Source organism: Pinus tabuliformis, chromosome 4_1, assembly GCF_031772625.1.
Source record: "Pinus tabuliformis cultivar Carrire ecotype Pingquan chromosome 4_1, CPIR1, whole genome shotgun sequence".
Classification (NCBI taxonomy): domain Eukaryota; kingdom Viridiplantae; phylum Streptophyta; class Pinopsida; order Pinales; family Pinaceae; genus Pinus; species Pinus tabuliformis.
In genome coordinates this window covers 143,580,902-143,725,080 of record NC_142303.1, presented here as the reverse complement: position 1 = coordinate 143,725,080, position 144,179 = coordinate 143,580,902, and the positions used below count along the sequence as shown (strand labels likewise).

General features: G+C 41.1%; 1 protein-coding gene across 1 annotated transcript; it reads right to left on the bottom strand.

Annotated features, from left to right (window-relative positions):
* Window positions 1-39,758: 39,758 nt before the first annotated feature.
* LOC149174615 (amino-acid permease BAT1 homolog) lies at window positions 39,759-131,756 on the bottom strand. The gene is made up of 9 exons (XM_089420900.1): window positions 131,624-131,756; window positions 119,725-119,795; window positions 119,371-119,564; window positions 114,541-114,587; window positions 114,376-114,446; window positions 113,991-114,215; window positions 103,625-103,914; window positions 103,288-103,417; window positions 39,759-40,146 (listed from the first exon to the last, which is right to left on the bottom strand). The coding sequence occupies exons 1-9, from the start codon at window positions 131,754-131,756 to the stop codon at window positions 39,799-39,801; spliced, it is 1,509 nt and encodes a 502-aa protein (XP_089277026.1). The 3' UTR covers window positions 39,759-39,798.
* Between the last annotated feature and the right edge of the window lie 12,423 nt (window positions 131,757-144,179).

Genomic DNA, 144,179 nt, shown 5'->3' with positions numbered 1-144,179 from the left:
TAGCAAACCCTGCTCTAGAGAATAGAATGACTGATCACTCTGTTGTACACTCCAAGTGACCCTCAAGCCTCCTCTTATACTTTTCTCGTTGACATATCAACGGTCGAGATTAAGTCCCTAATCAGCGGCTAAGATTATATCTATCTTGATCCATGTCTTTTGGACCATTCTAACATAGTGTCATATTAATACACATTGATATTTTATTTTCCCTAAGTTTAGACTTAGGGACTCCATTAAAAATATTAATTATTTTAATATCTCCTGAACTGTTTAGAATCTGCCCAAACCCTTTCTGGGTATTGGAGATCTCATGTGCCCCCATCTCTCCACCAAACTTCGTGACTAGAGCACATCTGATGCTACCCCAAATCAACACTCCCTCTTAGTGAGGACTGTGCTCTAGCAATACTCCTCACTGAGTATTACTCTGATCATCCGGCATCGGTCCCTGTGCTAATGTTAGGCTTATTGCCCACCATCCTCTGCATTGTTGTACCCTGTATTATTGCCCATGGTTCTGCCATTGCCACTGTTTCATCTGTACGACAGCTCCCTCTGCATCCGTGTTGTTGCTGGTCCTTTCTCCCAACACTGCATCTGCACTGCACCTCCTCTCATCATGTTGCATCGTGCTGCCCACTGCTGCACTGCAACTCAGTTACTAAGAAGTAAGTAACTGATCTCCCAACTTTGACCTCCCTGTTGGGCTAGAGACCCACCTGATGTTGAATCTCCCTCTGCCACTAACAAGTGCTCCCTCTTTGACCTCTACGTTGCTGCAACAACTCTCTGCATCTCGCACCATTTCACACCTCTCTATTCCATCTTGCACTGGTGCAACACTCCCATGCCTCTCGCACTACTGCAGCCTCCTAGCCTCACGCTATCTCGGGACTCCGGAACTGTAGCTCTCTCTGCCGCTTCATTCGCATTTGTCTCTACCCGGCTCAGCCAATCCTGCTACTCCTCTTCGGGGCTCCCGTAGCAAGGTCTAATCCAAGAGGCTGGGTACCTCGAGGATCCTACCCCTCATCGCTTAAGTCCACCTGACTACAACTCAATGTCTCCCCACTTTCACTCAAGTGGTGCGTGTGTACTCATGGCACATTCATCATCTGTCAACAATTCCTTCTCTGCCCTTGCTGCTGTTGCCTTAGTCTCAGAAGACTCTCCCTTACTTTTCTTCCTTGGACGCTGGGTCGCATAATTACCCAGCGCCCCACAGTGGAAGCACTTGATCTTGGAAAGATCCTTCTTCTTCCGCTTTTCCTTCTTTCCCTTAGATGCTAGGGAAAAATCTTCCACCTCCTGCTTGACTTTGATCCCCTTATTGCTATTACCCATCTTCGACTGCCCTCTGATCTCTTCTTGGTGAAGAGCAACCCACATCTCATCCCAAGGTGGAAGTGTCGCTCTGCCCAGTATACTCTAGACAGATACCTCCCAGTCTTCTGAAACTGCATTCATGGCAGTCCTCATCATCAATTCTTGATCCAGCGTGGCTTCTATAGCAATGACTTGATCTCAGATCTCATTCAGTCCTCCAAGGGAGGTGTCAATCGATTCTCCCTTCTTCAACTGATATGACCTCAACTGATTCTCAAGTAACATTCTTCTCTACACAGAAGTATGCTGGTACAATTTCTTGAGGGCCTCCCACATCTCATATGTCATTTCCTTCTTGGCAATGTGTGGTACTACATGGTCCTTGACCCCGTCAAGGATTATGCTCTTGGCCCTCACCATTGCATCCTCGTACTTGCCGTTATCATTGGGGTCGACTGGGATAGATATAACTTTCAAGGCAAAGTTCTTCACATGATTTTTGTCAAGTACAGATAAGATTTTGGCCTTCCAAACTGTGAAGTTTGACACTCCGTCTATTCTATCCTAGTCTCTTACTCCATGTAGTGCCATGATGCTCTTCTACTTCCCTTTTGGAAGTTCTTTGTTCGACTCCTCCGAGTCTCTACGTCCTGTCTGGAATTTATCTTCTGGACTCCCTCTGAGTCTTGATTTCCCTCCTAGAAATCCTTTTATCGCTGTCGAAATGCCCCCTACTCTGATCGTCTTGTGCAACGACGCCACTAATCCGGGTTCCTTGACTAGAAACCCTCTGTAGCAACTCCATCCTCTTGGCCTTGCTCTGTCAGGTACTGTTCTGACTAAATTACCTCACCAGCTCCACTCTGCAATATTCCCACAACCTTCTAAACCCCAACAACCTGAAGGTGAGAGCTCCTAGGCTCTGCGCAATCCTGGCACCAGTAACCCAGCCTCCTCAGCCAACTGCGTCAGCCCTCCCAGCTTCTGCGTGGCTCTGTGTGAGGCTCCATTTGCCTACCTTAGCCTCTGCGCTGCCTCTTCCTAGCTCACCCTTGATGACACAGGCACTGTGTCACCCTTCCCTTGTTGTTGCTCTACTAGAAACAACTTTTGTCACCTTGGGACAGTTGTTTTCTGCTGGTATTGCTCCACTCGGCTGATGTCCTTAGTCCTCCTATGATCTGCAATCACCCTCTGATACCATGTTGAAGTTTCTAAGTCTACTTAGTTAGAAACCCTCCATGCACTTTATCTGATTTATTCCTACCTAATTGTTATGTTACTTAACAAGTTATTTACAATGTAAATGCTGAAAATGAACACTAGTGTATGCTTAACATATTACAGATCAACAACTAAAGGAAACAGAAACAATCACACCATATGACACCATTATTTTTGGACCAATGTCCCCGGAAAAAACTAATGTGGGAAAACCGGTGCATCTATCTGACAAATCTCCTAGCTGAAACCCAGATAATCTTTCTGGTAGCTCCTCAGCACCAATCTGCCCCAGAAACCCCAGCGTCAGCCTCTCTCTGGACTACGTCAGCCCCTCTCTGCCCAGCAGTGGCCCTGAGTCACCCCAGATGGGTCTGCGTCATCATTAGGAGGCCCTGCGTCAGCCCTTTGGCCCTCTGCGTCAGCAACGCTGGCCTCTCTGAGGCTCTGCATAGCTCTCGGCTGGCTCTACGTGGCTCTGCGTGAGCCCTAGCTAGCTCTGCATCACTCTCCCCGGCTACTACGCTGCTCTCCTGGCACTATCTATGCCTCTCTGTCTCTCTATACTCAATGCCTCTCTGTCTCTCTATACTCAATGCCCCTCAGCTACAACTCTCGTTCACTAATTCTATCTCTCTTAACAAACCCGGCTCTAGAGAATAGAATGATTAATCATTCTGGTGTACTCTCCAAGTGACCCTCAAGCCTCCTCTTATACTTTTCTCGTTGACATATCAACGGTCGAGATTAAGTCCCTAATCAACAGCTAAGATTATATCTGTCTTGATCCATGTCCTTTGGACCATTCTAACGCAGTTTCATATTAATACACATTAATATTTGATTTTCCCTAAGTTTAGACTTTTTTTTTTTTTTTTTTTTTTTCTAGGTTAAGACTAAACTAAGTACCCACGGGAATTGAACCAGTGACCTATCACAAGGAGTGCCTTAACAGCGCACCCATTCACCATCAATCCAAATAAGTTTAGACTTAGGGACTCCATTAAAAATATTAATTATTTTAATATCTTTTGAACTGTTTAGAATCTGCCCAAACCCTTTCTGGGTATTAGAGATCTCATGTGCCCCAACCTCTCCACCAAATTTCGTGGCTAGAGCACATCCGATGCTACCCCAAATAAACACCAATGATCTGCAATCCTCTGATACCATGTTGGTATTTCTAAGTCTAACATGTTAGAAATTCTTCCTGCATTATCTGGTTTATTTCACCTACTTATTTATTTCTTAACAAGTTATTTAACCATATAAATACTGAAAATAAATTCAAATGCAATCTCAACTCATCTACAGATCATCAACTGAAATAATAAACAAACACACAAGGGACACTGTTATTTTTGGAAAATCGTCCCCAGAAAAATGCAACTTGGGAAAACCGATGCAGCAGTTCTGAGGGTTTTATTACTAAGCAACTTTCTTGAGTACAACTAGGTGCCAAAATGGCTGACCCGATAGAGAAATCAATCTGGTAGTAATACCTCTCTTCGGAAGCAAATATTCAGCAAGTCTCCTCCATGAAAAACTCTACAACGCCTCTCTAAGGCTCCGCGTCAACCCTCCTGGCCTCTATGTCATCCTAGAACCCTCTACATTAGCCTTCTGATGCTCTGCACAGGCTCTCTGGCCCTCTGCGTCACTCATGCAGGCCCTAGTAGCCTTTGTGCAATCCCTCTAGCCCTTTCGTGGCTCCTGCTGTCTCTACGTAGCCTCCTCTACCTTGACGCTGATCCTTTGGCACTATCTATGCCTCTCTGCTATGCACTCACCGCCCATCACCGCAACTCAGATCACTGGTTCGATTTCTATCAGCAAACCCCGCTCCAGAAAATCGAACTGACTGATCAATCTTGGTGTATCTCCAATTGAACCTCAAGCCTCCTCTTATACTTTTCTATTGAGTCTTCAACGGACGAGATTAAATCTCTAATCAATGGCTAAGATTAGGTTTGATTTTATCCATATTCCATGTCATATAGAGCCTTCTCACCCAGTTTCATATTAATACCCATTAATACCCATTAATATTTTATTTTTATTGTCGTAAGTTTAGACTTAGGAACCCATTAAAAATATTAATTATTTTAATTTCTCTCTAACTAGGTGGAATTTCCCCAAACCATTTATGGGTCTTGGAGATCTCATGTGCTATAACCTCTCCACCAATTTTCATGGCTAGATCACATCTGATGCTACCCAAAATCAACATGTATTAATATAATATGGGTGAGAAAGTTCTAAATAACGAGGATCAAGCCAGATCTAATCTTAGTCGTTGATTAGGGACTTAATCTCAACTGTTGAATCACCAAAAGGAAAAGTATAAGTGGAGGCTTGAGCGTCAATTGGAGACACACCAAGAAACTTGATAGATCAGTCAATTCGATTTTTTGGGGCAAGGTTCGCTAAGAAATCGAGTTAGTGATCTATCGCAGCAAGAGGCAGTGCGACAGGAGGTTGAGAATACATATTAGAGAGGTAGAGAAAGTGCCAGAGAGATAGTGCAGAGCCTAGGAAGGCTGACGCAAAGGCAGCAAGTGTTGACGCAGAGGCTGAGGAGGCCAACGCAAAGGGAATAGAGGGCCAAGAGGCTTATGTAAAAGTCGTAGAGGCTGACGCAAGCAGCGCAGAGGGCTGTAGAGCTAACGTTGAGATGAAGAGGCTGCGCTGAGGTGATTTCGTGGGCCATACTGAGAGTTGATCAGCTGACGCAAAGCCGTAAGAGGTGATGCAATCCCTAGAGGGTGACGCAGTTCCAAAAGATAGCTTGGAGTATCTTTCATTGTCTAGCTGATGAACAATTGAAGTTACTGTGGAGCCAATCATCTGCTTGTTGATTAGTCAGAATATCTGTCTCTGGAAGAAAGGTACTTCTGCCAAGGATAATCCTGAAGGGTGAGCCATTTCTGGCACCTTGGTTGTATTCAGAAATCTTCATAATAATAAAACCCTCATCTGCTACACCAGTTTTCCCACATTAGGTTTTTTCGGGCACGATTGTCCAAAAATAACAGTGTCCCTTGTGTTGTCTCAGTTTATTTAAGTTGTTGATCTATATGTTTATGAAGGCTGCAATTGTGTTTATTTCGATATTTATGCATATAAATAACTTGTTAATGTAAAGAACAAGTAGGAGATAATAAACCAAATATTGCAGTAAGGGTTTCTGATGTATTAGATTCAGAAATTTTCACATGAAGAGGACTTCATTATGACAGCCGAGATGGCTCCAAGAGGGAGGTGGGCTTATTTAGAACTGTAGTTCAAAAGAGCTATTGATGGGCAAGATTGTTGAGTCCAAATCTTGGATCAATACCTTGCTATGGGAGCCCAGATCAAGAGTAGTAGGATGGACAAGTGTCAGATGGTGTCAAGTGTCATAGAGACAGTTGTAGTGGCTAGAAGTGCCAGATTCTGAGCCGCGTAGAGCAGAGTTGACAACAGTGCAGATGGCACAGAGAAGAGGTCAGCGACAACGCAGTATATTCAAAGGGTCAATGCAAAGACTAGCAGTAGTCAGGCTTCAACATTCACGTGGTAATACTGAACATAGTTAGTTCAATAATTTTGGATTTTTTTCTGTTGTTGGTGGAGTAGCGGCAATAGTTTGCAATGTAGCAGCAGTTGGCAGTGCTAGTGCTAGTAGCAGCACAAATGCAACACTTGAGAGGGAGTTGTAGTACAGATGCAGTGTTGACAATGGCAGTGTCACCAGCAGTACAGTTGCAGCAAAAACACAATAGTTGGTCGACAACATGTCAGACATTAGTGACGCAGAGGGAAATGCTTCAGAGTCAGAGCAGTATGCAACAACATATATTGATATAGCACATTCCTCGCTAAGAAGGAGTGTTGATTTGTGGTAGCATCGGATGTGCTCTAGGCCTCAAATTTTACAAGGAGGATTGGGCACATATATTGCAAAGAACACATAAAGAGTTTTGTGAAATTCCACCCAGAGACAATTTATTAAAATCATTAATATTTTTAATGTGACTCTAAGTCTAAACTTAGAAAATTAAAAATATTAATGGGTATTAATCTAATTGTGGGTGTAACTTCTAGAAGAAGACGAGGATTAGGCTAAAATGATATTAGCCATTGATTAGCAATTAATTTTGGCCATTGAATGTCAAGGAGAAGATTATTTAAAGGAGCTTGAGGGTCATTTGGAAAACACACAGAGAGATCAAGAGATAGAATTTCTGAAGTGAGAAGTTCTCAGGAGGAATTTTTGATCCAGGAGATTTATTGCAGTTGAGGGGTAGGGATAGCATCCACAGAGAGAGAGAGAGATTTTCTTAGCTGGAGAATCATCAGTAGAGAGAGGCGGAGAGTGATCCAACAACTCTCACGCAGAGGCTAACGCAGGGCCACGAAGGGCCACGTAGAGGCAGTGTAGAGGGTGAGAGAGAGTCTGATATTTTGCTGGGCAGAGTCAGTTTTAGAAGGTAGAAGTCAAGGTGTGAGACCGGGAGGCTGAGCGCAGAGACTCCGGACAGCGAATCGATTAGCAGGCTGGGTGACGTAGTGCCTAGAGAGGTTGACACACAAACTGCATGAGGTCTGTGCAGAGGCAGTGTAGGGCCTACTAGAGGCACCTCATCCAGTGTCTAGATCAGCGGAAAATTTTCTCAGTGATTGTGTGAGGTAAACTCACAAATATTTCTACCAATATTTCTCTTTGTAACTGAATAACCCTTGAGGTATTCAGAGATATATTCATAATTTTCTGCTGCTTAATAGTAATAAATCCTCACAGTTGTTGCAATGATTTTCCTGCATTGGTTTTTTCCGAGAACATTTGTCCAAAAATAACGATGTCTATTGTGTTGTATTTTATTTTTTGCTCAGTGTCTTGTTTCTGCATATAATTTAATTAAGTGAAGGTTGTAGTGTATGTGTTACGATATTTTTCATAGGAAACTACAAGTAATTTGTTTAAAGGAATTTAACAAATCGAAGTAATATAATCAGTTGTTGAAGTAGGGATTCCGGTTAATGAATTTTCACAATTTCCAAGTAGTATCCTGATGATATTTCCCGGTTGTAGCCCGATGGTGTTTCCGGGTAGTAACCTGATGGTGTTTCCGGGTAGTAGCCCAATGACATTTCCAGGTAGTAGCCTAAAGACATTTCTAGGTTGTAGCCCGATGGTGTTTCCGGGTTGTAGCCCGATGACATTTACAAGTAGTAAACTGATGAATTTCCGGGTTGTTTCCTGATGAATAGAGGGTGGTAGATTAAGCTCCCCTCTGGTGGCAATTCGTCGTCTTCTAAATTCGAGAATATTCAGCATATGAGAAGGAACAATCGACAAATAAGTAGGAATAAGCAAGAGATCTACATTGATGATTTGAGATAATGAGATACTTGAGATGGGACGTATGTCATGATGATCGATGATCTGAGGTAATGAGATACTTGAGATGGGACGTATGTCATGTTGATCGATGGTTTGATATTTGCAGGTGGAATTCTCCCTAGTTGAGAGGGAGTGTTAAAAATATGCAACTGCGTTCAAATTCCACTTTGGACTAATCATTTAATGGATATGATGATGACATCAGATTCCTCTTTCTGAGAGGACCAAAATCGACATAAATATCACCTCATTTGGACAAGAGGAAGTTGAGTTACAAATTATTTTATTCATACATATATTTTGTATCAGGTCGGCCCTATGCACATTTACCAATGGACAGGTCAAGTGGACCCTCATGGAAGCCTATAAATCGAAGAGACCTCAAACCCATTTGGACACACACATGAAGCTCTCTTCTCCTCTTCTATATTGTCTTGGCTCACACAGGTCTGATGGAAGAAGCTAGCTCAAGTGTTCAAAACTTTAGGATGAAGCTTGCCCTGAACTAAGGTTTCCTGATTCAAAGTCGCTGGCATAGAGTGGTCATGAAAGCGACTTTGGGTCCTCAGTCGCAAGCACAAAGTATTCATGGGAGAAAATTTGGATCCTTGGTCGTTGGCAAAAGGTCTACATGAGAGAGATCGAGTGTCTGGGTTAGTTTAGTCCTTGGTCGCTCGCACATAATGGTATGGGAGTGATCGAGCTTCCATAGTTGTTATCTTGCAGCTCATAGAGAGCGACCATATTTGTCATAGTCACTCACACAACTCCTCCTCCCTACGACTGAGACTCCTAGATGATATTTTAGTATTTCGAAGATTTCGCTTAGTGACAGAAGTGTTCGGCAACAGGAAACAAGTAGTGACAGTACATCACAGTTATATGAGTAAGAGTTCGTATGTTTTATATGCATTTCATGGATATTCTAGTTGTTGTGAAGATATGGATCATTGTACTCCCTTTTGCTGAATTATTTGATGACAATCTATTAGAAGAAGATTTGCAAGGGTTTTCCCCATAGTGGGTTTTGCCCTGGTCTCTGACCAATCCTAGTGTCTCTATGTGTACATGCTTTTCTTCTCTTGTTCTTTTATGTTTCGCTGCATTGATGATGATATTATTGTTCTTTCTAAATAGTTGCATATGCTGGTGAATAATGATGTATATATGTATAAGGCTATGATGTTATGGGGTGAATTTAATGTATTGATGAAGAAATGCATTTATCAAAGAAAAGAACAATATAACCCTATGAAAAATTAACAATTTGGATGCAGAAGGGGGAAGGCATAGACCCCGTCTTCACCAAGATTCTGGAGGTCTGGGACCAGTTTTCAGTTGTTGGGGAAGCGTCTCAACCCACAAAACTAGTGAGATTGACACTCAACAATGTCTCCGAGAAATGACAAGTTTTTGTCCAAAGCATATTGGGCATAGACAATCTCCCAGATTGGGGCAGGATGTGGGCTGACTTGCAATAGGAGGAATTGAGGCAAGCTCTTCTAAACAGCTCCATCAGTGACAACAACAACAGACAGAAGCAAGTGAAGGAGGAGAATGTGGTCCTCGCATCAAAGGGTCCCAGTCAAGGACAAGGGGAGCAGAGGAAGAAGAAGAAGGACCTGTAGAAGGTCAAGTGCTTCAGGTGTGGTGAGCTCAGTCACTATAGTACCTAGTGTCCTCTTAGGACGAAGGTCAAAGAGGAGAATCAATACCAGTAGGTAGCTTTAGCAGAGATCAATATGCTTTCCTCCAAACTATAGGAAGACTTCGTGATGTTCACTGATATACCTCAAGGAGTGAGGTGGGGTGACTTGGTGTTTTAGCTCCAAAGCGCTATATATGGGAAGGATCCTTGAGGAGTCGACCTCATGGATCAATACCTTGCTACGGGGGTCCGCAATATTCAGTAGCAAGATGGATTAGTGACCGTTGATGCGGTCAAATGCTAGAGTGACAATTGCAAAGACCAGTAGCAGTCAGAGGTTGGGGAGTGCAGCGCAGCGTTGGTAGCAATGTAGTTGGCACAATGCAGAGTCAACAACAGTGCAGATTCCTCAGTGACAGTGCAGATACTAGCAACAATTAGAGACTCGGGTGACAGATACATTATACTGATTACAGTTGATTCAGTATTTTGGATGCTTTGCAGTTGCAGATGTTGCAGCAACAATAGATGAGAGGGAGTTGCAATGTAGATGCAGTGTTGGCAGCTATTCAGCAGGCTCAACAGTAACACATATGCAACATATATCAGAGTTGCACAGTGGTTGGTGGGAAGCAGCCAGACATCAACATTGTGATGGGAGATGATGCAGAGACAGGGTGTTGCTACAGGGTGTGTAGTAGCACTAGAACATGTTTCTCGCTAAGAGGGAGTGTTAGTTTTTGTAGCATCATATGTGTTCTAGCTTTGAATTTTTGTGGAGAGGCTAGAATACATGAGATCTCCAAAACCCAAAAATCAAATCTCAAAATTCTACCTAGAATGACTTAATTATATTATTAACTAGTTTTTAAATATTTCCTAAGTCTAAACTTAGGGAATATGATTAATTAATCAGTATTAATTAAGTCAAGACATGAATCATCTAGGAACTCACACGAATCGATCCAGACATGATCCTATGTATTGATTAAGTTTAATCTTGGTCATTGGTGCTCCAACAGAGGATTTTAAGAAGAGATGGATGTGGTGATGGATAACACACTTGAGAGGTTCGATTTTTGAGTCAGTTGCTAGAGATAGCTAGAGAGCGAAGTAGTGTGAGAGGGGTAGGGATAGTGAGTTCGGAGGAAATATTTCCAGATCCAGAGAGGTAGCAACAAGAGAGCCGAGTTATCCTAGAGACGTAGCACAGAGGCTCTGCGCAGTAGCTTCAGCAAGGCAGATCAATTTGCTAGTGAGAAAAAATTTTCTCAGTTCTAGAGGTCGGGTAGAGGTTCTATAAGGCAGAGAGACGATTTTCTCAGCAGTTGGAGGCAAAATAACTTCATCAGAGGTAGTTTCGAGCCATGCATGTGGGAGAAAACACAAAGGCAGCACAGAAGGGATCACGCTGAGGTTTGGATGGCTAGTTTGTTGAAGGCATGTCATGACAGAGATTATCTGTGGGAGAAGGGAAATACCTTTCCGTATTTTGTCCAGATTTTCTTGATATCGATTGCCAATTTTAGGCATCCAAATTGTACTCATATTTTTCACTGCTGCATAATATAAAACCCTCATCAACACAATAAACTCACAAGAAGAACACAATATCAACCCATTCCACAATGTGAATGTTAGGAACAAAACATAGAATTATGAAAACACTTATACACTTTATGTTCCAATGACCCTTTTATGAGCAATAAATGATTGTTATAACAGTAAGAAACTTATGACAACAACAGGTAAATATCAATTCCACAGTGCATATGTTTGCCCAATGTCACAAGAAGTAACCCAACCACCAAATAAACTTAACCAACTTAAGGATTAGATGTGTTAGTCTGCTTAAGATATAATATTCAGATTAATTTAAGATCTGATCTAGTTATTACAACAGTAATTAAACTAACATATCATCAAGCTAATGATGTTATAATCGATGACAAATATACTCAAAAAATAGGAAAATTTCACCAAAACTTGAAAAAAATCAAAATTTTGACCCTATTCTAAGTATGTCATTTAGAAATTGTAGTTCTAATATGTTCAGTTATGCATAAATTCCAGCAAGCAGAAAATTAGATCTAGGCTAGATTTAAGATGCCCAAGTGGACAAAATTTAGGAAAATCAAGATTTTTCTATTTAGAATAATTTTAACCAAGTTATATGTGATTTTAGGGCCTAATTATTACTTTTTTTACTGTTGTAATAAAACAGAACCAAAATGATGTTTTAGAGGTCAAATCCTAGGCCCAAGGCCTTGTAGATGCACTTGCCAAAAATTGCCCAAAAATTTGGAATGAAGATGCCACTTGAAAAGCAAACTTTTGGAGCGCGAAAACCTCCAAAACCACCAAGGAATCAGTCCTGCAAATTTCAAAGGACAGACTAGGGAAAACTAGGGCAGAAGAGGCCTAGGAAAGCCAACGCTAATTCAACGTTGAGGGAAAAGGAGACTAGGAGGGTAGATTGGGGGACAAAGAGGCAAGAGAGGCCAAAAAGGCTAGACGTTGAGGCTAGAAGGGTAGACAACTAGGGTTTAAGGACTTAAAATCCTATGGCCTTCCTAAGGCAGTCGTCTAGGGTCCCAAAGGGAGGTCGAGGCCCTTTTAGGCCATGACTATGCCAAATTTGGCCTTAAACCCTTTGCACAAGGGCTAGGAAGGGAGGTTGAGGCCTCAAGGGCTCGCAGTTTGCCCTAAGAGGGCCGAAAATGGTGACACTAGCCCTCTAGAGGTTGACACAGGCTAAGGAAGGGAGACGTTGGCCCTAGGAGGGTTGGATCTAGGCATGGGAGGATTGAAAAAGTGAAACCCTTGTTTCAAAAAACCATTTCTCTTCGGGATCTGAATTTTGCTATAAAATCTTCAATGGATAGCCCTGCAAAATTTTCTAGAGACTAAACTAGATCTTACCCTCAAGGGCTTAGATCTAGCTCTACTTCAACTTGATCTCTTGCTCTAACCTGCAAAAATTGAAAATAAAACACCCAAACCCCAAATATATACAAAATACTTAAAACCCCAAAACTTAGGTTAGAAAACATAATTTACAAAATTAGATTTACAAAATTATTTACAAGATCTACAAATATACAAGGGTTTTGAAAAATTTATTATTTAAATTTTGAGAAAAATATTTGTATGGCTCTTCTTTGATGAATGGCTAAAAATACTTTAGAAACCCTAATGTATACTATAACCTTAGTGAAGATTTAATCCACCATACAAATATTTGGGATCCAAGCAATAGTGATTTATGCCCAAGTTTGTGAACTTGGAGGCCAAAGACTGAAGTACTTGCAAACACTATGTATTCATCTTAAAATACTTTGTTAATCACATGGGGAATCAAACCACCTACGATTAGCCCAAAACTATCAATAATATGATTTTATCTCCATCTAACGAAAAAATAAATCATACAAATATTCATCACAACATAGAGATGTCCGTAGTCAGTACATACCACAAATCAATAAGCAAGAACACCCTGAATTGCACCCCAAAGTCTTTATTATGATAGAATAAATCGTTTCCAGTAGGACAATAGTGTTACAAAGATGCTTCAACAACAATTTTCTAGCCAAATATCATCATGCTAAAGACTCAAATGACTCTAATTTATAGATCAATCCTCCAAGTGAAAATATAATGGCTAGTTTCTTTGATCCTTGTCAAAATAATCTTGGCCGTTGAAAAATATTTGATCATCTTTTAATCTTAGCCCTTGATTTTTTATTTTTGAGGAATTTTCGAATTTATCATTTAATTCCATTTTTATTATAGCTCAAAATTAATTTTTTTGAGTTAATTCCCTCAAAAATTTGACTTTGACTTAACCATCAAGTTCCAAGCGTCCAAATTTTCTTGAAATATAAAATATTCCCTTGGTGGAAGACCTTTAAAAATTGATTCATTTAAGACCCACAAATTTTTCCACTTTGAGAATTAATTTTCCTAAAACAACTTAATTTGACTCTAATTAATTAATTTTCTAGCTTAGGATTTAATTTTATTTTCCCAAGAAAAATTAATCAATTTACACGAGGGAATTTAATATTTTTTCCACCCTCTAATGCATAATATTTTTACATTTACAACCCTCAAAAGGGGAATACACATTTGGCGTAGACCCTCAAGACATACCCAATTCTACGACACAACATGATCTAGTAGACCAAGTGATTTGTAATAAAATAATTTAGCCAACTAGCTTAAATTATTTCCAAATCACTTTTACATTAGACTCGACTAGAACACTAGGACATACCTAAGACTTTGACGAAGAATTACACCCTAGCTTTGGGGTAAGGATGGAGGGGAAAATTTGTCGACCATCTGTGTTTAGAAACACACATGAATCAGTGAGACAAAAAACCTTCTTGGATGAAATATTTTGCCAAAATAATAAGCACCTAGGTTGTTACATATACTCAAGGTCCTACTAACATCATTTACATTACATAACTTGCATAATGAGTTTACAATGACATGTAGACTGTTGATAGATGACCCGATCCTGTTGAAAAAATTTGGCACTTCCGCTTCTTTGGAACTTTGACAAATTGGGTGCAACATTTGGCTCCATATGGGGACAAGTTGATTCTATGAAGTAACGTGAGAATCCTAGAATCCTGCATCCAAGTAAACATAAGTCCATCAAATAGATATCCATTCAACATCGAAATCATTAGGCATATATAGAAAATATCGCTAGAATAGAAAAAATCTACTCTAACAGACTTAAATATAAAATACATAATATAAACACATGAAATAAAACTACCTAATGACTTGAAATAAAAAGGATTAGGGTTAGAGATACTATACAAAGTGATGCCCCATGGAATCAGATGTCATCTCTGTAGTACAACTTCAGCATCTGTCCATTCGATAACAAGTCCACAAGATCACCTTCCAGAGTGTTGAGATAGAAATAATTTTCTCCAACGATCCCTCTGATAAGATACAGTCTAAGCCATAGACTATCGAACTTTCTATGGTTGTCGGGCTTCTCATTTCTGCAATCCCATGATAATACCATATCACCAACCTGTAAAGATATGTTCCGTGAAGACTTGTTGAGTCCCTCCTTTTTTCTGGCCTCGCTTTGCCATATGTGATCAAAAGTATTCATGCGGGCCTCATCAAGTTCAATTATTTGATCTATTCTTTTTTGTACCGCATCTTTGTCCTTTGTAAAATGTTGAAGGAACTTATAAGTGAGAAGCTTCAGATGAACATGCAAGGTTACTTCCAAACCATAAACAAGCTCAAAAGGACTTTTTCCAGTAGCCCTCTTCTTTGTGATTATGTCGGCCCATAATGCATACTTGATCTCACTGTCCCAAGATCGCTTCTAATCCCCCACAATCTTCTTAATGATGGTGATTAAATTTTTATTGCTTGATTCAGCGAGACCATTTTCTTGGGGATAATAATTTGAAGAATGTGATAGAATAATGCCATGCTTGAATCAGAATGAAGAAAACTCGAAAGCGCTGAAAGCTTTGGTGTTGTCAGTTGTGATCTTGGCTAGAACATCAAATCAGGTGATGATATGATTTTCAATGAAATCCATGACAACTTTCTCAGTAGCATGATTTGTTGGAATGGCCTCAACCCATTTTGTGAAGTAATATGTTGCTGTCAAAATCCATGAATAACCATTACTAGAATTTTGGTTAAATTTACCAATAAAATCCAACCCCCATTACTGAAAAGGGGCTTTTGCTATAACAAGTTGGAGAGAAAAGGCTAATAATTTCTGCTTCCCTATGAAAAGTTGGCATTCTTGACAACTTTTGAAAAATTTATGCACATCCGAAAAAATGGTGGGCCAATAATATCCTGCACACAAAATTTTGTGGGTTGTGGTCTTCGCTACAAAATGACCTCCACAAAATCCAGTGTGGAATTCGATGATAAGCTTCTTAGCTTCATTTTCATCAATGTAGCTGAGTATTATCCCATTCGGGTTTTGCCATCCAAGGCCATCTTTCAAGATACAATATTTAGATGCATTTAAACTGAGAGCCCTCCTTTTATGAGCTACCAAGTAATCATTATAAGTCAAATTTGTCAAATAATAGATGATGTCTTTGTACCACTCAATCCTTTCTATTTTTGAAGCTCAGGGGAGATAGAAGACTCAATAACTTGATTCTGGAAAACCACCTCTAAAGCTTTCTCATTACTCTTTGTCAACATTTCAGCCAACCCCTAACACTTGATGAGCTTGGTGGGCTTAATTTCAAGATCATATTCCTGAATTTTGGTCACCCATCTGGCATGAGTCCCTAAGAAATCAGTTTGAGTTAATATATCTTTGATGGTTGAATGTGGGACAAAAGAAAAAAAACTTTGAACAGCCCACATACATCCTGAAATGCTTAAGGGATTTGGCCAATGCATAAGCCTTCTTTGCCATGATGTTATACTTCAATTTTGAGTTTTGCAATGATTTACTCATGAAAGCAATTGGTTGTTCATGGCCATCTTTGTTCATCTACAATAGAACACGTCATAGTATCTTTGGAAGCAATTGAAAAAATCATAAAGTCTTTTGAATAATCGAGGCTAACCAAGGCAAGAGCTTTGGCTATGGCATCCTTGATATCCTGAAATCCCTTTTTACCGTCTTACTTCCAAATAAATTTTGCATCTTTCTTTAAGAGGCATTGTATAGGTTTAGCAATCTCAACATAGTTTGGAATGAATCTCCCAAGGAAATTTGTCTTTCCCAAAAAGGACTGCAAGGATTTAAGATTGTGAGGCAATGGAATTCACTGAATAGCCTCAACCCTTTCAAGGTCAATTTTGATACCATCCTTGGAAATGATGTGACCCAACAATTTCCCTTCAGTTACCCCAAAAACAGACTTAGCGGGATTTAATGAGATGCCAAAATCTCGAAATTTCTCAAAAACTAGCCTGAGATGATTGATATGAGCCTTGCCATCTTTAGAGAAAACAATGAGGTCATCTTGGTAAATTTCGATGATTTTTCCAATCAACCCCTTAAAGGCATAATCCATAACTCTTTGAAAAGTAGCCTCCATATTTGTTAAGCCAAAAGGCAATCTGATATATTCAAAATTACCCCAAGGCGTGGTGAAGGTAGTCTTATGACGATCTTCTTCTTTAACCCATACTTGATTATAATCACAAAATCCGTCCTGTAATGACATCATACTAGACCCGATTATCCTTTGCAGCATATTTTCCATGTTAGGAAAAGGATAATTATATTTTTTACAAGCTAAGTTAAGAATATGGAAATCAACACACAGTGTGATAGTACTGTTCTTCTTCATAACAATTATTAAGTTCGAGCACCAGGAGGAATGTTGAATCTGTCTAATGATACCAGCAGCACGCATTTTCTACAATTCCTTCTGAACTAGAGGGGCCAACTTAGGATTTATTTGCCTAAGTTTTTGCTTGAATGGTTTGGCCTCTTCATCCTTTAAAGGGATAGTATTCTGAATAACATATTTCTGGTATCCTTTGAGTTCATCATAGGAAAAGGCCAAAACATCGCGATATTCGATAAGCAGATCGATCAATTTTATTTTTCTTCTTCAGAAGTTCCTTTACCAATTTTAACCATCTTTGGGTTTTCAGGAAAGTTGATATTTACCTTAATGAATTCCCCAGGGATCCATCTTCTTTTCGTCAGTTTTTTTTATTGCATCATTTCTATCAAAGAGTTGTTCCATGGCCACGATGTTCCCCACGTTGGATTTATCACATCCTTTTCTCTAAGTTTAGATCCTTCTTCCTTAGAACAAGATTGGAAATTTTCAAATTCGTCTAAGTGATTTAGGAAACGAACAATTTTCTTTTCATCATCAAAAACTTGTTAATGCTCCACATTATCAAGGACTGATGGTCTGAAATGACTTGCATTATGGCTTTATCCTTTATTAGATTGTCAAAAATTTGGAAAGTGGAAGCGGCTACAACAAGTTCATCGGCTTGACCATTTTCTTCTCTAGGAACAATGTGCAGGCCAAATGAATCAAATAATTTTATGGTATCCCATACAATGTTTTTGTACGTCTTGAGTCTATCACTTTTGCATGAGAATATACCCTTGACCTGTTTGATAACAAGATCTGAATCACCTTTTACAGTCAGTAATTATATTCTAAGGTCCCTAGCTATTTCCAAACCTAGCAGCAAAACTTCATACTCAACCACATTGTTAGTAGCTTCGAACTCTAGACGAAAAGCAAATTTGAACACATGCCCCAAAGGTGAAGTTAAAACAATCCCAACCCTTTACCTGGTTTTGAAAAGGCACCATCAAAATTCTGTGCCACATCAGATCTTTAGAATCTATATCATCCTTAGGAAAATCTATAGGATCAGAAAGGAAAACATAATTCCCAACGCTGGATTGCATCACAACAAACTCTTCTAAAGGGCTGTTGGGAGGGGATACTCTGTTCGAAACTTCTTCAACCTTGGTATGACCATTACATGAAACAGAAGAAGAGAGATCTTGGTGCTTATCTTCAGGAAAATTTTCAAGAGACACTTTAACCTTCTATGTGACTGAATTATTTTGAATTGGTCTTTTGATCATCTAAGTGAAAGGAACATGTATTTTTGCTTGGATGATCCATTCTCCCAGCGTGAAACCAAGATTAGCTTTAAGAAAATCAGAGGTCAACTCTCCTATACCTTGGGTAGATTTTTCCCCAAACCAATCTTTGTCCTCATTCTCAATATTACTCAAGTTAACAGTTTCAACATCTCGACTATTCTCAATGACTTCCATCTAATCCTTTAAAGATAAATGAAATTATTTTCTGAACATATTAGTTTGAGGATCATGGGGTCTCTGCTCAGCGGGAAGATTTCTTCTCGGCCACAAGTTATTATCACTTCTAGACTATGTATTTATCATCTGAATCATTATGGAATGCATGTCATTCATTTGTTTGGTATGCTACATATTCATTTCCTTTACAAAATGGGTCAACTCTTTGATTGTTTCTGATTCTTCTTTCAAAACCAAGGATTTCTGATTTCCTTAAGGCTTTCTTATCCTTCTCCAATTCCTCAATCGTGCTCTGGGAAATTGTAGTGTTGGGATGAGCACGTTTAATTTAATACTAGGTTTCTACAGGATAAGCCTTAAGATATTGTTCTAGAATAGTCTTGTCAACAGACTTGTAGTCTTGAGTCATATCCCTTAGAAGTTTATTGAATCTTTGGTTAAATTCCTCCGCCGTTTCATTTTCTCTTTTCTTAATAGTGTTGAATTCTTTAATCAAATATTTTCCTTCTATTTTGCCCTCGTATTTATCTTTGAAAGCATCAAGGAGAGTCCTCAAATAATCAAAGGCATTATCAGCCTTATCTTGAAACCAATCAAAAACATCGTCTTCTAAGGAAAGGATAAAAAACTTCATTCTGACATCTTCATGATTGTACGCTGCAATATGAGAAAATCTCTAGATGAAGCAGCTGAATTTCTTAATATGTGCTTCAGTGTTGATGGCATTATTCACTTGGAAGAGCAGTAGCTTGCTCATGGTAGATTCATTTGGCAAGTCATCAGATACCCCTGAATGTTGGTGAAGTTGCAAGGCCTGTAAAAGTCACCCATGATATCTGGATTGATAGGATAGTTGATGAAAAGCAAATGGATATCAAGGAGAGCTTCTTATCCAAGAAAATTTGAACAATCTCTAGAGTGTAACTTGATTAACCGGGCTCTTAGAACTTTTTCAGGATCGGGAGTGGGGTTAACCAGGCTACCAAGATTCCTTCTAGAGTATGTTCTTGTGAATGGATAAATAAGTGGAACCGCCACCCAAACAAGAAACCAACATAAATGTCCAGGTGCTAATGGTTTGAATGAACGATTAGTGAGAGGAAAACAGATAAGGTGATGAGAATATGAAGAATGATGAGAGGTGGAAGGTGATTAGAAGATTATGAGAAATTGTCGTAAAGCCAAGGTCCAACAAAATGGTCCCCGACAACGGTGCCAGAAAATGTTGTCGCTCGAATTGTATAGGCACCGCGACAACCACTCAAGGCGGAGGTTGTCACTCTGATCCCCACCCACTCCATTCTAGTTGTCTCCCAACGACAGGATATGGGGGGTAGTCCCTATGGAATGAGGTGAAGGAAAACAAGTTGGGAACCAATGTGTTTGGGAGACACGGATGAGTGGCCTAGCTACTTTGTGGAATTTTAGCAAGATTAATGATTAGATCAAATTTTAAAGTATGAGACTAGTGCCTTATGGAGTCACAATTCTTGCTTAATGTAAATTAACGCCAAGTAATCGGATGGACACCTGGTGCTTAATATGATATACTATCCTATATGATATGCAAATCCTAGAATCTATGTATGATGTAATGATCTTGGTTATTTTTAATTATACGCCTAGTCTAAGTAGAACCTCTTCCTTAATTGTTTTGAGAAACAATCTTCATAGTAAGTTGTGAAATGGAAGCCAACGGGAAGCAGACAATAGTCTGATTAACAATACCTACCCCTGTGTTCCATGCACCCAATGCTTCTCATGCTGTAGAGACTGTGGCTCTGATGATTGCGAGGTCATTGTGAAAATTTCATCTATTGCAATAACTGAAAAATATTCTTCTATCTGTCAAATAAATTATGCAATTTATTTGCTACAGAAAATATCGAATAAGTTTACTACTGCAATTTTCACAATAAATTATTGAGGAAAATAAAATCCTTGAAACAGAGAAATTTTAGCACACAAATAGAAAATATTAACACAGTTATTTTTGGACAACTGTCCCTAGAAAAACCTAATGTGGAAAAACCGGTGCAACAGATGAGGGTTTTCTTATTAATTTTCAGCAACAAATCTAAGTACAAGAATTTTGGCGATCTAGACAGAAAAATACTGAGAGAAATTTTATAAGAAATTTCTCTCTCCATAGCAACTTCCTAACCAAGAGATGGACCCTCTGCCCATACGTTGGTGCCCCTACGTCACTCTCTGCGCAGTGCTCTTGTGGAATACACTCTCCCTCACGCTGCCTCTTCCTGAATTCGGAAATCTGCCTTCCAGACTCCTGTTGCTACCCTCTCTCTCACCTGCTACTCACCCTCTGGCTCTATCTCCTCTGCTGAATCACAGTCACTGAGAAAATCGATTTGCCTGGGCAACTGAGTAACTACACTGGTGTGTTCTCCATCTACCCATCGACTTCTTTTTATAATCTTCTGTTGGAGCACCAACAACCAAGATTGAAACATAATCGATGGCCCAGATTATTTCCCGGTCGACCCATGTGAGTTTCTAGAGCATTCACACCATGACTTAATTATTCTTGATTAATTAATCATATTTCCTTAGTTGAGACTTAGGAAATATTAAAAACTGATTAATAAATCTAATTAAGTCGTCTTTAGGTGGAATTTCTAGAAACAATTTCTAGGTTTTGGAGATCTCATGCATTCTAGCCTCTCCACAAAATTTCAAGACTAGAGCACATACAATGCTACAAAATCTAACACGTTGTGTTAACCACTAAGAAGAGTTGAATCCCTCAAGCTAATTAGAAAAGAGGTGCCTTAAGAGTCTATCAACCTAGCTTATGCTAGGAGGTAAGTTCTTAATGCAGGCTAGATCCTAGAATTCTTATGCAAGATAGATCGAGTGAACTTATCTTGAGTTAAGATTCGTTTATCTTATTCAAGTATTTAATGTGAATGTCTTATAGCAAGAGTACTCAACAATGATGAGATAACAATCTTAAACAAGATAAATGCTTAGAGACACAAGTGTAGACTTCAACAAATTTCCACAAGATATTTAACCAATTAGATCAACTTATCCACTTATCAAGTCAGATTCCAATTGCAATTACCAAAGATGTGAAACAAGATTATGTGTGATCTCATTACTCAATGCTAAAGAGATATCCAACTAGATTCATAAGATGCCCATTTTCCAAGAGACTTATCACCAAATTGATTTAGTGAGTGAGTCAATTTAGATGTGAAATATGAATGAACTCACAAGAAGAACACAATATCAACCCCTTCCACAATGTGAATGTTCGGAACAAAACATAGAATTATGAAAACACTTATACACTATATGTTCCAATGACCCTTTTATGACCAATAAATGACTGTTATAACAGCAACAAGAAACTTATGACAACAACAGGGAAATATCAATTCCACAGTGCATATGCTTGCCCAATGTCACAAGCATTAACCCAACCACCAAATAAACTTAACCAACTTAAGGATCAGGTGTGTTAGTCTGCTTAAGATATAATATTCAAAAAAAATTCAGATATGATCTAGTTATTACAACAGTAAATAAACTAATAGATCACAAGTTAATGTTGTTATAATCAATGTCAAATATGCTAAAAAAACTAGGAAAATTTCACTGAAACTTGAAAAAAATCAACTTTTTGACCCTCTTTAAGTATGTGATTCAGAAATTGCAGATCTCATATTTTCAGTTATGCAGTAAATTCCAGTAAACAAAAAATTAGATCTAGACTAGATATAAGAAGCCCAAGGGACCAAAATTTAGAAAAATCAAGGTTTTGCTATTTAGAATGATTTTGACCAAGTTATATGTGATTTTAGGGCCTAATTATCACTGTTGTAATAAAACAACGCCAAAATGGGGGTTTAGATATCAAACCCTAGGCCCAATGTCTTGTAAATGCACTTGCCAAAATTGCCCAAAAATTCGGAATGAAGATGTCACCTGAAAATCAAACTTTTGGACCTCAAAAACCTGGAAACCACCAAGGAATCAGTCTTGAAAAATTCAGAGGAGGGACTAGGGAAAACTAGGGCAGAAAAGGCCTAAGAAAGCCAACACTAGGCCAAGGAAGGCCAGCGTTGAGGGAAGAGGAGGCTAGGAGGGCAGATCAGGGGACAAAGAGGCAAGAGAGGCCAAAAAGGTTGGATGTTGAGGCTAGAAGGGTAGGCAACTAAGGTTTACGACTTAAAAGCCCACGACCAGCCCTAAGGCAGTCGTCTAGGGTTCAAGAGGGACGCTGAGGCCCTTTTAGGCCACAGCTAGGCCAAATTTGACCTTAAACCCTTTGCGTAGGGGCTAGGAAGGGAGGCTAAGGCCTTAAGGGCTCACGATCTTCCCTAAGAGGGTCAAAAAAGGAGAGGTTGGTCCTATGGAGGCCGACGCAGGCCAAGGAGGGGAGACACTGGCCCTAGGAGGGCTCAATCTAGGCCCGAGATGCTTGAAAAAGTGAAACCCTTGTTTCAAAAAATTATTTCTCTTCCGGATCTGAACTTTGCTACAAAATCTTTAGTGGATAGACTTGAAAATTTTTCTAGAGACTAGATCTTACCCTCAAGGGCCTAGATCTAGCTCTACTTCAACTTGATCTCTTGATCCAAGCTGCAAAAAATGAAAATAAAACACCCAAACCCCAAAACACAAGTTAGAAAAAATAATTTACAAATTAGATTTAAAAAATTATTTACAAGATTTACAAATATACAAAGGTTTTGAAAAAAATAAATTTTGAGAAAAATATTTTTATGGCTCTTTTTTTATGAATGGCTAAAAATACTTTAGAATCCCCAATGTATACTATAGCCTTAGCGAAGATCTAATCCACCATACAAATATTTGGGATCCAAGTAATAGTGATTCCTGCCCAAATTTGTGAACTTGGAGACCAATGACAAAGTACCTGCAAACACTATTTATTTATCTCAAAATAATGTGTTAATCACATGGGGAATCAAACCACCTAAGATTAGACCAAAACTATCAATAATATGATTTTATCTCCATCTAATAAAAAAAGAGATCTTACTAGTATTCAGCACAACATAAAGATGCCCATAGTCAGTACATACCACAAATCAATAAGAAAGAACACCATGAATTGCACCCCAAAGTCTTTATTATGATAGAAGAAATAGTTCCCAGTGGGACAATAACGTTACAAAGATGTTTCAACAAAAATTTTCTAATCAAAGATCATCATGCTAACGACTCAAATGACTCTCCAATTTATAGATCAATCCTCCAAGTGGAAAAATAACGACTAGTTTCACTGGTCCTTGTCAAAATAATCTTGAACGTTGAAAAATATTTGATCATCTTTTAATTTTAGCCCTTGATTTTCTATTTTTGAGGAATTTTCGAATTTATCATTTAATTCCATTTTTATTAGCTTAAAATTAATTATTTTGAGTTAATTCCCTCAAAAATTTGACTTTCACTTAACCACAAAAGTTCAAGAATCCAAATTTTCTTGAAATATACAATATTCCTTTGGTGGAGGACCTTTAAAAATTGATTCCTTTAAAACCCACGAATTTTTCCACTTGGAAAATTAATTTTCCTAAGACAACTTAATTTGACTCTAATTAATTAATTTTCAGGCTTAGGATTTAATTTAATTTTGCTAGAAAAATTAATTAATTTACACATGAGGGGATTTAATAATTTTCCCACCCTCTAATACATAATATTTATACATTTCCAATCCTCAAAGGGGGAATGCACATTTGGCTTACACCCTCAATACACATACCCAATTCTGCAACACAACATGATTTAGTAGACCAAGTGACTTGTAATAAAATAATTTAGTCAACTAGCTTAATTTATTCTCAAATCACTTTTACATTAGACTTGACTAGAACACTAAGACTTACCTAAGACTTTGACGAAGAATTCCACCCTAGCTTTGGGATGAGGCTGGAGGGAAAAACTCTACCGACCATTTGTGATTAGAAACACACATGAGTCAATGAGACGAAAAGCCTCCTAGAATGAAACTTTTCGCTAAAATAATAGGGTTACCTAGATTGTTACATATGCTCAAGGTCTTACTAACATCATTTACATTACATAAGTTGCAGAATAGGTTTACAATGACATGTAGATTGCTAATAGATGACTCGATCCTCTTGAAAAAAATGGAACTTCCTCTTCCTTGGAACTTTGACAAATTAAGTGCAACAATACCAAACAGATACCCAAAATTGGTCCATAAAGAAAAAGATACACAATGGAAAGCATCCCAACCTTTGGAATGCTATCATCATCATTTCCAGGTCTTCCAAATTTCAAACTAGGTGATGACAAGAATCGATTCAACATTTTGTACAAAATGGTAGATAACACCTCCCTTCTTGACGGGACACCTCACTTTAATTGTGTATAAATAAACAAGTCAAGCTCTCATTTGTATTATCCTGTCATATTGATCCATACTGATTGATTATGTTTCCTACGAACATGATTATGTGGCTTACAAACATCATATCTAGTGTTTATCTTGTTCATAGATTCATTTCACCCTCTTTATGATGTGCTTATAGTTCATGTTGGTTAGGATTTCTTGTTGGCTCCTTTCAATCTTTCTCTCTCTCTTTCGTTCATTGTATCCAACTTGTTAATGTCCTCTTTGTGAATGATTAAACCTTAACACTTGAGTCGCCTCAGCAATCCATGGAGGGGAATTTTTATGTCTAGGCACTTTCGAAGAAGTGGTATGGTGGCGATCCCAAGGAGGGACGTGTGGCTATTGGCCATTTAATTCTCCGTTTACAAGTTGGGTTTGGTGGTAGGGTTTTAGGTGTATGTCTTAATTACGGTTTAATGTTTTGTTGTCGCCTCTACACTGACCTCAGGCTTGCGACTAAGGGTTTTCACCTACACCGAGGGGTTTTGGAGGTCATTTCTAATGTGTGATGGTTTTGCTTTGCGATTACTCTGTGTTCTTGCCTGGTTTCCACGATGGATGGTAAGTATTTTGCCCTATCTGCTCCGTATGGTGGTTTAATATGTCTTGTTGGTTCTCTGTGGTGTATTGGTGCTATGTCTCTGTTCGTCCTCCGTGGTCTGTCGTTGCTATGCCTCTTCTCGTTTCCTGTGGCGACTCATTGCTCTAGTGTTTGGAGGGTTTCAGGTCCTCTCCCTCTCGCAAGTCTATTTGTCTATGCTATTTGCTTTGAACTCGTTTTTGTTCATTTTGTGGTGATTTGTTTGTTGATGTGGGGTCTGGTTATGCTTCGACTCTGCAAATCTCAGGTCGTTATTTTGTTGCTGCACAGGACGACTTGGCGCCCTCAATTTTAGGTAAGCTCCTCCTTCCGGTTTCAATTTCTCTCCCAGTTTTTAAAGGTCCTAACGCTCTGGCTCCTTGGTGAGCAGGAAGAGCGTGTTCATGGCTCATTCACTGGTGGAAACCCTCTGTTGTGGGTCTTGGCTCTCGTCCTTCGTTTCAAAAGTGGTTCTTCTCCGGGTAAGATCTTCATTCTCCTTCCTGTTAGCTTTTCTCTATTATCTTTTTGATTTTCGTGGCTCAATACTGACCGCTGCCCTCACTGTGGTGGTGTGCAGGTCTCTCCAGAGAAGCGTTGCTCCGCAGCTTCGTCCTGGTGACTGTTTCACGGGCTTAGGGAAACCCGAGTAGGGTCTTTCCGTAGCTATAGTGGTTTCCTTGCTTGCTTTGTTGTGTGTCTAGTTTTGCAGCAATTGTTCTGTCACTTGCTCTTGTTTGTGCCTCGGCTATACCCTTGATGTTTTGGGTCCTTCGTATCTGTATGTGATCTTCGAGGTGTTCATGCCCTCGCTAGAAGTTTTAGGCATAACCTGTGGACTATAATGTATTTTGATTTCATGGGTTTTGAACCCTTCACGTTTTCCAAATTACAGACTTTTGTACAGTGAATTTTTATTGAACGAAAATGAAAATGTCATGTACAAGAAATGTATTTTTTTTGTTTAAATGCAGAATATAATTAGTACCTAGGATTTGTTTTGTTGAGAAATGAAATCTATGTATTGGCGCACCTCTGTTCGGTTCTTGTCTTGAAAATGCTTCTTGTCATTGAATGCTTGTCGATGTTAGTTCGAATCTTTGAAAAGAAAAATGGTTTCACTGTCTTGCTTTCATTTTGATGCCTGAGACATCTATGCATAGAGAACAAAATGAAATTTAATCTACTATATTAAACGACAGATTTGAATTGTTAGCTATCATAGGAATTTAAATAATTTTGGGTTACAGCTTCTAGGCTCTCTCTCCTCTCTGGATGGCAGCCCTTCCATCATCTTTGATTTTTCCTTTTCAATACATTGTCAGCAGTTCCTTTACAGTTTGAGGAACTGTTCCTCAGTTATTTTTCAGTTACTAAACAATTTCTTCAAACAAGTTCCTAACTAATCCTATTTTGTCTAATTTAAAAAACTAACAATCGTTGATTCAGCCTTAATTAAAAATGATACAAAATGAAACTAAATGAAACAGAAATTTGAAATGTTTTCCTCCCTATCTGTCAAGATAAAATGAAAATAAAAAAAACATCTCCCAGTTGTCGCCTCTTCACTCGGATGCTCCTGCATTAGGCTCCCGAGGTAAATTAAACTCATGGCTCCTGTCCATGAGTTTTTCAATAGAGTACCCGACGCTTTGAATCTGGCCAGAATCTAACCAAGAACTGTCTTCAATAGGATGACCCTTCCACTTGACTAGGTACTGCAAATATTCCTTCCTTTGAGTTCGTCTGGCCACCTGAGCATCTAGGATCTGTTCTATCTCGAGGCTTTGCTAGGGGCATTTGCTTAATCCACAAATCATTCTCTTTCTAGGTGTCCCATGTTCATCTTTTCGAACTATCTTATTCATCTGCCTCAGTGTAGGGGTACAGATCTGCCACATTGAAAATGGGTGAAATTCCAATACCTGGGGGTAACTGCAATTCGTAAGCATTCGCAGAAAACTTTCGAAGAATCTTGCAAGGCCTTTTTCCATTTCAACTTGTTGTATTCACCTTTAGGAACCTTTCCTTGCGTAGGTGTGCTAATACTAGGTCTCCTATGTTGAATTATACCTCCTGTCTTTTCAAATCTGCCTTTTGCTTGTATCTTTGACTGTTGTCCTGTAATTTCAATTTTACCTGTTCATGAAGATCGTTGATTGCCTTTGCAAAATCTTCCCCATCAGCACTCCTACGCTCCAACTGTCCCAAATCCCGTAACTCATGTACTCCACGTGGGTGCATTCCATATAGGATCTGGAAAGGACTATTGCCCGTGCTTCGGTTGGGTGAATTGTTATAAGAAAATTCCGCTTGTGCAAGCACACGATCCCACTGTCGAGAATTTTCTCCAACCAAACTCCTCAACAAGTTTCCTAGACTTCAGTTCACCACTTCGGTTTGACCATCGATCTGCGAGTGATAAGTTGAGCTGAAGTTTAGTTTGGTGTCTAATTTTTTCCATAGGGTTCGTAAAAAAATGTCCTATAAACTTAACGTCTCGATCTGAAACAATAGACTTCGGCAAGCCATGTAATCTGACTATCTCAGTAAAGAACAAATGTGCTACATGTGTGGCGTCACTGGTTTTCCTGCATGGAATGAAATGTGCCATTTTGGTGAAACGATCCACCACCACCATGATGGAATTGAATCCCCATTGTGTCTTCGGCAGACCTAAGACAAAGTCCAAACTGACAGAGTCCCATGGTCTGTTCGGAATAGGTAAGGGTGTATACAACCCTGTGTTCTAGTTGTGTCCCTTTGCAAGCTGACACACTTTGCATCTAGTCACAAACCTCTGTACATCTCTGCGCATCTTTGGCCAATAGTAAAAGTGACTCAACTGATCCAAGGTCTTGTCTATGCCAAAATTTCCGGCTAAACCTCCATTATGCTTTTCCTGGATTAAGTTCTCTCTCATAGAACATTCCGGAATACACAACTGCCCTCCTTTGAACAACAACCCTTCCTGCATATTATAGTCCAGCCATGAACTATTATCTCTCAACAACGGATTTTGGCAAGCTTCATAAGCTTCCTTAAAATCTGCATCTGCCTCATACAAGTCCTTAAGATGTTCAAATCCTAATACTTGTATCGTACTTTCCTATAGGATCAAATTCCTCTTGCTTAACGCATCTGCCACTTTGTTGGCTTGACCGTTGATGTGTTTCAACACAAACGTAAAACTCTGCAAGTACTTCACCCACTTCGCATGTTTATGGTTTAGCTTATGTTGCTACATAATATACTGCAACGCAGAATTGTCTGAAAACAAGACAAATTCATTGGCCAATAGGTAATGCCTCCAATGCTTCAATGCTTGAACCACTGCGTAAAATTCCTTGTCATAAGACGTGTACTTCTGCCTACTTTCATTTAGTTTCTCACTGAAATAGGCTACTGGCTTGTCCTCTTGACTGAGCACTGCACCAATGGCTATCCCACTAGCATCACAACAAACTTGAAAAAGTTTGTTAAAGTCTGGTAACCTCAAAATCGGTTTTTCAGTAATTTTCCTTTTGAGTAGCTGAAAACTCTTCTCTACCATTTCTGTCCAATGGAAAGGTTGATTTGTCTTCTTAATGGTGTCCAGCATGGGTGCACAAATCCCACTGAAAATTGTTAATAAATTTCCAATAAAAACTCGCCAATCCATGGAAACTCCGTACCTCAAACAAACTTTTGGGGGATGGCCAACTAACTATGGCTGCAACCTTTTCCAGATCCATTTTTAGTTCATTCTCGAAAATCACAAATCACAAATAAATTAATTCTTTCTGGAAAAAAAGAACATTTCTTCAAATTTATCAGTAATTTATTCCGTTGTAATTTTTCCAATACATACCTCACATGTCGCCCAACAGAATATGGCACACGTCTATAGGCATGATATCGCAAGTCACCTTGTCCTTGTACTTGCCAATATGAAACTCTACTTCACACTGCTCATCGACCAACAGTTGGTGGCCTTTCTGCAACCACGACACCCTATATGGGGTTGGGTGCTTCAACTTCTTCAAACCCAATTTTCCCACCATTTCAGTAGCTACCAGATTATCAATACTTCCACTGTCTATAATTAATTTGCAGCATTTCCCATGCGACTTGCATACAGTCCGGAACAATGCTTTCCTCTGTGTTTGATCAACTACTTCTTTAGCTAGTTTTAATAATACCTTGTTCAGCACCAAGGCTTCCCTAGTCTCTGGCATATTTTCCACCTCCTGTGGCGGTGCCTCCGCTTCATCAGGCTGAGCAACATATGCTCCCCTCTGCCCAGTTTGTTCATTTTCAGGACATTCAAAGGACCTGTGTCCCCACTTGTGACACTTGTAACACTGATAGGCATTTCCTCTGCCTCTGCCATTACCTCTTCCTCGCTGGTATGACCTTCCTCCTCTGGTGTTACCTTCCCTTTCACTCTGTCCCGAAGTCTTCGAACTACTGCCCTCTTCATTGCTGTTGGCAATCCTACCTTTGCCAAAGGTCTGTCCCCGACCTCTACCAGAACCACATCCTCTTCTGGCATTTTATTTCCTAGCAATATTTTCCTCCGCCTTCAAAGCACTCTGATAAGCTTCCTCTATGGTCTTAGGGGAAAGAATACTAATTTCGTCTAGGATCTCCATCCGTAGACCATTCACAAACCTCGTTGTTTTCTTAGGGGTATCTTCAACATAACCAGCTCTCAGGTTAACTTTATAAAATTCTTCAGTATATTCCTTTACAGTCATCATTCTTTGCTTCAGGTTCTGTACTTGTCTATAAAGGGCAATTTGATAATCTTTAGGCAGAAACTTGCTCTTCATCCTAACAACCATCCTATCCCATTTTTTAATCAATGGTTTGTTTAATCTCTTCCTTTCTTCCTGTACATTGTCCCAACATAGAGCTGCATGTCCCTTCAATTTGGTGACAGCGAACCTGATCCTCTTGTCTTTGTTAATTTCTTCATACTCAAAAAATTTATCTAGCTCACTTATCCAGTCTAACAATGCCTTTGTGGACAAACTGCCATCATAATTAGAGAGCTCTGATCTTGGCTTGCTACTAGCCAATAAAACTGACCTCAATAGTTTAATTTCCGATCCTTCGTCATCTAACCCATTCGTCGTGGCTATGTTTTCCTCCTCACTGTCATCCCCACCTTCTGTATCTCTACGCCTTCCTGCTTCCACTGCTGCAAAACGTGCAATTAAATTCCTAATTTCTTCTCATAGCCCTTCATCTGCTACTCTTCTGATGCCTCTTCCTCGACCCCTTCTTCCTACCTCCATTTTTTTTTTACTGAGAGAAAAGGACAACCTGCTCTGATACCAAAAATTGGTGGCGATCCCAAGGAGGGATGCGTGGCTATTGACCGTTTAATTCTCCGTTTCCAAGTTGGGTTTGGTGGCAAGGTTTTAGGTGTATGTCTTAATTGTGGTTTAATGTTTTGTTGTCGCCTCTGTACTGACCTCGGGCTTGCGACTAAGGGTTTTCACCTACGCCGAGGGGTTTTGGAGGTCATTTCTACTGTGCGATGGTTTTGCTCTGTGATTACTCTGTGTTCTCGCCTGGTTTCCACGATGGCTGGTAAGTATTTTGCCCTGTCTGCTCCGTATGGCGGTTTAATATGTCTTGTTGGTTCTCTGTGGTGTATTGGTGCTATGTCTCTGTTCATCCTCCGTGGTCTGTCGTTGCTATGCCTCTGCTCGTTTCCTGTGGTGACTCATTGCTCTGGTGTTTGGAGGGTTTCAGGTCCTCTCCCTCTCGCAAGTCTGTTTGTCTACGCTATTTGCTTCGAACTCATTTCTGTTCGTTTTGTGGTGATTTGTTTGTTGATGTGGGGTCTGGTTATGCTTCAGCTCTGCAAATCTTAGGTCGTTGTTTTGCTGCTGCACAAGATGACTCGACGCCCTCAATTTCAGGTAAGCTCCTCCTTCCGGTTTCAATTTCTCTCCCAGTTTTTAAAGGTCCTAACGCTCTGGCTCCTTGGTGAGCAGGCAGAGCGTGTTCATGGCTCATTCACTAGTGGAAACCCTCTGTTGTGGGTCTCGGCTCCTGTCCTTCGTTTTGAAAGCAGTTCTTCTCCGGGTAAGATCTTCGTTCTCCTTCCTGTTAGCTTTTCTCTATTATCTTTTTTATTTTCATGGCTCAATACTAACTGCTGCCCTCACTGTGGTGGCGGGCTGGTCTCTCCAGAGAAGCGTTGCTCCGCAGCTTCGTCCTAGTGACTGTTTCGCGGGCTTAGGGAAACCCGGGTAGGGTCTTTCCGTAGCTATAGTGGTTTCCTTGCTTGCTTTGCTGTGTGTCTAGTTTTGCAGCAGTTATTCGGTCACTTGCTCTTGTTTGTGTCTCGGCTATACCCTTGATGTTTTGGGTCCTTCGTATCTGTATGTGATCTCCGAGGTGTTCATGCCCTCGCTAGAAGTTTTAGGCATAACCTGTGGACTGTAATGTATTTTGATTTCATGGGTTTGGAACCCTTCATGATTTCCAGATTACAGATTTTTGTACAGTGAATTTTTATTGAACGAAAATGAAAATGTCATGTACAGGAAATGTATTTTTTGTTTAAATGCAGAATATAATTAGTACCTAGGATTTGTTTTGTTGAGAAATGAAATCTATGTATTGGCGCACCTCTGTTCAGTTCTCGTCTTGAAAATGCTTCTTGTCACTGAATGCTTGTCGATGTTAGTTCGAATCTTTGAAAAGAAAAATGGTTTCACTGTCTTGCTTTCATTTTGATTCCTAAGACATCTATGCACAAAGAATGTAATGAAATTTAATCTACTGTATTAAATGACAGATTGGAATTGTTAGCTATCATAGAAGTTCAAATAATTCTGGGTTACAGCTTCTGGGCTCTCTCTCCCCTCTGGATGGCAGCCCTTCCATCATCTTTGATTTTTCCTTTTCAATACATTGTCAGTGGTTCCTTTACAGTTTGAGGCACTGTTCCTCAGTTATTTTTCAGTTACTAAACAGTTTCTTCAACCAAGTTTCTAACTAATCCTATTTTGTCTAATTTAAAAAACTAACAATGGTTGATTCAGCCTTAATTAAAAATGACACAAAATGAAACTAAATGAAACAGAAATTTGAAATGTTTTCCTCCCTATCTGTCAAGATAAAATGAAAAAAAAAAAAAAACATCTCCCAGCTGTCGCCTCTTCACTCAGATTCTCCTGCATCATGGTAGGAGCAATTGCTATATTTACTTTTTAGGTCCACCATTTTTTCTTTTTGTCAATAGACATCAGACGTGAAATTATTATCCATTTTAGTTTATGCATATGATGTAATGTGGTTCATCTCTTCCACCCTAGGCTATAAGAGCACCTCACTCATTTCAGTGCAAAAAGACATTTTTTATGATATTGCTGCTAAAACCATGCCAAGAAAGGAGTTGTAACAAAATATGGAGTTAAAAGCTCAGAATAAGAGATGTAAAATCACCAACATGTTTTCATTCACAATAACAAAAAGATACAATACAACCAGAAATATAAAACACTAATGAAATTCAAACTATCAAGAAGTAAAGTTCAAGTGCGTTTTTTTCCAAGGGAAAAATTGTAGCTTTGTATTCGATAGAGGAGGAGTTACATTCAATGAATGCCAAGCATCGCTATCATGGGTCTCGGTATATCTCAACATATATCTATCAAAAGATCATTAGAACCTTAACATTCAGAAGTACTATAATTAAAAAGAATTCTAAGCCCAAACAAAAAGGGGTGGGTCGGAAAAAAAGATTGCCATACACGTCCTCTAGAGAGATAACAAAAACAAAAAATTATTACAAAAAATTAAGTGTTATGAAGAGAGGGAAAAATTCCCTTCCATTCTGAGTTCCTCTACAGAAAAATCACTGGCTGACCAAAAACAACAGCTTTAGACAACTCATCAACCTTTGCATTGTGTTCCCTATAAACATGGTGGAAGTTCTCCTTAAAATGACTAGCAGCTTCTTTGAAGTTTTACCATATTTTTCCCATTTGCCAACTTAAACAGCAGTTTTTGAGCATGCAGTTTTGCCCAATTATTGCTATCAAAACTGAAATTCTCCTTCAAAGAGTAGTTGTGAGTAGGAGAAATAAACAGAATATCACCCATACTACATAGAATTAGATTCCTTTGACTTGCCCCCATTGAAAAAACCCCAGGGATAAGATGATCTGTCTCCAGGATTCCAATTTGTCATGTCGGCTTTGTACTAGGAATGTGCTGAAGCTCAGTCCATACACAAATCTGCTTCTATTAAATAGTTCCAGTGGGGAGTAGGTCATGTTCTCAAAGAGAATATGATTACTTGTGATACACAATGCCCAATAGATAGTAATTGGGAGTGCTCTGTGATTTAACAGTAAGGGCTCCTCCATATTCCAATTTATCATGGTAGCTTTATACTAGGAATGTGCTTAGTTCCATATAAAATATGATTTTATAAAATACTTCCAGTGGGAGTAAGTCATGTTATAAAAAAAATGATTCCTTGAGATCAATAATGCTCATTAGACCATAATTGGGAGTGCTCTATGATTCAGCAATAAGGGCTCCTCCACCCACTTTTGAAAGCTTTCTATAAGGGTAGGGCTATTCCAAGAAGCCGAGGTACCTATTAAGGAGGAGGCTTCCTTCCAAACTTCCTTAGAAAATATATAATCAAATAGGATACGCTAAAGAGATTCTTCCTGTGATTTACAAAGTATGAAATAACATAGGCTCAACCAATCTCTCTTTTGCAATATATCCCAAGTGGGAGCTTTGTCTCTAAGAGCTAACCAGAAGAATAACTTGGCCTTCAAAGGAGTGAATTTTCCATAATGGTTTTCACTACCAACATTCTTCTTGAGGCGCTGCTAGGAACATGGCTTAATAACTAGCGCGTGCTATATAAACCACTGTAGGATTTTGAGACCACACAAGTTCATCTTCTTGCAATCTTAATTTTATGGAACAAATAGACATCTAATCACCAATGAGTCCCATTACTTTGCCATTTCCCTTAAGATCTAGAAGAATAACTTGGCCTTCAAAGAAGTAGATTTTACTCAATGGTTTTCACTACCAACATTCTTGAGGCTCTGCTAGGAACATGGCATCATAACTAGTGCATGTTGTATAAACCTCTGTATGGTTTTGAGACCATACAAGTTCATCTTCTTGCAACCTTAATTTCATAGAACAAATAGACAATCTAATCAACAATGAATCCCCTTACTTTGCAAATTGTCCATCAAGATCTAATTCTCTTTCCTGCACTCAACCCTGGTTCCAGAAATTTCCCTTACATTCTCCTAAAGCATCTTCTAAAGTCACAATGCCTTTGAATCTGAGGATGGCGATTAGATCATTCAACAACCTATGTTCTCCATTACTACAGATCCATGGATCCTCCCCTATTTGGGTTTTTCAGCCAATTCCAAATTTCCAAGCAAGCCACTTACCTATTAGGAAAAAGTGAGAGTGAGAGCTTTCCAAATTATAGAAGTTCCTGCTAGTGACTTTGTTTTGGCTCTGATCTAATCTTCAAAGTAAAGGGGGTGAAGATACTTTGACTTACATCTTGCCATAACCTTGGATAGTGTATGACCTTCTGAAGGGTCACAAGTGTCTTTTTACAGGCTAACACTAGGACTATTTGAAGGTTTTTTTTCAGCTAAACTCCACTTTCTCCTATAAAAGCTATGGGTGAGGGGGACATGACCTTCTTAGGAAATTGGAAACTATAACATAATCCGATGACATAATTTTAATAGCTAATAATACTAACATCACAAAATGACATTGACTGAATATTTTTCTCTAAAACTAATGCACTAGTGTAAATTACAAATTTAAAGTCAAGATACTAGAAGACTGTATTGTCATTCATGTATAAAAAAATAAACAACTGTAATTGATTGTCATCTTCACCCAATTGTTGATTTGGGGTAGTATCGGATGTGCTCTAGCCACGAAAATTGGTAGAGAGACTAAAGCACACGAGATCTCCAATACTCAGAAATGGTTTGGGCAGAATCTAACCAATTTGGGAGATATTAAAATAATTAATATTTTTAATGGAGCCCCTAAGTCTAAACTTATGGAAAATAAAATATTAATATGAATTAATATAAAAATGAGTTAGAATGTTCCAAAAGTCATGGATCAAGCCAGATCTAATCTTAGTCGTTGATTAGGGACTTAATTTCGGTCGTTGAATTGTCAACGAGAAAAGTATAAGAGGAGGCTTGAGGGTCACTTGGAGAATACACCGAGTTGATCAAGAATTCGATTTTGTGGGGCAAGGCTTGCAGAAGAAATCAAAGGAGTGATCAGAGTTGCAGTTGAGGGGCAGTGAATGCAGTAGCAAAGACGCAGAGATAGTACTAGGAGCATCAGCGCAGAAGCCGGGAGAGGGTTGACGCAGAGCCAACTAGAGGCCACGCAGAAGCAGCCAGAGGCCACGCAGAAGCAGCCAGGAGCTGCGCAGAGCCTAAGGAGGGCCAGCGTGGGAGACAAAGAGCCTCCAGAGGCTAACGCAGAGACTGACGCTGGGCCAAAAACGCTAACACTGGGCCAGAGTGGCTGATGTAGACCCTAGAGGTTGACGCTGGGAGATTTCGTGGGGCAAATTGGGGCTGATATTTGTCTCCGACTGAGAGGTACTACTGCTGAGGGCATTCTCTATTGGGTGAGCCATTTCTGCCACCCAGATTGTATTCTGAAACTACTTAATAATAAAACCCTCAGATAGCTACATCGGTTTTCCTGCATTGGGTTTTTCCGGGGACATTAGTCCAAAAATAACGGTGTCACTTGTGTGCTTGTTTTTCCTTCAATTGATGATCTGTATGTGTTGAAACTGTACTTGTATTTATTTTCTGTATTTACATGGTAAATAACTTGTTAATTAACAGAACAAGTAGAAAGAAATAAATCAGAAAGTACAGGAAGGATTTCTAAAAGTTAGACTTAAAAATTCCAACATGGTATTAGAGCGTGGTTGTAGATCACAGGATAACTGAAGGCATCAGCCGAGCAGAGCAGCAGCAGAAACAACTGTCCCGAGTGACAGAAGTTGTTCCTAGAGGAAAATCAACAAGGAAGGGGTGACGCAGTGCCTGCATCATCAGTTCGAGCTGGGAAGAGGATCAACGCAGTGGCAGAGAGGAGCAGACCTGACCTACGCAGTGCCCGGTCACCTTTCTCAGTCAGGAAGGATTGACGCCCGTGGCCAGGAGGTGCGGATTTTGCTAGTGCCGGGATTGCGCAGAGCCTAGAGGCTCTAACCTTCAGTTTGTTGGGGCATAGGAAGTTGTGGGTAAGTTGCGGAGTGAAGCTGGTGGAGTACTGTAGTCAGAACAGTACCTAGTAGGGAGGGACCAAGGAGGAGGGAGTTGTTGCCGAGGATTTCTAGCCAAGAAATCCAGATCAATGGTGCAGCTGCACTAACAATCGGAGTGGGAGCATCTCGACATTGGCAAAGGGGTTTCCAGGAGGGAATTGAGGCTCAGAGGGAGTCACGCCGAGAACTTCCAGGAGGGAAGTAGAGAGACTTCGAAGAGTCGAAAGAGGACCAGCGAAATGGCAGTGAATGGGGTAAGAGATCAGGACAGACTGGACGGAGCCTCAAACTTCGTAGTCTGGAAGGACGGGATCTTATCCGTTCTAGACAAAAATCATTTCAAGCACTTCGCCTTAAACACAATAGCGATACCAATTGACCCGGCTGAGAACGAAAAGTATGAGTAGGCAATGGCAAGGGCCAAGAGCATCATCCTTGATAGGTCAAGGACCATGTAGTACCACATATTGCCAAAAAGGACACGGCAAATGCGATGTGGGAGGCCTTGACGAAATTATATCAACATACTTCCATGCAAAGGAAGATGCTACTAGAAAATCAGCTGCAATCATACCAAATGAAGAAGGGAGAACAAATAGACACCTTCCTCGGTCGATTGAAGGAGATCCGAGATCAGCTGACTTCCATAGGGGCCACGCCGGATGGGGAGATGTTGGTGAGGACCACATTGAACACAGTCTCAGAGGATTGGGAGGTATTTGTCCAGAGCATACTGGGCAAGTTGACCCTACCAGATTGGGAGAAACTATGGGCGGCTCTTCGTCTAGAAGAGATCAGAAGGCTGACCAAGGCGGGAAGCAGCGGCAAGGGGGTCAGAATCAAGGAGGAGGAAGAGGAGGAGGATGCCCTAGCATCTGAGGGAAAGCAGGAGAAATGGAAGAAGAAGGACCTCACCAATGTCAAATGCTTCCATTGTGGGGAACTGGGTCACTATGTGAGCCAATGCTCGAGGAAGAAGAGCAAGGGAGAGGCTTCTAAGACCAAGGTTGCACTAGCAAAGGCAGAGAAAGAAGTGGAGACAGATGATGACTGTGCCATGAGTGCTCATACGCCACTTGAGAGGAAGTGGGGAGACATCAAGTTGTAGTCAGACGGACTACAGGCGATGAGGGGCACGATCCTCGAGGTACCTAACCTTTTGGATTATACCTTGCTACGAGAGCCCCGAAGAGGAGTAGCAAGACTGGTAGATGTCGGTAGAGACAGATGCGAATGGAGAGACAGAGGGAGCTATAGTGCAGGGGTCCCAAGATAGCGTGAGGCAGCAATGCGAGATGCAAAGAGTTGTTGCAGTAGCGGAGAGGTTAGAGAGGGAGCACTTGTCAGTGACAGAAGGAGCTTCAACATTGGGAGTGTTTCTAGCCTGACAGAGATGTCAGAGTTGGGAGATCAGTTACTTACTTCTTAGTAACTGAGTCACAGTGCAACAGTTAGCAGTAGCAGTGCTATGGGAAGCACGATGCAGCATGATGAGAGGTATTGCAGTGCAAATGCAGCAGTGGCAGTGTCTGGGCCATGGGCAGTAGCATGAATGCAGAGGAAGTTGTCGTACAGATGCAGCAGTGGCAGTGGCAGGGCCATGGTTAGCAATGCATGATGCAGCAGTGCAGAGGATGTTGGGCAGCAGGCCTAGCATCAGCACAAGGACCGATGCCAGATGATCAGGGTGATGCTCAGTAAGGAGTATTACGAGAGCACAGTCCTCGCTAAGAGGGAGTGTTGATTTGGAGTAGCATCGAATGTGCTCTAGCCACAAAAATTGGTGGAGAGGCTAAAGAACGTGAGATCTCCAATACCCAAAAATGGTTTGAGAAGAATCTAACCAGTTTGGGAGATATTAAAATAATTAATATTTTTATTAGAGTCCCGAAGTCTAAACTCAGGGTAAATAAAATATTAATGTGAATTAATATAAAGAATGATCCAAAATTCATGGATCAAGCTAGATCTAATCTTAGCCATTGATTAGAGACTTAATCTCGGTCGTTGAATTGTCAATGAGAAAAGTATAAGAGGAGGCTTGAGGGTCACTTGGAGAATACACCGAGTTGATCAAGAATTTGATTTTCTGGGGCAGGGCTTGTTGAGGAAATCGAAGGAGTGATCAAAGTTGCAACTGAGGGGCGGGGAATGCACTGGGAGCATCAGCGCAGAAGCTGGGAGAGGGTTGATGCAGAGCTAGCCAGAGGCCACGCAGAAGCAGCGAGGAGCTGTGCAGAGCCCGAGGAGGGCCAGCGTGGGAGACGAAGAGCCTCCAAAGGCTAACGCAGAGCCCTGAGAGGCTGACGCTGGGCTAGAAAGGCTGACGTTGGGCCAAAGTGGCTGACGCAGACCCTAGAGGTTGACGCTAGGAGATTTCGTAGGGCAAATTGGGGCTGATATCTGCCTCCGACTGAGAGGTACTACTGCCGAGGGCATTCTCTGTTGGGTGAGCCATTTCTAGCACCTGGATTGTATTCTGAAACTGCTTCACCGGTTTTCCCGCATTGGGTTTTCCCTGGGACATTAATCCAAAAATAATGGTGTCACTTGTGTGCTTGTTGTTCCTTTAGGTAATGATCTGTATGTGTTGAGACTGTACTTGTATTTATTTTCAGTATTTACATGGTAAATAACTTGCTAATTAACAGAACAAGTAGGAAGAAATAAATCAGAAAGTACAAGAAGGATTTCTAATAGTTAGATTTAGAAATTCCAACACCAATGCTTAATAATCATGATGAATTTCAATTGAACTCAAGTACATGTTTTTAAGCCATCAAGATTTTCATCTTCAACATGTGCTTTAACAATCGTATTCAAATTTCATTCAAAGTCTAGTACAAGTTTCTCATCCATGAAGATCTTTTGTTGGAAACCTTTGATTTGGATAGGAATATAGAGAAGATGAAGAGTGCAAGACTGCCCTGTGCAAATGCCATTGTAATGGAAAAACATATTTCTAAATTCAAAAACACTTTATCATTGTATAATTACTAGTTTCTACCTAGAAAGCAATGAAGAAGGTGCTTCCATCTTTATTTTACAAAAAATAAATACATTTAAGACTAGAAAAGGCATGGATTTTATTCCTTACACTTTAATATTTGCCACAGGTCCCTTGAACCAATATCTTGCATGTAGAAGCCAACTACCGCAAGTTAAAACGAATACTCCCCCCACTGCCAGAGGTGTATAGTTGAGGGTATCTTTTGTTATCGGATATGCAACAGGGAGAGAAAATAGGACAGTGATGGTGGCAACCCATAAAACAGCAATCCAACCAATGAATAAGCTGAAACTACCGAGGTTAAAAGGACCTTTTACAAAAGTTCTGCGTGCAAGAGTGATACGGCACAGAATAGGCAGAGCGTATGCAATGTACAAACCAATTGTTGAAATTGAGACCATAGCCTGGAATGCAACAATACTGCACAGGGACTGCAAAGGATAAAAATATCAGTATCATTAAAATAAGAATAAACCAGCTATGATAATCATGCATTTGCATTGAAAGTCGTTATTGGTTTTGAGATGAAATCATTTATTCTTATAAACTATCAATAAAAGGAATAAAGATGGTGATAAAACGAAATAAAAGCATCTGGCTGAAATAGATACCAATTTGAAATTCACCGTCTGCATTATATTGCAGGGTTATATCTTAATTTATACGACATCTTATGGAATGCAATAACATGTTAATAAAATGACAAACACAAGTGAGATTTACATTTAATTTGGTCGTCTTAAGAATAGAGAGATTTTCTAGGAGACTGTCACCTTCTCAAAATGCAAGTTCTGCTACTTTATGTAAGCAATAACTAGAGAGGGAGCAGCAAGCCGAGACGGAATTTTAGTTAGGGCTTATGAGACAGATCTTGAACAAGACTGAAATTTTTTGGAGAGAAATCTTCTGGCCATACGGCAAATAATCTAGAGCAGTCGCGCCTCTTCCAGGCAAATGCATCAGCCTTCGAGGCAATCACAGATGTAGCGAAAAAATTAAGCTAACAAGAACAAAAGCAAGCCCACCTGCGGATTTGTTAAGACAGTAAAGGTACACGAAGTGTATCGGGAAAATCACTAAATCCAACCTATATTCGTAGTCCCACTCCCCTGTATTAATGGGAATGTAAGAAAGTACTTCTATGCGATTTAGCATATAATATGATAATGTAAAAAACTTGTGCAGCAATATAATAATTCATATTACATCTTATGTTATAAACAGTTAAGTTAGAATATAACTAGTAATGTGGATTGCTGCTTATGCTTATTTTTCAGAAATTGGTCCTGTTACCAAAAAGGTTTCGCAGAGAATTATCAAACAGGTGGACGTTTGGAAAAGACTCCCTATTGGTTTTTTCGATGGAGCGGCTTGCAATAATGTTTGTGGATGTGTGCTGTACGTTGTTATTGAACCAGGTTCATATTTCCATTTCAGTTGGAATTGTGGGGAAGGTACCAATAACTGTGCAGAGATCATTGCTTTATGGGGGTATTGTTCTGTGCTGAATGGCTTTCAATTGAGTCTATAAATATCTTCGGAGACTCCAAAGTGGTTATAGACTGGATGCGGAAACCCTGCATGCATATCATTTGGATGAATCGCATTAATATGTTGATTGGTAATTTCCAAAGTTGACCTTTTCAGACATCTACAGGGACCAGAACGACGTTGCAAATGCATTATCAAAGGATGGATGCATAAAAAGACCGGGAGAAATCCACTACTCTGAGATATGCAATGACTCTTTACTTAAAGTGGGGAAGATCGACATCTTATAGTTTCCTTCTTGTGCAAGCCACACTTTGTATTTTCCTGCGGACAGATTTTGATTTTTGTTGAAGAGGTGGCTCTATAAGTATCATGTATAAGGTTTGTATAAGGTTTGTATAAGGTTTTTACTGTGTTACATTTTGTTTCCATATGTATGAGACTAGATACACATAGGCACTTTTTCTCGATGGTACAATCTGGGATAAAAACTTTGGGGATTTTTAAAGCAAATTCAAGCATATATGTAATCAACCACCAGTATATTAGTGGAATCTATGCTAACGTGAACATCTTTCTATTAATAGAAGCATGTTTGTTTTTTCTTTTTGAGAAAAAAAAAAAGTGGCTTGATAAGATTTTGGTATTAGATTTTCCCTGTGTTATATACAACTTGGAAAATATAATTCCTACTTGTCTTGTGATGGAGTGATTAGCTTTCTTTAGGAGTTTGTTAGATATATGAGATCTTAGGTCCTATTTAGGTGTGTGGTTGAGATATTCTCTCAACAAACTGGATTGTATGGTTAAGATAATATTTCTATCTTAAACCAATAATTAATGTATTTATATGTGTTTAATGTAATGCAAGATAATTTTTGGTGTGCAAACTGATTTCTAACTTGGTATCAGAGCCATTGGGTCTATGGGTAAATGCCTTAAGGGAGGGCCTAGGATTAGACTAGAGATGTGAGTTGTTGTATGTTAGATTAGTGTAAGCTTGTGTTTTGAAATTTGTGTGAGAGATTCGTCTAGGCATCTCTGCCCTTTGTTGTCGCTCAGTTTGTGCCCAAAGCTATAAGATCAGAGAGAGTAATTTGCTAAGGTCATGAAATTTTGATAGTTGGAGACACATGATATTTTGGAAATACTTGCCCAAAGCCAGTGTCTCACAAGGCTGTCCAATGGTTGTACTTATATGTCCTGCTACAGCCGCAACTCTGGATTCCTCAATGGCATTGTCCTCCTGCACGAGCTCCAAGGAGGGGTTAATTTATTCTGTTGCATCGGCCTGTGGAGTAAATATAATAGATCGAGGATATTGAAGATATGATTTAAAAAATAAAGGGTGCCCAATTGGATTTAAGCTCATGACTTGCGTGTCAGCTATCTGCAAGAGGGGTCATATAGTGGAGAGTTGTAGCACTTGTACCTGCGAGAGACATCAAAAAATCTTTGTTGAACGACATAGTTTTGAGATTCGTGAAAAAATTTTCCATTAGATCAAGTTTTGAAAGCTTCCATGTTGTTTTCTACTGTCTGGAAACCTTGCAAATCTTGAACTTGTGCGACTCATTTTGAGATTCAAAGTTTTGTTCTCTCCTTTTTTTTGAATCATATTTCCCAAGAATTGATACAATATAGTTGGTATAGCGAAGAATGGAGGCTATTAAGCATGGTAAAGACAAAAGTAAAGTTCTACCATAAGCCTAGGAATCGACCATTGATATAGCAGCGAGTCTGTTCTGAGCTTGGTAAACATGGTGTTAGAAAATTATATATTACAAAGAAATGGTACGCATAAAATATTGCGGAAACACAAACACATAAAACAAGAGAGACACATATATACGTGGTTCATCAAATTTGGGCTACGTCCATGGAGAAACAACCAGTGCTTCCTTTATATTATCCAACAAAATGAAGAAATACAACCTACAACAGATCCGCGGTAATTTCCTCTTCGCTCTCGCACAGTCTCCTTTGTCTTTCTGTTCTGAATACACCCATATACGTCGCCACATTACAATTCCCTCATATAAATCAAGGGGTTGCCTTCTAGGGAAAAAAACCCTAAATTGAACATAACTTCTACTGTCAGATCATCCACCTAATGAACGGCCCAGAATGACTACAAAATTACAATATTTTACAAGGCAAATTTACATCTATTTTTAGCTTTGAGGGTGTCATAAAATCACTGTGCCCCCCCCCCCAAATTCGTTGCCGCACTTTTAGGAACTAGGATCCAACATGGATACCTCTAAATAAAGAAGATAATCAAGCTCCACACCCAACAATCTCCCACTTGGAGACAGATTATTGCAACTCCATCGCTATTTCATTTGTTGGACAACGCTTCCACTTTGGACCTGGTTGTTTCCCATCTTCATCATCATACTTGAAGACCAATTGAAACTGAGCAGAATCTCAATTTCTCCCTAGTTACAACTTTTGTTAACATATCTGTAAGATTTTGGCTAGTGTGTATCTTTTCCAGCTTCAATTGTCCATCTTCCAACACTAACCGCATGAAATGGTACTTGAACTGTATATGTTTAGTCTTGGAATGAAATGTTGAGTTCTTAGCAAGATGAATGGCACTCTGGTTGTCACTATATATGTGAAAATTTCAAACACAAAATTCTACTAAAATAATTGATTTATTTCTCCTACTTATTTTCCACAATAAGTTATTTACAAAACCCTTCAGTAAACATCAAAGTAAATTCTACAACAGTTGTCACATAATAACATAGAGAAAAGAACAATGAAATACAAGCACAAGAATCAATTACATCAACACATTATTTTTGGACAATAGTCCCCAGAAAAACCCAAAGCGGGAAAACCGGTGTAGCAAATAAGGGTTTATTTATTATTCTTCAGCAACAATCTCTTTACAAGGAATGATTTTGCAGAACATAGAGAAACCTCTGAGAAAACACTTGAGATAATTTTCCTCCTCCCTTTGGAGAAATTCTGACACCCTAGAGACCCTCCAGCCTTCATTGCGTCACCTCTTGTTATCTCTGCATGAGGACTGTGTCCCTTGCTGCACTGCCTCTCTGATCTATCCCTCTACGCTGCCCCTTTGATGCTCTGCGTCACCTCCTCCTTAGTCTCTGACTGATGTTGATGCCCTCCTCTTCCTTCACCCTGCAACTCTCCCTCCTTGAGAATCAATTTCCCTCGGGTCACTGAGTATTTGCCCGGTGTTTTTCCAAATGACTCTCAAGTCTTCCTTTATACTTTTCTTGTTGAGATATCAACGGCCGCGATATAATCTCTAATCAATGGCTAAGATTAAAATAGACTTGATCCTCGTCTCTCAAAAGCTTCTCACCCATATTTTCATTAATACCAATTAATATTTTAATTTTCCTATGTTAGACTTAGGAACCCCATTAAAAATATTAATTATTTTAATAAAAATACAATCCTGGTGGAATTTCACTAAACGATTGTTGGGTCATGGAGATCTCATGTGTTCTAGCCCCTCCACAAAATTTTGGAGCTAAAGCACATCGATGCTACCCAAAACTCAACACTCCCTCTTCGCGAGGAATGTGCTCTAGCAATACTTCCTAACAGAAGTATCACATTGATCCACGGCATCGGTCCTCTGCGTTGTTGATGCTTGGCCTACTGCCCTTTATCCACTCATCGCTGCAACCTATATTGTTGCCCATGAGATTGTCACTATCATTGTTGCATCTGTACTGCAGCTCCCTCTCAATATGTTGCATCATGCTGCCCATAGCATTGCCACTGCTAATTACTGCACTGCAACTCCCTGCACTATCCGCTTCTGCTACTGAAATGAATTCTTAATCATCCCCATCTTCTCCCTAAAATAAACAAACTTTGTTCTTCCTAGAGCCTTGGTGAGAATGTCTCCCACCTGTTCTCCTGTTGGAGTGTACCGTAACTATACTACTCTTCGCTGGACACATTGTTTGATAAAGTGACACCTGATGTCAATGTGCTTCAACCGATCATGAAAAACTGGATTCTCAGAGAGCTTGATGCAACTTTGATTATCACACAAAATATTGGTCGCTTCCATCCTTCTCCTAAATAGATTCACTAGCAAATTCCTAAGCCATATGGCTTCACACGATGTTGTGCTAGTTGCCATATATTTAGCGTCAGCTAAGCTCAGATCTACGAATTTATGTTTCCTACTACACCAGGAGGTCATTCCTGATCCAATGTTGAAACAATGCCCAGTGGTGCTTTTCTGATCTACTGAACTTCTATCCCAATTTGCATCAGTGAACCCACTCAGCCTGATGTCATTACCTTGGGTGTACATTAATCCATGCTCGACTATTCCTTGTATATATCTAAGAACATGCTTGGCTTCTGCGTAGTGCGCCCTTTTTGGTTCCACCATGAATTGACTGAGGGTGTTGATAGCGTAACAAATGTCTAGCCTGGTATTGACCAAATACATTAAGGACCCTATGAGTTGTCTGTACAAGGTGGGATCAACTTCTTTATCTTCAGACGCATCAATCTTCTTCGATTTGGTAATCACTGGAGTAGAGATAGGTCCACAGTCCTGCATTCTGAACCTTTTCAAAATTTCTGTAGCATATCTTCCTTGTCCAAGGAAAATTCCACCCTTCTACTACCAAACTTCCAACCCCATAAAATAATGCATTCGTCCCAAATCCTTCATGTCAAATTCTATAGCTAGGTTTTCCTTGCAATATTTGATGAGCCTGGATGAACTTGTTAGAAAAAGGTCATCCACATATAACCCCAGAATTAGAGGCTCATTCTCTACAATAAGATAATAGAAGTTGGGATTTGCATCGCTCTTGACGAATCTCATCTTTTGCAAGTAACTATCAATTTGACCGTACCATGCTCTATGCGCTTGTTTAAGCCCATACAAGGCTTTTTTCAACCTGCATACATGAGATTTTTTCTCATGTGTCTCAAAACCCTCTGGTTGTTCAATGTATACTTCTTCTTCTATCACCCTGTTCAAAAACGCAGTCTCGACGTCCATCTAGTGAATCTCACACCTGCAAGGGATATCACATATCTAATAGAAGTATACCTGGCTACTGGGGCGAAGGTTTCTTTGTAGTCTATCCCTTCCTTCTGAGCATACCCCTTAGCCACGAACCTGGCTTTGTATTTTTCCACATTGCCATCTGCAACATATTTGACCTTGTAGATCCATCTTGAACCTACCACTGACCTGTCCTAAGGTCTAGGTACCACTTCCTAGACATCATTGATCATTATGGAACTGTATTCCTCCACCATGGCATCTACCCATACTTTATGCTGAATGGCCTCCTGAAAACTAGACGGTTTTCCAACCTGAGCCACCAAGGTTTGGTATCTATCTGGTTGTTTACTCTCCCTTTTCTCGTTCCTAGGAGCTCCAACGAAATCCTCTGCATTCGGTAGTATCTGTCGAAGTTCCTGGCTCGTTCTTTCACTAGTAGTGGGTAGATCTATTTGGTTCGCCTCCTGAGACTCCACCTACTGTGATACCATTGGATTCTTGTCTTTTGGAGAATTACTGGTGCTGGTTTATGTTGGTCGGAGTGGCTAGACCAATGGATCATCCTTTCACTGCTCTTCGAAAGACATTTCTCAGGATTTCCTAAAAAGCTCTATCCTCCATGAAATTTACATCTCGTCACACTACGATCTTCCTATTTCTTAGAAGATAGATTCTATATGCCTTAGGATTCTCGCTATATCCCACAAGATATCATTTTTTTGCAGTTTCATCCAACTTCTTCCTTTTTTCTTCGAGTATATGGCAGTATGCCAAACTCCCAAATATTCTGAAATGACTCACCTCAGGCTTCTTGCGGGTGAAGACACTCTCCGGAGTAATCTTACCTAATGCCCTGTGAGGAGTCCTGTTCTGGACATATACTGTTGTGCTGCATGCTTCTGCCCATAGAAATTTGGGCATATCCTGATCATACAACATTGCCCTTGCTCCATCAACAATAGTCTTGTTCTTCCTCTCTACTACTCGATTCTACTCCTGTTTATATGGAGCTATCCATTCTCTTCTGATGCCTTCCCTTGCGCAGAAATTAGTGAAGTTCTTATCAATGTATTCTCCACCATTGTCTGAGCGCAACACTTGTATCCTCTTCCCTGTTAGATTCTCAACCAGAGCCTTAAACTCTTTGAATCGATCAAAAACCTCATCCTTGGTTTTAGAAAGTAGATCCACGTCTTCCTGGAATGGTCACCCATGAAGGTGAAAAAGTATTCGGCACTACTAAGAGCTTTTGTGGACATGGGTCCGCAGATATCTGAGAGTATCAATCCCAAAACACTCTTAGCCCTACTATTACTTCTGGAATAAGCCACTTTTCCGTACTTGCCTAGTGCGCACCCTCGGCATACATCGTCTCATTTGGTACTTAGTTTTGGAACTCCTGTGATGGTTCTTTTCAAAATTCTTAGAGCCCCATGGTGTAAGTGCCCCATCCTTCTATGCCATAGTTCATTCAAATCGTTTTTCCCACTGCTACCTATCAGCATTGAAGATTGTAGTTGTAACCTATACAATCTGTTACTTCTGACTCCAATTTGGATCTTCTTCTTCCAACTCGGATGTTTGACATATAATTTCTTCCCAATGAAGAAAACATCATAGCCCTTGTTTTGTAACTGAGATACAGAGAGTAATTTCATCTCCAATCCAGGCACATGCAACGCATTGGTAGCTCAAAGTCGATCCTTGCTTCTGTTTGAAAAACTAGAGTACCTCTTCCTACGGGGGTACATTTTGACTTATTTCCCATGGTGATTTGGAAGTTCATCTGTTCTTCTTGATAGCTCGAGAAACATTCTCTTATTCTTGTCATGTGCGCAAAAGCTCCACTATCAATATACCAAACCTCAGAGGAAGTAGAACTTGCCAAGCAAGCGACTTCTTCCTGTCTGGAAGCTAACATAGAATAGTCGTGATCCATATTCTTTGTGCTTTCCTCTTTCCCGAGAGAACTACGTGAGTCCTTTTGAGTTGTTGCTCTAGCATCATGCTTCTGACTCATTGCAGATTCTCTAATCCTGTTGCCCGATCTCAGCTCTGATACCATGTGAAAATTTCAAACACGAAATTATACTGCAGTAATTGATTTATTTCTCCTACTTATTTTCCACAATAAATTATTTACAAAACCCTTTGGTAAACATCAAAGTAAATTCTATTGCAGTTGTCACATAATAGCATAGAGAAAAGAACAGTGAAATACAAGCACAAGAATCAATCACATCAACACAGTTACTTTTGGAAAATAGTCCCCAGAAAAACCCAATGCGGGAAAACTGGTGCAGCAGATGAGGGTTTATTTATTATTCTCCAGGAACAATCTCTTTACAAAGAATGATTTTGCAGAACATAGAGAAACCTCTAAGAAAACACCTGCGATAAATTCCTGCTCCCTTTGGAGAAATTCTGACACCCCAGAGACCCTCCAGCCTTCAGTGCGTCACCTCTGTGTCATCTTTGCGTGAGGACTGTGTCCCTTGCTATGATGCCTCTCTAATATGTCCCTCTGTGTTGTCCCTCTAATGCTCTGTGTCACCTCCTCCTTAGTCTCTGACTCATGCTGATGCCCTCCTCTTCCTTCACCCTGCAACTCTCCCTCTGAAATCAAACTCTTCCTCCTTGAGAATCGATTTCCCTCGAGTTACCGAGTATTTGCCTGGTGTGTATCCAAATGACTCTCAAGTCTTCCTTTATACTTTTCTTGTTGAGATATCAACAAACGCGATCTAATCTCTAATCAATGGCCAAGATTTAAATAGACTTGATCCTCGTCTCTTAGAAGCTTCTCACCCATATTTTCATTAATACCCATTAATATTTTAATTTTCCTAAGTTAGACTTAGGAACTCCATTAAAAATGTTAATTATTTTAATAAAATACAATCCGGGTGAATTTCACCGAACGATTTCTAGGTCTTGGAGATCTCATGTGTTCTAGCCCCTCCACAAACTTTTGGAGCTAGAGCACATCCAATGCTACCCAAAAATCAACAGTATAACCTGCCCATCTCCTGCTTCTTATCCAATTCATCCATAAACCTTTGCAACCAAATCATTTCTTTGCTAGCTTTTGTAGCAACAACATACTCTGCTTCCGTTGTTGAAAGTGCAACAACACTGCATTTTTAAAACTCAATTGATAGTTGTTCCACCTATAGTAAACACATACCCTTTGGTGCTCCTCCTGTTATCTCTATCATCTGCCATATCTACATCAACATATTCCTATAGAGCAATGTTTGAACCACCAAAGCATAATGTTTGATTTTTGGTACCTCTCAAATACCTGAGAATCCATTTCACTTCCACCCAATGTTCCTTTCCTAGATTGTCCATGTACCTACTTACAACTCCCACTGCATGTGCAATATCGGGCCTTGTGCAGACCATTGCATACATTAAGTTTCCAACTGCTGATGCATATGGAACTTTAGACATATATTCCATCTCTTCCTAAGTCTTGGTACACGTCTCCTTACTTAGTTTGAAATGGCTAGCCAAAGATATAGTAACTAATTTTGCATTTTGCATATAAAATCTTTCCAACACCTTTTGTATGTACTCACTCTGAGAAAATGTTAATTTGTGATTTTTCTGTCTCTAGTTATTCTCATACCAAGGATTTGTTTTGCAGCACCCAAATCCTTCATTGCAAATGAATTTGCCAATTTTCCTTTGAGCACATTTATTTCCTGCATGTTAGATCCTACAACAAGCATGTCATCTACATACAATAACAATATAATATAGCTTCCATCATTTTGTCTTTTGAGATAAACACAATGATCAGAGTGACATCTAGTATAACCTTGTTTAGACATAAACTTGTCAAATTTTAGATACCATTGCCTTGGAGCCTATTTTAAGTCATACAAGCCCTTCTTCAATCTGCACACTAGTTTCTCCTTCCCTTTGACTTTATACCCTTGTGGCTGCTGCACATAGATCTCTTCCTCCAAATCCCCATGGAGAAAAGTTGTCTTTACATCTAACTACTCAAGATGCAAATCTTCTGCTGCTACCAGACTTAAAATAGTTCTGATTGAAGTCATTTTAACGACAAGAGAAAATATTTCATCAAAGTCTATACCTTTCCTTTGTGCAAACCCCATCACCACAAGTCTAGTTTTATCCCTTTTTCTACCTCCACCTGCTTCCTTTAACTTGTAAACCCATTTATTCTGCAATATTGTTTTACCTATAGGCAACCTGACTAAGTCCAACTCTGGTTATGTACCAAGGAGTTCATCTCTTCTTTCATGGCTAACTCTCATTTCTTCCTGGTTTCTACATTGCTTCTTCATAGCACTTTGGTTCACCAGAATCAGTCAACAATACATAATATAATGAAAGAGAGTATCATTCAGGGGGTCCACTTATCCTGGTAGATCTTCTAACACCACTTTCAGGGATTTGAGGTGTATGTTGTTGTTATGGTTGTTGTTGTTGTTGCTGTCGCTGTTGATCATTATGATTTCCAGACACCTTTACTTTTTCTGTGATCTCATCAAGCACTGTATATTCTTTGTTTTTTTTTCTTATTTTTTTTCCTGCATCTGATCCTTATACAAAACTTTTTCATTGAATATGACATCTCTACTCCTAATTATTTTGTGATTTTCATAATCATACAAGTGATAACCAAAATCATTAACAACATATCCAATAAAGGTACATTTCTTTGTTTTTGTCTCAAACTTTGTTCTATTTTCTTTATTAATGTGGACAAAGGCTTCACAACTGAAAGTCTTTAAAAATGAGTAGTTTACCTTTTTACTTGTCCATGCTTCCTCTAGAATACCACCATCCAAGAAACTTGAAGGCCCTCTATTTATTAGATAAACAACGTATCTACAACATTTACCCAAAATTGTAAAGACAATTCTACATGCAATCTCATGCACCTTGCACACTCCATGATTGCCCTATTCATCCTTTCTGACACACCATTTTCCTGCAGTGTTCTTGGAATTGTCTTCTCTCTGTGAATTCCATGCTCTGAACAGTACTTATCAAACTCTTTGTAGCAATATTCTCGTCCATTGTCTGATCTGAGACACTTCAACTTCTTTCATGTCTCATTCTCAACCAAAGCTTTCCATTTCTTGAAAGTATCAAATACATCAGATTTATTCCTAATACAATAAATCCAAGTTTTTTTGGTTGTATCATCAATAAAAGTAACATAATAGCGAGAGCCACCGAGAGATGATACCTGAGAAAGTCCCCATACATCTGTATGCACAAGCTCTAATTTTTTTCTCTTCTTTTCTTTACCAACTCTGAGAAATCTGACTCTCTTCTATTTTCCATAAACACAATTATCATAGAAGTCCAAATCAACATGCTTCAAACCTAGTAACAAATTTCTTGAATGAAGAATCTGCATCCCTTTCTCACTCATTTTCCCAAGCCTATGATGACACAAAGTTGTATCTGCTCCTATAAAGGTTAAATCATTAACAAAATTAGAAATGTCATTGCATAAATACAATGTACCAACATTTTCTCCTTATGCTATTACCAGGGCTCCTTTAGTGACCTTCCAGGTTTTCTCTATAAAAGCAGTTACACAGCCTTTACCTCCCAACTGCCCTATTGAAATTAGATTTTTCTTGAAATCTGGAACTTACCTTACTTCCTTTAATAGCCATTGGTTTCATTATGTTGTTTTATGAAAACTTTACCCATTCCAATGATTTTACAGGGTTTACCATCACCCAAACGAACCTGTCCAAAATCTCCTTGAACATAATCATGAAAATGTTTCCTATCAGGTGTGGCATGGAATGAGGCCTCTGAATCTACCACTCATGCATCAATAATATTTTCCAAAGAAAGAACAAAGCATCTTGCAACACATCACCCGTCACATTCACTTCATGATTGTTTTCTTGTTGTGCGTCTCCTTCTTTTCCCTTTTGAGACTTTCAGCATTTCTTCAGGTGTCTTTTCTTCTCGCATTTCCAGCACACTATCCCCGATCTGGACTTGGATCTGCCTTTCCTTGACTTACTGCAATATCTTGGACTCTTTCCTCTTTCCATTTTTCTTCCCCTAATCTCTGCAGTCAAAGCATTACTTGATGTCTCACTGAAGCTTTTCCGTCGCATTTCCTCGCTAAGGATGGCACCGACAACATCCTCAAACTTTAAAGTACTAGATCCAAAGACAGAGTTACTAATGGCCATAACTAAACCATTCCAACTTTCTGGCAATGAGCACAGAAATAATAGAGCCCTAACTTCATCATCAAAATTTACCCCTACAAAACTTAACTGGCTGGTAACCATATTAAATTCATTTAAATGATCAGCAACAAATCCACCTTCTGACATCTTCATATTAAATAAACGCTTCATAAGAAATACCTTGTTTGAGGCCAAGGGTTTTTCATATAGTTTGGCCAATGCCGTCATTAAACCCTCTATTGTCGTTTCCTTTGAAATGTTGAATGCCACTGACGCTGCCAAACACAGTCGTATTGTTCCAAGTGCCTTTCTGTCGAGAAGTTCCCATTCTGCATCTGTCATACTCATCGACTTCTTTGTCTTTCCGCTCAATGGTAGGTACAAATATTTCTGATACAAATAATCTTCCATTTGCATCTTCCACAACGGATAATTTTGGCCGTTAAATTTCTCGACCCTAAACCTACCATCTTTCGCCATTGCTCCCACTCGAACCAGGAACCCTTCTCTCCTATGAGTTTAACAGCCAAATAGACCTTTGGCTTTGATACCAGTTGTTGAAAATTATATATTACAGAGCAATGGTACACATAAAATATTGTGGAAACACAAACACATAAAACACTTAAAACTAGAGAGACACAGATATATGTGGTTCACCCAATTTGGGCTACATCCATGGAGAAACAGTCAGTGCTTCCTTTATATTATCCAACAAAATGAAGAGATACAAGCTACAACAAATCCACTGTAAGTTCCTCTTCGCTTTCACGCAGTCCCCTCTCTCTTTTTCGCTCAGAATACACCCATATACGCCACCGCAATACATTTCCCTCATATAAATCGAGGGGTTGCCTTCTAGGGAAAAAAACCCTAAATTAAACATAACTTCTACCGTCAAATCATCCGCCTAATGAATGGCTTAGATTGACTACGAAATTACAATATTTTACAAAGCAATTTTACATCTATTTTAAGCTTTGGGGGCACTGCCCACGAATCCTCGCTGGGGGGGCTCATAAAATCACCCTTGCCCCCTAACAACGATTAAATAGGCGGCATTGCCACCCCATTAGGAACTGGGGTCCAACGGAGCGATACCTTTGAATAAAGAAGATAATCAGGCTCCACACCCAACACATGGTGTGAAAATTCAGTGTATGCAGAGATTGTGTTAACTATAGCATAGGCTTTGAAGGGTATATTGCCCACTGGAGTGGTACCTGAAGAATGTTTTGAAGACTCTGTTGATTTCTGGTAGCATCAGATGTGCTCTAAGTCTTAAATTTTGCAGAGAAGCTTGGGCACATGTATTCCAAAAAACCCAAAGATGAGGATCAAGCACAATGATCTTAGCTATTGATTAACTTCTAATCTGGGTCGTTGAATGTCAATGAAGAGATTATTTAAAGAGGCATGAGGGTCACTTGGAAAGACACACAAAGAGTTTAGAAGTTCGATTTTCTGAAGCAGAGTAGAGGAGCTGCCGGTAGAATTTCGATAGTGAGCTTTTGCAGTGAGGGGCAGGGATAGTTGGGTTGGAGTATCTTCTCCAAAGCCCAAGATACACAGCAAAGAGGTAGAGAGAAACCAGGAGGAGGCAGCGCAGACCCAGGAGGGGTTGATGCCAAGCTAGAAGGGCCCACGCAGTGCTTGACGCAGAGCCAGGCCTCATGTAGAAGTAGTGCAGTCTTCTAGCAGAAGTCCGAGATTTGCCGAGGAATTGACATCTGAGCCGAGAGGGTTGATGTCAGAGCTCCAGGAGGCAAGTAAACTCAGCGCAGAGCTGACGTGGGCCCTACGCAGGGCCAACGCAAAGATAGCCGAGGACACTTGGTTCAGCTGCTCTTGCTGGGTGAGTAAGGTAATCTCACTAAGTTTTTCTACCAATTTATTTCTCTGTAACTGGATTGCTAGATGGGCATCCAGAGTTGTATTCAGAAACTACTGCTTAATAATATAAAACCATCAGAGTTGTTGCATCGGTTTTCCCACATTGGGTTTTTCCGGGGACATTTGTTTAAAAAATACTATCACTTGTGTGTATCTTTCTCTATTGCTCTGTTCTTGTTTTGGGCAAATTAATTGATTAAGTGAAGGCTGCAGTTGTATTAGCTTCGATATTTTTTGTAGGAAGCAGCAGATAATTTGTTTCAGTAATTAACAAATAGGAGAAGTTTAATCAATTGTTGCAATAGTAGATTCGGGTGGGATTCTTGAATTTTCACATGGTATCAGAGAAACGCAAGTAAAGAAATAAGAACAGTGCCAGAGTGCTGAGTAGAAGAGGGAATTCGAAAAATCTGCAGGAGGTAACAGTTCGAAACCCCAGAGGGTTTGCGCAGTTCTAGCCGGAGGGCTAATTTTCGAGACAGACTCTCTCTGAGTGATTCAACAGAGAGGAAGGACTCCTAGTTTGAAATTTTGTTGGGGTAGAGGAAGCAGCATTAAAGCCTCAGCATGAGGAGAAGCTGGTGGGACACAGTCCTTTTTGCAGGCCATTTTACTGGGCAGAAAGACGTCAGAAGAGAAGGAAGAAGCATGGTTGAGCGAACTTTTCCTCAGTAAGACTTCCTACCAAGAATTTTGTTTTCTTATTGGCTGAGCAGTAGCAGTAAGAACCAGAGAGGAGATTTTCGACATTTTTCAATGGTAGAGATGGCTACCAGTGGATTGAGGGATCAGGATAGATTGGATGGAGCATCCAACTATGTCATCTGAAAGGCAAGGATGTCATTCCTTCTAAATGAGCATGCTCTCAAGACATATGTCGACAACGTGGTGGTTGTGCCTGCAGATGCAGATCCGTTGAAGAAATATAAGGCTAAGATGGCGAAGGCGAAAAGAATGATCCTCGACGGAGTGAAGGATCATGTAGTCTGTCACATCGCTAGTAGAGGGACTGCTAAGGAGATGTGGGATGCTTTGTGTACATTATATCAGGGATCTTCCGAGCAACAGAAGATGTACCTTGAACAGAATTTGAGATCTGCTCAAATGCAGAAAGGGGAGCATGTGGATCCATTCCTCACGAAGCTTCAGGAGACCTGTGATGAATTGTCTGTTGTGGGGCATACTCCTCAAGATTCAGATTTGGGTAGACTGAGCCTCAATTCTATCTCAGATGAGTGGTAAGTCTTTGTCCAGAGTATCTTGGACAAAGTAGCTTTGCCAAATTGGGATGAGATGTGGGCAGTTCTAAAACAAGAGGAGCTGAGGAGAGACTTAGTTAAGGTTAAACTTGATAGAAGCAACAACAGTGGGTCAAAGTCCAAGGAGGAGGAGGAGAATGCAGGCCTCACATCGAAGGGACAATAGGAGCGGCGGAGACATAAGAAGGATGTCTCGAAGATCAAGTGTTTCAGGTGTGGTGAGATGGGTCACTACACTACACAATGTTCTCTTAGGAAGAAAGATAAGGATGAAAAACACGATCTGAAGGTTGTCCCCGCAAAGATCGGAAGAGGAGTTTGCCATGACAGTCGAGATACCTCCAGGAGGGAGGTGAGCTGATTTGGAGTTGTAGTTTGAAAGAGCTATAGATGGGCAAGATCCTTGAGGAGCCCACCTCTTGGATCAATTCCTTGCTATAGGAGCCCAGATCAAAAGTTGCAGTGGCTAGAAGCGTCAGAGACTGAACAACACAGAGCAGAGTTGGCAGCAGTGTAGATGGCACAGAGTAGTAGTCAGCAGCAACGCAGTAGATTCAGAGGGTCAGTGCAGAGACTAGAAGCAGTCAGGCTTCGACATTCATGTCGTATCATACTGAACAAAGTTAGTTCAGTAATTTAGGATGTTTTTTCGTTGTTGATGGTGTAGTAGCAACAGTTTGTAGTGCAATGGCAATTGGTAGTGACAATGCCAACAACAACACGGATGTAGAAATTCAAAGGGAGTTGCCGTACGGATGCAGTGTTGATAGTGGCAGGGCGAACAACAGTACAAATGCAGCATTTTCACAGTAGTTGGTGAACAAAATGTCAGACATTAACAGTGTAGAGGACAATGATACGAAGTCAGTGTGATACTTCAGTGGGAGGCATTGCTACAACACATTCCTCGCTAAGAGGGAGTGTTGATTTCTGGTAGCATTGGATGTGCTTTAAGTCTCAAATTTTGTAGGGAGGCTTTGGCACATGTATTCCAAAGAACCCATAAATTTTTTTGGGAAATTCCACCAAAAGACAATTGCATTAAAATAATTAATTGTTTTTAATGGGATCCTAAGTCTAAACTTAGGAAAATAAAATAATTAAACAATATTAATATAAATTGTGGGTGCAACTTCTAGAAGAAGACGAGGATCAAGCAGAAATGATCTTAGCCATTGATTATCTTCTAATTTGGGCTATTGAATGTCAACGAAGAGATTATTTGAGGCTTGAGGGTCACTTGGAAAGACACACTGAGAGTTCAAAAGTTCAATTTTTTGAAGAAAAGCGGAGGAGCTGCTGGAACAATTTCGATATTGAGCTTTTGTAGTGAGGGGCAGGGATAGTTGGGTTGGAGTATCTTCTCCAAAGCCCAGGATACGCAACAGAGAGGCAGAGAGACACCAGGAGGAGGCAGCGCAAACCCAGGAGGAGTTGACGCTGGGCTAGAAGGGCCCACACAGCGTTTGACACAGAGCCAGAAGGGCCCACGCAGTGCTTGATGCAAAGCAAAAGACTAAGACTTTCAAGGGAATTGACGTCTGAGCCGGGAGGGTTGACGTCAGAGGTCCAGGAGGCAAGTAGACTCCGCATAGAGCTAACACGGAGCCTTTGAGGCTGACACAGGGCCTACGTAGGGCTAGCGCAGAGATAGCCGGGGACAGTTGGTTCAGCTGCTGGATCAACTAGGGAATTGCCGGGTAGAGTGAAATAATCTCGCTAAGTTTTTCTGTCAGTTTATTTCTCTATAACTGGATTGCCAGAAGGGCATCTAGAGTTGTATTCAGAAACTACTGCTTAATAGTATAAAACCCTCAAGAGTTGTTGCACCGGTTTTCCCGCATTGGGTTTTTCCCGTGACATTTGTCCAAAAAATACTGTCACTTGTGTATATCTTTCTCTATTGTTATGTTCTTGTTTTGGGCAAATTAATTAATTAAGTGAAGGTTGCAGTTGTATTAGCTTTGATATTTGTTGTAGGAAGTAGCAAATAATTTGTTTCAGTAATTAAAAATAAAAGAAGTTTAATCAGTTGTTGCAGTAGTAGATTCGGGTGGGATTCTCGAATTTTCACAGACTCCATACCCAAGGATGTATTAGAGGCTTCACGTACCATCATAGTTCATCATATCATCAGATTTTTTTCAACTCTACTTCTTTTCATCTTCTTCTATTGTAACCAGATTCCACAAGCCCTATGGGGATGATGTAAAGTGATGCTGGTATGATGAGTTTGAGTCATGTAACAAGCCTAGGTAGCTTGAATCTTTCCATCAAATGAATCTACTCTAGGAGGTTTTTTTTACTTGGTTAATTATCATATCCTTACGAGGACTTAATAATTAATTGAGTTTTTTCCTCCAAGCATACCCCCAAAGCTAGAGTACAGTTTGATGGTGAGGCTTTGAGTGAGCCTTAGTGTCTAGGGTCATTGTATATTACCATACTAGATCACACAAAAAAATTCGTGGAATTTGATTAACTCTCGGGTGTCATTTTTTAATTTTTAAAATTTCCCTCAAGACAGAAATTGGAATAAAATTTGTAGATGAAATGTAATAAGTGATGTCTATAAAATTGGTATGGGGTATGAGTAATAAAAATTACACCTCTCACCCTCAACTTTCTACTATGAACACACTTTGAGGGGTTAAAAATGTGTTCTAGACCCTCAAGAGTCAAAACCCACTTTTTCTAAGTTTAGTGGGAAATCTAGCAATAAATTAAACCATAAATAAATTAAATGGAGAGAAATAAATTGCTCCATGTGACAAAATGACATGGAAATAAATTGGAAATTATCTCAAGTCAAAGGAGTGAGTTAAAGGACAAGTTGGAGGATGATTTGACACCTTGCATCATAAATAAATGACCCACTAAAGGAAATTGAATTTCTTGAAATAAATGCAACAATCTTTGACTGGGAAATTCGAATTTGTAGAGTTAATGCACATTTGGGAGAATTTGAGAGAATATTTGGTAGAGATTTTTATGGGAAATTGTTTCCACATTGGTTCTCACCCATATATACTTGTCATTTCATCATGGAATTCGATTTTGCTTAAGGGATTCTTGATGTTACTTAGGAAATTCGAATTTGCATGAAGGTGCTTTGGGATTGTCACCCATTTTCTTTGGAATTGTCACCATTTGCCTTGGGATTGGCTCTCAAGCTTCTATATAATAAAAGCTTTGTGCTCTCACTTATCTATCAATTGTTTTACTAGCTATTGTGCTTGTGGAAGTGCTGCTACTTTGTACACTTTCCAAAAATATCAATAAAAAGACACTAGAGGTCCATTCATGGGTGTTCTTCCTTTGGAGCATGATGCATTGTGAGCTATTGGTATAATCTTTTCTATGCTTTGAATTATTCCATTTTCCATATATTTTTGTAAACTTTTTAATGCAAAGATATCTTGTATTAGCATTTAATTTGAAAGTAGTTTCTAGATATTGAAAGTTCTAGTTTATTCTCAAATAAATTTCTAGAAGTTTCAATTCATTTTTTTCTTATCTAAATCTATATGGACTAATCTCTGATTTGAATATTGTAGAAGAATTTTTGTTGGTTCAAACGTGAGGGGAAGTCTTTAGAAGATCAACTCATTCTTGGAGCACCTTTAAAGGAACTCTCATTAGTTATTTGGATTCACTTACTTTATCTTATGAAAAGTGTCTTGCAGGGATTTGTTTGGACATAGCTTATATACAAGCAATTATTTTAAAACTTTAAATCTTTAAAATAGTGCTTCATTGAGTCATATTAGCTATTCGAAAGTTTTTCTTAACTAAACCAAGTGATGGGATTCACTCTCATCACTTGATTTGGTTTCTTGTATATTATTTGTATTTTATTTAATTGTTTTCATATTCTCTCTACACTAATTTGTTTCTTGATCTTGCAACCCATACGTAGAGTGTTAGTGATAAGAGCATCAAGGAAGGATCACGTAAACTCTAACACTTTTCCTTGTAGGACCTCTCAACTCTTTCCAAGGTTGATTTTTTGGAGAGGCTGTGGGCATTTGAGGAGGATTGGCTCCTTGTTTTGTGCAACATTTCATTCACCTTTGGAGACCAAGCCTTGGGGCATCAAGAGACACTTAGCTTCTTCAATCTTGAGAGTTTTTCTCATTGTACTTCATTTTTTGAATTCGACTTTCAAGAAGGAGATCTAGAACTTGAATAGCTTCATGCATTGTAAAGATCTCTCTTGAAGTTATACCTGAGAGTCTTGCAAGGTTCCTCATCTTGTAATATCTAATAAAATTTTAGTTTTTCTTGTGAGAGCTTGGGTTTTCACCCAAGGCATCATTTTCTCATTTTTTTTAAAGGAGGAACATGTGAGTGGTTTGATATTGAGCTTGTTTGCTTAGTTTTCATCTTGCATGCCTTAAAATTAACACAACCTCACTTTCACAAGCTAATTTTCTAAATTTGTTTTTGTTACTTATTTTCATGCTTTGCCATTTCAAGTTTAGCTTTCAAGTACAATTCTAAATCTTACTTTTGGAAGCAATTTATTTTATGCAAGACATCTCATTTCAAGTAGCAAATTTTAACCATTTGCTTCATGTTGGCCTTACAATAGGCTGATTGTTTACATGCTCATTTATTTAAGTTATTTGCTCATTTTGCAGGCATACAAATTTCAAGTTTCATTGTTTTAGTTGGTTGTTGGTTTATCATTTGTCAAAACAGTTATTTTGAGTAACTTAGTTATATGTTCATGAAGCTTATGTATCTTGCATTATCTTTAACAACTATTCAAGTTATCTTTTGCTTGAGCACATTTCCATTTACTTGAAGCAAAGCATTTAATAATCTTACTTAATTCATGTGCAAGATAATTTCCTTTTCCAATTGAGTTTATATTTGTAATTTACTTTGAGCATTATTTCCATTATATTGAAAGCATTGCAAATCTCTATTTGGAGAACTTACTTGCATACCATATTAGGAATTTTAATATAGTTCCATATTAATTTAATTTACCTCTAAGCATAAACTTGGTTGAAATACATTTTTAGGGATCCCTTTCTTTTATCAACTTGAGGGACATACACTCTCTTATGTGGTTAACATGGTGATCTTGCAATCGTTAGAGCCACAGTCTTTGCAACGCCGGAGGCATCAGGTGTGTTGCGTAATCCAAAGAAGGTATCATTAATATAGTTGTCGGTGTCTTTCTCTTGGACCCTTTCCAAAACTCACATAAGAGACTTGTTCCAAATTAGTCAGAAGAAAGGTTAAATCTAGACTAGGCATTTAGATTAAAAGTAACCAATATAATTGCATCAAAAAATTAATTTAGGTGCATTTCATGCTAATACATTTTACTATTTTACTTGGAAATTATCCATGTACTTGTCATTGATGAATATGTTTTGAATTAAATACTTTATTTAGGCAAGTATCATCTCATTTATTTATTTTTGCAAGTAAAGTTCTAACTTGTTCCCTTTGCAAATCATTTTCATATTGCTTCTTGCATGCTTTGAATTTATGAATGATCGTATATTTTAAAAATATTTCTTCAAACATATTTTATATCCTGCATTGGTATCATATCTTGCTAACATCTTTTGTTTGATTGACAGGATTGCTAGTGTTTCAATTTGAAGCACATTCATTTTATTTTGAGCAAGTATTATTCATTCCTAAAGCAATATTTGAAGGCACTGATTTTATATATGCTTATCATTATCTCATGTGTTGATTGTTATTAAAGTTCATTTTATTTCATATTGCTCGCATCATATTTGCTCATAATTTTTAAAAGGTAATCCATTTCACTCTAACATCTCCTAGAAACCTTCTAACTTAGTTTTCCTTTAGGGACCACACCCCTTAGCTAACCTAGGAGAGAGCTTAAACAGAGGGAGTTGTGAATAGGTGACAGCGCCATCTCTTTAATTTTCCACCAACCACACCTAGTGGGGTTAAGGGCTTTTCTCCTAATGTAGGTGTGTGTGATAAGTGGAAATAGGGTAGAACTATGGCGTTGTGTCATAAGGAACAGTGGTAAATGGTGTTTCCATAAGCAATGACTTAAATAAGCATTAAGATCTTGGTGGTGTACTTAAATTATTTTTAGTACTAAAATTCTTAGTATTATAATTTGTTTGTAAAATTGACGAGGATAAAATTTTCAAAATCAAAAGAGAGGTCAGTAAATTGGTTTAATGGTGTGAAGCGATTTATAAATGAGATCAAGTGCAGGTAAAAGCTCAATATGGATGGTTGTCCAAATAGTATGGAAATTATGGATGTAGGGAAGGAACCCTCATTGTTGAAGATGTGAGTGGTCTTCTAATGAGGTTATGTGACATCTTGGGACACTGGTCTTCTAATGAGGTTATGTGACATCTTGGGACACTGTTCAGAAATTAACTTCGGGAGATCCGTAATTTAGGAGTTCAAGAGTGGAACTCGGGAATCCAACTTACCAACTACACTTTTACGAGGGTTAAGAGACAACTTGATGGAGTTAGTAGCCTAGAAGATACAAGTATAGGTACATGCATGCAAATATAATGGTTGATTGAACTATGTACACAAAGGACATCCCAGTAGACTAGTGGTTGCAGTGGTTGGGTAACCATGCATTCCGGTGGATGGTTGTTCCTTTATATGGATGTCTACATATTTTTTGTCATGTTTGTAAACACCAAGATGTTGATTTTGGGTAGCATCGGATGTGCTCTAGCCTTGAAAATTGGTGGAGAGGCTAAGGCACCCGAGATCTCCAAGATCCAGAAATCGTTTGGAGAAATTCCGCACAAATGGAGAGTTATTAAAATAATTAATATTTTTAATGGGTTCCTCAGTCTAAACTTAGGAAAATAAAAATATTAATGTATATTAATAAAATATAGGTGAGAAAGTTCAAGTGACGAGGATCAAGCTAGTTCTAATCCTAGCCATTGATTAGGGACTTAATCTCGGCCGTTGATTCGTCAACAACAAAAGTATAAGAGGAGGCTTGAGGATCAGTTGTAGATACACCAAATGATCAAAGAATTCGATTTTCTAAGGCGAGGTTTGCTGAGGAAATCGAGTTAGTGATCAGAGTTGTAGCGAGGGCTAGTTCAGCAAGGGATTTTCATATAAGGCTGAAGAATACATCACAGAGAGGCAGCACAGTGCTGAGAGAGACAGCGCAAGCCCTAGAAGGGCTGACGCAGAGGTCGTAAAGCTGACACAGAGGATGCCGAGGGCTGACGCAGTGAAACTTAGAAGTTGCAGAGGCTGACGCTGGGCCTCAGAGGCAGCGCTAGGGAGATTCTATGGTGCACACTGGGAGTAGATCAGCAGATTCTGCGCTGGGATAGGGTGACGCAGCTCCTGGAGGAGTGACGCAATTCCAAAGCAGTGCTTGGAGCAATGTTCGTTGTCTAGCATAAGGAACAGCCGGAGTCATTGTGGGGTTTGATCATCCATTTGTTGATTTTCTGGAATATCTGTCTCCAGATATAGGTACTACTGCCAAGGATATTCTCTATTGGGTAAGCCATTTCTGGCACCCTAGTTGTATTCATGAAATTTGCTTAATAATACAAACCCTCTATATGTTGCACCAGTTTTCCAAATTGGGTTTTTCCGGGGACAATTGTCCAAAAATAACGGTGTCCCTTGTGTTATTGTCTCAGTTTATTTCAATGCATGATCTGTATATTTGTGAAGGCTGCAATAGTGTTTACTTCGATGTTTATGCAATTAAATAACTTCTTAATGTAAAGAACAAGTAGGAGATTGTAAACCAGTAATTGTAGTAGGGGTTTCTGATGTGTTAGATTCAAGAATTTTCACATGGTATCAAAGTGATTGCAAATCATAGGCGACTAAAGACACCAGTCGAGAAATCTGAGAATTTGCAGCAGAGAAGCAGCTGTCCCGAGAGACGACGTTGTTCCAGAGCTGAAGAAGCAAGAGGAGGATTGACACAATGCAGAGAGTGTGACGCAGAGGCTCACGCAGTGCCTGCATCAGCACTCTGAGCCAAGATCAGGGCCAGTGCAAAGGCAGAGAAGGGAAGATCAGGCTCACGCAGAGCCATGTCAGCTTTCGAAGCCAGGAATGGTCAAGACTGCCCTGAATGCAGTCTCCGAGGAGTGGGAGACGTTTGTCCAAAGCATTTTGGGTAGAGCAACTCTCCCCAGTTGGGAGGAGATGTGGGCAGCTCTTCGACAGGAAGAGCTCAAGAGATTGACCAAGGCACGGAGTAGCGGTAAGGGAGTTCGAATCAAGAAGGAGGAGAAGGAGGATGCAACTCTCTCATCAACAGGAAAGCAGGGGCTACAAAAGAGGAAGAAGAATGACATCTCCAAGGTCAAGTGCTTCAACTGTGAGGAGCTGGGAAATTATGCCTCTTAGTGCCTCACGAAGAAAGGCAAGGGAGAATTTTCCGACTCAAAGGCTTCTCCAACAAAGGCGGAGAAGGATGTCGAGACTGATGACGATTTTGCCATGAGTGCTCGTGCACCTCTAGAGAAGAGGTGGGGAGACTTGGAGCTGTAGTTGAAAGGACTATAGAAAGTGGGGCAAGATCCTTGAGGTGCCCAAGCTATTGGATCACATCCAACTAAGGGAGCCCTTAAAGACAGTAGCATGATGACAAGTGTCAGGTGGAGCAAGGTGTGATGGAGCAATAAGGCAATGCTAGAGTGCAGGAGTCTGTAGCAGTGCAGTGGAGGTTGCAGCAATGTGAGAGGCACAAAAGAGGTTGCAGTAGCGTAGTAGCAGTAGAGGGAGCACAGGATAGCAGCAGAGGAGGCTTCAGCATCACGAGGCTTCCATACTGACCAGGATGTCATTGTTTGGGTGAAGTCAGTTACTTACTTCTCGGTAACTAAGTTGCAGTTAGTAATGGCAGTGTTATGGGTAGCATGTTGAGAGGGAGATGCAATACATATGTAGCAGTGGCAGTGGTAGTGTCACGAGCAACAGTACAAGAAGCAACAGTGCATTGGATGTGGGGCAGCAGGCCAAGCATCACACAGAGGACCGATCTAGAGGATCAATGTGATGCTTCTATGGTGAAGCGTTGCTAAAGCACATTCCTCGCTAAGAGGGAGTGTTGATTTTGGGTGGCACCGGATGTGCTCTAGCCTTGAAAATTGGTGGAGATGCTAAGGCGCATGAGATCTCCCAAACCCAGAAATAGTTTGGAGAAATTCCACCCAGATGGAGAGTTATTAAAATAATTAATATTTTCAATGGGTTCCTAAGTCTAAACTTAGGAAAATAAAAATATCAATGTGTATTAATAAAATATGGGTGAGAAAGTTCTAAGTGACGAGGATCAAGCCAGTTCTAATCTTAGTCATTGATTAGAGATTTAATCTCGGACGTTGATTCGTCAACATCAAAAATATAAGAGGAGGCTTGAGGGTCAGTTGTAGATACACCAAGTGATCAAAGAATTAAATTTTATGGAGCGAAGTTTGCTGAGGAAATCGAGTTAGTGATCAGCGCTGCAGCGAAGGGAAGTTCAGCAAGGGATTTTCATCTGAGACTGAAGAATACATAGTAGAGAAGCAACGCAGTCCCGGGAGAGATAGCGCAGGCCCTAGAAGGGCTGACGTAGAAGCCATAAAGCTGACCCAAAGGACGTAGAAGGCTGACGCAATGAGACACAGAAATCACAGAGGCTGACACTGGGCCTCAGAGGCAGAGTTGGGGAGATTTTGTGGGGCAAACTGGCAGCAGATCAACTGATTCTAAACCGGGATAGGGTGACAGCACCTCGAGTGATGTAGTTCTAGAGCAATCTTGGAGCAGCTTTCGCTGTTTAGCATAAGGAACAACCAAAGTCGCTATGGGGTTTGATCATCCGTTTGCTAATTTGTCGGAATATCTATCTCTAGATAGAGGTAGTACTGCCAAGGATATTCTACGTTGGGTGAGCCATTTCCGGCACCCTAGTTGTATTTACGAAATCTGTTTAATAATACAAACCCTCTATATGCTGCACCGGTTTTCCCTAATTGGGTTTTTTCGAGGACAATTGTCCAAAAATAACAGTGTCCCTTGTGTTATTGTCTCAGTCTATTTCAGTGCATGATCTGTATATTTGTGAAGGCAACAATAGTGTTTACTTCAATGTCTATGCAATTAAATAACTTGTTAATGTAAAGAACAAGTAGGAGATTGTAAACCAATAATTGCAATAGGGGTTTCTAATGTGCTAGATTCAGGAATTTTCACACAAGACCACAACTAGACTTTGTTGTTGCTGATTAAGATCGAGACAAGTAGTCATTAGGGGGGGCACTTGGAAAATATAATTCCTACTTGCCTTGTGATGGAGTGATTAGCTTTTTTTAGGAGTTTGTTAGATCTATGAGATATTCGGTTCTATTTAGGTGTGTGGTTGAGATATTCTCTCAACAAACTGGATTGTATGGTTGAGATAGTATTTCTATATTAAACCAATAATTAATGTATTTATATGTGTTTGTCATGTCCCCAATTTTTGTGAGTGCAAAATTCACTAAGGATTTTTGTGAATTTTGGAGATATTAAATAAAAAGGAGAAAATATTATTTTGTGGGAGAAAAGTGGGAATTATTATTTTAATGGAGAATGGTGACAAAATAATATTTTATTAGAAAAGGGAGGTAAATTATTATTCTAATGGAGAATGGTAGAAAAGTAATATTTTATTGGAGAATGGAAGAAAATTATTATTTTATCGAAATGGCGGCAAATTATCATTTTATTCAAATGGTGGCAAAAAGTGGAAAACGACCCCTACCAATAAAATTCTAAGGAAAAAAGAAGGATCTAGAATTTAGAGGGAGGCTCCATGAAGAATTATAAAAGGAGGAACTCAATTGCAAATCATTCTATCTTATCATTTCTATTTGACATCTAAACTTGAGCTCTCTTGAGTTGTTCAACTAAGACAACCAGCATTGCTTAGCACAAGGGATTTCCAGGCAGAAATTCCACCTCTATATTCAGAGAACTGTTGATTTGGGGTAACATTGGATGTGCTCTAGCCACGAAAATTGGTGGAGAGGCTAAAGCGCATGAGATCTCCAACAACCAGAAATGGTTTGGGTAGAATCTAACCGGTTTGGGAGATATTAAAATAATTAATATTTTAATGGAGTTCCTAAGTCTAAACTCGGGAAAAATAAAATATTAATGGGTATTAATATAAAACTGGGTTAGAAGGGTCCAAAAGTCATGGATCAAGCCAAATCTAATCTTAGCCATTGATTAGAGATTTAATCTCGGTCGTTGATGGACCAACACGAAAAGTATAAGAGGAGGCTTGAGGGTCAGTTGGAGAAAACACCGAGAGATCAAGAACTCGATTTTATGGGGTAGGATTTGCTGAGGAAATTGAGTGAGTGATCAGAGTTGCAGCTGAGGGGCAGTGAATACGTAGTAGAGAGGCAGACTTAGTACTGGGAGGATCAGCGAAGACGCTGGGAGAGGTTGACGCAGAGCCAGCCAGAGGCCACACAGAGCCAGCCAAGAGCTGCACAGAGCCAGAGAGGGCCAGCGTGTGAGATGCAGAGGCTCCAAAGGCTGACGTAGAGCCCAGAGAAGCTGACGCTGGGCCAAAGAGACTGACCCTGGGCCAGAGAGGCTGACGCAGGCCCTAGAGGCAGCGCTAGGAGATTTTTCGTGGGACAGACTGGAGCTGGAGAGCTGGATAGGGTGACACGGTCCTTATCAGAGTGACGCAGAGCAACAGAAGTTGCATTGTTGCTGTGGGATTGTTCATCTGGTGATTTAGCTGGAATATCTATCTCTGACTGAGAGGTACTACTGTCGAGGGCATTCTCTGTTGGGTGAGCCATTTATGGCACCCAGGTTGTATTCTGAAACTGCATAATAATAAAACCCTCTGAATAGTTGCACTGGTTTTCCCGCATTGGGTTTTTCCGGGGACATTAGTCCAAAAACAACGGTGTCACTTGTGTGCTTGTTTACTTTCAGTTGATGATCTGTATGTGTTGATACTATAATTGTATTTATTTTCAGTATTTACATGGTAAATAACTTGTTAAGTAATTGAACAAGTAGGAAGAAATAAATAAGATAGTACAGGAAGAATTTCTAACGAGTTAAACTTAGAAATTCCAACATGGTATCAGAGCGTGGTTGCAAATCACAGGATAACTGAAGGCATCAGCAGAGCAGAGCAGTAGCAGTAGAAAACAGTTGTCCCGAGTGACAAAAGTTGTTCCTAGCAGAAAGCAACAAGGAAGGGCTGACACAGAGTGCCTACGTCATCAGTTCGAGCCAGGAGGAGGATCAGCGCAGTGGCAAAGAGGAGCAAACCTGACCTATGCAGTGCCCATTCATCTTTCTCATCCAGGAAGGTTTGACGTTGTGGCCAACAGGTGCAGATCTTGCCGATGCCGTGATTACGCAGAGCCTAGAGGCTTAGTTCTTCAAGTTGTTGAGGTATAAGGGGCTACAGATAATTTGCGGAGCGAAGCTGGTGGGGTATTGTGGTCAGAACAGTACCAAACAGGGCAAGACCAAGGAGGAGGGATTTCTAGAAAGGAAATCGAGGCTTAGAGGGAGTCGAACCAAGGACTTCCAAGAGGGAAGTAAAGAGACTCAGAGGAGTCGGAAGAAGAGCAACAAGATGGCAGTGAATGGGATGAGAGATCAAGATAGATTAGACAGAGCTTCCAACTTCGTAGTCTGAAAGGCCAGGATCTTGTCCATTCTAGACAGGTATTGCATCAAGCACTTCGCCTTGAAAACGATAGTGATCCTAGTTGACCCAGATGAAAATGAGAAGTACAAGGGGGAAACGGCCAGGGAAAAGTGCATCATCCTTGATGGGGTCAAGGATCATGTGGTGTCACATATTACTGAGAAGGAGTTGGAAAATGAGATGTGGAGGCCCTGAAGAAATTGTATTAGCATACTTCCGTGCAAAGGAAGATGTTACTTGAAAATCAGTTGCGGTCATACCAGATGCAGAAGGGAAAGCAGATAGATGTCTTCCTCGGTGGATTGAAGGAGATCCGTGATTAGCTAACTTCCATAGGGGCCACGCTAGATCAGGAACTGATGGTGAGGACCGCATTGAACACAGTCTCAGAGGATTGGGAGGTATTTGTCCAGAGCATATTGGGCAGGACAAACCTTCCAGATTGGGAGGAACTGTGGGTAACTTGACGAAGAGATCAGAAGGGTGACCAAGGCAAGGAGTAGCGGAAAAGGGGTCAGAATCAAGGAGGAAGAAGAAGATGCGACTCTCACATCTCCGGGAAAGCAGGAGAAGAGAAGGAAGAAGGACCTCTCCAAGGTCAAATGATTTCGTTGTGGGGAACTGGGTCACTATGTGAACCAGTGTCCTAGGAAGAAGAGCAAGGGAGAGGCTTCTAAAACCAAGGCAGCGCCAGCGAAGGCAGAAAAAGAAGTGGAGACAGATGATGACTGTACCATGAGTTCTCATGCGCCACTTGAGAGGAAGTGGGGAGACATCGAGCTGTAGTCAAACGGACTACAGATAATAAGGGGCAGGAATTCTTGAGGTACCCAACCTCTTGGATTATACCTTACTATGGGAGCCCCGAAAAGAAGTAGCAAGATTGGCGGATGTCGGTAGAGACGGATGCAAATGGAGTGGCAGAGGGTGCTGCAGTGAAGGAGTCCCAGGACAGCGTGAGGCAATAGTGCGAGATGCATGGAGTTGTTGCAGCAGCGCAAAGGTCAGTAGAGGGGGCACTTGTCAGCGACAGAGTGAGCTTCAGCATCGGGAGAGTCTCTAGCCTGACAGGGATGTCAGAGTTGGGTGGATCAGTTATTTCCTTCTCAGTAACTGGGTTGCAGTGCAATAGTTAGTAGTGGCAGTGCTATGGGAAACACGATGCAATGTGAGGAGAAGGGGATGTAGTGCAGATGCAACAATGGCAGTGGCAGGGCCATGGGTAGCAACACGGATGTAGAGGGAGCTGCCATACAGATGCAATAGTGGCAGTGGCAGGGTCATGGGCAGCAATATTAGAATATATCTCTATATCTCTATTTAGTAATGCTCAGTCTTTTAGATGTTTCTATTCTTATTCTTTTAGCAGTTTCTTAGATGAAACTGTTTGTTCGATATTCTACATAGAAACCTGATGTTTCTATTCTTGTAAATATCTTTGTATTATCATTGAGCTGTTTGCTCCATGTGAATTAATTCATTGAACATTCTTTTATGGTATCAGAGCCAAGTTAAGAGATTTTTCTTGAAACAGTAATACTATCTGCATCGTAATCTCTTGAGTCCTTTCTAAGGTCGAGCCCTCTGTAAGCCAGGCAGCCTTCACTGAGTCTTAGCCTCGGCTTTGCTCGCTGTGATAAAAGCTTACAGTCGTCCATCTCGATACAGAAATGGATTCTTCTCTTGCATGATCATTTTATTAAAGAAATAACTTTGTGGCGGTGACTGTTTTCGTGGAAGTTTTTGCTGGTCAGTTCTGCTTGGAATAACGGATCCGGCTATCTCCTTCTTCACCTGGCGGCTACTCGACCACACCGTGGAATTTCTCAGCATTTGTGATCCAGGTGTTCTACTTTCAAAACTCATTTGTTTGTTTGAAAATTGGAGTTGTGTTTTGAAAATTGATCTGCGAGCATCGGTCAAATTTTTTTTTGCTGATTAAACGCTGTCAAAACCCGTGGTTCTATAATACGCCAAATTTGTATACACGCATTTGTATACACGCTCTCTGTCATAGCTCTGTTATATAACCAGTATATATAACCCGTATATACTCTCTCTGTCTGTTATATAGCTCTGTTATAGCTCTGTTGTATACACGCTCTGTCTGTTATATAACTCGTGGTTCTATATACGCCCGTAACCCGTGGTTCTATATACGTAACCCGTGGTTTATATACGCAAGTGGATTATAATATACGCCCGTATGTAATCACCCGTGGTCATTATATTTCAAATCCCGTGGATAGATATTTGAAACCCGTGGTCAATACATATTTCTGTTGAAACGCGTGAATATATTCTGCCGACCCGTGGTTCCGTTGCCGTATGCTGTAGAACCGTGGATACTTGAAAACCGTGGTTCATTCCTGAGGCGTATATACCTGAGACAAGAGACGTATATACTGAGACGTGACACCGTGACACGTATTTCAAACTAATATATACCTGAGACGTGACGTGAAGCTCACGTGGGCCAATACATCCGTGGTGTAGATCGTATTTGTTTCAGATCTGCGTATTTGTTTTGTGAGCAAAATATATCCGTGGTATTTACCAGCAGTGTAAGCTTGAAACTGAAGACTGGCACGCTGCACGCCCGGTGCATCATTAGATTTTGTTAAATGCAACAATGTCACAACTCTGAATGTATTCATTTGCTGGTTCAACAGTTAGCTGCTCCTCAATAAGATCATCAACAGACACGAGGTCATCTTCAATAGTCATCATTATCTGAAGCTTCTTAATGCCATATGTGGGTCCGTATTTCAAAAATTTGTATTTGCTGTATGTATGGTTCTGATTGCCAGCAGTGGGTTACCAATCAGTGGAAATTTTTTTTTTGTGATCCTGACAGTCTTCATTACATCTGACTTTGCATAAGTATACTCTTATGGTAGACCGGCATTTTCTTGAGGCAAACTGTATTCTCAGAACTGTATTAGCAGTCCTACTATTGTTTTAGACAGCTGAAAGTCCGTTCTTTAAATTTTCACCAGCATAAGCAGTCAGCTACATTGTTCTTGTGTGTCATACTTTTGTATTCTCTTTGTGAAAATGGCCACACTTACCAATCTGATGTTAGAAGGAAATCAACGGTTTAATGGCAGCAACTATAACATTTGGAAACAAAGACTGCTGACCATTTTTGAGTACAGGCGTCTTGATCAACTCATTTTGGGCAAAGAGCTTCGTCCAGGTACAGCCGGGACCGATCAAGATAAATTTGATGATCGAAATCGAGAGGCTGTTATGCTTCTCAAGCTCTCTGTAGCTGATGATCAGTTACCACAGATCCCTTCTGGCAAGACAGCTGCTGAAATCTGGGAACAGTTGAAAGAATTGCATGAGACATCTGATAAAAGCAGAGCTTTTTTTCTCAAAAATCAGTTGTTCTCCATCATGATGGATGAACATATGTCTTTACAGGAACATCTCAACAAAATTAAAGACATTCGAGATCAGCTCGACGCCATTGGTCGGACCATGGAGGAAGAAGATATGGTAGTCATTACCCTGAAGAGTCTACCAAAATCTTATGAACACTTCATTGAAACACTTAACATTACAAATGTTGATCTGAAGTTTTCAGATTTATGTACCAAACTTCTGCAGCAAGATAGGTGGAAACAGCAGTTTGGTAGTGGTACTTCATCAGTGCCCTTGGAGAATGCATTTGCTGCAAAATATCAGTCCTCTCAGTCTTTTCAGCAGAGAGGATCATCTCAGTCTTTTGATCCTAACAGGAAGAAAAGTGTACAGTGTAATTACTGTCACAAGTTCGGTCACATGAAGAAAGACTGTAGGCAGAGGATTGCTGCTGAACAAAAGAAACAGGGAGGGTCACATCAGACAGCGAATGTTGCAGAACATTCCGAGCAGACAGATTCTGCCTTTTACGCCTTTATGGCTAAAAGGTCTTCAGAACATGTACCTTCCTCTGCATGGTACATTGATTCTGGTGCATCACGCCACTTCTCTCACAGGCGTGACTGGTTTATTGACTTTTCACTTTTCAGTGATTCAGTTGTATTTGGTGGAGGTGAAAAGTACACTGTTGCTGGCAGGGGTACAGTTCAAATTCAGTCTGGTGGACGCACGCTCATATTTCTAAATGTATACTATGTTCCTGGTATGGAGATTAATCTGCTCTCTGTCAGTCAGATTATGAGGAATTCTCCTCAGCTTGATGTTATGTTCAGTGCACACAAGTGCTCAATCATTGACAGGGAGACCAGTCTGACAGTTGCTACTGGCCTCGAGGACCATGGTCTATACAGGCTACTTGACATCGGTGACTTTCCAGAAGTGGCACTAGCAGCTCGTGTCTCTCCCATCAGTACTCTATGGCATCAGCGATATGGGCATCTCAATATGCAGTATCTTTCTCAGCTCTCTCGGGAGGGACTTGTGTCAGGATTACCTGATATTCAGACTCAGCAGTTGGGAGTATGCAGCGCCTGTCAAGCGGGAAAGCAACATCGGTCGTCATTCAAAAATGGCGAATCTTGGCGCGCATCCCAGGTACTCCAGTTACTTCATGCTGATATTTGTGGTCCTATGAATACAGCTTCTATAACTGCTTGCAAATACTTTTTACTTATTGTAGATGACTTTAGTCGAAAGATGTGGGTGTATTTTTTAAAAAATAAATCTGATGCTCTTAGTACCTTTCAGAAGTTTAAAACTTTAGTTGAAAAAGAATCTGGTTGTAATATCATGACCCTTAGGACCGACAATGGGGGGGAATTTTGTTCCTCAGCTTTTGCCAACTTCTGTGATATTCATGGCATCAAACGTCAATTCACCACACCTTACACTCCCCAGCAGAACAGTGTTGTCGAGCGTCGCAATCGCACGGTTGTTGAAATGGCTCGTTCCATGTTACAACACCGGAGTGTTCCAAACAAATTCTGGGCTAAAGCAGTATTTACTGCTGTTTACCTTCTTAACCGATCCCCTACTCAGGCTGTTAAAGGGAAGACTCCTGAAGAAGTGTGGTCTGGTCGTAAGCCTAAGATCAGTCATCTCAAAGTTTTTGGCTCAGTTGCATATGTTTGGGTTCCATCTGCTAAGCGATCTAAGTTGGATTCCAAAAGTCAGAAACTAATGATGACAGGTTACAGTGATCATCACAAGGCTTATAGGCTGATAGATATAGCCACTGGTCGACTTAGCTTCAGTCGAGATGTAGTATTTGATGAAGACAGAGGATTCTTTCAGTCTTCTTCTTCTGAGCAGCGTTCTGAGGATCCGCCTCACAGTGTTCTTCTTCCAGTCAGTCCATCCGATGGGAGGGATGATGTAGAATCCAGATTTGATACTACTCTATCTGAGCTTCCTCCAGAAGCTAATCCCCCTCTTGCTATCCCTATTGATCTTGAGCCTGCCTCTCTTCCTCCTGATATTGGTCCCTCTAATCCTGATATTGGTTCTTCTTCTCTTCGGCCAAAATGGTGGGCTAAGACCATAGGTGATCTCCGGGATAATGAGCTCCTTGAAGGTAGAACTTCTAGGCATAAGAACAGACAACAGTCTACAGTCAATTTTGCTCTTATGGCTAACCTTCACAGTACTTTTGAGCCTCAAACATACTCAGAAGCTAAGGGTATATCTGAGTGGGAAAAGGCTATGCAAGCAGAATTTCAGAGTCTTCAGAAAAATCACACATGGACTCTTTCTGATCTTCCTGCAGACAAAAAACCCATAGGCTGCAAATGGGTGTATAAAGTCAAATACAAAGCTGATGGAACCTTAGACAAGTATAAAGCTCGGCTTGTGGCTCGAGGATTTTCACAGCAGGAAGGCATAGACTATGAGGAGACTTTTGCTCCTACAGCCAAGATGAGTACTATCAGGCTTGTGCTTGCCCTAGCAGCTCAATTCAAATGGAAAGTTCATCAGATGGATGTAAAAAGTGCTTTCCTAAATGGTGATCTCCAAGAAGAAGTCTACATGACGCAGCCTCCAGGATTCAAGGTTGCTGGTCAAGAACAGAAAGTGTGTCGGTTAGTTAAAGCCATCTATGGATTGAAACAAGCTCCTCGGGCTTGGTACATAAAAATTGATCAGTATCTGACAAATCAAGGTTTTCAGAGGAGTCCATCTGATGCAAACCTGTATATCAAGCATACTGATGATGATATCTTGTTTGTAGTTGTCTATGTGGATGATCTTATCATTACTGGCAGCTCTGCACATTTGATCCATGGGATCAAACAAGATCTATGCAGAACTTTTGAGATGACAGACTTGGGACTTCTTCATTACTGTCTGGGGGTTGAAGTATGGCAGACTGAAAATCAGATCTTTCTTTCTCAGTCCAAGTATGCCAAAAATCTTGTGGAAAGGTTCAGAATGCAGGATTGCAAACCGGCCACGACTCCTATGGAACCAGGGCTCAAACTTTCAGCACAGTCATCCTCTCCTCTTGTGGATGAAACTTTATTCAGGCAATTAGTGGGCAGTCTCATCTATCTTACTGCTACCAGACCTGACATCAGTTTTGCAGTAAGCTACATTTCTCGCTTTATGTCAGCTCCTAAAGCTGATCATTGGATAGCAGCAAAGCGGGTGCTACGATATGTGCGTGGTACTTCTGATTATGGCCTCTTATATACTCACAGCTCCACTTCTACTCTCAGTGGCTACACTGACTCTGACTGGGCCGGTTCGGTTGATGACCGTAAATCTACAGCTGGGTATGTGTTTAGTCTAGGATCTGGAGCTGTTACTTGGACTAGTAAGAAGCAACAGGTTGTGGCTCTCTCCTCAACAGAAGCAGAGTATCGGGGAGCAGTTAAGGCAGCCTGTGAGGCAGTTTGGCTTCGTCGTATGCTTGCAGATATGCATGTTTTTCAGACAGGGCCTACTTCTTTGTTTTGTGATAATCAGGGAGTGCTCAAACTTGCCAAGAATCCTGTCTTTCATGAACGAACAAAGCATGTGGAAACTCACTGCCACTACATTCGACAGTTGGTTGAAGACGGCTCAGTTCAGTTGCACTATGTTCCCACCACAGAGCAGCCCGCCGATATCTTTACCAAACCTCTTGGTCCTGATAAATTTGTAAAATTTCGCGGGTCTATTGGTGTTGTAAATAGATTGAGCATTAAGGGAGGGTATTAGAATATATCTCTATATCTCTATTTAGTAATGCTCAGTCTTTTAGATGTTTCTATTCTTATTCTTTTAGCAGTTTCTTAGATGAAACTGTTTGTTCGATATTCTACATAGAAACCTGATGTTTCTATTCTTGTAAATATCTTTGTATTATCATTGAGCTGTTTGCTCCATGTGAATTAATTCATTGAACATTCTTTTAAGCAATACATGATGCAACAGTGCAGAGGGTGTTGGGCAGGGAGGCTTAGCATCAGCACAGGGACTGATGCTGGATGATCAGGGTGATACTCAGTGAGGAGTATTACTAGAGCACAGTCCTCACTAAGAGGGAGTGTTGATTTGGGGTAGCATCGGATGTGCTCTAGCCACGAAAATTGGTGGAGAGGCTAAAGCACATGAGATCTCCAAGACACATAAATGGTTTGGGCAGAATCTAACCGGTTTGGGAGATATTAAAATAATTAATATTTTTAATGGAGTTCCTAAGTCTAAACTTAGGAAAAATAAAATATTAATGGGTATTAATATAAAACTGGGTTAGAAGGGTCCAAAAGTCATGGATCAAGCCAAATCTAATCTTAGTCGTTGATTAGAGATTTAATCTTGGTCGTTGATGGACCAACGAGAAAAGTATAAGAGGAGGCTTGAGAGTCAGTTGAAGAACACACCGAGAGAAATCAAGAACTCGATTTTCTAGGGTAGGATTTGCTGAGGAAATTGAGTGAGTGATCAGAGTTGCAGCTAAGGGGCAGTGAGTACATAGCGGAGAGGCAGAGTTAGTACAGGGAGGATCAGCGAAGAAGCCAGGAGAGGTTGACATAGAGCTAGCTACAGGCCATGTAGAGTCAGCCAGAGGCCACACAGAGGTAGCTAGGAGCTACGCAGAGCCAGAGTGTGCCAGTGTGTGAGACGCGGAGGCTCCAGAGGCTAATGCAGAGCCCAGAGACGCTGAAACTAGGCTAGAGAGGCTGACGCAGGCCCTAGAGGCATCGTTGGAAGATTTTTCATGGGACAGAGTGGAGCTGGAGAGCTGGATAGGGTGATGCAGAGTAGCAGAAGCTGCATTATTGCTATGGGATTGTTCATACGATGATTTAGCCAGAATATCTGTCTCCAACTAAGAGGCACTCTTGCCGAGGGCATTCTCTGTTGGGTGAGCCATTTCTGGCACCCAGGTTGTATTCTCAAAGTGCATAATAATAAAACCCTTTGAATAGCTACACCGGTTTTCCCGCATTGAGTTTTTCTGGGGACATTAGTCCAAAAACAACGGTGTCACTTGTGTGCTTGTTTACTTTCAGTTGATGATCTATATGGGTTGATACTGTAATTGTATTTATTTTCAGTATTTACATGGTAAATAACTTGTTAAGTAATTGAACAAGTAGGAAGAAATAAATCAGAGAGTACAAGAATAATTTCTAACGAGTTAAACTTAGAAATTCCAACAAGAACTTCGAGTGTTTTCCTAGTTAGGTGTTGCGAGAGTCTATTTAAAGACTTCCATTGAAGTTTATTGTAGAAAATTCACACAGAAATTTGTTATTTCTGGGCACAAAAGACAAACCCTAGAGGTTATTTGGAGAAACATCTTTCTATTACAGGTTTTGAGTATTTGCAGGAGATTTTCTACTGGTTAGAGGAAGAGTTTGGCACCATTTTTTAAAGCTTTTCTTGTATCTTTTGGCTGGGCCAAATTTTCTCTTATAGAACCTACAGAGAGGTTGGAGAATAAAGTTTTTGTTGGTGTTTGGTGCTGGCATTTTCCAGAAGTTTCTAGTTGGGTGTGATAGCATTTGCCAGAGGATATTTGTTCACAACCTCTCAGCCATTTGCCAAAGAGTTTTATCATTTCTCAGCAATTCCTCTCTAGTTGGGCACAAAACTGTGTAACTCGAAATTCACTCTATTTTGGGCATTCTTGGTTGTTGAAGAATGTAACCAGTTTCTGTCTTCATAATTATACTTGAGCCATAATTTATCAAAAGAAAGAAAATGAAATTTCATTATTAATTAAATTGACTTATTAAAGCACGTGTTTCATGCTTTGGGTCAATTGTCATAGGTCAAGCCTCCATTATAGGATTTTAGGATGTTTAAAGTCAAAGTCAAATCTATTTTGTCAAGTCAAAAGCTTCATGCATCAAGTCACCTTGTAAAGTCGGCCTCTGAACTAATATTCTATAAGTTGGCCTCAGAAAGTACTCATGTCGACTCATTGTTGATTTTTTGAGTAGCTTGGAAGGTACTACAAGCCCTAGGGTTCAAGGTTTGGAAGGTGGAGCACCACAAGAGTCACTTGTGGGCTTGGCACCAAAGGTTCGGTTTTGCACCCATCGTGATTTGGGCCAAAACCATGGACACATTTCGACATGTGATGGATGAGGATGATATCTCTCGTCGAGACAAATCCAATGCAACAAAAATTATCTGATTCCCAGTTGTAGAAATGGAGTTATGAATATTTGAAGATAAGAAATGGGTTTGCACAAGAAGACTCTAGGTCGGCTTGATGTTAATAAGCCATGCGACAGCTTTTCAAGCCCTAATTGGACGTTTTGAGGAAGCCCTTCTTATGGATATAAATAGAAGGTGAGGAGGGTGTCATTATACACATCCAAGGGCATCAAATATCATCATACATCTCTGAAATTAGGCCAAGCTGAAGGAGAGGACAAATCATGGGAATTGAGGTCTGTTTTGGAGAGAAATTGCATCCTCAACTAGATCGAGGTACCACAGAAAGATAGTCGCAGGTCTAGAGGCAAGTTTTGGGCAGTCAGTGGGTTAATTACAGGTCCGAATTGAGCATAGAGACGACCACATTGGAAGAGGGTGTTAAGGACTATTTAAGAGTGGTTTTTGTGCGAGTTTACCTCTGTTTATGAGGCTGCAGGAGACGAAAGTAAGCCGCAAACCTTACTATCCCTAGAACAGGGATACATGAGGTAATTAAAGGGTTGAACAGGTGTCTCAAGGAACAACGTGATAAAGGAGGAAGCTTAGGAAACCAAGCCGCAACAATTAAGGGAGATTTTGGTGGAGAAAAGAGGAGTTGTAGCAGTGAGCTATCAGCTCTAACCAAAACCAAAATCTATTGCAGTAAAACAGGTCCAAGAAAAGGTATGTATTGATGGTTGTTGATTTGATGCAAGGGATGGTGTCCATGTGTGTACAAAATTTGTAGAAGCTTGTGGGAGCCATTTGGAGGACTTCTCCTGATGGTTGAAGTCACTCCTAGGAGCAGATCTTGCAGTGGGTGTATTTAGCATCATTGGTTTGTTGGAGGTAAACGTGTTGATAGCCCAATGTAGCCCGTGACTAGCAGTCCTAGAGGAGGTGTGACAACTAAAGTTTGGGTGAATTTGTTGAGACTATGTGTAGCTTTTTCAAAGACGAAAGAGGCTACTAGACGGAAGATTGGAGCTCAGGTATTGGCCAACCTAGAGAGCAGATTGGATCAGCCCGTGTTCATTGTAGCAGAAGTGACGTGCAACAATGATAGGTGGCAACCCTCCTAGAGACTATGTGTTGTCCTTTAATGGACTAAGGGGCAGCTAAAGAGCATATTGTTGATTTGGGCTAGCAGCAGATGTGCTCTAGTCATAAACATTGGTGGAGAGGCTAAAGCACATGAGATCTCCAAGACCCAGAAATGGTTTGGGCAGATTCTACCCGGTTTAGGAGATATTAAAATAATTAATATTTTTAATGGAGTTCCTAAGTTTGAACTTAGGAAAAATAAAATATTAATGGGTATTAATATAAAACTGGGTTAAAAGGTTCCAATTGACATGGATCAAGCCAAAACTAATCTTTAGCTGTTGATTAAAGATGTAATCTCAGCCGTTGAAAGACCAACAGGAAAAGTATAAGAGGAGGCTTGAGGGTTAGTTGGAGAATACACCAGAGTGATTAGTCATTCGATTTTCTAGAGCAGAGTTTGCTAAGAAAAGTCAAATCAGTGATTAGTTTGCAGCGAGGGTCAGTGAGTACTAGACAGAGAGGCAGAGATAATGTCGAGAGACCATAGCAGAAGCAGAGAGAGGCAGACGCTGAGCCAAAGGGAGCCACACAGAGCTAGAAGAGACTGCGCATAGGCCAGAAGGGCCTGCGTCATCCACACAGAGGGTAGTAGGAGTGATGCAGAGGGCCGTAGAGGCTGCGTAGTGCCTCAGAGGGCTGACGCAGAGGATTCTGGGCTGACATTGAGGCCAGATGGGCTGACACTGAGCTTCAGAGGTTGTTGAAGAGGGTTTCATGGGGCAGATTTTTTGAATATCTACTTCCGAATAGAGAGGCATTACTACCAGATTATTTTCTCTGTTGGGTGAGCCAATTTGGCACCCAGTTGTACTCAAGGATAGACTGCATAATAAAATAACCCTCAAAATTGTTGCACCGGTATTCCCAGGTTGGGTTTTTCTGGGGACGAGTTGTCCAAAAATAATAGTGTCACTTGTGTGTTTGCTATTTCTTTCAATTGTTGATCTGTAGATGGTTGAGGCTGTATTGTGTTTATTTCGATATTTATATGTTTAAATAACTTGTTCGTAATTAATAAGTAGGAAAAATAAACCAAAAGAATACAGATAAAATTTCTAATGGGTAATACTTAGAAATTTCAACATGGTATCAGAGCGTGGTTGCAGATCACAGGAAAGCTGAAGGCACCACTTGAAGCAGAGGATTTGCAGCAGAAACAACTGTCCCAAGTGACAGAAGTTGTTCCTAGCAGAAAGTGGTGGAGAAGGGTTGACACAGAGGGACTGCGTCATCCGTTCGAGCTAGAGAGAGGCCAGCGTAGAGGCTGAGGAGGGCAGAAAAGGCTCACGTAGAGCCACGCAGAGACCAGGAGGGTTGACGTTGTTGGCTAGGGGAGAATTTCAGCCAGTGTCGGGTTTGCGTAGAGCCTAGAAGCTTAGTCCTTCAGTTGCTGGGGCATAGGAGACTATGGGCAGATTGCGGGGAGTGAAGCTGGTGGGGTGTTGTTGCTGCCAAGTCAGAACAGTATCTAACGGGCAAAACCAATGTAGAGGGAGTCACTACCGAGGTGGATTTATAGCCAAGGAATCCGGATCAGTGTTGTAGGTGCATATGAGATCAGAGAGGTGCAGCTCGACAGTTGTCAAGTGGATTTTTAGGAGGGAAAACGAGACTCAGAGGGAGTCTAGCAGAGAACTTCCAGACGAGAAGTAGAGACTTAGAGGGAGTCGAAGGGAGAACTTCCAAAGGGAAGTAGAGACTCGGAGGAGTCGAAAGGAAGAGCAGAGAGATGGCCATGAATGGACTGAGGGATCGGGACAGGTTGGACGGAGCGTCCAACTTTGTGGTCGAGAAGGCCAGGATCATGTCCATTCTAGATAGACATCACATCAAGGCCTTCGCCTTAAGAATAGTGGCTATCCCGGCTGACAATGAAAAGTACAAGGAGGCAATGGCCAAGGTGAAATGCATCATCCTTGATGGGGCCAAGGATCATGTGGTCCAACATATTGCCGAGAAGGAAACGACAAAGGAAATGTGGGACACCTTGAAGATGTTGTACCAGCATACTTTCGTGCAGAGGAAGATGTTACTTGAGAATCAACTGCGTCATACCAGATGCAGAAGGGGGAGCAGATAGATCACTTCCTCGGTAGATTGAAGGAGATCTGGGACCAACTGACTTCCATAGGGGCCACGCCAGATCAAGAGTTGATGGTGAGGACCACCCTAAATGTAGTCTCCGAGGAGTGGGAGACATTTGTCCAGAGCATTCTGGGCAGGGCGAATCTTCCAAATTGGGAAGAATTGTGGGCAGCTCTTCGCCAAGAAGAGATCATACGGTTGTCCAAGATGGGAAGTAGCAGCACAGGTGTCTGAATCAAGAAGAAAGAGGAAGAGGATGCAGCTCTGGCATTTGCAGGGAAGCAGGAGAAGAGGAAGAAAAAGGACCTCTCCAAGGTCAAGTGCTTCAACTGTGGGGAACTAGGTCATTATGCGAACCAGTGTCCGAGGAAGAAGAACAAGGGAGAGGCGTCTGACTCCAAGGCGGTGCCAGCGAAGGCAAAAGAGGAGGTAGAGGAGGATGATGATTGTGCCATGAGTGCTCATGTACCTTTAGTGAAGAGGTGGGGAGACATCGAGCTATAGTCAGGAGGACTATAGGAGATCAGGGGAAAGAACCTTGAGGTACCCAAACTCTAGGATTATACCTTGTTATGGGAGCCCTGAAGAGAGAGTAGCAGGACTTGCAGATGTCGGTAGAAACGGATACGGATGAAGCGACGAAGAGTGCTACAGTGCAGAAGTCTCGAGCAGCGCAGAGCTAGCAGGCTGCAGTAGTGTGAGAGGCACAAATAGGGTTGCAACAGTGCGAGAGGCAGGGAGTTATTGCAGCAGCGCAGAGGCAGTAGAGGGAGCACTTGATCGCGGAAGAGAGAGCTTTAGCATCGAGAGTTTCTAGCCTGACAAGGATGTCAGTAGTTGGGTGGATCAGTTACTTACTTCTCAGTAACTGAGTTGCAGTGCAGTAGCAGTAGCAGTAGCACGATGCAGCATGATGAGAGAGAATTGCAGTGCAGATGCAGTGTTGGGAGAAAGGACCAGCAGCAGCACAGATGCAAAGGGAGCTATCGTACGGATGTAGCAGTGGCAGTGGTAGAGCCATGGGCAGCAGTACAAGATGCAGTAGTGCAGAGGATGTTGGGCGGGGAGGCCTAGCATCAGCACAGGTACCGGTGTTGTATAATCAGGGTGATGCTCAGTGTGGAGTATTACTAGAGCACAGTCCTCGCTAAGAGGGAGTGTTGATTTGGGGTAGCATCGGATGTGCTCTAGCCATAAAAAATGGTAGAGAGGCTAAAGCACATGAGATCTCCAAGACCCAAAAATGGTTTGGGCAGATTCTACCCGGTTTAGGAGATATTAAAATAATTAATATTTTTAATAGAGTTCCTAAGTCTAAACTTAGGAAAAATAAAATATTAATGGGTATTAATATAAAATTGGGTTAGAAGTTTCCAAAAGACATGGATCAAGCCAAATCTAATCTTAGCCATTGATTAGAGATGTAATTTCGGCCGTTGAAGGACCAACAGGAAAAGAATAAGAGGAGGCTTGAGGGTCAATTGGAGAATACACGAGAGTGATTAGTCATTCGATTTTCTAGAATGGGGTTTGCTAAGAAAAGTCGAATCAGTGATCAGTTTGCAGCGAGGGGTAGTGAGTACTGGACAGAGAGGTAGAGATAGTGCTGAGAGACTAGCATGGAACCAGAGAGAGGCAGACACTGAGCCAGAGGAAGCCACATAGAGCTAGAAGAGACTGCGCAGAGGCCTGAAGGGCCTGCATCATCCATGCAGAGGGCAACAGGAGTGACGTTGAGGGCTGTAGAGGCTGCGTAGTGCCTCAAAGGGCTGACGCAGAGAATTCTGGCTGACGCTGAGGCCAGGTGGGCTAACATTGAGCTTCAAAGGTTATTGGAGAGGGTTTCATGGGCAGATTTTCTGAATATCTGCTTCCGAATAAAGAGGTATTACTGTCGGATTATTTTCTTTGTCGGGTGAGCCAGTTTGGCACCCAATTGTACTCAAGGATATACTGCATAATAAAATAACCCTTAGAATTGCTGCACCAGTTTTCCCAAGTTGGGTTTTTTAGGGGACGAGTTGTCCAAAAATAACAGTGTCACTTGTGTGTTTGCTATTTCTTTCAGCTGTTGATATGTAGATGGTTGAGATTGTATTGTGTTTATTTCGATATTTATATGTTTAAATAACTTGTTCATAATTAACAAGTAGGAGAAATAAACTAGAAGAATATAGATAAAATTTCTAATGGGTAATACTTAGAAATTTCAACACATATCAAGAGTGAAGGACCGGTAGGACAAGATATGACATAGAGTCTATAGCATGATTGTCATTGTATCTTGTATTCCATAGACTGTTGTATTATTCATATTGGTTTAATATAACGAAAAATTGTGTATCGCTGTGCATATGTGATTTACTGCTTTATATTATTCTGTTGTGCAAAGTAGTTCTGTTGAGATTATTGGTTTGGTAGCGTCAGAGATTCTAATATTCTAACCTAGACCCAAGATCGTGGAAATTCAACATGGTATCAGAGCATGTTTGAGCTACTTTGGAATAAAGTGAATCAAAGTTGTGCACAAAAAAGTACAACTTAAGAGGGAGTTGGTCACATTGTAGGTGACAATGTCGATGTTGCAGGCTAGTCGCTGGTCTGAGAACAAGTTGGAGGGGTTGTCCAACTATAGTCCATGGAAGGAAAGGGTCAAGTTGGTCTTGCAGGGCAACAGGATCTAGGAGTTCGCCGAGAAAACCATCAAGAAGCTCACTGACCCAAAGGAGTTGGAAGTGTATGAGGATTTAGATACAAGGGCAAGATTGATCATCCTTGATGGTGTGAAGGATCCCCTAATGCTTCTTTTGTCCAAGAAGAACACTGCACATGAGATGTGGATGTCTCTTCAGAATTTGTTTCAGAATAAGAACAAGAACTGGGTACTAGTATTGGAGGATAAGTTGAATTCCACCAAGATAATACAGGGTGAAGGAGTGACTTTGTAACTAACGAGATTGTCTCAGGTCAAAGATTCCAACTATGTCATCTAAAAGGCTAGGATGTCCTTCATTCTAGATGAATATGGCCTGAAAGCCTACATTGATAATGTAGTGGTAGTTCCTCAAGATGCAAACCATCTTAAGGAATATAGGAAGGATATGGCGTGGGCGAAGTAGTTGAACCTCGATGGAGTCTGGGACCATATAATCTCACATTTTTTTTTTCTAAGTAATGTTAATCTATTAATATGATACAAAAAAGGTAGTTACAGTGCTTCTTGGCCACAGAGGAACCTGGCCTCAATCAACACGCATCCATGATATTTGCCTGAGACTGCCCCAACAAAGGGGAAACCAGTCCAAAGATATGTCCAAAATATATCCAAAAATTAGCCCACAGTTTTCCTGACTAGACCAACCGACCAAAACCAACATCAAAACCAACACTAAAACCAACAAATTATCCTGACTATACCAGCTGACCAACATATTATCCAGAGGACACATAAGACTGGACAAAGCTAAACCAAGAACTAGAAAAAATGCCACCTGGCAGACATGACACGCTGCTCGAAGTCTTCCGGAGCAGGCTCCTCCACAATAGGACACGCCCAGTCATCCGGGTTGTCTGACTCGCCACGTCCCAACGCCTGATGGCCTTCCTCCATGCTGCCAGCCTCAACCTGCGGGCCTGACGTGTCATCCAGATGGCTCTCCAAGGCCTGCGTGTCACTGTGAATGCCCATCTCAACATGCGAACTGCCAGCAATGGCTTTACCATGCCTTTTGTTTCGACCTCCATCAACTGCCTGCTCGTCATTGTTGCCCCTGTTCCTGCTCAGGCCAGCTCTGTTCGCCTCCTCCGTAGAAATGGTCATGGGAATATGCTGCTCGTTCTCTTCTGTAATGGAAATTGAGACAGTGGCTACAATAACCGAGCGGTTCAAAGAGCTACGAAACCGAAACTGCGTTGTGTGAGGAATAGGATGTAGAGGCAGAGGAAAGGTAGCAGTGCGAACAGCTGCAGCTTCACGTCTTGAGCTGTGAGGGCCGGCTCTGCCTCTACCACTTCTTGTATCTGGATACCGACCTGCAAAGCTGTGCTGGTGGGGATTTTTGGCAGAGGAAGCAGGGGAAGCAGAGTCATGGCTATGCAAAGCAGGGGAATGAGAACTTCCACCTCGTGTGCCACCACGTCGGCTGCGCATGTGATGGCGGACCATGGTGGATATGGGAATAGGTAGAGAGTCAGGAGGAGCAGAAGAAGAATTGACAGAAGAGTTTTGCGCGGAGATTACAGTGGGCTGGAGGTCGTGAGCCGAATTACAGAGGTTTATGTGGGAATGGTGGAAGCCATTACCCAAATCTAAGCAGCTCACAAGCCAACATCTGTGCCTAGTGCTGGTGCGCTCAGTCGGCTCTCCCGCCCGCGGAGGGCATACACAGTGAATCAGGGGCAGAATGACAGAATGGTTCTCCAGCTCCATGGTTAAGTGGATAATGGCCTTGCCTCGACTTGAGCAGGCATTAAATGACGCCTGCGAGGTGCCATGAATGCCATTCATGGTGACCTTGGAAAGGTTGCAGAGGGCCAAGTGGCCGCCCCGTCCGCCGTCGCCCCGTCTAATCATTTTAATGATCGTTATTAACACCTGCATCCGGGGGTTGAGCTTCCTTGTGCACTAGGTCAGTGCAGACTTGCAATTGATTGTGGTCATCTATAATGTTGAGAAGACCGGAATGTAGGATCTGGTCCTGTTCCACCCCAATGTTTGCTAGGAGATCAGCAACTTTGTTACTGTCCCTTTTGACGTGAATAAAAGTTATTGCTCTCCTATCTTTTATCCATTTCTCTATTGTTTCAATCCTGGCCATTAATCTCCAGCTTTTGGCTACTCTTGAAGCCATTCTTCCTTGTTGGATTTGAGTGACCATATTGATTAGAATTTGGGTATCCCCTTCTATAATGATGGGATAAAAATTATGTTGGTGAGCTAGTTTCATACCTTGCCACAATCCTTCCAGTTCTGCAGAATTGTTCGTATCCCATCCAATGGAGCCAAAATACAATAGTAGGGGTTGGCCCTCATGATTTCTGAATATGCCCCCGTATCCTGCTTTGCCTGGGTTGCCCTTGGAGGCACCGTCGAAATTTAACTTAATCATACTTTGTGGGGGGTGTAACCAATGTGAAAGCTGCCTGGTTATAATGTTAGGTCTATTGGAATTCAGTTGTGCTTGTTGGAGCTGGATGTTCCAGTTAGCCCATATGCTTAGTTCCTAAGGCTAGGTAGGAAAGTCCTCAGTTGTCCATTGATGCAACGCAAGAGTTTCCTTGATGTTCTGATGTAAGTTGTTCCATATGATTTCTAAGGAAGTTTTGTGATTTTTAAAAATTAGCTTATTTCTTTCCTTCCAAATTGTCCATAGAAGGAGGCTTGGCAATATTGTCCACAGCTTGTTGAGAACTTTGCTATTATAGGGCTCTGGAGTCCAATTGCAAATGGTGCCTTTTATATCCCCTAGAAGTCTGCAAGGTTGCTGACATCTAAAAGTGAGCTTTTCTCAGAGTTGATTGGCCATGTGGCAGGAGTCCACGAGGTGCTAAATAGTTTCTTCATTGTTTTGACATTTGGGATAGTAGGATGGTCCTTGAAATCCTCTTTTGATTAAGTTGTCCCATGTGAGAATTCTTTGATGATACAACAACCAGATGAAGGTGGAAACTTTAGGCCAGATCCCTGCAGTCCAGATATGGTTCCAAGCAGGATCTGTTGGTTCCTGGATTTGGAACATTAGCTGGTATGCTTCTTTAGTGGTGTATGTTCCTTTCGATGTATATCCCCATCTGAGTACATCGCTTCCTGTATTGACTCTGATTCTTCTGTTGGTGAGCTCTTTGTGTAGCTCCATGTTGTAAGCTTCCGTTTCTTGCTGTGTTATTTGCCTCAACGGTTTCCATTGCCTGAATCCCTATGTAGTGCTGAGAGTCCAGAAATGTGCTACATTGTCCTCCTGGATAATGTCATTTCCATTATGATTTGTGCATGGTAGGAAAGCTGCAATTTTGGGTCTTTGTTGCCATGAATCCATCCAGAAATGGGCCGTCCTCCCATCCCTTATCTCCCAAAAGCTATGCTAATGGATGACCTCTCTGTGTTGCTTGGCCGCATTCTAAATCAGGGATCCTGTGAGCGTGGTGGTTATCCTTATTAGTTCTTGTTGCGGTCAATTATTTGCATACTTTGCAGTCCATAATTGCGCCCATGGCTTTTGTGTGCAGGATACCCATTGCCACCAAATCCGTGCTCCCATTAAAGTATTGCTGTGTTGTGGATCACGTAAGCCTAGACCTCCCTACTTTTCTGGCTTGCAAACCTTTTCCCATTTGACTAGTGCCCATTTTCTATTTTGTCCTGTGGAACCCCATAAGAAATTGCGTTGCAGATTCCTTATTCTTTTTAGCACCCATTTCGGTGCAGAAAGAACTCAGAAGAGATAGAGGGGCATTGATTGTAGGACTGCCTTTATTAGGACTAATCTGCTTTCCATGTTGAGAGTTCTGTATGTCCAAGACATGAGCCGACTTTCCATTTTCTCAATGAGTTGATGCCAGGAAGCATGCTTTAAGGCCGAGTCTATGAGAGGGGCGCCTAAATACTGAGACAGAAGCTTGGCTTGAGAGAATCCTATGATTCGAGCAATGATTCTTTGGGTGGCAATAGGAGTATGGAAGAAATAAACTTGAGATTTGGCAGTGTTTATGGTGGTGCCAAAGGTTTCTGAGAATGTATCTAAAAGAGCTTTATAGGTTCGGGCCTCATTTACAGAAGGATGACCAAAGAGCATATTGTCATCAACAAATTGTTGATGGGTAATAATAGGGGATCCATGAACAGAGAGACCTCTAAGATCATGGGAATGAACGACATGCTTTATAAGACGACCCAGACCCTCAGCCATAATGATAAATAGAAAGGGGGACAAAGGGTCATCTTGACGAATTCCTCTGGAAGGGTAGTAGGGTTTAGAGGGGATCCCATTGACAAGAACAGAGCAGAGTGGGGAGGAAATTAGGGACATGATCCATCTAACCCGGGTTGGGCTAAATCCAAAGGCCGTAAGCATCTATTTTATGTAGGTCCCGCTGAGTTTATCAAAGGCTTTGGAAAGGTCGATTTTCAACAGCGTACTTGCCTGTTTGTTACTCTTTAAAGAATGGATGGTTTCATGAGTCAATATAATGCAATCCAGAATTTGACGACCTTCTACATAACCAGATTGCTCTGGTGAGATGAGAAGAGGGAGGAGCGGTTTGAGGCAGTTGGCTATGACTTTCGAAATAATTTTATAGATGATATTGCAGAGTGCAATAGGCCTGAACTTCTCCGGAGTGCTTGGTTGCACTACTTTGCAAATAAGAGCAATGAAAGTGGCATTGAGTGAAGGAAGTAACCAATGCATTGCTCTTGATTCTTTGACCACATTCCAGACATCTGTTTTGATTAAGTCCCAAAAGTGATGGTAAAAGTTGGATGTGAAACCATTAGGTCCAGGCGCTTTCCCAGCTTTCAGTTGATTTGATGCCTCTTCGACCTCCGTAATGGTGACTGGTCTTAGCAATAGCTGATTATGCTCCTCTGTAATGAGTTTAGGAATATGCTGAAGTATCTCATTGATAGCACGCTGTCTGTCTGTGGGCAGCTCTTGATGAACAGTTTTGAAGTGATTTGTGAGCTCTTTCTCTATGTCTTCTTGTTTCTCCATTTTGTCTCCCTATGAGTTTTGAATGTGTGAGATTGTATTATTCATTCTTCTTTGTATAGTTGTACGATGAAAAAATTTGGTGTTTCGTTCCCCTTCTCTTAGCCATCTGATTCTTGACTTTTGTCTCCAGAGCAGTTCCTCTTGTTTGCTTCTTTCATCTAGTTGTGTTAGTAGGATTTGTTCCTGTTTGGCATGTTCCTCTGTTATGCCTTCTAGGATGATCTTCTGCTGTAGCTTTGTCATGTTTTGCTCAAGAACTTTTTTCTCTTGAAGGATGTTGCCAAAAGTGGTATGATTCCAGGTTTTGATTTGTTTTTTGATATGCTTCAATCTTTGCTGGAATTGGTACATGAGTGAGCCACCATTGGGAAGGAAACTTTCCCACACTGATTTGACCACTGTATTGAACTCAGGGTGGGTAAGCCAGAAAGCTTCAAACTTGAATGGTCTTCTGCTAGAGGTTCTAGGATTTTTCCATTGCAAAGAAATGGGCCAATGATCCGAGCCAGCTAGGGGTAGGATGGAGGTGCCTATATCACCACCAAGATGAACAAAATTTTCTGCAATTAGAAATCTATCCAGCCTTGATGCTATTTGTTGAGTCCCAACTCTTTTGTTTTTCCAAGTGTAAACTCTGTTATCAAAGGGTAAGTCTATTAGACCATTGTGTTAAATGTAATCTTTGAAGTTATTGCTTTCTTTGTCCAGCTTTCTTCTGCCTCCCAGTTTTTCCTCCAGCTTTGTGATCATATTGAAGTCTCCTCTCGTGATCCATAGTGGATAAGTTCTTGGAGCATTAAGAATCTCCAATGTTTCTAAATGCCTAATTTTTTGCGTACTCTCCTGAGGGAAGTAAACATTGGTTAAATGTCCATGTATGTTGGTACCGATTAGGTGGAACATTGCTTGGATGAAATAATGAGAGGCATGGAAATTTGTTAAGGATATATGCTAAGTGTTCCATGCTATGGCTAACCCTCCCGAGATGCCTGTTGTCTACTGTTACCGCTTGACATCCTGCCCAGGGTTTGCATAATATGGATTCTAATGTGCTGGTGCTACATTTTGTTTCTTGCATGAATACAATGTATGGTTGTTCTTGCTGAATCATGTTCTTTAACATTCTATATTTCCCAAGACCATTAAGTCCTCTTACATTCCATGAGATGAGCTTCATGGTTGACTAGTAGGTAGGGATCGGTAATATTTGGTCAGCTTGGAGCACCTTCCTGACTCCACTAGCATTTCCCCAATTAATATGGTACGTTGTAGATCTATCTTTCTACCTCTTTTCTTCTCATCTTTGATGATATGTTTCCCATCCCATTTGCCTCCTTGTTGTATACCCAAAGTATTGTGCTGATGCACTCTTGTGAGCACTACTTCCAAATTTTCCAGTTGTTTGTCCGGTATGGTGTCGAACTCTTTCCTTTTGCAGGCTTGCTCTAGACTGAAAATGTCTATTTCACCGAGATCAAAGCTTTTTGGTTCTTCTTCCATTAAACATTGTTGACTGCTTCCCTCCGGATGGGTTGGTGGCTAAGAAGGTTCTATTGATGTATCATCGATGTCCATAATTTTGTCAGACCACAGGGTGTAGAAATTTTGAATAATTTAACACATATTCAACAGAGATTATCCTGATCATGTACTATTGCGGAATACATACACAATACATAAGCTCCTCTACGTTGATCATCAATATAGCAGCATCAATAACAATAAAACATCAAGAGCATTCACACATTAACACAGTATGTATCCCGGGGAAAGCATCTCGCTAAAAACCCCAACTATCTGTATATTAATGATTGAGTCATGTAACATTACATAGCATAATACTTCTCACAAGTATCTCCACCTCTGTTACACACAATACAGCTCAGATCTGATCTCCAAATCTCTTCCACTGCTTGCCTGCCTCCACTGCTCAATACCTGCTCAAGAACTGATGAGAATGGCTCACCAAACTCGTTTTTCACCTGCAAAATAGTCACTCACACTTTGTTGGACGTGAGCACAAGCTATAATGTGGGCAAATACGTGAGCAAACTCATTGGCATACTCAATCCCTTGATTGTGCAAGATCTGGTGCACAACTATAGTCACAACTGATAGCAATCTGATTCTCTACCACCTGTCCCTGTTGAACTGAACATGCACTGACATGCAACTGAGTTAATTGATGTATTCATTAGTTGTATTATGAGTTAATAACTTGTGAATTAATTAATAACTAATTCACCCAACTCATCTCTAGTCTATTTGCCAGTTAGACTAAATACAACTAGTTTAACAAAGCTAAACTGAACACAACTCCATCAACTCCACAATCAACTCCACCAAACTCAACTGATTGAGTTCTAACTGAAGTCATGCATGCAACAACTCAACTGACTCATAAGAAAAGCGTATTTCCTTCTGACAGCTGCATGTGCCATCTCTGTAGCTCAAACTGAAGTGCTCCAAGAGAATAAGATTAAGTTTATAGTCCAAATATTATTGTGAGATAATAATATTTGACTTTTCTATTTTTGACAGCCAGTGTAAAAATAGACTTTGATCACTCACACTGTGATCACTCACACTTTTATCAAAAATAGAAGTCCATCTATTTTTTCCCAACTTGATCAATCATCCATAAACATCAACCTGCAATCCATAGACATGATCCATATGTCTAAAAATAGACTTGCGCCAAAAATAGCCTGTGGGCCCACTTAGTGAAGGCGACTCTTTTCACTAAGCTCCATCATCTTGTTGCAATCTCAACACTCCCTCTCGACAAGATATGGATTATCAGCAACCCTTATCCTGCCTCGGTGGTACTCGAATTTGCTCCTGGTGAGAGCCTTCGTCAGAATATCAGCATCCTGATCCTCCGTTGGAATGTACGAAAGTAACATGATCCTCCGCTGCACACAATCTCTGATATGATGGTACCTGATGTCAATATGTTTAGATCTATCATGAAATACAGGATTAGCCGAGAGTTTAATGCAACTCTAGTTATCACAGTAAATCACAGTAGGATCCAAATGAGAACCGAACAAACCAACTAGGATCTTCCTCATCCATATAGCCTCGCATGCAGCCAAACTTGCTGCCATATACTCGGCCTCCGCTGAACTGAGTGCCACGGATCTCTGTTTCCAGCTGTACCAAGAAACTGTTGTCGATCCAATACTAAAGACCCCTCTTGATGTGCTCTTTCTGTCTGTTGGGCTCCCTGCCCAATCTGCATCCGTGAAGCCACATAGCTTCACCTCATCCTCCTGTCTGTACCACAAACCATATCCCGATGTGCCTCTCAAGTAGCGCAATACATGCTTGCCCGCCTTCCAGAAGAGCTTGGTAGGCTTAACCATAGCTTGTGAAAGCTGGTTAACTGCATAGCATATATCAGGTCGTGTATTGACCAAATACATCAGCGACCCCACCAACTCTCGATAAACAGTGGCATCCACTTCTTCTCCCGAAGTGGCATCCTCCTTCCTCCAACCTCCAGGAAGAGGAGTATCAACAGGCTTGCAGCCATGCATGTTGAACTTCTCCAGTATCTCCCGAGCATACTTGCCCTGAGAAACAAACAGTCCACCACTGTGCTGCCATATTTCCAATCCCAGGAAATAGTGAAGGAGGCCCAAATCCTTCATCTCAAACTCTGTAGCAAGATCCTTCTTGCATGACAGTATCAACAGCTCATCACCCGTTAGAATCAAATCATCAACATACAGTACAATGATAAGCAACTTACCCTCCACCACAATCTGGTATAGGTTCGGATCCGCCTCGCTCTTGGAGAATCCAAGTCCTGTGAAATAGCTGTCTATCCGTGTGTACCAAGCACGTGGTGCTTGCTTCAACCCATACAGCGCTCTCTTGAGCCTGCACACATGCGACTCGCTGCTGAAGACTTCAAAGCCTTCGGGTTGCTCAATGTACACCTCCTCCTCAATGACTCCGTTGAGGAACGCAGTCTTCACATCCATCTGATGAATGTGCCATCCCATCTGCGCTGAGAGAGCAAGAATCGTCTGTATGGAAGAATACCTTGCGACAGGTGCAAAAGTCTCCTCATAATCGATCCCCTCAATCTGTGAAAAGCCTCGGGCAACAAATCTTGCCTTGTACTTCTCCACACTCCCATCAGCTACCTGCTTAACTTTGTAGATCCATCTCAAACCCACCACTGATTTCCCTTCCGGTCTAGGAACAATCTCCCATGCACTGTTTCTGACAATAGAATCATACTCTTCCACCATGGCGTCTACCCATGCGGGATCCTCCACAGCTTCCTCGAAAGAGGATGGCTCAATCACAACACACTTGCTCATAAGAGCCATGTATCCAGTGTACCGATCAGGTGACTTTCTCTGCATCTTGAGCCAGTCGCTCAGCTTCTGTCAAGCGCTTTCGCCCTCTGATGGTTGGCGCTGCATGAGTGGTCTCTTCCACTCCATGAACCTCGTCCTGTGGCTGATCCACGTCCTGAAGCTCATCCTTAGGAACTAATAGCTCCTCATCTGCATGCAAGTGTAGCTCCCTCTCAAGGAAACACTTCATGGCTTTCTCCTCCTGAAATTTTATATCCCATCGCACAACAGTTTTACCACTGTCTGGCAAATACACACGATAGTTGTGGGGCGTATCAGTGTACCCCACAAATATCCCAACCTCTGCGGTCGGATCCAACTTCTTCCTGGCATCCTTCGTCACATGCATGTAAATGTTAGCACCAAAAATCCTCAAATGAGAAAGATCAGGCTTCTTACTAGAATAAGTCTCCTCAGGTGTACTCATGCCAAGTATCCTATGAGGACAACGGTTCTGCACATAAACTGTTGTATTGCATGCTTCCGCCCACAAGTGAAGGGGTAGGCCCTGATCATGCAACATTGCCCGTGCAACACCCACGATCGTTCTGTTCTTCCGCTCAACTACCCCGTTCTGTTGTGGGTTATGGGGAGCTATGAGCTCTCTACGAATCCCTTCTGTCTTGCAGAAATCCTTGAACTCGTCCGAGATGTATTCACCACCATTATCGCTCCTAAGAGCCTTCACCTTCTTCCCCGACTCCTTCTCGACTAGTGCTTTGAATTCACAGAACTTTGAATATGTCTCGCTCTTCTTCTGCATGAAGAAGATCCAGCACTTACGAGAGAAATCATCAACAAAAATCACATAATACCTGTGTTTTGCTGTCGAAGCAACTGAGAAAGGTCCACACACGTCTGTGTGAATTCTCTCAAGGATCGTCATAGCGCGACTATCCTTCTCATGAAAGGTGGCTTTCACAAACTTCCCCAAAGTACACCCCTTGCACTGATCTGACTACGCAAGTGTGCCTTTAGGAAGCCCTGTAGTGATCTGCTGCAGTATCTTCAAGGCTCCATGGTGAAGGTGACCCAATCTCCTGTGCCACAACTCGCCATCATCCCGGCTCACCAATCCTTCTGCCTTGCCTGCCATTGTTGTGCATCCATCTACATGCAACTGATAAAGGTTCCTCACTCGAACCCCTATCTTCCGGGTCTCACCAGTTGTCTTGCTGCGCAGGAAGGCCTTTCCCTCGCTGAAAACAACATCATACCCCTTGTCTTCTAACATCGCCACTGAAATGAGATTCTTCTTCAATCCTGGAACATGCATGACTTCCTTCAATACAAAGGGTTTACCAGACTCCCTCTCAAAGGAAATGGTACCGATACCGGTCGCACTGTATCTACCATCATCGCCCATCTCGATGTGCACTCCAAGATCTTTGTCCTCCAGATCAGAGAACAAATCTCTATCTCCCGTCATGTGAAAAGACGCAGCACTGTCCAAGAACCACACTGATCCCATCACACTTGAAACCAAGCATGCGATCAATGAAAAATCAAGCTCAAACTGAGAAGCTAAGGCCTCTCCCCCTGCAGATCCAGCAGCTTGCTTGTTCTTCTTCTTCTGCGGACAATTTGTGGCATAGTGTCCGTGCTGGTGACAGTGAAAACACTTCACCTTGGACATATCCTGCTTCTTGCCTTTCGCACCAGACTGAGAAGCTTTCTTGCTCTTCCCTTTCTTTGCTTTGGCAGCCAAAGCACAATTCTCTTCATCAGATACCTTTGATGAAGATCCATTCTCACCTTTATTGTTATTGAGTTTATCCTTGAGCGCCAGGTCGCTCTTGCTTTGGAATAACATTTGCAATCCGTTGAAAGACATTTTCAACAACACTGCTGCAAATTCGAATTCCACCAGCAACCAACTCAACTGCTTCCGATCTAGAATTTGTGAGAACAAAATATTTCTCGTACAGAGATTGACTGTATGGGCTTTTACCGGATATTTCACCTTCCAAAGGAAGGATGAATCCAGAGGCTACCTGGCCCGATTACAGACTCTGCCTAAAGAAATAGAATGTAAACACTTCCTGAATAGTAGATCTGATGATCAATCCTCGCTTGATATCCTGTAAAAATCTCTTCTACAAATCAAGCAGCTCCGATACCATGTAGAAACTTTTTCTACAATTATCTAGCTCGCTCCGATACCATGTAGAAATTTTGAATAATTTAACACATATTCAACAGAGATTATCCTGATCATGTACTATTGCAGAATACATACACAATACATAAGCTCCTCTACGTTGATCATCAATATAGCAGAATCAATAACAATAAAACATCAAGAGCATTCACACATTAACACAGTATGTATCCCAGGGAAAGCATCTCGCTAAAAACCCCAACTATCTGTATATTAATGATTGAGTCATGTAACATTACACAGCATAATACTTCTCACAAGTATCTCCACCTCTGTTACACACAATACAGCTCAGATCTGATCTCCAAATCTCTTCCACTGCTTGCCTGCCTCCACTGCTCAATACCTGCTCAAGAACTGATGAGAATGGCTCACCAAACTCGTTTTTCACCTGCAAAATAGTCACTCACACTTTATTGGACGTGAGCACAAGCTATAATGTGGGCAAATACGTGAGCAAACTCATTGGCATACTCAATCCCTTGATTGTGCAAGATCTGGTGCACAACTATAGTCACAACTGATAGCAATCTGATTCTCTACCACCTGTCCCTGTTGAACTGAACATGCACTGACATGCAACTGAGTTAACTGATGTATTCATTAGTTGTATTATGAGTTAATAACTTGTGAATTAATTAATAACTAATTCACCCAACTCATCTCTAGTCTATTTGCCAGTTAGACTAAATACAATCAGTTTAACAAAGCTAAACTGAACACAACTCCATCAACTCCACAATCAACTCCACCAAACTCAACTGATTGAGTTCTAACTGAAGTCATGCATGCAACAACTCAACTGACTCATAAGAAAAGCGTATTTCCTTCTAACAGCTGCATGTGCCACCTCTGTAGCTCAAACTGAAGTGCTCCAAGAGAATAAGATTAAGTTTATAGTCCAAATATTATTGTGAGATAATAATATTTGACTTTTCTATTTTTGACAGCCAGTCTAAAAATAGACTTTGATCACTCACACTGTGATCACTCACACTTTCATCAAAAATAGAAGTCCATCTATTTTTTCCCAACTTGATCAATCATCCATAAACATCAACCTGCAATCCATAGACATGATCCATATGTCTAAAAATAGACATAGTCTAAAAATAGACTTGCGCCAAAAATAGCCTGCGGGCCCACTTAGTGAAGGCGACTCTTTTCACTAAGCTCCATCATCTTGTTGCAATCTCAACACAGGGCTTTATTCTGAACAGGGTTGGTGTTGTCTGAGGTAGGCTTTTCAGAGGTATGGGCATTCAATGGATCACTGGTTGTAGAGTGGATAAGAGTGGGGGATAGATGGGTGGATGGAACAAAGCTTGGCTTTGCTGTCATAGGTGTAACTGATTCAGGCTATTCTAGATTTGTTAGAATATCAAAGCTGTTGCTGGAGGATGGCAAATCAGAAGATGGAGCAGTGTTTTTAGGTACTGAGGGAGGTTTTTTGGTATGCTTTTTCCTGCTGGCTACCTTGGTGAACCCTTCTGGATCAGATTTGTTTCCATTTTCTGTGGTTTTAGGAGGCATGTTTAAGGGACAGTCACGAAAGAGGTGACCATGGGCATGGCATCTCCTACATCTAAAGGGTACATGTTCATATTCAAGGGGTTGAATCCATTCAAAGTCATCATGTAGAAGACTTACCGAGTCCGGGAGCGCATGGCCTAGCTTCATGTAAACACAGATCCGTGCGTAGGATGTGTATCGTCGAAGCTTGGTTTCCTCCGCTGCCTTTATGAACTCGCCTAATCCATTGCCAATGGTTGTTAGTGAGTCCTCGTCCCAGTGTTCCAGTGGAAGCGAGTACATGCAGATCGAAACTGGCGCCCAGCTGAAATCTTCCTTATCTGGGTTAAAATATTTCGACCCAATCTCATAAATAAAGACCTATTGCATTGAAGAAATAGGGTCCTCCATCTAGAACACGATTCCGGTCTTCAAGGCAGTTGAAGATGGCTGTGAAGAAGACCTTAAGGCCTAGCTGTAGAGTTACATGACCTTTGGGCTTCCATTTAGAGGTGATCCAGCCTTGCAGGGCTTTTTCAGTAGGCCAGTAACCGATGAATTTGCCAATCAAGGCGTGGTCTTTCATAAATTGTATTTGCGCATTGATCCGGTGACTAGGTAGCTCGATATTGGGCCTTTTTGTGGCAATGGGCTTGCATGTGGACGATGAATTTTTCTTTGGTTTTCCAAATGTTGCTTGTTTATCCTCCTCGTATCCCAGATCTTCTTGTCCGTTCTTCTCCAGCTGCTGCACAGGCCGTACCTTTGGCTTCTCTACATTCTCAATTCTTCTCTCATTTGGGTTTTCCTGATTGTAATCTTTGGGGGGAGGCGCTGATGCCTCCCCTGTTGGATTTTTCATTGTCCTTTGCATCCAGAAGCACAGAGACAGTCCTGGCGGAAGTTCTGTTTGGGCCTGAGAGGCTACTTGCTCAAACTGTGCGCCGTGGAAGGGTTTGTCAGAAACCCTAGTTCCTTAGTTCGCCATTTTCCTCCAGAGTGATCTAACTCCGTATGCCAACCATTTTTGTTATTCGCAACATATAATCTCACATATTTCAGCCAAGGGAACGACCAAATAAATGTTAGATGCTCTCTCCACGCTATACCAGGGTACTTCCGAGCAGCGGAAGATGTTCCTAGAGGAGAAGTTGAGATGCATCAAAATGCAGAAGGGGGAAGGCATAGATCGCTTCCTCAGCAAGATTCAGGAGGTCCGAGACCAGCTTGCAACTATTGGGGCAGTGCCTCAACCAATAGAGCTAGTGAGATTGGCAGTGAACAGTGTCTCTGAGGAGTGGCAAGTTTTCATCCAAAGTATATTGGATAGAGACAAGCTACCAGAATGGGACAGGATGTGATCAGACTTGCAGCAGGAGGAATTGAGACGAGCTTTGCTGAAGAGCTCCATCAGTGGTAGTAGCAGCAGCGAATCGAAGGTGGTGAAGGAGGAGGAGAATCTGGCCCTTGCATCTACGGGTCCCAGTCAAGGGCAGGGGGAGCAATGAAAGAAGAAGAAGGACCTATCTAAGGTCAAGTGCTTCAGGTGTAGCGTGTTTGGATGCTACAGTACCCAGTGTCCTCTTAGAAAGAAGGACAAAGAGGAGATGCAAAACCAGGCAACAACACATGCTGAGATAGATAGGTTGTCCTCCAGGTTGGAGGAAGACTTCGCTATGATGGCCCACATACCTCCAGGAGTGAGGTGGGGTGACTTGGAGTTGTAGCCCCAGAGAGCTACAGAGATTGGGCAAGGTCCTTGAGGAGTCCACCTCATGGATCATTACCTTGCTATGGGGGGGCCACAGTATTAAGTAGCAGGATGTATCAATGGTAGTTGATGCAACCAGTACTAGAGTGACAATTGCAGTGACCAATAGCAGTCAGATGTTGGGGAGCACAGTGCAGAGTTCGCAGCATTGCAGAGTGGCATAGTGTAGAGTCAATAGCAACACAGATTCATTGGTGGACAGTGCAGTAGCTAGTAGCAGTCAAGACTCGAGATACAAATGCATCATACTAAACACAGTTGATTCAGTATTTTGGATGTTTTTCAACTACAGTAGTTGCAGTTGTAGCAACAACATATGAGAGGGAGTTAAGTGCAAATGCAGTGCTGGTAGCAGTATGGCAGTGTCAGCAGCAACACAGATGCAACATCAGAGTTGCATAGTATGCCTAGACATCAACAACATGATAGGAGGTGATACAAAGACAAGGTATTGTGGCAGAATGTGCAACACTAGAGAGAACACAATCCTCGCGAAGAAGGAGTGTTAGTTTCTGTAGCATCGGATGTGTTCTATCCATGACATTTGGTGGAGAGGCTAGAATACATGAAATCTCCAAAACTCAGAAATCGTTCCTGGAAATTCCACTTAGAGATGACTTAATTAGATTATTAACCTATTTTTTAATATTTCCTATGTCTAAATTTAGGAAAATTGATTAATTAATCAGAATTAATTAAGTCAAGATGAGAATGTTGATTTTTGGTAGCATCAGATGCACTCTAAGTCTCAAAGTTTACAGGGAGGCTTTTGCTTTTGCCATTTGCTTTGGCATCCTCTTTCTTATGTCCTCTGTTGTGGCTTCTCTCTGAACCTCTGTTATGACTATCAGTAGTCATCTTCTTCTCCTCTTTCTTCATGAGCTTCTCTGCAACAAGCCTCTGCAACAACTAGTCCTCCTTGCTGCAATCTTACCTCACTCAGTCTTTTGGTAAGCATAGGTCCTCTGTCTGGAACCTCTTCTTGAGCAACACCTTTGCTCCTTCTAGGCTTCTGCAATCTCTCACTCTCTCTTGAGAACACTTCAGTTGTCCTCTCTATCCAATTTCTTGTTGGATTCTTCAGGTTCACTGCCACTTCTCCATCAGAGTATTTGCCTTACTCTGCCTTCAAGAATGCATCTAGTTCTCCTCTCACAGCTTCTCTTGTTGTCCTTTGCTGAGATATTTTTATCTGCAACAAACAATCTTCAATTCAACTTTGAGATAAAAACACACTGTCTTACCTTCAAGATCTATGCATGATCTTGCTTCACCATTCTTCTGCACTTTGAATGGCTTGTCTTCTATTTGGTCTCCAAGTCCTCTTTCCTTCGGAACTTGCATTAAATAATCTTGCTTTCTTTTTTCTTCAAGGATTCCTCTATTCCTGTCTATTCCCCCGAGAACTTCAAAAGTTCCCCTTACTGATTACAAATCTGCTCTGATTACAAATATTCTGCTCTTATACCACTAATGATGCATGACTCCCCGGAATATAACCATACTTAGCCAAACTAATGCTAGGGTTACCCAGCATATACCCACAGTGTACATTAATATGCATGCACAACTGTCCCAGGTATTTAACTCTACAATGGAGTCAAATCTTCATACAGAAAATGGTTAAGGCCCTCTTATACAGTTCCTTTGTATCGGAACCAATCACCCCTTCTAAGCCTTTCTATCGGGACATTATAACCCTTCATAACATTCATACAACCCTTTAAGCCCGCATATATATATTCAACCCATTTATCATTGGACTTAACCACAAAACCTTCTCAACCGCATGTATATAACCTTTCCTTCTTAACATTGGTTATATATGGTTAATACATACAAACTTACCCATCGGCGCTATTTCTCTTTATGAACCATTTACAAAGGAAAAACATACGCAAACATACCTTTCAGCCTTTAGTACGATCTTGACACGCTTCACGAGGTCCCACCTTTATCGCTGATCGCAATCGTTATCGGCTCCTCCCCGGCACCAAAGATATGCCTCCCTTCCGATATGTGACTATTAGAACACATATGTTGGTGTTTCTACATTATAATCGGACCATATAATTATCGAAACCATATAACTATCGCAATACAAAGGATTTAACGGGAAAAGCCCCGCCGGAACACAAAGCCAGAACTCAAATCTTATAGACCCGACACTATAAACTCCGTCAGGTCCGTATCTTTCCACGACACTCTCCTCCGAACTCCGATCGGCAATCGCTATATCGGAGTTTCGGCCATCGACGTGTTGCATTCCATCGCACTGTCCCTTTACATCTCCGACTTCTGACTTGTGATTAGATCTGGACCGTAGATCTGGTCCCGATCCAACGGTCCACGATCAATCGCGATCGCTCATCGCAGCTACCCAAAGCTCGATTCCAATAGCTCTAAAAGGTTTGCCGCTGATGCGATCAAATCTCGGTTGTTGATCTATGAGATCTAACGGTTGCTGTGCGCCGATACTTAACTTTTCTGTTCTTCCTTTCACTTGGTTTTCTTCCAGTATTTCTTAGATTTTCTTTTGTGATTGAGTTTCTTCAATAACTCCCGTCCTTCACTGTTTCCGCTGTGCGACTCCTCTTCATTTCTCCGCTCTTCTCTTTACTTATGTTTTTGCTATCTTCTCAGCGTTTCTCTATGGGTTTGGGTTGTTTCCTCAGGGTTTCATTCTTCCGCTTCTGCTGCTCAACTTCTCTCCTCAGCGAACCTTCACTTCGCTACTTCTTCAGAGCTTCCCTCTGTTCATCAATTGGATTCAAAGATCCCTTATGATTCCTCTGAATCATTCTCCTCTCTGCGTTCCACTTGGGTTCTGTCTCGCCCAATTTCACTTCGTTGTTCTGCTCGAACAATCCTCAATGTCTCCTTTGCGTGTCCTCTGAACTCTGCCTGCAACCACTTTACAAAACCTACGAGTTGACATAATAATCAATCATAAACACTCGACTCACGCATATGGCACACTCAGAATCGAATTCCTCCTCTATATAAAAACATAAAAATAATTGATTACATTTGAGACTCTCAGTCTCTCACACACGCACAGTCCTGATTCTACTATTAGTGGCCTCTCTCTCAACTACTCTGCCTGTAGGCTTACATATCTCCAGAATGGTTCTGTTGAACTAATTCTGGGGTAAATCCTAGATTAACTCCTAAATCTAGTGAACTGACTCCTAGATACACTCTGTCCACTTCTACTCTAATTAATTCCTAAAAGCCCTCTCTTGTTCCTTGAATCATGGAACTGTTTAAGAGTCCTAATTGACTTTAGACTCTTTTGTCATTATTCCCACTCATGTTCTCATTTATTTGAGAGCATTTACATATTCTCCCATTATCTAATTAAATCACTTAAAAGCCTAAATATTACATTAACTTGAGACTTAGGAAAGCTATTTCCTAAAAATACATGACCCCTCTATGTCTATTTATTTACAATGATTTTCTCTTGGGTGAATGCTCCTGCATCAACTTCTCTAAGATATACTTGCGCTCAGCGTACCACCAAATTTGGGTGAGGAAGCAGGACATCCACAAGACCACCTTTCACTGCCATTATGGACACTTTGAGTTCTTGGTGAGTTCTTTGTGAAACCTTGAGCATAAATTGTGTCTTTCTTGAAGAGTTCCTAGCGAGATCATTTCATGCATTAACCCTAGAATACCTATTATAAGTGATCTATTTCCTACCGGCACTCCTCCCATTGGTGAAAATCCATAAAGAGAAGGAGGTTTTGGCTGTTGTGACAGTGGGCCACTACCCCAATGTTTTTTCTTGGTCTAGTTTGCACCTTGTAGGGTTTGCCTCTCCAAGGCCTGCTAGCTTTTGCGGAAAGAGTACCAAAATGCACTAGTACAATGGAGACTGCTGAGTACACCATGGATTTGTGCTATGCAGAGTACTATACCTGAGAAATGGGTAGATTTAGCAGCAATGCTTGCATAAAGAGTAATAGTTTAGTGAATGTGGAAATGTGATTGAATCCTAGCATGTTATATTTATTAGTACCAACTGAATAATTAGTCAAGTAACCTGTAAACATTCATTGGGGGATATGGTGGTTTTTAATCTTTGAATGCTCCATGGAAAAGATTAAAACATCAGCAGGTTGGCCTTTTACCTAATGATGTGAAATCATGTTGCTCAATGACAAATGCAGGCCTCTTTGATCACAATGCAAGTTTAATTTGTACAGTTTACTAACATTCTTCAGTGAGTGGGCAAGTTGATTCTGTTAGTTGCAACAATCTATTTAAACAGTGAAATATTAAACCACATTTCTATGAGGTGGTGTTTCCTAGGAAAGAAATAATTTTCACATCTTTCATAGGCAATTGCGAACTTGTTTGTTGAAATTCCAAATGCCTAATAGAGACTATTATTATCTGTATCGTTCCAACTGTATCAGATCTGGTCTAGCAGCAAGCATTGAGGTGATCAGGCTTGCATTAATGCAGATAACTAATTTCAAAACACCTCAAGTGGGTGTGGATGAGGCAAGGTGCAGGTCATGGATGATTTGATGATATAGATATGTACCTATATTAATCAAAGAAATTCTAGATTTTTTTTATCTAACAAAGGATATTATTTTCAAGATAGCAGAACTGTTAGTATATTATGAGAGGACTAGTTTAAAAAGTCACAAAATTCCTACACTTTAAATTAAATGTAAGTCTTGTGTACTCACAGGAAGTGCCATGCAAAACGAAATGCCAGCTGAAAGCCAAACAGCATTCAAAGGCACCTCATGCTTATTCACTTTATGCCAGAATTCCGAGAATGGCATTGCTCCATCTCTAGAAAATGCATATGTCATTCTGTGATACAGTCAGATGTATGGTTGTTAGAGAGTTGATATTTTCCTCTAGCTTTCTCAACTACAATTGACACAAAATTCAAGCATCATCAAAAGAGGAAACTGTAAGATTGAAGCAATTTGGGAAAAGAAAAACATAAACAGCTGTAGAATATTTTTGTATCATCATTAATGAAATGTATCCAGAAAAATAATTTGATGTGTTAACCTCGAGTTACTTGTGACTGAGCCCATGCCACAAAAAAATATAGCCACGGCAACAACTCCCAGGCAAATTATTCCCCCAGTTCCATTTCCATATCTATTCTTGAATGACTGATAGAAAATTTCAGCAATTGCATAACCACCAGCATTATTTGTACTGCTCAAAAGATTGGGGATATTGGTAACTGAAAATGTTATACCAAGTATATAGCCCCAACCTACAATAATGGATAGAATGATGGCACTTATAATTCCATATGGTCCATTCTGGTCTGCACTTTTTGTTTCCTCCGTCTACAATGCAAAAAACAAAGTCACAGGATACAATTAACCTTGATGAGACAAGAAACGCCTCAATATAATTTTTTTAATTAAGCATACAGAATTTCAATCCTTTCTAAACATCCAGCTTTAAAAAAATAATTTCATTCAGTTGAAACATTGTCCAGAGATAAATTATTGGTGATTCTACGTGCAATTCATTCACTTGTTTACTGGTTGCAAAACAGAAATTACTTTGATACAGTTTAGGGAATACTCTTGTCATTCTTAGGGAAGTTGGTTTCTTGATTTCAGGCATGGCTTTCAAACTCATAGCCCAGAATTGAATGCATCCCTTTAAGTAAAATGAGGTTGCATTCCTATGAAGTATTGTGTCACATGCTTATTCCCACATTAGTCAGATGCAACTACATTGAAACTTTGCTGTTCGAGGAAGGTTCATGAGACTTAGCTAGTGAACATATGTTATGGTTGTAACTTAGTACACTATTGTACTTTATCTATTGTGTATTTTAGCACTTTATGTTTTGTATTTTTTAGCAACATGGTACATACTAATTACTCACCCATTTAGGAAACCTAGTAAAAAAGAGATCACTCTCCCAAGGTTTTGTACTTTTGCAAATAGATAACACAATGAGGAGTGTACCATATATGTACATTGTGATAATACTCTCTCTCTCTCTCTCGCACACACACACACAAGAAGAATACTAAGGATCTTACAGGATCACCCCTTGGCATTAGAAACATCTTGCAAGGATGTGGGCATAGAAGTTGTTACCACCAGAAAATGCATGTCTCATTTTGGATTTTCATGGGCTTTCCATTCTCACCGAGTATAGTGCAAGGTTATAGGTTGCAGGAGGAGATATTTGGAGGCCATGCACCTTGTGCTAGTTTGCTGGAGCACTAATCATCATTCAACGGAAGAACAAAGGTGTAGAAGTATTGTTGACTTCATAGAGACTTTTTAGGAGAAGTATCTCACCATGAGGTTTTCCATTTGGGCAGACTTGACACATATTCGAGGTTTAGAGCATGACATGTCATAAGAAAAGTGATAAAGGAGCATAAAAGGAGAAACACCCTTCTTACAAATGTATTGTTATTGATCAAACTAGCATGGTTGCCAAAGTCCTACAGCCTGCTAAAATTGGTACACACAAAACAAGTGCCCATTGTCACCTTGGCACAAGTCCCCACTCTTTAATCCCAACTTCCTCCTTAAAAGCTATGGGAGGATTTCCTTAAATTAACTTCACCCAACCAAAGATTGATCAATGCCTTATGCGGGGCCTTGGGTGAAGGGAGGAGTTAATTGTTTGTTGTAATATTGATGTGGAAATGTAAAATATGCAGAAAATAAATGCAAATCAGCAATGTTAATCACTCAATAATGAATATAAATGGCATGTGAATAGTCCATGTGAGTGTAGCTTTAATACACTAACCAATTCTCTAAGTTATTTTTTATTTATACCTTTGGTTTGATGGGTTACTATGTTAACTTACTTCTTGTATCGTGTAATGTCCCCAACGCTTAGGAGACATAAGACAGGGTTTTGTTAGCCTAATAAGTTCTTGTAGGCTAATGCGGGGAAATTTTTAATAAGGGAACATAATTCGCCTAGAAAAAAACATTATAACTACTTAAGGGGTGAAAAAGGAAACATATCTGATGTAGAAATTATGGTGTATATTTGCAATTGCTCATGAAATTTTAATCAAAATCACAAGACACAAACATACTCTACTGCTCTGTGGAATTCAATTCACAATTTGGAACATCAATCACAAACATGCAATGAGAAATAACACACATGCACACAGTGTTTTTCCAGGGGAAAGAAATCTGATAAAAACCCCTATGTCTGCTTGCATTAGTCAATGAATAGAGATGTATTACAATTGCTAGCTCAATCTGCGCTCAACCTGCAAGTGAATGACCTATCTCTCTGTTCACTAAGAAGCTCTAACCTAGACGTAGTCAATTTCTGCCTCAGCTTGAGTCCCTATTTCCTTGCGCAAATCCTGAGGAGATTTTTCCCCTATTATTTAGGTGTTTCCTCCAAAATGATTGCGCAATTCCCAAGGTTGATTATCTGACTGCATGCGAAACTTGTACACTCAAGACTAGTCTACAATTGATATTACATTGCCTTGGAAACTCCACCTCAGTTGGGGAACTCGAATTCTCTGCATGCACTATTATATTGGGTTGATTGATCAGTCAACTGGATGATCACTGAGTTAGATTGAAGTCTCACTGCACAACAAACATTCCACTAGTTCCTCCAACAGTTAGAACTAGTTTAATTGAAAATAACTTGAAATAACTGACCTTGATTGCTTCAAATTAGCAATTACACATGCTTAACTAAAATCCAACTCCTCTAACTCTAATTTACTAAGTAAACTAGGTGACACAAGCCATGTCACACAAGTTAACTACATCCAAGTTGGTTGCTAATGTGGAAATTCGAATTTTCTCAATTTGACAAAGGCAAAATCAAATTGAGACTTTCTTGCTGCATTTTTCAACACTCCCTCTCAGCAAGAAAGGGATTATCAACCACCCCTATCCTGCACCTATGGAACTTGAACTTCCCTCTTAACAAAGGCTTTGTCAAAATGTTAGCATCTTGTTCCTTTGTCAGAATGTATTGTAGTAACATAATCCGCCTTTCCACACAATCCCGCAAATGGTGATATCGAATATCTATATGCTTGGATCGATGGTGAAATACAGGATTCTCATAGAGTTTGATGAAACTCTGATTATCACAATAGATCATAGTAGGATCCATCATCTGACCAAACAATCCCACAAGTATCTTTCTCATCCAGATCGCCTCACATGTTGCTTGACTTGCAGCCATGTATTTTATTTCTGCCGAGTTGAGCGCCATAGATCTTTGCTTCTTGCTATACCAGGAAACGGTTGCGGACCCAACGCTGAAAATTCCACCTGATGTACTCTTCCATTTAATGGACTTTGCACCCAATCTGCATTTGTGAAGCCACACAACTTCACTCCCTCTGTCTATTTGTACCATAGTCCAAACTAGGTAGTGCCTCTGAGATACTGTAGAACATGTTTAGCTACATTCCAAATCAGTTTGGTCGCCCTAACCATAGCTTGCCTCAGTTGGTTGACTGCATAGCACATATATGGTCGTGTGTTCACAAGATACATCAGTGAACCCACTAGCTGCCAATAAATGGTAGCATTCACTTCCTCTCCTGAAGTGACATCCTCCTTCCTCCAGTTGGTTGCTAGAAGTGTCTCCATGGGTTTACAACTCTCCATGTGGAATCTCTGCAGTATCTCGTTTGCATACTTGCCTTGAGACACAAACAGTTCCCCATCGCCTCGCCATACTTCCAACCTAAGGAAGTAGTGCATAAAACCCATGTCCTTCATTTGAAATCCCCTTGCAAGGTCCTCCTTGCAAGATCTGATCAGTTGCTCATCACCAGTTAAAATCAAATCATCAACATATAAGACAATAATAAGCAATTTACCTTCTATCAAGATGTGATAGTGGTTTGCATCCACTTCACTTTTGATGAAGCCCAAACCAGTGAGATATTTGTCGATCCTGGTGTACTAAGCAAAGGGTGCTTGTTTGATGTCGTACAATGCTTGCTTGAGTCTGCACACGAGACTCTCGATCAAATGTTTCAAAACCTTCTGGTTTCTCGATGTACACCTCCTCCTCAATAACCTCATTGAGAAATGTTGTTTTTACATCCATCTGATGGATCTTCCACCCCATCTGCGCAGCCAGTGCAAGAATTGATCTAATGGATGAGTACTTTGCTACAAGAGCAAAGGTCTCCTCATAGTCAATTCCCTCAACTTGAGAGTATCCATTGGCCACAAATATGGCCCTATACTTCTCTATGCTTCAGTATGCTACATGCTTTACCTTGAAGATCCATCTCAAACCCACAACTGATTTATCTGCTAGTCTTGGGACCACTTCCCAAACACTTTTCTTTAAAATGGATTCATACTCTTCCACCAATGCATCAACCCATACAGGTTGCTCTACTGCTTCCTCGAAAGAGGATGGCTCAGCCTCTACAAGCTCAATCATTAGAGCCATGTAGCTAGTGTACCTCTCATGTGACCTCCTTTGCCTGTAGAAATTTGAACGAGCTCCCACATTCTCCCTCACATCCTACACAAGTCTATCAGCTTTCCTGCTTCTTTTTCATCTTTCTCTGAATGGTTTTGCTTGTGTGGATGTCTCCACTCTTTGCTCCTCAATTTGTGATTGCTCCACAACTTCCTGAGGCTCCTCCTTTGGAGCTAAAAGCTCCTCTTCTAGTGGGATCTGAAACTCCCTCTCAAGAGAGCACCATATCGCTTTCTCCTCATCAAACTTTACATCCCTTCGCACAACTAGTTGTGAGGAGTTTCTGTGTAACCCACAAATACCCCCAACTCTGTTTTCAGCTCAAGCTTCTACATTTATTTTTTGGAGACATGGCAGTAAATAGATACTCCAAAAATCTTGAAGTGCAACACATTCGGCTTTCTCCCTGAGGAGGCCTCTTTCAGTGTGATCATACCAAGAATTCGATGGGGACTCGAATTCTATAAGTAGACTGCTATGTTACATGCCTCTACCCACAAATGCAATGGTAGGACTTGGTCATGTTACCGCTCAAACTAGCAAGGGTCCTAGGAGGGAATCCTATAGATCAACTACTAGGTCGAGGGCAACGATGGAGTGATAGCCCATTGTCACCTCAGCTAAGGCTCCCTACTCGTTACAGCCTTTCACCGATGGGAGGAGACCCGGTATATGAGGAATCACGATAATGAGTATATCAATGGAAGGATGAAAGGTGATTCCCAAGGCTTATTCACAAGAGAGACTCAATTGTATGGCTTTCTTGCTTGGGAAGAAAGGTGTTAGGCTCTTTAGGAAGGGCTAAAAGGATTCTTGATGCTAGGATTTGGGAATGTATCATGGAAAGATGTTCTCTAAGCCTGGAAATCCTTATGGAGACTTGGTCTTTATGTGATATTTGTGGAATTGGAGTTATAAAGTTACAGGACCACATAGGACCAAGTGAACCCAAAATTAGGTCAAGTAAGTGGAATTGGTCACTCAAGAGCGACTTGACCTAATTGTAGAAGAGAAGAGGATCAATGGGCAAATCTTTTTGGAATAGAATGCAATGATCCAAATGTGGTCACTAGCCAAGGGAAACCTAGGGCAAGAAATGGTCCTTGAGCTAGGGCTTGTTATATCTCGAGATCCCACTGTCAGATTTGCTTCAAATTTGGAGGGCCTCTAGAGAAAATCTCAGCGTAGTTGTGGACCAAAAATTGAAGTGTTTAGATGGCTATATTGTGAGATAATTGATGCCCTAGGTCACCTATGTAGGCTAGCCCTAGAAAAAGAGGGAGGTGACAAGAATAAGTGTTGAAAATGATCACCAATGGAGGATTAGTGCCTTGTCCTTTGGGAGAGATGGATTCAAGGAGAATTTTAATATTTGGAATGGATTCACTCAATCAAGGAGGCCCTTAAAACAACTTCGCATGGCATTAGAGCATGAGAACAACTACTTCAAGGTCTTTATACTTCGACTTGCAATATTTGATGACTTATCAAGATGTATTTAACCCAAATCATCTCTAGGAACATTCACTCAATCATACATGGCCCATGACATGATGCATCACTATAAAAGATCACAATTTTTACAATTTCGCATAAGAAAAAACAATAAATTTCAGCCCAGCAAAAATCCTAGCAACATGCATGTGACAAAGTAAATAACAAGAATAACATTAAAATAACACTTCAATGTATTAAAGAGTATATCCAATCATCAATATATGCCAATAGAGAAGCTCCAAGACAAAGAGAGATAACCAAACATCAAAATTCATCCATATGATCCAAACTCGTCCTCCAAAAGGTATAGCGAAAATCTCACAAGAGAGAATAACCCAATCCAAGTGATGATGATCAAAATGAATCATCTCACTTCTATTTATACACTCTCCAATGAATTCGATTTAGCTAAATTTGCCTAATTGATCCCCTAAACTAAAAGAATGTGCATAATAACAATACTTTTGGTGACAAGCCCACCAAATAGCTCAATAATACATGAATAAGCCTCTCAAGAGGGCCAAATGATCAATAAAGTGAGTCGTTGGGCCTTTGAGGAGGCCTAATGAAGTCCAAGGGGTGCCATGATGTAGAAATGGACTCCCAACATAGTGGACAAGGGATTGGCCCCTTGTTTTCCAAGCAAGAACCTGTGGTGCTCCCAAGTAAGTATGGGGGGACAAGGGCATCCTCATAGGTCTCCAAGTGGATTGAAAATGCCTGTTATGAAATTTAAATTTGATCATGGTTATGAATGTATTCAGAGAACTGTAGAAAACAATGAGAGAAAATATGGTTTAGAGAATAAATCCTTGATCTCTAGGCCTAGAAGAAATATGTCCAGCTTCTCCCAAAATTTTCCAATGGGTATGCCACCTAAAAACACAAGCTTTTTACCAATTTCTCTACAAAACACACCAATGAATTAGTTCAAAAATCTAATCTTCTCCAACGGTGAGGGAATGAGGCAAATGAAGGTTAGGAAGAGGGCAACGACACACAAGGGAGGCCAAATAGGCCTAGCAGCCAAGGGTGAGAGGCCTTGGAGGCCTGCTATGAGCCCTAAGAGGGCTATGGCCTAAGGGAAAAGTCCCCTTGGGCCTGCGACAATGGGAGGAAGGGCTTCCAAGGGCTACGACAAGCCTAAGAGAGGTTGCCAAGGCTCACAATAGAGAGAGAAGGGGCAACCGAGAGGAATGAAAGGCTAGCAAAGGAGAAGAAGGGAGAAGAGATGGTCGGGGGAGGAGGATGGAGGGGAGTAAGGTGAACAAAGGGTAGGCCGAGGGATGACGGAGAGGAGGAGGACCAAGGTAGAGGCTTTGAGGGGAGAAAGGGCTACGGCAAATCTAGGAAAGGAGGACGGAGGGGAGCCGAGAGGGAAGAAGGGATAGCAGAAGGCAGGGAAGGCCTTTTCGGGCCCATCATAAGGACAGAAGAGGCAGCCTGAGGCCCTTTGGCCTTATGGCCAGGCCTACAAGGGCCCAAAACACCCACGACAAGGGCAGAGAAGTGTTGATTTGGGGTAGCATCGGATGTGCTCTAGCCATGAAAATTGGTGGAGAGGCTAAAGCACATGAGGTCTCCAAGACCCAGAAATGGTTTGGGGAAATTCCACCCAATTAGAAAGATATTAAAATAATTAAATATTTTTAATGGGTTCTTAAGTCTAAACTTGGGAAAATAAAAATATTAATGGCTATTAATATAAAACTGGGTGAGAAGGTTCTAAATGACAAGGCAAGCCAAATCTAATCTTAGCCGTTGAAGACTCAATAGAAAAGTATAAGAGGAGGCTTGAGGGTCAATTGGAGATACACCAAGTTGATTAGTCAGTTTGATTTTCTGGGGCGGGGTTGGTTGATAGAAATCGAACCAGTGATCATAGTTGCAGTGAGAACATAGCAAAGAGGCAGAGATAGTGTCAAAAGACCAGTGCAGAGGCAGAGAGGCAAAAGCAGAGCCAGCAGGAGCCACGCTGAGGGCCAAAGTGATTGCACAGAGGGCCAGAGGGCGTGCGTGGGTGACACAAAGGGCCAGGGAGTCAACATAGAGCATCTGTAGTCTGACGCAGGGGGTTCTAGGCTGACACAGAGGCTAGGAGGGTTGACGCAGAGTCTTAGAGAGGCGTTGGAGAAACTTTCATGGAGCAGACTTGCCGAATATCTACTTTCGAAGAGAGGTATTACTGCCAGATTGATTTCTCTGTTGGGTGAGCCAGTTTGGCACCCAGTTGTACTCAAGAAAAGCTGCTTAATAATAAAACCCTCAAAATCGCTACGCCAGTTTTCCCAAGTTGAGTTTTTTTGGGAATGATTGTCCAAAAATAATAGTGTCCCTTGTGTGTTTGTCTATTTCTTTTAGTTGATGATCTGTAGATGGTTGAGACTGCATTTGTGTTTATTTCAGTATTTATATGGTTAAATAACTTGTTAAGTAATTAAACAAGTAGGTGAATAAACCAAATAGTGCAAGAAGAATTTCTAACGGGTTAGACTTAGAAATTTCAACATGGTATCGGAGCGTTGCAGATCACAGGAGAACTGAAGGCACCAGCTTAATCAGAAGATTTGCAATAGAAAACAGCAGTCCCGAGAGATAGAGTTGTTCTTAAGCAAAAGGCAATAGAGAGGGAGTGACGCAGAGGGTCTGCATCATCATTTTGTGCTAGAGAGAGGGCCAACTCAAAGGCAGAGGAAGGCAGAAGAGGCACACGAGGAGCCACGTCACCCTAATTAGCCAGGTAGGAGTGACGCAGTTGGCCAGAGGAGCAAATCAACCCTGCGGGGATTGCGCAGAGCTAAGAGGTTCAGTTTCTTCAGCTGCTGGGGCCTAGGAATCTGTGGGCAAATTGCGGATTGTGAAGCTGGTGGGGTGTTGTTGCTATTTGTTGACCACTACGTGTCAACTTCCCAGCAGTACACCCCCTTTTCTTCGCAAAAAAGGGATAGCGCTTGATCGACATGTCCGTGCCATTCGACAGTCATTGACAGCTTGATCAATTTATGTTGTAAACCCAATCTGCATATTTAATTGTAAATAATCTTAGTAGAGTTGAGTCATGTATGTAAATTGCCTAGGTGGACCTAATTTTCTAGTGATAATCTATGTTCCGGAAGGTTTTTTGTCTCACCGATCTATGATCGGCTGAGTTTTCCTTCAGCCTAACCCCAAAGCCGGAATGGATTTTGTCATTAGAATCTTAGGAGAATCCTAGTGTGTTAATCTGCTAGATTATAGTTGTGTCGCAGAACTGGGTGGTTTATGAGGGTCTATGTCAAATGGGTTCTCCCCCTTGAGATGTAAAGTTGTAAAAGTCATGATGTAAAGTGTCTTGAGGGTTAGAAAATGTTTTTAATCCCCTCATAAGTCCCAAGTCCTAGGTCCTAGGTGATTTTTCCAAAGGCTAAGTTCGAGGATCCATTTAAAAATAAATTAAAAAAATAAAAATAAAGTAAAAACTTAAAAAATAATAAAATAATAATATTTTGAGTAAATAAATGCAGAATTTCAATTTTTTAATGCATTAAAAATTCGACGGATGAGATTAAGAGATATCTTGATCCTCATCGACGGTCGAGATCATTTTGACATGGATCACTCGAACTAGCTGTTGGGAATTTTTCCTTTAAATAGGGTGCTAGGGGTCATTTGAGATGACATTCAATCTGAGAGTCTGGTGCTAAAGAAAGCTCTCTTGTAGTCATTTTTGTGCAATAAAGAAGACTTTGGGGTTAAAAATCTTGCTGATGTTACTCTTCTGAAAATGCTGTAAGATTGTTTTATTTTTTTCTGCATAATTTTATTTTCAGCCATTGATGATAGCTTAATGAAGATTGATCTAGGCATAGGTATCTTGTCTGATCTTTGGGGTTTGAATGATAGTTTAGATTTTGAAATATAGTGGCAGGTATCTCCATTTGATCGGGGTTTCACTATTGTTTTCTCCTTCTATGTTAATGGCTGATTTTAAGCTGTGCAGGGAATCCTTTTTTCAGATTACCGGGCGTTAGGGGAAGTTCTCGGCTGAACCAGCCAACTCTCGGCTTGTGTTTTCTGAAAGAGCCCAGCCAGTTCTTAATCCCGGGCTTATCATTCGAAATATTTTTTATGAATGCATGCAGGGTTTTCTGAAGCGTTTTACATTAAAATTAAATTCTGATAATATTACTGTGATTATTGATAAATTTGGCTTCTTAAGAGCTTTCAGTGTGTAAATATTGTAAATTTGTAGCTGGTTTGCAGGGTTTTATTTTTAGTCCTTGCATATATTTTCTGCGTTTTTGTTTTCCCATTGCAGGTTGCAGGTATAGATTTTAAAAGTTCTTCAAGGATTTCCATCAGACAATCAGGGTTTCCATTATGCAATCTGAAGCAGGAAGGGTTTAAAGGTTTCAGTTTCTTTGCCGCTCAAGGAAATTTTTTATTTTTTGATAGAAAAAGCACAAATCTTTTTATGCTATCCAGATCTGCAAACTTTTCCGCGAGCTGCCTGGTCATTTTCTGCCACTGCTGTCCAGCTTCTCCACCCTGCTGCCAACGCTTTTCCAAATCTGCAGATTCTCCCATCATTCCATATACATGCCTCAACGCTGTTGCCGTCGAAGTCTTCCACTCTCTCCTCGCTGCATACCCATACTGCATGCGTCTATACCACCGCTTCCTCTCTCCCTGCGTTCATTCGAAAAACTCAGCCATATTGCACGTGCTTGCTGCCCATCTCTCCACGCAGATAATACTCAATCCCTCTCTGCGTATTCATTCCAGCTCTCAACGCTGCCATCCGTGCCAATCCTTGCAAACATCCTCCATTCATTTTTCATCACCCTACGCTGCAGCCTTCTCCAGCTTGCTTTTTCCTCATAACTCCCACGCTGTCTATCAGCTCCTCTCCACGCAAAGCTGCAGTCAACAACACAAACAGTTCTACGGCTATTTATCTCTGCTCCATACGTTGCCCATCATCCATTGGCTTGCAGCTTGCTCATCCAAATACCTGCAAACACAAGCAAGTTTCCCTTCCGCGTACATTGCTCTGCTGACCTGCGTAACAGCAAATGCATATTCGACTTTTTATTTTTTTGAGTTTCATTTGTTCATATTTATTTTAGGTTTTGTTACGGTTGGTATATTGGATTTCCCTTTTTTTATTTATTTCTTTTTTCATTTTTTGTATCATATATGCAAATTAGAAGTAACGTGTATTTTGTTTTAGGTTTAGTTTTAAACTTAGTTTATTTGTTTTCAAACAAAAAATAAAAATAAATTACGCTTTAGTTTTTTTCTTTTAGGCACTATATATATTAGATTATATTTAGTTCTATTTGGTTTTAGTTTTGTGCTAGTTTTCAGATTTAGAATTTTATAGTCATATAACAAATAAATAAAAAATCAATAAAATTATAAAATTAAAAAGAAAAAGAAAGAGACGTAGAGAATTTTCTTTTAGTTTAGATTTTAATTTATTTAGATTTTAGTTTTATTTCACTTTAGGTTTAGTTTTAGATTTTAGAATTAAATTGTCAATTTTAGATTTTAGTTTTATTTTTCGAATCTTAAAAAAAAAAAAATCATAAAAAAGTTTTAGATTTTAATTTTGATTTTATAGTTTGGTTTAGTTTGATTTTTTATATATCATAAATCAAATAAAATATATATATAAAAAAAATTCATAAAAAATAAAAAGTTTTCTTTTAATTTAAATTAGATTTTAGTTTGATTTAGATTGTAGACTTCTTTTTGTGACCTTAAAAAAAAAATTAAAAAAAAAATAATTAAAAATTTGGAAAAAGCTTAACAAAAAAAAAATTAAAAATTAAAAAATCATTTTGTTGTCTTTTTGTGATATTTTTCTATAGCTAAGTGCATTTAATGTTTATTTATAAGTTGGCTATGTGAAAGTGGTGGCGGCCAGCATTTAAATTTTATGATCTTTTAAAGCATTTAATTTTTCTTGAAGTTTAATCGCTGGATCATCGTTAAGGGTTGTGCATTTGTGGAAAATCTTACATCGCTTGGGTTTTTTGCTTATAAATGATTGTTAATCATGGAATTATAAAGTTCATATTCCTGCAGCTTTCGATAAACAATCGTTTAATCATTAACTCCGTAAGGCACTGGTCTATTAACTTAATAAAATCATTTTAGTGCTGGTTGTCCTTCGTGTCTCCCAACCCAACTGATTCACAGTTGGTCATCCATTTTCCTATAGGGTCTACCCCCTTAGCCGCGAGAGACAGGCTTAAATGGAGAGATCGGGGATCAGGTGACAGCCCCCGGTCTGAGCATTGTCGTGACAATCTGTGCGACAACATTTTTTGGCGCCGTTGCCGGGGACAGAGTTTTTCTGTCCCTGGCGTTTCAACGACATTCATATTCTCATTTCTCATCATTCTTTCTCATCTCGCGTTTGAGCTGGCAGATTCAACATTTTTTGGCATCATTTGGATCTCTTTCATCACCTTATCTTTCGTCATATCAGCAACTTCTCTTCTATTTTTTTCTTGTTTGAGTGGCGACTCCTTTTTCTTATTTTTCCTAGACAAGAAGCCTCCCTCATATCTACTTATTGGTTGCTTTTTGGATCTTAGAATTAGATTCATTGTTCAAGTGGCGACTCCACTTCTTTCATCTCTTAATTTTCTTGAGCAGAAATCTCTTTCTATCATCCATTTGATCCCTTATTATTCATCATGGATTATTCATTTAAACCATGTCATTTTACTGATAATCTCCATGATTTTCCGAAAGAGGCCATTTCTAAATTATTTAAGTTCTCAGGTGGTGAGTCGGTCGCTGTTAGACAGCATTTAAACATGTTTACTTGTGTAATGATCATATATTGTAGACTTCCTCAATATAATCATGAAGATGTCAAGATGCGTCTATTTGTCCATTCTTTAAAGGGTGATGCTTTGAACTGGTTTAATAGTTGTCCTGAAGATTCCTTCATTTCTTTGTAAGACATTGTCAATGCTTTTAAAGATAGATATGGTGATCCAGATAGCTCACCTTGTGCCCCTAAAATTGTGCAACAAAATGAAAGTAATCTTGTAAAAGGTCGAGCTGTCCAAGACAATTCTTCATATCAGAATGTGCCATCCACTTGTACCATTGCAGATCATAGTAGTGTTGACAATGAAAAGGAAGATCATAAGAAAATTATACAAGATCTATTGCTACTGGTAAGAAATATGGAGATAAATCAAACTAATTACGCCAATGATGTGAGAACTTTATGCACTCACCTGGAAAAGCGTAATAGGGAGATGGAGATCATGCAAAATCAACATAGTAAGGAAATTGAAGCCATGAAGATTAATCATGACACAGAAATTAGTTTTATGCAAAGCAAGATGTTAGGCTTAGAGGAAAATATGACGACCATGCAAGCAAATCATAAGAAAGAGATAAACTCTATGCAGCATTGTTTGATGACCATGGAAGAAGACCATGCCAGGGAAATCAGTGCTATAAGGGTTGAACACTCTAGTCAGATATACGCCATTAAAATACAGTTTCAGAAATTTCAACAGCAGTCGGAAGATGAAGGAAACCAGGGAGAACCAATAGATCAAGAGCCTTCTCATCCGCTGTAACAAGCTCCATCTTACTATGAGGAGGTCATTGGTTCGATTAAAAGGTGGTCAATTGAAGGTGATCTAGATAGAAGTAAAAATGATAAAAGATCAGATGCAGGATAAAGAAAGACATGTCACGCATATCTTACATACTTCATTTGATAACTTTGAAGCAGAAAGTTCCATGTCATCAGTGATGCAGCCTGCCAGGAAGAAAAAGTGCAAAAGAAAGAGAATGAGAAGAAGATTTGATGCATCAGACGACCGTGAGCAGCTTGATTTTCGGATAGGAAAAAGTCCTACCATATGTAGAATTGGACATGGCACATCCGACAAGCAGCCGACAGATTTGCCTGAAAGCAGGCAAATGCTCAGTATACACTATATTGAACACATCTGATGCCATGGGGCATCCCCTGTATTTCTAACCTTACTCCTTGTTTTTTCAGCATTTTCATTTTTGTTTTAGGATTAAGATTTACTTTTCATGTTACTAGATAGTTAATAAATGAAGAGCTTATATTTTTCCTGTGCTTAACGTTATATGATGATTTTTTGGATGGACGCTACTTATGTTTTGTTGTGTGTTGCATGGGTGCAGATTCTGGATTCTCACATTCCTACAGTGCAGCAACGTGTCCCCAAGTGGAGCCAGATGTTGACAACTACAAGTCAACTTCCCAGCAGTACACCCCCTTTTCTTCGCAAAAAAGGAATAGCGCTTGATCGACATGTCCGTGCCATTCGACAGTCATCGACAGCTTGATCAATTTATGTTGTAAACCTAATCTGCATGTGTGAATTGTAAATAATCTTAGCAGAGTTGAGTCATGTATGTAAATTGCCTAGGTGGACCTAATTTTCTAGTGATAATCTACGTTCCGGAAGGTTTTTTGTCTCACCGATCTATGATCGGTAGAGTTTTCCTTCAGCCTAACCCCAAAGCCGGAATGGATTTTGTCATTAGAATCTTAGGAGAATCCTAGTGTGTTAATCTGCTAGATTATAGTTGTGTCGCAGAACTGGGTGGTTTATGAGGGTCTATGTCAAATGGGTTCTCCCCCTTGAGATGTAAAGTTGTAAAAGTCATGATGTAAAGTGTCTTGAGGGTTAGAAAATGTTTTTAATCCCCTCATAATTCCTAAGTCCTAGGTCCTAGGTGATTTTTCCAAAGGCTAAGTTCGAGGATCCATTTAAAAATAAATTAAAAAAATAAAAATAAAGTAAAAACTTAAAAAATAATAAAATAATAATATTTTGAGTAAATAAATGCAGAATTTCAATTTTTTAATGCATTAAAAATTCGACGGATGAGATTAAGAGATATCTTGATCCTCATCGACGGTCGAGATCATTTTGACATGGATCACTCGAACTAGCTGTTGGGAATTTTTCCTTTAAATAGGGTGCTAGGGGTCATTTGAGATGACATTCGATCTGAGAGTCTGGTGCTAAAGAAAGCTCTCTTGTAGTCATTTTTGTGCAATAAAGAAGACTTTGGGGTTAAAAATCTTGTTGGTGTTACTCTTCTGAAAATGCTGTAAGATTGTTTTATTTTTTCCTGCATAATTTTATTTTCAGCCATTGATGATAGCTTAATGAAGATTGATCTAGGCACAGGTATCTTGTCTGATCTTTGGGGTTTGAATGATAGTTTAGATTCTGAAATATAGTGGCAGGTATCTCCATTTGATCGGGGTTTCACTATTGTTTTCTCCTTCTATGTTAATGGTTGATTTTAAGCTGTGCAGGGAATCTTTTTTTCAGATTACCAGGCATTAGGGGAAGTTCTCGGCTGAACCAGCCAACTCCCGGCTTGTGTTTTCTGAAAGAGCCCAGCCAGTTCTTAATCCCGGGCTTATCATTCGAAAGATTTTTTATGAATGCATGCAGGGTTTTCTGAAGCGTTTTACATTAAAATTAAATTCTGATAATATTACTGTGATTATTGATAAATCTGGCTTCTTAAGAGCTTTCAGTTTGTAAATATTGTAAATTTGTAGCTGGTTTGTAGGGTTTTATTTTTAGTCCTTGCATATATTTTCTGGGTTTTTGTTTTCCCATTGCAGGTTGCAGGTATAGATTTTAAAAGTTCTTCAAGGATTTCCATCAGACAATCAGGGTTTCCATTATGCAATCTGAAGCAGGAAGGGTTTAAAGGTTTCAGTTTCTTTGCCGCTCAAGGAAATTTTTTATTTTTTGATAGAAAAAGCACAAATTTTTTTATGCTATCCAGATCTGCAAACCTTTCCGCGAGCTGCCTGGTCATTTTCTGCCACTGCTGTCCAGCTTCTCCACCCTGCTGCCAACGCTTTTCCAAATCTGCAGATTCTCCCATCATTCCATATACATGCCTCAACGTTGTTGCCGTCGAAGTCTTCCACTCTCTCCTTGCTGCATACCCATACTGCATGCGTCTATACCACAGCTCCCTCTCTCCCTGCGTTCATTCGAAAAACTCAGCCATATTGCACGTGCTTGCTGCCCATCTCTCCACGCAGATAATACTCAATCCCTCTCTGCGTATTCATTCCAGCTCTCAACGCTGCCATCCGTGCCAATCCCTGCAAACATCCTCCATTCATTTTTTATCACCCTACGCTGCAGCCTTCTCCAGCTTGTTTTTTCCTCATAACTCCCACGTTGTCTATCAGCTCCTCTCCACACAAAGCTGCAGTCAACAACACAAACAATTCTACGGCTATTTATCTCTGCTCCATATGTTGCCCATCATCCATTGGCTTGCAGCTTGCTCATCCAAATACCTGCAAACACAAGCAAGTTTCCCTTCCGCGTACATTGCTCTGCTGACCTGCATAATAGCAAATGCATATTTGACTTTTTTTTTGAGTTTCATTTGTTCATATTTATTTTAGGTTTTGTTACGGTTGGTATATTGGATTTCCCTTTTTTTATTTATTTCTTTTTTCATTTTTTGTATCATATATGCAAATTAGAGGTAACGTGTATTTTGTTTTAGGTTTAGTTTTAAACTTAGTTTATTTGTTGTCAAACAAAAAATAAAAATAAATTACGCTTTAGTTTTTTTCTTTTAGGCACTATATATATTAGATTATATTTAGTTCTATTTGGTTTTAGTTTTGTGCTAGTTTTCAGATTTAGAATTTTATAGTCATATAACAAATAAATAAAAAATCAATAAAATTATAAAATTAAAAAGAAAAAGAAAGAGACGTAGAGAATTTTCTTTTAGTTTAGATTTTAATTTATTTAGATTTTAGTTTTATTTCACTTTAGGTTTAGTTTTAGATTTTAGAATTAAATTGTCAATTTTAGATTTTAGTTTTATTGTTCGAATCTTAAAAAAAAAAATCATAAAAAAGTTTTAGATTTTAATTTTGATTTTATAGTTTAGTTTAGTTTTATTTTTTATATATCATAAATCAAATAAAAAATATATATATAAAAAATTCATAAAAAAATAAAAAGTTTTCTTTTAAATTAAATTAGATTTTAGTTTGATTTAGATTGTAGACTTCTTTTTGTGACCTTTAAAAAAAAATAATTAAAAATTTTGAAAAAGCTTAACAAAAAAAAAATAAATTAAAAAATCATTTTGTTGTCTTTTTGTGATATTTTTCTATAGCTAAGTGCATTTAATGTTTATTTATAAGTTGGCTATGTGAAAGTGGTGGCGGCCAGCATTTAAATTTTATGATCTTTTAAAGCATTTAATTTTTCTTGAAGTTTAATCGCTGGATCATCGTTAAGGCGTTGTGCATTTGTGGAAAATCTTACATCGCTTGGGTTTTTTGCTTATAAATGATTGTTAATCATGGAATTATAAAGTTCATATTCCTGCAGCTTTCGATAAACAATCGTTTAATCATTAACTCCATAAGGCACTGGTCTATTAACTTAATAAAATCATTTTAGTGCTGGTTGTCCTTCGTGTCTCCCAACCCAACTGATTCACAGTTGGTCACCCATTTTCTTATAGGGTCTACCCCCCTTAGCCGCGGGAGACAGGCTTAAACGGAGAGATCGGGGATCAGGTGACAGCCCCCAGTCTGAGCGTTGTCGTGACAATCTGTGCGACAACACTATTGAAGCAGAACAGTACGTGACAGGACAGAACCAAGGTAGAGGGAGTCGCCACCTAGGCGGCTTTCTAGCCAAGAAATCCAGATCAGTGTTGCAGGAGTAAAGGGGATCAGAGAGGTGTGATTCGATTGTTGGCAGAAGGATTTCCAGGAGGGAAATCGAGACTCAGAGGGAGTCTAGGAGAGGATTTCCAGGAGGAAAATCGAGACTCAGAGGGAGTCTAGGAGAGAACTTCCAAGAGGGAAGTAGAGACTCAGAGGGAGTCGAAAAGAACAGCAGAAATGGCAATGAACAGACTGAGGGATCAGGACAGGTTGGATGGGGCATCCAACTTTGTCATCTGGAAGGCCAAGCTCTTGTCTGTTCTGGATATACATCGCATCAGGGCCTTCGCCTTGAGAACCGCAGCTATCCCAGTTGACCCAACTGATAACTAAAGTATGAGGATGCAATGGCCAAGGCAAAGTGCATAATCCTTGATGGGGTCAAGGATCATGTAGCTCAGCATATTGCCGAGAAGAATACAGCAAAGGGGATGTGGGATACCTTGATGGCATTGTATCAGGGCACTTCCATGCAAAGGAAGATGCTACTAGAAAATCAATTGTGGTCATATCAGATGCAGAAGGGGGAGCAGATAGATCACTTCCTCAACAAGTTGCAAGAGATTCCTGACCAACTTACTTCCATAGGGGCCACGCCGGAGTAGGAGTTAACGGTGAGGACCGCCTTGAACGCAGTCTCTGAGGAGTGGGAGACATTCATCCAAAGCATTTTGGGCAGAGCGAATCTTCTAGGTTGGGAAGAATTGTGGGCAACTCTTCACCAAGAAGAGATCAAACAGTTGACCAAGGTGAGAAGTGGCAACAAAGGAGGTCGAGTTAAGAAGGAAGAGGAAGAGGATGCGGCTCTGGCATCTGCGAGATAACAAGGGAAGAGGAAGAAGAAGGACATTTCCAAGATAAAGTGCTTCCATTGTGGGAAGCTGGGCCATTATGCAACCCAGTGTCTAGGAAGAAGAATAAGGGAGAGGCTTCTAACTCCAAGGAAGCGTTGGCTAAGGCGGAGAAGGAAGTAGAGGAAAATGACGATTGTGCCATGAGTGCTCATGTACCTCTAGAGAAGAGGTGGGGTGACATCGAGCTGTAGTCAAGAGGACTACAGGAGATGAGGGGCAGGATCCTTGAGGTATCCAAACTCTTAGATCATATCTGGCTACGAGAGCCTCGAGAAATAGTAGCAAGATGACGAATGTCGGTAGAAGCAAGATGCAGATGGAGCAGAATAACAGTGCTAGAGTGTAGTAGTCCCTGGTAGCGCAGAGAGGATTGCAGCAGTGTGAGAAGCACAGAGGAGGTTGCAGCAGTGCATTAAGACACAGAGGTGTTTGCATTAGTGTGAGAGGCACAGAGTTGTTGCAGCAGCGCAGAGGCAGCAGAAGGAGCACAGGATAGCAGCAGAGAGAGCTTCAACATCAAGAGGGCTTCTAGCCTGAAAAGGACGTCAGTAGTTGGGTAGATCAGTTACCATCATCTCAGTAGCTGAGTTGTAGTGCAGCAGTAGCAGTGGTAGTGCTACGGGTAGCATGATGTAGCATGATGAGAGAGGGCTGCAGTGCAGATGCGGTGTTGGGAGAAAGGACCAGCAACAACACTGATGCAGAGAGAGCTATCGTACAGATGTAGCAGTGGCAATGGCAGAGTCATGGGCAGCAGTACAAGATGCAGCAATGTAGAGGATGTTGGGAAGCAGGCCAAACATCAGCACAGGTACCGGTGCCGGATGATCATGGTGATGTTCATTTGTGGAACATTACCAGAGCACATTCCTCGCTAAGAGGGAGTGTTGATTTGGGGTAGCATCGGATGTGCTCTAGCCATGAAAATAGGTGGAGAGGCTAAAGCACATGAGATCTCCAAGACCCAAAAATGGTTTGGGGAAATTCCACCCGGTTAGAAAGATATTAAAATAATTAATATTTTTAATGGGTTCCTAAGTCTAAACTTAGGAAAATAAAAATATTAATGGGTATTAATATAAAACTAGGTGAGAAGGTTCTAAATGACATGGATCAGGCCAAATCTAATCTTATCCATTGATTAGAGATTTAATCTCGGTCATCAAAGACTCAACAGAAAAGTATAAGAGGAGGCTTTAGGGTCAGTTGGAGATACACCAAGTTGATCAGTCAATTCGATTTTCTAGAGCGGAGTTTGCTGAGAGAAATTGAAGTAGTGATCACAGTTGTAGCGAGGGGCAGTGAGTGCATAGCAGAGAGGCAGAGATAGTGCTGAAAGACCAGTGCAGAGGCAGAGAGGCAGACGCAAAGCCAGCAGGAGCCACGCAGAGGGCCAAAGTGACTGCACAGAGGGCCAGAGGGCCTGCGTGGGTGATGCAGAGGGCTAGGGAGCCAGCGGAGAGCATTTGTAGGCTGACACAGAGCCTCAGAGAGGCGTTGGAGAGACTTTTGTGGAGTAGACTTACCGAATATCTGCTTCTAAAGAGAGGTATTACTGCAAGATTGATTTCTCTATCGGGTGAGCCAGTTTGGCACCCAGTTGTACTCAAGAAAAGTTGCTTAATAATGAAACCCTCAGAACTGTTGCACTGTTTATCCCAAGTTGGGTTTTTTCGGGGACGATTGTCCAAAAATAACACTGTCCCTTGTGAGTTTGTCTATTTCTTTCAGTTGATGATCTGTAGATGGTTGATACTGCATTTTTGTTCATTTCAGTATTTATATGGTTAAATAACTTGTTAAGTAATTAAACAAGTGAAATAAACCAGATAGTACAGGAATAATCTCTAACAGGTTAGACTTAGAAATTTCAACAAGAAGGAAGGTCGAGGCCTCTAGAGGCATGTGGTTATTGCCTAGAGGCCTAAAGGAACACATGACAAGAGGAAAGAGGCCGACGACTTAGGGAAAAAGGGATAAACGATTGGGTTTAAGGGACACGCTAGGCCTAGAGGCCTCAAAAAAAATTTACAAACCCTCACTAAAACTTCAAATTTGCTTCAGATCTTCAATTTCACAAAATTCTTCCGTTGTTGGCCCTACAAAAAATTGTGAAGGCTAGATCTTACCCTCAAGGTCCTAGATCTAGGTCTAATCCAAAAATTTTCCTTTGATTTCACCTGCAAAAATATATTTACAATACCCCAAAACCCCAATATATACAAAAATTAAAAATCTCAAAACCCGAGAAAACCCCAATTGCAAAAAAAGGGTTAGAAAATAAAATAATTTACAAAATATATTTACAAAATATACAAGTGTACAATGCTTCGAAGAATTTTTGAGGATAAAATTTTTGGAATTTTTTTACAATGGTTAATTGTATTTCGAAAAATAAATTTCAAACCACAGCCTTAGGGAAGTAAGAAAACCATTTAAAATATTTAGTATCCAAACATAGTCAACCTGTGCCCACATCTTGTGAAATTGGAGCCCAAGGGCTGGAGAACCTACAAACACTATATATTTTCTCAAGAATAAACTGTTAGAACAACAATGAATCAGATCACCTAAGATAAGCCCAAAACTTACCAATAGAATGTTCCTATCATCTACGATGAAATAACATTTAAAGCACAATATACAGTTGCTCGTACCAGCACATACCACAAATCAGCAGAACAAAGACACCATGAACTGCACCCCAAAGTCTTTTATTATGATTATCAAAACATTCCCAGCGGCACAGTAGCTTTACATCAGCTTTTACAAAGTTACATTAGCCAAAGATCAGATGAAAATAGAAGCAAAAAGTCTCATATTTATAGAGAAATTCCTCCAAGTGGAAACTAATGGCTAGTTGGCTTGATCCCTATCAAAATAATCTCGGTCGTCGATAAAACTTTGATGATCTTTAATCACTGTCGTCGAAATAATTATTTTTGAGGAATTTTCAAATTGCTCATTAAAAAATAATGATTTTGAGCTAATTTCCTCAAAAAGTAGACTTTGAATTAACTACCAAAGTCCAAGAGTCTCAGTTTTCTTGAAATTTCCAATATTCCCCTAGTGGGGTACCTCTAAAAACTAATTTCTTTAAGACCCTCGAATTTTTCCACTTGGAGAATTTACTTTCTCTAACATTTTAATTTTTTTTACTCTAATTAATTAATTTTCTGGCTTAGGATTTAATTTTATTTTTGCCAGAAAAATTAATTAATTCATACTTGAAGGGATTAGTTATTTTTCCACCCTCAAATATTTTAGTCATGGTATCTAAGTATGAGAGACCATGCACTAAAATATTGTTTACATAAGATTTTACAATAATTCAACCCTGAGGAGCATCATGGCACTACACGGAGTAAGAGACCAGGATAAACTGGACGGAGCATCAAACTTCGCAGTCTGGAATGCTAGAATATTATCCATACTTGACAGGAAACATGTCAAGAACTTCGCCTTGAAGGTAATAGCTATCCCAGTCGACCCCAATGATAATGACAAGTACAAGGAAGAGATGGCGAGGGCCAAGAGCATTATCCTTGACGAGGTCAAGGATCATGTAGAGTACCACACATAGCCGAGAAGGAAACGGCATTTGAGATGGGGGAGGCTCTCAAGAAGCTGTACCAGCATACTTCTGTGCAGAGAAGAATGTTGCTTGAGAATCAATTGAGGTCGTATTAGATGAATAAGGGAGAACCGATTGACACCTTCCTCGGAGGACTGAATGAGATCCGAGATCAGTTGACTGCTATAGGTGCGACATCGGATCAGGAGCTGATGGTGAGGATAGCCCTAAATGTTGTCTCAGAAGACTGGGAGGTATTTGTCCAAAGTATACTGGCCAGAGGGACACTTCCACCTTGGGACATGATGTGGGCAGCTCTTCGCCAGGAAGAGATCAGACAGTAGTCGAAGATGGGTAGCAGTAGCAAGGGGATCAAAGTCAAGCAGGAGGAGAAAGACGTGGCCCTAGCATCTGAGGGAAAGCAAGAAAAGTGGAAGAAGAAAGATCTCTCCAAGATCTAGTGCTTCCACTGTGGGGAGTTGGGTCATCATGCGACCCAGTGTCCAAGGAAGAAGAGTAAGGGAGAGTCTTCCGAGACTAAGGCAGCGCCAGCAAGGGCAGAGAAGGAAGTTTTGACAGATGATGACTATGCCATGAGTGCACACGTACCACTTGAGCAGAAGTGGAGAGACATCAAGCTGTAGTTAGACAGACTATAGGTGATGAGGGGCAGGATCCTCGAGGTACCCAGCCTATTGGATTAGACCTTGCTACGAGAGCCCCGAAGAGGAGTAGCAGGACTGGCTAAGTTGGGTAGAGACAGATGCAGATGGAGCGACAGAGAGAGCTACAGTGCAGGAGTCCCAAGACAGCATGAGGCTAGCAGGCTGTAGTAGTGCAAGAGGCACATGAGTGTTGCACCAGTGCAGGATGGCACAGAGAGGTGTGCAACTGTGCGAGATGCAGCGAGTTGTTGCAGCAACGCAGAGGTCAGAGAAGGAGCACTTGTCAGCGGCAGAGGGAACTTCAGCATCAGTGGGTGTCTCTAGCCCAACAGGGAGGTCAAATTGGGAGATCAGTTACTTACTTCTCAGTAACTGAGTTGTAGTGTAGCGGTGGCCGGCATAATGCAGCATGATGAGAGGAAGTGCAGTGCGGATGCAGTGTTGGGAAAAAGGACCAGCAGCAACACGGATGCAGAGGAAGTTGTCGTACAGATGCAGCAGTGGTAGTGGCAGAACCATGGGCAGCAATACAGGATGTAGCAGTGCAGAGGATGTTGGGCAGAAAGTCCTAGCATTAGCATAGGTACCGATGTCAGATGATCAGAGTAATACTCAGTGAGGAGTATTGCTAGAGCACAGTTCTCGCTAAGAGGGATTGTTGATTTGGGGTAGCATCGGATGTGCTCTAGCAACGAAATTTGGTGGAGAGGTTGGGGCACATGAGATCTCCAATACCCAGAAAGGATTTGGGCAAATTTTAAACAAATCAAGAAATATTAAAATAATTGATATTTTTAATGGAGTCCCCAAGTCTAAACTTTGAGAAAATAAAATATTAATGTGTATTAATATGAATCTGTGTTAGAATGGTCCAAAACACAAGGATCAAGCCAGATCTAATCTTAGCCGTTGATTAGGGACTTAATCTCAGCCATTGATATGTCAACAGGTAAAGTATAAGAGGAGGCTTGAGGGTCACTTGAAGAGTACACCAAAGTGATCAGTCATTCTATTCTCTAGAGTGAGGTTTGCTAAGAGAGATAGAATTAGTGATCGGGAGATGCAGCTAAGGGGCATTTGAGTACAGAGAGACAGAGAGCCAGAGATAGTGTTGGGAGAGCAGCGCAATAGCCAAGGAGAGTGACGCAGAGCCAGCCAAGGCTCACGTAGGGCCATGCAGAGGCAGTCAGGAGCTGCGCAGAGCCTTAGAGAGGCCAGCGTTGCTAACGCAGAGGACCATAGGGCTGACGCAAGGCTTCCCAGAGCTGACGTAGACCCATCCGGGGTGACGCAGGGCCAGCGCTGTGCAGAGAAGGGCTGACGTAGTCCAGAGAGAGGCTGACACTAGGGTTTCTGGGGCAAATTTGTGCTGAGTAGCTGCTGGAAGGTTTATCGGGGGTTTCAGCCAGGAGATTTGTTAGAAACTGAGAGGTATTACTGCCAAGGAAATTCTCTGTTGGGTAGGCTAGTTTCGGCACCCAGATTGTACTCTGATATTGCTTAATAAGAAAACCCTCAGATAACTGCACTAGGTTTCCCACGTTGGGTTTTTTCCGGCGACATTAGTCCAAATAATGGTGTCATATGGCGTGTTTGTTTCTGTTTCTTTGAGTTGTTGATCTTTAATATGTTGAGCATGCACTAGTGTTTATTTTCAGTATTTACATTGTAAATAACTTGTTAAGGAAAATAACAAATAGGTAGGAATAAATCAGATAAAGTGCATAGAGGGTTTCTATCTAAGTAAACTTAGAAACTTCAACACAAACCCTGCCCCAGAAAATCGAATTCTTGATTTCTCTTGGTGTGTCTCCAACTGACCCTCAAGCCTCCTCTTATACTTTTCTTGTTGATGAATCAATGGCCGAGATTAAATCCCTAGTCAACGATTAAGATTAAAATTGGCTTGATCCTCATCACTTAGAACTTTATTACCCATTTTATATTAATATACATAAATATTTTTATTTTCCTGAGTTTAGACTTAGGGACCCATTAAAAAAATTAATTATTTTAATATCTCTTCATCCGAGTGGAATTTCTCCAAACGATTTTTGGGTCTTGGAGATCTCATGTGCCTTAGCCTCTCCACCAAATTTCATCGCTAGAGCACATCCGATGCTACCCAAAATCAACACCCTGTCTTAGCGAGGTATGTGCTCTAGCAATGCTTCACCATAGAAGCATCACACTGATCCTCCGCATCGGTCCTCTGTGTTGATGCTTGGCCTGTTGCCCCACATCCACTGCACTGTTTCTTCTTGTACTGCTGCCCATGACACTACCACTGCCACTGCGACATATGTACCGCAGCTCCCTCTCAACATGCTGCATCATGTTGCCCATAGCACTGCCACTGCTAACTGCTGCATTGCAACTCAGTTACTGAGAAGTAACTAACTTCACCCAAACACTAACATCCTGGTCAATCTGGAAACCTTGTGATGCTAAAGCTACCTCTGTTGCTATCCCTGCTCCCTTTGCTGCCACTGCGTTGTTGCAACCTCCTCTGTGCCTCTCGCACTGTTGCAACCTCCACTGCGCTGCTACAAACTTTTGCACTCTAGCACTGCCTTGTCGCTCCTTTACACCTTTCTCCACCCGACACTTGTCATCATGCTACTGTCTTTAAGGGCCCCTGTAGCCGTATGTGATCCAGAGTTTGGGCACCTCAAGGATCCTGCCCTAGTTCTGTAGTCCCCTTGATTGCAGCTCTATGTCTCCCCACCTCTTCTCTAGAGGCACATGAGCACTCATGGCACAATCGTCATCAGTCTCGACATCCTTCTTCGCTTTTGTTGGAGCAGCCTTAGAGTTGGAATCTTCTCTTTTTCCTTTCTTCCTTGGGCACTGAGATGCATAATGTCCCAGCTCCCCACATTTGAAGCACTTGACATTGGAGATGTCTTTCATCTTCCTCTTCTGTACCTCCTGATTTCCCGCTGATGTGAGCGCTACATCCTCCTCCTCCTCCTTCTTGATTCGAACTCTCTTACCGCTACTCCCCGCCTTGGCCAATCTCCTGAGCTCTTCCTGTCGAAGAGCTGCCCACATCTCCTCCCAGCTGGGGAGAGCTGCTCTGCCCAAAATTCTTTGGACAAATGTCTCCCACTCCTCGGAGACTACATTCAGGGCAATCCTGACCATGAACTCTGGATCCGGTGTAAACCCCACGGAAGTAAGCTGGTCACGAATTCCTTACAACCTGAGAAGGAATGGATCTATCTCCTCTCCTTTCTACATCTAATATGACCTCAGTTGATTTTCCAATAACATCTTCTGCTGCACAAAAGAGCCCTGGTATAAGGTGGTCAGGGTCTGCCACATCTCCCTTGCTGTGTTCTTCTTAGCAATATGTGGTATTGCATGATCCTGGACCCCGTCTAGGATCATGCATTTCGCTTGGGCCTCCTCATATTCTCATTTGCATTAGGGTCAACTGGGACATCTACTGTTCTCAAGGCACAGTGCTTGATGCAATGTTTATCGAGGATTGCCAGGAACCTGGCCTTCCAGATGACAAAATTGGAGGCCCCGTCCAATCTGTCCTGATCCCTCAATCTATTTACTGCCATCTCTGCTCCTCTTCTTTAGAATACCTTTGAGTCCCGATTTCCCTCTTTGAAATCCTTCGGCCAACTGTCGAATCACTCCTCTCTAATCCTCCTTTGCTCCTGCAACCTAGATCTAGATTTCTTGGCTAGAAATCTGTTAAGGTAGTGCTTCCCTCTACCTTGGTTCAATCTCCTTAGACATCGTTCTACACTGATAGAACCAACGTCCCACCAGCTCCTCAAATCGAAATCTACTCAGCTCCCTTAGCCCCGAAAGCTTAAGAATCTGAGCCATTTTGGCTTTGTGTAATCACAGTGAGAGCTGGATCAACTCCTCCTGGCCACTACGTCAATCCTTCCTGACTCCGAAAGATGACTTGGCACTATGTAGGCCTGATCTGCTCCCCTCTGCCTCTGCACTAGCCTGGACAGCTGACACAGCTACTGCGTGGGCTCCTCCTAGCTATTGTGTCACCTTCGCCTGGCTCAGAGTGCTGACGCAGGCACTGTGTGAGCCTCTACGTCACCTTCTTTGCACTGCGTCACTCCTCCTTCTGCATCTCTGGCTCTGGAACAACGTTGTCACTCGGGACAACTACTTTTCTGCTACAAATTCTCTGGATTTCTTCGCTGGTGTCTTCAGTGGTCTATGATCTGCAATCGCTATGATACCATGTTGGCTTGAAGGGGGGCTGGCCCAGGTTCGGAGTTATTTAGCCAAACAAATCCCTACACTATTGGCCCTTTCGGCATCAGCCCGCGGAGCGCGGACTAAAGTCTCACCCAAAGCAGTATGGGGGGACGCTGGAACCAAGTTTCCACACCCTTGAGATGTCTGAGGTGTCGATTTAGATCAACTATGCCTACCCTCGCGTAGGTTACTTCGTGCGCTGTTCTAACCTTTAATACCTTCGCGATCTGTTATAATCGCCTTTCGCGCAGCCCTAACCAGGGACTGAGATGCTTTCGCGCTGCTATGGCAGCGTCCTGCGCTATTTCCTCAACTACACCGTGAATCTTACTTATCTTCTTAAAGATCTTAGTTAACTTCGCATAAATAGATATTCTATTTTGCATTCACTTATTCAACACATTCATACATATTCACGCATCATATAAGCATTAAAAGTGCAATGTATATTCAATGTAACAGATGCATAAAACAAGAAATAAATATGCAGAATGGATATGAAACTTCTCTTTATTAATGCTCCAACTATTACAGACTTGACTCGCCCTACGCACTTAGCTACAGGGGTCCACACACTTAGCTGCGGACTACTAGACCTTTGCGCACTCAGCTGCAGAGCCTTCTCCTACTCTACGACCCAAAACTAGACTTTACACTTCAAATACGACTCAATCCTTCATCCTTATCCTTATTATTCCATGATCTATTGATTACTTAGAGCCTCGCTCTATTTATACAATCCCATGGTCCGTGGACCATGGGTAGATCTCTACAGCTGACATTACATTACAAAATTGAGGGCGGACAACCCTATGACTCTTTTACAAACTACGTGCTCCACACCCACAAAATGCAGAGTCTTTACATCAGGGTTACAACTTTTGACCAAAATCTGGGCTCTAAGCCCCAAAACTTCCCTTGCGGGATCCTGCGCAAACATTGTGACTCGCCCTCGAGTCACTCTGTCAGTGCGAAGATCTTTGCGTGAAGACCTCCCAACTCTGCCTGGATCGCTACAAGATCCGCAACGCACTGAGTGGCTGCCTGCTGCACTTCCTGGAGACGCTGTTCAGATACCGCTGTAGCTGAACTACCTCCCTGAGCCTGTTCCTGTGTTCCTTGCATCTGCACGAGATTTGCAATTTATAGCGCCTTTTGAATTTGAATTCGACCGTTCCCCCCACATTCGGTCAATTAATGCTCACTTAGCACAGATTTTCAAGAATCTAGCCCATAAAGTTTGCCTTAAATGCCTGCCACCCGCTCCATTTGGTCTCAAACCAAGCATCACATTGTGAATAGTGACTATAACTGCCACTTTCCAGTTGACCACGCGACAGCACAGCTACCCTCGCACTGTCGCGAACCCTGCGACACTTCGCTACTGCACGCAGACCTGACATCGCACAACTCCTGGGCAGAGTAGTTTATAGTCCCGCGCCTCCTTTCAATTGCCTAGAGTGCTAAAACTGTGCTTTTGTCGGCTAGTCAGATGGTCGGGCCACCTGTTTATGCCTTCAAATGACTGCCATTGACTTTTCTTGGGAAGAGTTCTCTATTTAACTTTACCAACTACACCGTGTCACCATCTGTGATCTCCTTAATAACATACGGTCCCAACCAATGCATTCTGAACTTCCCTGGGAATTTATCGAACTTATTATCATACAACAACACCAAATTATTCGTCTTGAAGGTGCGCAACTTAATATGTCGATCGTGCCAAGCCTTTTCACGCTACTTTTGGACCTACTGGTGAAATACAACCAAAAATTGTTCTTCCTCGAGCTCCACCAACTACGCGAGCCTCTCCTCTAAGGTTCCGTGGTCCATCATACCTATGAGCGCTGCTATGCGCAGACTAGGCACGATGTATTCCATAGGCATTACAACTTCTACTCCATAGACAAGCCTAAAAGGTGTCTGTCCTGTCAATTTCTTGCATGTCTTCCTATAAGCCCATAATACTGCAGTTACATGCAGGTCCCAATCACTTCATTGCGCGTTACATACTTTTGTCAGCGCGGTCTCTAGTACTTTGTTGAACGCTTCTACTGTCCCGTTAGCCTACAGGTGATACAGTGTGCTTTTCTGATGATACACCTAAAATTCTTCCATCAGCGCGCTGATTGTCTCATTCAGGAAATGTGTACCGCGATCGCTCATCAAGATCTTCGAACATCTGAATCGCGTCAATATGTGTTCAAACAAAAACTTTGCAGCCATCGCAGCCATGCAATCCTTTACTGGCTGTGCTTCTGCCCAACGAGTCAGGTACTCTGTTGCAGTGATAATATATCTCACGCCTGTCTTTCCTTGAGGTTTGATAGGTCCTACAAAGTCAATTGCCCACTTTTCGAAGGGTTGCAACGTCATTTGTGGATTCAAAGGCATCTCGTCCCTCCACGATGGTTTACCTGTTCTTTGACATACATCACATGCCTTGCAATGTGCTTTTGAATCCTGATGAAGGGTCGGCCACCACAACCCTGCGCGGAGAATCTTCTGCGCGGTTGCTCTCCCTACATAATGTCCTCCTGTAGCGCCCCCATGAGCGTCCGTGAGGATGTTGCTTCGTTCAAACTCAGGTACATACCTTCGCAGTATCTCATCATTCCCCATCTTATATAGGTGCCCCACAATGACAGAGAAATCTGCCGCATGCACCACTAGTTCCTTCTTCTGCTAGACAGAGTACCCTTTCGGCGCAGTTCTAGTCATGAGAAAGTGAATTATATCTTCAAAATGTCCATCTGCTACGTGCACAACAAAGAGCTGCACATCGGTAATCCTTCCTCCAGACTAGTAGGTTCCTCTCCTGTCTCAATGCGCGGCAGGTGATCCGGTCTTGTGTTTAATCATCCAAGCTTCACAACAACTTCAAAATCATATTCTTGGAACAATAAAAGCCATCTGCATATTCGTCCCCCCAACACAGGGTTATTAACCAAGTACTTCAGCGCATAATAATCTGTATACATCTTAAAGTGACCTCCTAGCAAGTAGTGTTGATACTTCTGGAGTGCATATACCATAGCCAGTCCCTCGCATTCAGTGGTGGAATAGTTATTTTCTACTTTAGATAATCTGCAATTCGCGAATGCGATAGGGTGATCCAAGCCTTCTCCACCATCCCATGTTAGTACTGTGCCCAGCGCTATACTCGACACGTCAACATGGACATGAAACTCTTTCTTCCAATTTGGGAAAACCAGAATCGGCACAGTAACCATCTTTTCTTTCAATACATCCAGGCTTTTCTTACAGTCATCATTCCAGCAAAACGTGACATCCTTTTTCAACAGCTTTTCCATCGGCGCGGTGATCTGGGCATAGCCTTTGATGAACTTCCTGTAGTACCCCGTATGTCCCAGAGTAGTGCACAGCTATTTCGCACTCTGCAACGCTTCCAAATTCAGAATCACCGCGATTTTCGTGGGTTCTACCATCAGCCCTTGTCTACAAACCACATGCCCCAACAGGTTCCCAAAAGGAACGAGGAACATACATTTCTTGAGGTTGAGCGCGATTTGGTATCTTTGGCATGTATCCAGCATCAAGCACAGGTTCGCTACATGGCACCTAACCAGCCCAAATACAGTCCAGTCATCAAAATAGACCTCCAAGAACTTATGAATATATTCCCTGAATGCCGCAACAACTACGCACGAAAAGATAGCAGGGGCATTCTTCAATCCAAATGGCATGACAGTATATTGAAAGCAACCCCACTCAGTCACGAAGGTTGTCTTGCTCCTATCCTCCGGCGCGATTTTGATCTGGTGGTACCCTGAGAACCCATCAGTGAAAGAATATGCTTCCTGACCACCTACATTGTCCAACACCTCATCTGTGAACAGAGTTGGGAATGGATCATGTACACACGCGTCATTCAACTTTCTGAGATCCACGCATATTCTTATTTTATCCTTCTGCTTCTTCTCTTGTACCACCATCGGGCTTACCCAATCGGATTCCTCCACAAGCTCAATGATGCCTGCCGCGAGCATCTTGTCTAGTTCTACGCAGACCTTTTCCTTGTATTTCGGATTTAAGCGATACGGCCTCTACTTAACTGGCTTCGCGTCAGGTTTTAACGTGATCTTCATTACCCCTAAATCTCTGATTATTCCCTTCAAATCCGTAAACTTGGTCGGGAATAAGTCCTGATATTCACGGAGTAATTTAGCGACCTTATCCACCGTCGCACCGTCCCAATAGTCTCCAATCTTCGCAATTTTAGATTCCACCTTCGTACCAATATTCACTTGCTTAGTCTTCACCAGTGCAGTTATTTAGGGTTCTCAATCTGTGGTCCCTGAAACTAGCGGTGGCCTTCTGTCTCTGAAATGTTAATCTTTTGCGGATCTTCATCTTCTTCTTCAACAGTTACATTAAAACATTCCAGCACGCAACTCATCTGAGTAGCCCATTCAGGCTGAATCGATTCTACCGGCTCCTGTGGAATCATAAAAATGGCTTCTTTTACCTCTTCTAGTGCTTCATCAATACTGTCCCACATCCTCAAAACTGAAGGTCATCATGAACCCTTCACGCAGAACATCCTATTCACCTCTTCCGTGGCGGAGCTTTGTTTCTATATACCAGTTCATTGGTATAACATCCAGGGTATGACAAAACAGGTTGCACCCACTCAAGTTGTGGCTATTCTCAATAGGCCTGCATCCACTTGGCTAGATGCGTGCACGGATCATCCTGCCCATTATACTTATCTGTCAGTCGCACCCTAGGCTTCCCAAATCGTAAGTGCATCATTCTTCTACATTCGCGCCAGTCGTCAAAGCTCCCTTTATGCGTACCCCACCACCTTGCGGGCGTAGCACGCAGTACCCAGGTCAAGGCCTGGAAGCATTGCTTTTCCAGCACCTCCCTTTCAAATTTATTCAAGAAGGTATCTACCTCACTTAGGCCATCATAAGTAGGCAGGTCTCTTACTTCTGTCGATACGCAATGCAGCGACCTTGTCATCATATTACAGTTCATTGTAGTTACCTCATGTAACGATTCTGCCATCACTCCGTCTCCTCGTTTGAATTCGAAGTACAGGAGCTTTCACTCTCCCATGCAATCCGCCCATCTGTGGTGGGATTCACCCAGTCCTGGTTTCGTGCTATTATCTTATAGATGCAGTCCAAATCATCATTACTTTCATAGTCGCGTACCGGCTCCGTATAGGGCGATCCTTCAGCAGGGTCGAGGGGTATAACTACACTAGTGACTTCTTTTCAAAAATCATTTTTCTCTTTTTCAGATTAATCACCCCATTCATGTCAGTGGCCCAATCAATCCCTAAGACACAGGGTAGGGATTGTTGTCATCAACAATCTCTATCACTTCAAAGTCTGTTAGCACGCTTGCTCCCTCAATATGTTAAAATTGGCAACCAGGGCAAAACTTCATGTGGGTCATCTTATTCATGGATAATAATACTTTTATTAGATTCCTCTCATCGAGAGGTGTAGGATTGATATAAAGATCATCCAATTCTGATAAGTATTCATGGAGATATGAATTTATTTTGATTATGGAATTATTATCAAGCCGACCTACAACTCATGTAGGCTCAAAAGCCCAACAGTCGCATCTATTCACCCACCAACGTTGTGTATAAATATAAGAGAACTTTTCCTCATTTGGACTCACTCATCTCATCACATCTCTCTCTCTCTCTACTACGCAGATATGAGTCTCTTCTCTACTGCGCTGAAATGGGTCTCTCTCTCTCACACATGTGAAGCCGGAAGCTATTGAATTTGAAGCTGCAACTGCAGAAGTAAAGATTGACTTGCGTGGCCTAGAATATCTCCTCTTTGGAACTGCGCTGTAGGTTCATCTGAACCTCCTTTGAAAGCCGCAACTTTTGGTGGTGGAATGAAGTCAATCCGACGAACGGTTTGCAAGATATCGACTGCCCTAGTTTGAAGCCGGAAACTGCTGAAACTGAAGCTGCAACTGCAGAAGTAAAAATTGACTTGCGTGGCCTAGAAGATCTCCTCATCTGAACTGCGCTGTAGGTTCATCTGAACCTCCTCTGGAAGCCGAAACTTTTGGTGGTGGAATGAAGTCAATCTGACTGTCGGTTTGTGAGATATAGTCTGCCCTAGTTTGATAATGAAGCCGCTAATGCTGATGCTACTAATCTAGGGTTTGCTACTGTTGATATGAATCAGATTTATTGTACTATCTCTCTCTGCTGAATTATTGAAGATAAAAGAAGATTTGATCAAAGGGTTTCCCCACACATTGTGGGCTTTGTCCCTAGCTAGCCGCCACATCTTGTGTCTCTTGTCTTGGCTTGTTTTCTGTCGATCGTTTAATGTTCTATCTGCAATTTACTTTATGTACATGTGATTGCTAATCGGTGGAATATAATAAGAAAAAGAAGTAAACTGTTATAAGCATAGAACATACCATAACTTAACATGGTATCGGAGCTGAGGTGAAGACAAAGCCTGAGCAAGAGCAAGAGCAATCATCGAAGAGAATATTGGCAAGGTTATCCTAAAAGAACTATGGGGTCCTCAACACTCTTTCCTGCTGAAGACAAGCTCCGTGAGAAAGTTGACTATCATGGATGGAAGATGTCTATCGATCTAACCCTTGAGAATCAAGGAGTGTTGTATCATGTGAGAGGCAATATTGTTGAGCCTCCATCAAATGCATCCATTGCTGCCTGGAACAAATGAAAAAATTGAGAAGTCAAAACAATAGAAGATCATCCGGGACTCTATCGTCAAGCACTTGGTGGCCTACATCTCTGAACTGGACACCTCCAAGGAAATCTACGATAGACTGGTGAGTTTATTTAAAGTTAATGATGCAAATCAAGTTTTGTTTCTTAGAAATAAGCTGAGAGAAATCAAGAAGGGTAAAGATGAAAGTATGCAAGCATACTTCTTAAGAATCACCGAGATCAAGAACAATCTCCTATCTATTGGGGAAACTATTACTGACAGAGAAATGGCACTCACAACTCTTGGAGGATTGCTTTTTGAATGGTATGTGTTCAGGACTACTCTTTTGAACTATAATGTAATTCCTGGTTTTGAGGAATTAATAGCTAGATGCATTCAAGAAGAAACAAGGGAAGAAGTGCAAGAAATGCCCATGCCTAAAGGTACTCCTGCTGCCTTTTCTTCTCATGCAAAGAAAAGAAATAATTCCGGGACTAAATCAAAAGGAAAGGCTGGACCTAAGGCTAGAAGAAAATGACGATGTTACATTTGCGATAAAGCAAGTCACTATGTATGAGATCATGAGCATCATGATGAATGAGATCATGGACATAAAGGGCAACATGAGATCATGGACATATAGGATAGCATGATGATGATGCACACTAGTTTGAGCAGCATTATGATGGATAAAATCATGGACATGGGCAGCATGATGATAATCATGATTAGAGAAGCATGGTACAGTATGCAGTGGTGCAACTCGAAATCCCTCTGATGGCAATCAAAGGAATAACAAATTCAACAGCAAAGGTAAGAGGAGAGCTGGGAATCAAGGAAGAGGACAAGCATTCAAGAAGGCTAGAAATTCTAGGATGTATTAAATGCACCTGACCTCAAAAGGAACCTAGTGTCCATCTTGGCAATGGAAGACAGAGGCTACAAGGTAACCTTCAGCAATGGCAAGGTATGTATATGGAAAAATAATGTTAAAGATGCCTTTACTCTTGGGTTTAGTGTTGATTCATTATATCAGGTCGATGGAAGTCCGCTAGGTGTCATGTCTTGTGACATAACTCTTTAGTCCGAACTTTGGCATCGGAGGTTTGCCCACCTTCATTACAAAGCTCTACCCGATGTAAGACAGATGGTAACAGGGATGCCCGAATTCCAAGTAGAGAAAGAAGGTGTATGTCCGGGATGTGCCAAAGGAAAGCTCAAAAGGGGACCATTCCCCTCAAGCCAAAGCAAGACCTCCGATATATTACAATTGGTTTACTCAGGCATACTTGAGATTGGCATTAAGAGGGAGACTACTACACCACATAATCCTAAGCAAAATGGTGTGGTGGGAAGGAAGAACCACATGATGATGGAAGTTGTCCGGGCCATGCTACATGATCAAAGACTTCCAAAGTTTCTATGGGCTGAAACTACAATCACCGCCGTATATGTACAAAATCGATGCCCTCGTCAAGCATTGGGTTCCTAAACTCCTGAAGAAATGTTCACCACCGGTCAAAGGGAAGTCGTGATTAGTCATGATGTCACCTTTGACAAAGATATGGCTCTCAGCAAGGTGGACAATCTGCTGACTTTGAGTAGCTCTCAAGAAGCCGACACCAGGGAATCGAAAGAAAAGGATGATGAATCAATGCCTGATGTAGAAGAACCCATGGATCCGATTGATCCTCATCCACATGAGCCTTCCTCTTCTAGGAAGAGGCCTTCATGGCTTAGGGGGATACTTGATGATGCTGAAGGACATGCTGCACCCTGAGGAACCTTCCATCAAAGTAAGAAACTTAACAGGTATCATGGATACCTGACCATCATGAGCACGATCATACAAAATGAACCTTCATCATTCTCAGATGTCATCAAGCATTAACTATGGAAGGATGCTATGACCATAGAATACGAGTCTATTATGGAGAATGATGTCTGGGAAGTAGTTCCCAGACCCTGGACAAGACAATTGTTACTTCAAAATGGCTTTACAAGATAAATCATGCAGCAAATGGAAGTATGGAAAAGTATAAGGTTCATTTTGTTTCTCGTGGTTTATCCCTGAAGGGAGGTATAGACTATGATATTTGCACCTGTTGCCAGATATACGACCATCCGCTTGATCATAGCCCTTGTGGTTTCACAAGGATGGAACCTACATCAGATGGATGTTAAGACCGCGTTCTTGCATGGTTCTATCAAAGAAGAGGTCTATGTGGAGCAACCTGAAGGATTTGAGATTTATGATTGAAAATCTCATGTATGCAGGTTTAAGAAGGCTCTCTATGGGCTGAAGCAAGCACCCCGAGCATGGTATGAGAGGATCGATAGCTACTTGATGAAGCTGGGATTCACTAGGAGTGACGCTGATCCTAACCTCTACTTTAAGGTTGAAGATGACAAGCCTCTCATACTGGTGTTGTATGTGGATGACCTCTTTCTAACAGGTGCAAACCCTCTCATTCACAAATGTAAGAGGGAGATGGCTTCTGAATTTGAAATGAAGGACCAAGGACTTGAAGTGTGGCAGAAGCCAAAGGGAAATTTTCCTATCTCAAGGAAAATATGTGGTAAATATATTGGAAAGATTCGATATGATGGACTGCAAGCCTGTGACTACCTCGAGGATCTTAACTTTTAGAAGTTATATGGTAGTGATGTCGGACCAAACTTGGGAAATGCCTCTGAGTTTCAAAAGCTCATTCGCATTGATGTTCTTGGTGAACCTCCGTCCGAACATATGTTTTGCAGTTAGCATTGTGAGCTCATATTTGGTTGAGCCTCACTGGATTGATGCCAGGAATCTTCTGAGATGTCTTCAGGACACAATCTCTCATGGATTAAGATACACTACCGGAGATGTGAGACTACTTGGATATATTGATGTTGATTGGGCAGGCAGTGTGGTGGACCGTAAGAGGACTTCCGGGTACTGTTTCACCTTGGGATCTGCTTCGATATCCTGGATGAGCAGGAAGCAGAAGTCAGTGGCTTTGTGCACCGCCGAAGTAGGATGTATTGTTGCTAGCATAACCTCGTGTGAGGCAGTCTGGTTGCGAAAGCTCTTCAGTGAGCTGTTTGGATTTACATTGGATACCACTGTGATTCTTTGTAACAACCAGAGGTGGGATTCGATTATTGAGGAATCCTGTATTCGTCAATTGCTCCAGCAGATAGACATCATCTGGGATATGGTAAGTCGATGAGCAAGGAAGCTCCATCACATTAAGATGATGTACAGGTTGATATACCTTGTCAAGGCCCTGAGGAAAGATCTAATCTATGATTTTCCCAAACGACTTGGAGTCGGCAAGAAACCCTTGTACAAGGGTCCTGCATGTTGCATACATTGAGCTCTGGGAGCTCTGAGGGCTTGCGGTTCCTACTGGAGCAACATATGACCACAGGGTGACTCACCCTCCCCTGGTGGTGCACACTGGAACAAGATGATTCACTCTCTTATGGGACAAGATGATTCGCTCTCTTGTGGAACAGGATGATTCGCTCTCCTGTGTAGCAGGATTGATGTGTTCTCCTGTGAGGCCTTGATTGATGTGTTCTCCATGGCAGCCTGGATTGATGTGTTCTCCATGGCAATTGTAGCAGGATTGATGTGTTCTCCTGTGAGGCCTGGATTGATGTGTTCTCCATGGCAATTGTAGCAAGATTGATGTGTTCTCCTGTGATGTGTTCGACAGGATTGATTAGTTCTCCTGTCGAGGCATACTACCCATGCAGTCTGGGACTCATGGGAAGTACCTCTCATCTGATCAATGAGCAGGGAAATGAAGTTAGGGACCATAGTAGTACCGATGGACGCATCGTTGTAACTACCATACTCCCTACGCTAGGATGACCTCCATTGATCTGGGATCAATGATACTGGTCTGGGACCAGTGGTAGGAGTTGTACCATACTATGACGCTGACTTCGGTTCGGTTGAGACTGGTCTGGGATCAGTGGTACATACTCTGAGACTGACTTTGAGTCAGTGGAGGATGATATTGGTCTGGGACCATTGGAGTTGTACTCACTATGATGCTGACTTTGGGTTGGTTGAGACTGGTCTGGGACCAATGGTACATACTCTGAGACTGACTTTGAGTCAGTATGATACATCCTCGATCATTTCTTCTTCTTCATAATTCGGACAAAAGCAGAGTAGAATAGAACAATGCAAGAGCAGAGCAGGACAAAACAAAAAAAAGTACAGATCAGTGCAGGGCAGAACAAGACAAAGCAGAACAGGCAAAATAGAGCAGAGTAGGGCAAGGGTCAGGCTGTACAAGGCAGTGCATTTGATGGATGAATAGTAACGACCGATAGACAGATTGCAGATGAAGTTCTCCATGGTTGAGAGGGAGTGTTAAAATTGGCAACCAGGGCAAAACTTCATGTGGGTCATCTTATTCAAGGATAATAATATTTTTATTAGATTCCTCTCGTCGAGAGGTGTAGGATTGATATAAAGATCATCCAATTCCGATAAGTATTCATGGAGATATGAATTTATTTTGATTATGGAATTATTATCAAGCTGACCTACAACTCATGTAGGCTCAGAAGCCCAACAGTCGCATCTATTCACCCACCAACGTTGTGTATAAATATAAGAGGGCTTTTCCTCATTTGGACTCACTCATCTCATCACATCTCTCTCTCTCTCTACTACGCAGATATGAGTCTCTTCTCTACTGCGCTGAAATGGGTCTCTCTCTCTCACACATGTGAAGCCGGAAGCTGTTGAATTTGAAGCTGCAACTACAGAAGTAAAGATTGACTTGCGTGGCCTAGAAGATCTCCTCTTTGGAACTGCGCTGTAGGTTCATCTGAACCTCCTTTGAAAGCCGCAACTTTTGGTGGTGGAATGAAGTCAATCCGACGAACGGTTTGCAAGATATCGACTGCCCTAGTTTGAAGCCGGAAACTGCTGAAACTGAAGCTGCAACTGCAAAAGTAAAGATTGACTTGCGTGGCCTAGAAGATCTCCTCATCTGAACTGCGTTGTAGGTTCATCTGAACCTCCTCTGGAAGCCGAAACTTTTGGTGGTGGAATGAAGTCAATCCGACTGTCGGTTTGTGAGATATGGTCTGCCCTAGTTTGATAATGAAGCCGCTAATGCTGATGCTACTGATCTAGGGTTTGCTATTGCTGATATGAATCAGATTTATTGTACTATTTCTCTCTGCTGAATTATTGAAGATAAAAGAAGATTTGATCAAAGGGTTTCCCCACACATTGTGGGCTTTGTCCCTGGCTAGCCGCCACATCTTGTGTCTCTTGTCTTGGCTTGTTTTCTGTCGATCGTTTAATGTTCTATCTGCACTTTACTTTATGTACATGTGATTGCTAATCGGTGGAATATAATAAGAAAAAAGAAGTAAACTGTTATAAGCATAGAACATACCATAACTTAACACAATATCTACAATTATTCCCTACAATCGCCCCATGGGTATTATTTTCTACTGGTTCGCCATTCGCAGTTGAATAGGAGACCACTGCAGCGTAGGTCTCCCCATTCACTCCCATGTCTGCTTCGGCAGAACATTCACATCCAATCCTAAATCCAGGATAACTTGATCCATCTCATATTCTCCAATCTGCGCGGTTAGTCTCATTTCTCTTCCTGTTCTTGTCTTGTGTTTTCCGATCTTCCTGACTATGCACAGTTCTCCTAGCGTGGTCCCAGTGCATCTGTTAATGAGTTCCTGTAACCCTTTTACAACTTTACTGTCGCGCAGTAACTTCATACATGTTTCCAAGAACATTGTGAACATGGATGGGTCCATCTCCGGCTCCGGTCTATCTTTGCTTCCTGAAGTGGAGGCATCAGCGAAGCTCTTCTTAGCTTCCATGAAGGTTTCCCGTGTGCGCTCCAAATCAAACTTTGCTTCTTTCGTCGGAGCTTTGCGAACCCAAGTACTATCTTCTGGTTGTTTTCCTTTGTCATCTCCTGCTGCGATTCCATTTCGGAGCACAATATTCACATTTGGATCTTCCTCACGCGGCTCAGACCTCATCATCTGCAAGTTCTGAGTCGGGGGAGGCGGTAGCACTCCTTTGTCGCGTATCCTAGCTATCAGTATAGGACAATCTTCTGTCTCATGATCAAACAAGTTGCAATACAAACACGACGGGCGCATTGGATTTGTACAATCGCGGGCATAATGTCTTAGCCCTCCGCAATTATAGCATATCAACTATCCACGACCTCTTCCAAGTCCTCCTTTGCCTCGGCCTCATCCGCGCCCCTGAAATCCTGTTTGCGTCATTCCGGCGTTTTGATCAAGGGGTTGCGTTTCAGCCTGAACTCTGTAGGTGGGAGTTCTGTCCATCATTAACTCATAGCTTCTACAATTACGCTCATCGTGTCCCACCAACCTACAAAATTTGCAGAACAACTATTGCGAACTTTGTGTATACTTCTGTAACAAGTGACAATTGTCCGTGGCATGTTTTCCGGCTATTTGACAGATCGCGCACCACAAAGCAGGTGTCGTGCTAGGTCCTGCTTGTGCTTCCGGTCTTAAGGGCATCGGTCCTCCTCCTGCAAGGTAATTTGCAAAAACCGAGTAGTGGTTCTTATCATGACCCTAACTCTTGCATTTTACACACCACACCTCTTCGTGCACTTCTAGTCGAGCTGTCCTATCCTGTTTCAGACTCTGCATCTCGAGGCATAAATTCTTCAACTACGTGGATTTGCTGAACTCTAAGTTAGGATCATGCATCGGGGTCTCATGCAGCCTCATCGCGATCTCTGAGGCCTCTGCCTGAGTCGTTAATTTCTGTTGCGATAGCGCAGTTTTTAAATGCGGCATTAGCGAAGCTACAAACCAC

Bases quoted from the DNA above. Each gene is read 5' to 3' on its own strand.
- LOC149174615 (XM_089420900.1), bottom strand. From the start codon at position 131,756: ATGCAAGGAACACAGGAACAGGCTCAGGGAGGTAGTTCAGCTACAGCG. The intron at 119,565-119,724 runs GTAGGGTGATAA...GAATGAACGCAG, and splicing joins AAGCTGGAGAAGGCTGCAGC to GGAGAGAGGGAGCTGTGGTA. The intron at 103,915-113,990 runs GTGCTTTTTCTA...TTTGCATTGTAG, and splicing joins TGGATAGCATAAAAAGATTT to ACGGAGGAAACAAAAAGTGC.